Source organism: Ursus maritimus, unplaced genomic scaffold (genome assembly GCF_017311325.1).
Source record: "Ursus maritimus isolate PB19 unplaced genomic scaffold, ASM1731132v1 scaffold_4, whole genome shotgun sequence".
Classification (NCBI taxonomy): Eukaryota; Metazoa; Chordata; class Mammalia; order Carnivora; family Ursidae; genus Ursus; species Ursus maritimus.
The window spans coordinates 20771499-20915677 of record NW_024426552.1 but is presented as its reverse complement, the minus strand read 5'-3'; the positions used below and the strand labels follow the sequence as shown (position 1 = coordinate 20915677).

Below are 144179 nucleotides of genomic sequence, written 5' to 3'. Positions count from 1 at the left end.
TGTCTTTCAGCACATCTGAAACTTTCTCTATCCTGGAGAACAAGAGCAGAAACTTAAACTGGCTGACAGTACTGCAGACTAGAATAATGACTGGTTAAATAAAGCACGCCAATTAACAATAAATCAAAAGGAGGCTTCCATCACGTGGTAGGAGTTTCTATACTTGGTAGTATAAGTTTTTAAAATGCTTTTTATTACCATCATTTTTGTGGTTGTTCATTTTTTTTATTGTGCTTATTAGCTAGTTTTCAGAACAGAAGAGAAAAGAGAGGACTGGTAAATCAACAGTTCTCAAAGTGTGGTCTTGCCTTTCATGCCATTATGATCCTTCAGCGGGGCCAAAAGTTCACAAATATATTCTTCCTAATACTGGGATATTATTTACTTTTTTGCTCTAACTCATTAATGTCAGTGAACTTTTTCAGGGGCTATAATAATGTGTGATTTAATACAAAAAAAAAAAAAACTTTTGAGAATCCAGCTTTCTTATATGAAGCAATACATAAGAGAGTTGGAAAATGTTTAAAAAATGCCATTATCCTCAATTATTTTACTTCAAATAATATAGCCAACTTTAGGGAAAAAATTATTTATGGGAAATAGACATTATTGTTAAGTCAATAAATGCATTAACACCTTAAATTCTTACTTTTACTTCCAAATTTAGTAGCTATTGATATAATCTATATAAACAAAGACTCTTTTGGATCCTCAATAATTTTTAAATATTCTGGTTCATGAGAAACAAACGGTTCCTAATAATAAAGTGTTTGAGAACAAGTGAATTAAATAATTAGATTTATAATTTATAATTAAGTAATATCAAAGTAGGAATAATGACAAAATCTCAGTAATGCATAAAACACAATTCTAAAGTTTCAGACATGTAGAAGGTCGGGAAACAGTGACTATACTCACTCTGTTAACAATCATGAGGCTATATGCTTAAACACATAATTTCTGTCAGAATCCAAAGCTTCCATGTCTGGAATTAAAATAAATAACCATTTCCCTGAACTCTAACTGCATCTGAAATATTGTCTATCATTAGAGTAGCACTTCTGAATTATTTAAGGCCTCACAAATTTTAGGTAAGGTAATGCTTTAGAGAATCTGTATTAGTTGCGTGTGATTGTGTAACAAATTACCACAAAATTAGAAGCTTAAAAAAACCACTTAATATCTAAGTTTCTAAGGGTCAGGAATCTGGGCTGCCTCTTCTGCCTGCAGGTCTACAACCAGTGTGTCATCTAGGACTGGAATCTAAACTGAAGGTTTGGACTGGGGAAAGGTCAATTTCTAAGCTTGCGTGGTGGCTGGAAGAATTCAGTTCCTAGAGCCTGTTGGCCTCAGTTTTTAGCTGACTCCTGGCCGAGGACCGTCTTCAGTTCCTTGTCTCAAGGGCCTCACATAGCAGCTTGTTTCAAACTGTTGTAGCCAAATAAGCAATAGAGTTTGTGAGAAAGCCAGAAGTCACAATTCTATGTAACCTAATCACAGAAGTGACATCTCATTCCCTTTGCCATATTTTATTGCTTAGAAGAAAGACACGAGGGACAGCCAACCCAACTCACCTCCACCGGAGATTACACAAGGGTGTGACTACCAAGAGCAGTGATCACTGAGGCCTAGTTTATATAAACCTAGCATAGCTTATGCACATTCCCAAGCATAGAATAAACATAGTCTATTACAAAAAGTATGTTTTCATTCGTGCATGCATTTTCTAATCAAAGACTTGGTCATATGCTCACTTTATGATGAGTTAGGATGAAAGACAACTATGCAATTACTCCTCTTTTAAATAAATTTGCATTTCCTAGATGAAGGCCAACAACTAAATATTTCCCATTAGCAATTATAACAACTTGCTGTGGGTTCACCAAGAAATATTGTAGCATGTTTACTAAGGTAATTGCTAAGATGACACTGGAATTAAATCTGGGAGGACTGAGGAGCATTAGTGAGGTGCAAAGTGTCTCTGAGAAATGAAGACTGTCATGTAATGGGACTAGTAGAAGCAGATTCACAGAAGTATGAAATAACTTGAAATTGCAAGTCACTTCCGGAAATTGCAGTCAATGGGCTATATCAAGGGGTGGGTTTTAGAAGTTAGGAAGGGGTCAGATTATGAAGAGATATGTGTGCTAGAAGAATTCACTTAATCTTTTTTTTATTTATTGAAAAATATGATTTCTAATTATGATAATTTGTGCTTGCATGATGTAGTCAGTTAATTGTAGTATTTGGGGACATGATGCTGCAATTGATGGATGAAATGATTTGGAGAGTTTAGACTATGATCAGCTCATAATTTAGAGGCTTACTATAATTTTCTAGGTAAGCAATTTTAAAGATTTGAGGAAAGAATACACTATTGAAATATAGATAAGGAATGACATAAGAAAGATACTCCAAAAGTGGGCTCTGTTAATTGATGATAACTTTTTATCTGAGAGGGTTATAGAACAGTAGACATTTCTCCTCCTTCAACCCCAAAGTTACTGTACATCCAATTCATGGGTGGATTTTATTAAAATCTGATTTCATAGGCCCGGAGCAGGGCCTGACCGTCTGAATTTCTAATAAATTCCCAAGGGATGCTTATGCTACTCATCCTTGATCCATATTTTGATTAACACAGGATTAAATTACTAAAGTGTTTGTGATTGAAAAATGGCAGGGGAGATTCAGACAAAGCATGTAGAATTCACACCTACACACCCACGTGGATGTAAAGGAAAGAATAGCAGTAGCAAGGGATCTGTGGACTCTCCCACCAGAACAAAAAGCAAGGCTGTTAGAGAGAAAAATCACAATTATTTGTATCTGGAGAGGAAGATTTGCAGAGTGGTCTTATCAGTTGCAGAATGATTTTAAGGTGGCTCCAATGGCGTGCATTCCATTTTACTACATCCTAGACCTTTGGTTTGAGAAAATTAAGTGTTCGTTAATCTCTACAACCAAAAAGGAACAGGTTAATGTTGGGAAGTGAATTGGAAAGAGAGAAGCGATTCATGTGGCAAATGGCACTCACACTTCTGATTAACACTGTTCTACCTCATTTCCTCATTTTCTATAAAGCAGGATGCAGATAAACTCCAACAAGAATGGTAGAGGTGGGAGGAGTATAAGATTTCAACTTTATCCTTTCAAGAGAATAGGGGCAGAAATGGACTAAAAATACTCAAACCTGTGACCAGGAAGAACTGACAACTGAGCTGTGGATTCAACTTGTGGTAGCACAAGTAGACATGGCTATTTAAAGTGTTTTCTTTTATTTCTTTTTCTTTTATTCAGCCTGTATCCCTTCTTTTTTTTAGTACTCTTTCCGGTGTGGTTACTGTGTGTTCTCTCTGCCCCAAATAGTTTTCCTACATGATTTGTTAATGTAACTCCTTGTTTATGAGACATGGTTGATTATAGAAAGGGGTAGGAGTCTTTTCCTGGAAACTTGTAAACTGAAGCTGAGATCGTCGATTGTTTTCTATCGGAATTTCTAATGTGTCAAATTTGGAGATTATCCAAAGCAGTGAGCCTTAGCTAACCGTGACAAAGAGCCTCTCCACAAAGGTGGTTAGAAATGAGAGAGATTGGAGCCAATATACAAAAAAAAAGTACACATATGAGATAGAGAAATCATTACTGTATTTGGAGTCTGTTCTAAACCATCCTGCCACTCCCTGACTTTCTTAATTTTTAAGAGTTTTGATGATCCAATTAATTCCACACACTGCAGGCAGATAATCACCAACATCTTCTAGAATCTATTCCAGGGCTAGTAAGAAGTTTACAACAAGCAAGGTATGACAAATTCATCTTCAAAATAACACAATTCACAATAAAATACAAAATAAGAACAAATATATTTTCCATTTCTTTCCTGAATTTTGTCATAGGCACTACTCTGTGGGGTTCGATAAAGTTCATTTTTATGTCAACCCAACTTTATTGATTCAGTTCAGCTTCATGGGTTTGCACTGAAGTGTTGCTCACCCTAAAAGAATGCTAATCAAGTAATTCTATGACAGCTATATAACCTTGCAGTAAAAAGCACACCAGTGTAAAGGTGGGTGAATTACAGTCTATTTGATGCTTGATTTACTCCACAGCTGTCTCCCGCAAAGAAATATAGCAGGCAAAAACTAAAGCTTGGGTGGTTTTTAAACAGATTAGGAGTTATTTGGTGAAGAGGGTAAATCCCTGGGGGAACATGGAGAATGAATTGAGTTATTTAAAAACTCTTTTGATTTTTTTAGGATCTGGTTTACATTTGGATTTGCTTCTGACTCAAACAAGTTAGAAGTTGGCACAGACATACCTATTTATCTTTCTTTGCTAATCTACTTAGAATCACTAAGAAGTATTTCATCAAAGCTACTGTAAAAGGTTAATACTTAAAAATCTTTACTGATGTAAAAGAAAAAAAAAAGGATTTGCTTAAAATCAAAGGAGAGCCGTTTTCTACAACGTGCCCCCCACTTAACAATGCTGCTTGGGCACTATTCAAATCTCTCTGAGGGTAGATTCACTCTGAATATTTACTAAAGTGTTGGACTGGATTATTATATCTTTGAAAGTGAATAATGTTGCCAGAGTGTTATAAAAAGAGAGAATCTTTCTTGATCTGCAGATCAAGTTTAGAAAATGTAGCAGTTGTGTTTCTGACATATTTCTATAGTGATATGTAACTATGATAAAGGCGCTGTTACAATATTCAACCAGTACTTTTAAGCATATTTTACTTATGAACCTTAAGTAGCAATTTACACCTTGAGGAAATTGACAACTGCCTAATTAATGTTCATGCTGGTCATAAACAACACTATCTTTTTCACAACAGAAATATTTAAACATCATTTAATACAAAATCTGGTATTTCCAATTCCTACGCAGCAAAGTATTTCTTTGGAATATCTCTTTTAAAATGGGACAGGGAATTAAATAAATCAATCATATAACATGGCCAAATACATAATTATTTTACTATACAAAGAAAAAAGGAACATTTTTAATAAAAATTTAATCTAAAAACAAAAAAAATTTTTTCTTCTCAAAGTTATCAATTTGCAATCATTATTTATATTGTTCCTGTAAAGTTCATCATTATATACATGGAGTAACTTAGAATTTGATAATTTTGATAAAGTATAAAAAATTCATAAAAGGAAAAAACTTAAACCTGTATTACATGATTTAAAAATTGAGGAAACTTCACATTTTACTATCTTTGTGGTTCTATCAGATATCCGACAACATAGCATTATGTACATATACATGGATATTATTATAGCCAATGATTCTTCCTTCAATAAGACAATGATTAGAAATGATAAAGAAAAGAACTATATTTAATAATAGTGTAAGGAAATCTGGTAAACATTTAGAGATGAAGAAATAAAGGATATTTTTAATTTTAGTTGTGCTGTAATTTCCAACAATCTGACATCAGACGTTACTTGGTCTGACATCTCTTCTCCCTTCCTTTGATCACATCACCCAATTTCTTTGCAAGAAATCACCGAAAATTATTTCCATTTTCTTTCTCCTATTAACCAAATAAAAAATGAAACTTTTCAGAGGTGTTCCACAAATGCTTTATCAACTTGATAATACTTACCGCCCCTCCCTTAGACATCACTAACAATGTTATACACAATTAGTCACTCTATTTCATAATTATTCAAATTAGTTTAATGATCCAAAGTTAACTTATTTTTAGAAAGTTATTATTTAAGTAATCTCTACACCCAACAGGGGGCTTAAACTCACAACCCCCAAGATCAAGAGCCTCATGTTCCACTGATTGAGCCAGTAGGCAACCTCTCAAAGTTAATTTTTTGCTAGCAGATTATCCTTGCCTCATTGGAATAGTTCTGAATTGTACAATGTGTTTCCATTCAAATTTCAGATTTCATAATCTCTACTGGCAAATTTGGTTATGTAAATAAATGATTTATTAATAATATTCCTGCTGCAAGGGCACATGTAACTACATTTTAACTGAAATATAAGGCACATAAATTAAAAATCTTCTAATAAACTTATTCTTTTTACTTAGTAGCCAAATAGATTCTCAGCAATATGAATTTGTCTAAATATTTCAGAATCAATCACTTTATGTGAATATTTGATTAATTTAGTCAAAAATCCACAGACAATTTGTGTTGTTTGAATAAATGAAATGGAACTATTTGTGGATATTCATAAAGAACAAATTTATAGCCATGTAACAGGATATTCCTCAGAAATAACATGCTTTATTATAATTTATAATTACTCTGCATGTGGCCTCTGAAGAAGTATAATACCCTTAAAGTATCAGAAATATTCAGTCTTTCTGGTGGTTGCACAGCTAGAGGGTGTTGAGAATGGATTCCAACCTAAGTCCTTCTTGTCTTGAGCATCTTTCAAATGGAGGCCTAGCTACCACTGAAGCCATGGTAATTTAGAAACAGACAACTGTCTCCAAATAATTACTTCAAGAGTCTTAGTTTGGCAGGCCATTTCTATAAACCAAAACATTTCCATGCATATAAAAAGTTCAAGGGTTTTTAAGACATAATGCATATATCTTTAACAGAATTAATGATTGTGTTTTGAATGAATATATCCTAAATAGAAAGAGAATATGGGAAAAGATAACATATCTAAGGTAAGTAAATCTAATTTGGTAGTGATAGTGACTTTGAATTAAGAAATAAAGATATATTCAAGGTCAGGAGAAAACTAGATATTAATAGTTTTTTGTGATTGTATTTTTACACTGAGAATAAATTAATTTTAAAAAGTTACTTAAAAATATATTATCCAATGATCACGTTTTCATTAATAGTTTCACTCGCATCTAAGGTTTTTCTGATTATGTTTAGATTTAAATAGCTAGATTTCTACTTTCATCCTAGATTAAGTCATTTAGTATATATGGCATCTCAAATCAGGCTTAGCAAAATTCAAATTAGTGCTAATAGCACCCACAAACTTTTGCCGGTAGATATCACTTAATGATATTTATTTCATTATAATATTCTTTTTTAAAAATATTTAAGAAATCTCTACCCCCAGTGTGGGACTCAAACTTAAGACCCCAAGATCAAGATTCACATACTCTCCCAACTGAGCCAGCCAGGTACCCCTTAATTATAATACTCTTAAAGGAATAACTCATTTTTAATGTTAGTAACTTTGAACAGATACAGGTATCTAGACAGCTGCATCAAATCATTCACCAAACCCAAATAATTATTGGCAGATGTTCAATTCACAGCTTTAAACATGTGTGTTACCTTTGATGTTTTTTTTTTTTTTTCAGATTTATTTATTTGAGAGAGAGAGAGAATGCATAAATGGGGGGGGAGGGACAGACGGAGAGGGAGAGAGAGAATCTCAATCAGACTCCTTGATGAGCATGCAGGCAGATGCAGGCTCAATCTCACCACCCTGAGACCATGTCCAGAGCCAAAACCAAGAGTCAGACACTCAACTGACTGATCCACTCAAGCACCCCTATCCTTAATGTTTTTTAAAAAAAACGTTTTCCTAGGGCGCCTGGGTGGCACAGCGGTTGGGCGTCTGCCTTCGGCTCAGGGCGTGATCCTGGCGTTATGGGATCGAGCCCCACATCAGGCTCCTCCGCTATGAGCCTGCTTCTTCCTCTCCCACTCCCCCTGCTTGTGTTCCCTCTCTCGCTGGCTGTCTCTATCTCTGTCAAATAAATAAATAAAATCTTAAAAAAATAAAAAAAACGTTTTCCTATCATTGTATCTATCTTAGTTCATAGAGATAATCATAAATCAGTCTTCTGACTCTTGCACTCACCCTTTCTCTCTTTCATCCATTCATCTCATGTTAAAAAAAAAAAAAAGTTTTCTTTTTCATTTTGAGCCCATGTGAAAATTAATATCTCAACTTTAGAAATGGTCATAACAATAGAGAGCTGTGTATCTAAAATAGAGTGATACTAACTAAAACCAGCTTGTTAGTAAATAAAGAGTTCAAAAAGTAAAATACTGATTTCCATACAATTTCACAAAAGACAGAAACAACAACAGCAAAACCCAGATTAAATCTAACTATCACCTCCGCTTTTACTAGCAGCTTTTGTAGTTAGTGCTTTTGGCAAAAGGACTTACAAACTGAAAAAAAAAATCCTTTGGTTTCCCTTTTAGCCTTTGAAACTCAGGTGTTTTCCCTATACAGATTTTCAGAGAACTTCTTTTAAAGATTAGTAGGCATGCAAAATTATTTCTAAGCAAACTTCAACTCCTAAACTAGAAGAAATATTAACATATTCAGGTATTTGCCTCCTATCATTCTCTAAATCTAAAACATTCCTGGCAGATATTCGGGACATATTAATAAGTCTTAAACTAATAGCCTACACACTTTCTGATTGGATCCTCTTGTACTAAATGATCATGACAAAGGTTCCTATCAATGTCCATTTCCTGTTTAAAATGCAATTCCTGTGGTCTTTTTTATATAGCATATGCCCTCTGACTCTAATGGTTTCTTTAAATATGGAAATCACACTTCAGGTTTTTTTTTTTTTCCTTTAAACAAATTCAAAATCTTTACTTTTTTTATACATACATATGTTATAGAAGTATTTATTTTATGTAGAAATATTACATAACATCAAGATACAATTTCTCCCCTTTTGTGTACTATTTCACATAGTTTAGTTAATCCTTAATTTAAAAATAGATGGCAAGTCTGGGGAATCAAGATAGCAACATAGGAAGACTGAACTCACCTCCTCCACAGACACAATGGATCTAAACCTACATATTGAGCAATTCCAACAAAGGATACAAAGACCACAAAGAAAATATCAGGAAACAGAGACATGGTAACAATGGGAACCCCACCCCTCCATGCAGTAACCTGCAAGAGGGAGGGAGAACACTGAGGATCCCACACCCAGATTACTCCTCCTGAGAAACAGAAAACAGAAACAAAAACAAAAAACAAAATAAAACAAATAACAGCTATTTGAAAGGCAGCTACACTGTAAGTGAAAGAAACTCATTTGCTAACCCTACTGCATCCATCAAACAGTGGAAGGATTGCTGGAACTCTCTACACGGTGGAGGTGTTGACGAGAACCACTGTTTACACTCCCCATCTACCTTAATACTTCAGATAGAAGCAGGGTCCAAGAACTCTAGCCAGCCTGCTACACTGCCAAGCACTGACAGCACTAACCCATGCCAACTTCAGCCAGCCCCACAAGATGCAACCCCCTATCCTCTCACCCCCCTGTATCTGCCCCAATTCCAGCTGTTGCAGTAGGGCAGCCCCTGTGCAGAGTTTCCTAGGACACTCTGAGCTCACACATGCTACAGCTCCAACCAGCCAACCTAAGTCACCAGGTACAAAGAGTTTACAAAAGGAACACTCCTAACCAAAGCCACTCTGCAAGACTGGGAGAGGCAGCTTTTTTGCCTTGCTCATAAAAAAACAAAAACAAAAACAAAGCCATACAAAGTAAAAAAAAAAAAAAAGGGGGGGAGAAGAATATGTTGCAAATGAAAGAATGAGACATAAATTCAGAAAAAACTAAATGAAATAAGCTATCTCTCTGATAAAGAGTTCAAAGTAATTGCCATAAAGATGCTCACTGAATTTTAGAGAAAACTGGATGCACTCAATGAGAACTTCAACAAGGAGATAAAAAATATATGTAAAAAAAGAAACAATCAGTATTGAAGAACACAATAACTGAAGCGAAAAATACACTAGACAGAACCAACAGTGTATTAGCAGATGCAGAAGACTAAATCAACAATCTGGAAGAACGTATAATGAAAAGCACCCAGTCTGAAAAGAAAAAAAAAAAAAAAGAATTTAAAAACAGAAGAATAAATCATACTAATCATCAATCATACTAATCAATCATACTTATATTCACATTATCAATCTACTAGGACAGCATCAATCTTACTAATATTTTCAATAGAAGGGTCCCAGAAGGAGAAGAGAGAGATAAAACTTCATAAAACTCATGTGAAGCAATAATAGCTGAAAATTTCCCTAACCTGGGAAAGGAAACAGATATCCAGGTCCAGTAACCCTAGAGATTGCCAAACAAGATGAACACAGAGAAGTCCACACCAAGACACATAATAATTACAATGTCAAAATTGAAGAGTCAATCTTAAAAGCAGCAAGAAAAAAAAACAACTAGTTAGGTACAAGGGAAATCCCATAAGCCTATCAGCTGACTTTTCAGCAGAAACTTTCAGCAGGCCAGAGGGAATGTCATGATATATTCAAAGTGCTGAAAGAAAAATCTATAACCAAAAGTACCTTACATGACAAGATTATCATTCAGAATTGAAGGACAGACTTACTAAGACAAACAAAAGTTTAAAAGTTTGTCACCACTAAATGAGCCTTATAAGAAATGTTGAAGGAACTTAAGAAAAGACCATAACTAGAAGAAAACTATGAAAGGGAAAAACATTACTGATAAAAGCTAATATATAGTAAAAATAGATCAATCACTTATAAAATTAGTATGAAAGTTAAAAAACAAAAGTAGTAAAACCAATTACATCTAAAAAGTTAAGTAATTCACAAATTTTAAAGATGTAATATATGATATGTACAGTATAAAAATGTAAAACAAAACATGAAGGGGGAGTAAAAATCAATACTTTAAAAATATGTTTAAATTTAAGCTACCATCAACTTAATATTGACTGCTATATAGTTAGGATATTTTTATGAACCTCATGGTAAGCACAAACTGAAAGCCTATACTTGATACAGTAAAAAAAAAAAAAAAAAAAAAACAAAGGAATTCAGAATAACACTAAGAATCATCATCCACAAGGAAGGAGAGCAACAGGAGGACAAAGAAACAGAGAAGAACTACAAACAACAAGAAAACCATTCAAATGGCAGTAGGTACATACCTATCAATAATTACTTTAAATGAAAATGGTCTAAATATTCCGATCAAAGAATAGAGGGTGACTGAATGGATAAAAATAGAAGACCTGTTTATATGCTGCCTGCAAGAGACTCACCTCAGACCTCAAGACATACAGACTAAAATGAAGGAATGGAAAAAGATGTTCCACGCAAATAGAAGTGAAATAAAAGCTGAGGTTGCAATACTTCTAGCAGACAAAATAGACTTTAAAACAGAGGCTAACATGAGACAAAGTAGGGAAGTACATAATGATAAAGGGTTCAATCCAATGGGAAAATATGAAAATTGAAAGTCTCTATCCACCCAACAATGGAGCACCTAAATATATAAAGCAAATATTAGCAGACACAAACGGAGAAATTGACAGAAATACAATGATAGTAGGGGCCTTTAAGACCCCACTTACATCAATGGATGGATCATCCAGACAATCAATAAGGAAAGAGTGGCTTTGAATGACACATTAGAACAGATGGATTTAACAGATAAAGCATACTATCCAAAAACAGAAGAATATATATTTTTTCAAGTGAATATGGAACATTCTCCAGGATAGATCACATGTGAGGCTACAGAACAAGTCTCAGTAAATTTAAGAAGACTGAAATCATATCAAGCATCTTTTCTGACCACAACAGCATGAAACTATGAATCAATTACAGTAAAAGAAATGGAGGAAACACAAGCATGTGGAGCCTAAACATGATATTAAACAACCAATGGGTTAATGAAAAAAATCAAGGAGGAAATCGAGAAATATCTGGCGACAAATGAAATTGGAAACACAATGGTACAAAACTTTGGGGGTGTAGGAAAAGCAGAACTAAGATAAACATTTATAGGGGTTCAGTCAGTTAAGTGTCTGCCTTCGGCTTAGGTCATGATCTCAGGGTTCTGGGATCTAGCCCCAAGTCTGGCTCTCTGCTCACCAGGGAGTCTGCTTCTCCTCTCCCTTTGCCCCTCCCCCCAGTCATTCTCTCTCAAATAAATAATTTTTTTTAAAGTTTATAATAATACAGGTCTACACCAAAAAAAAAGACAAGAAAAAAAGGTCAAATAAACAATCTAACTTTACACCTAAAGGAACTAGAAAAAAAAAAAAAAGAACAAACATATATATATATATAAAATATATATTAAAAATATATATACCAATGAAATTAAAATCCTATTCTTTGAAAAGATAAGCAAAATTGATAAATCTTTAACCAGACTCATTAAGAAAAAAAAAAGGACTCAAATAAGAAATGTAAGTGGAGAACCTATAACCAACATCACAGAAATACAAAGGATTATAAGAGACTACTAACAAAAAATTATATATCAATAAGCTGAACAACTTAAAAGAAATGGGTAAATTCCTGGAAACATACAATTTCTTAAGACTGAATCAAGAAGAAATAGGAAATCTAACAGACCAATTAATAGTACTGAAATAGAATCAGTACTCAAAAACAACCAACAAACAAAAGTCCAAGACCAGATGGCTTCAAAGGCAAATTCTACCAAACCCTGAAAGAGTTAATACCAAATCTTCTCAAACTATTCCAAAAAATAAAAGAGTATGAAATTCTCCCAAACATTCTATGAGGTCAACATTACCCTGATACCAAAATCAGATAAAGATACTACAAAATAATAGTAATAATAAAAATTGCAGATCTATAACCCCCATGATCATTCACGCAAAAATTCTCAACAAAATGTTAGCAAAGTAGGTAAAGGAGATTAAGAGTTACAAGCTTCCAGTTATAAAACAAATCAATCACAGGGATGAAAGGTATGGCACAGGAAATACAGTCAATATTTAATAACTTTGTATAGTCACAGATTGTTGCTTTACTTACTGTGGTGAGCATTTCCCTATGTGTATAATTGTTGAATCACTATGTTTTACACCTGTAACTAGTGTAAGATTGCATATCAACTATACTTCAAAATACATATGTATAAATATGCAAGATTGTATTTGGGGGGAAAAAAACCCTAGAATGATTTTTACAATATTTTTGGGAGAAATTATTTTGAAGGACAGTGAAAAAGAAATGGAAATTGAAGAGTTGGAAGATAAAACCAAAAATGATCAGAAAGATTTATCAGATAAAAAATTCCTACTTTTGAAAGTGTTTGGGAGTTTTATATAGAAAAAATAATTAGTCATTTTTTTAAAGATTTTATTTATTTATTTGAGAAAGAGAGGCTGAGAGAGAGAGAGAGAGAGCATGAGCAAGGAAGAGAGAGAGGGACAACCTGACTCTACACTGAGCAGGGAGCCTGATGTGGGGCTCATTCCCAGGACTTTGGGATCATGACCTGAACCAAGGAAGATGCTTACCCTACTGAGCCACCCAGGCACCCTAATAATTAACAATTTTATTCTACCTTTTGCTTACAGTAATTCACTACTAGACAAAAAACAGTGTCATAAATTGTGAAATTGGCTGAGAATTTGTAGAACAATGGAGAATTTAAGCCTTTTTCCATTAGAATTTCTCAAGGAAGAAAAATAAATCTATAATCTAGAATGTTTATTACAAAGAAATCATGTGTATATACACTATACCTGTTATTTCTGTAATTCTGGAATACTTTGCTTCAGACTCTAGATTGCTATACATAAACAACTATAGTTTTGATTTTTAAAGTTTTTTATTATTTTGTAATTTGATTGAAATCAATAGTGTCAGAGAAATGATGAGGGGATAATAAGCAAATCAACACTGTAGAGTTGATAAGGAGGTAATTTAACTCATCATTTCTAACTAGAATCCCAATAAAGAGGGTATTATCACTAATTACATCTTTATCTCCTACAACTCCATGCTCAAGTGATTTTTTTTTCAGTGTGGTGAAGTCTTCATTATCTTGAGTTTATGTTATTTTGGCAATATATTTTATCTTTTAAAGTAAAAAAACAAAAAACAAAAAAAAAGCGACATCCAATCTGCAATTAGTGAATGAACAAATAACTATACATTAACAAAAAGCCTGAGTGTTGTTAAGAATTTAATTTAAATTTCAACCAAATTACACTTCCAATTTCTCAAAAATTATATTTCTAATATCTGCTGATCTATTCCATTGCTTTGCACATTTACAAAATGGGGAGAAAAAAAAGCAAAAAACAAAGACAAATCTGTTTCACATTCAACATCCAAATACTAAGAAATTTATTTACATTGAAGAGTAAAATGTCTCTTAAGGAAACAAAGATGTGGACTAGACATTTCTCGATGAAATTATTTTAAATGTAAAGTTTGTAAAATATATTTGACTACCATTTATTTACCCTTCATTGTTTTTGGAAAAGAAATAAACATAATTCCATTTAACAGCTCATTGGCCTCAAAGAACTTTTAATACATTTACCCAAGTAAATCTAACATTCTTTTATCTCCTTCAAAACACCCAAACTATTGTATTCATCACAAAATAAAACATTCTTTGCTTTTGCTTAATAACTTCTCTAGGATTTCCATGACCAAAACATAACTAATGTCATCAATTTACAACCAATCGAGGAGTCAATTCATTTCAGATAACACTGAGTATTAAGTTCGGTCAGTCCTCTGACTTTTTCAAACTACACTGCATTCTAGCATATAAGCACTCTTCTAAGAGTGGAAAGGGAAATAGGACTAGGCCTCCTACCAGAGAATAATATTTTTTTAATGATTCATAGAGACTGTCTTTTTGATAATTCATATGTTGTAGGCTTTGAGAAATGTTAATTAGTGTTCCAAATGAGAAAAAAAAATGATAGGAAACCTGGTTTTGTCTATCGGTGCTATGTGTCTAGGATAATGAGAATGAGAAATATAGATAAGAGCAGAGGTAGATACTCAAATGGCTGTTAGTAACGTTTTCTTTATATTTTTCACATTTTTTATTTTAATATTAATTTTTCTTTTAAATTTTTCAGATAATCCCAGCAGTATTCAGTTATCTGAAAATTTACTATTACAAACAAACCTCAATGCTTGGAATTATTTTTAAAATAGTTACTTAAAAAGCGTACTGAGGTATCAAGAAAGAATGGGAAATCCTTAGACATCAAAAATGAAGTGTTCATATGAATCTAAAGTACATGCTGAAGCTATCATAAGACAACTACCACTTACAGTGTTATACTGGGAACAGTTTTCATGATTCTGGTGAAAATAAGAGAGAGAACCTAAGTACTACTTATCAAAAACACAGGGTACATGCAAACAAAAACGTCAATGAAAGACTGTCTACCAGGAAAAAAAAAAAAAATCCAAAAAAGAGAGAAAAGTGACACTTGCCACTAGGTTATGGGTGCATGAGAAGAAGGTTTTCTTTAAGAATGCGTAATCAGTGGTTGACACTCATGGAAGTTTGGGGTTAAGTTCACACTGCATGTACATTCGTAGGACCTCAATAGGGCACATTTATTTAAGTGGCCCCTTATGGTCCACAGCCCTATTTAAAGAAACAAAAGTTCTCTCTGGAAGAATAAATCCCCAAACAGATTTGTCAGAATTTCCCCAGATGAAATTCAAAGAAGCATGTTTGCAAACAAATCACACCATTCAACACCATCCATTCAACATCAATTCAACAAATATTATTTAAGAACTTATTAAACATTAAATACTGTTCTAGATTCTAGGCATGGTATAGTAAACAATAAAGGAAAAATCACCACTGCACTCACGGACTGATTCTGGTTAATGAGAAACACAGGAAATTCAATATGTAAATGCATGCTGTGGTATCTTTACAGGTGATAACTTATATGGGAAATCATGAGTGGGCTAAATAGAATGTATAGAGTTGGGTGGACATTATGAGTAATGAGCAATAGAAACCAACCAACCATTCATTCCCCGATGATTTTCACTATTAAGGATCTCAAATAGGGGTGTCTAGGTGGCTCAGTCAGTTAAGTGTTGGACTTCAGTTCAGGTCATGATCTCAGGGTCCTGGGAGTGAGCCCTGTGTCTGGCTCCCTCTCAGTGGGGAGTCTGCTTCTTCTCCCTCTCCCACTGCTCCTCCCCTCACTCATGTGCGTTCTCTCTCTTTCTCAAATAAAAACAAAATCTTTAAAATAAATAAATAAAATTTTAAAAGGATATTAAATAGAACAATTAACCAGCAAATTGGACAAATGAAGCCAAAAAAAAAAAAAAAAAAGAATAAAAACGAGATATGATGGGGCTCCTGGGTGGTGCAGTCGTTAAGCGTCTGCCTTCAGCTCAGGGCGTGATCCCAGAGTCCTGGGATCAAGCCCCACATCAGGCTCCTCCACTGGGAGCCTGCTTCTTCCTCTCCCACTCCCCCTGCCTGTTCCCTCTCTTGCTGGCTGTCTCTCTCTCTGTCAAATAAATAAATAAAATCTTTAAAAAAAATTGAGATATGAAGAAATTAACTAGATTGTGTCACATATTGCAAACATGATAGAGAAAATAAAGGGTATGGAATACTGAAACAAAAAAAATATTTTTTAAAGTATGTTTTTAACAATAACCTAGTAGAAGATGAGGAGATAACTCATGGGATAGATGCAATATTTTATATATGTAATATCTGAAAATCTAGGAGTGAATAAACCCATGAATCAGAAAGCATGGTATCTCCCCCATTAAAATTAATAAAAATGGTTTAGTAACTAAGATAATAAAAATAGTAAAACTAAAAAATAACATATGAAGCATATGGTGGATTACCTACAAAGAATTACTGTGACAGATTTCTCAGTAAAGAGAAGAAAAAGTCTTTAAGAAAGTATCTTCAAGACGCAGAAACAGAATTCTCATCTAATAAAACTCTGTACTTATTGCAAGACAAATGCACTATTGCAAAGATCTCTGTAGAATTCATTTTGATAGAAAATGGTTGTTACTGCAGATAGAATTTTGGCTTGTTTGAGGTTACTATGGAAGTCTTTTCCCTCGTTTCAGTGAAAGTTTCGCAACACATGTTCTGCAGAAGTACCAAAGGCAGGATACCCTCTGAAAGTCACTTCCAGACATATATTAACCAGTGAATGTGTGCATTAGGACATAAATGTCACATTTACAGAATGACAGATTCAGCTCCAGATGATTATATGTGTCATTATACTTGTTATATGGGTCTATTATACATACTGTATAAGCCATTGTATAGGATGTTTTTACTACTGTGCGGTTGCACACTGTATCTGCACTTGATCAGATCAGGCTTCTCTTTTTTTTTTTTTTTGCAGGTCTTATTAAATCATACCATACCTACTACACTGCAGTAACCAATTTAATTAACATTTTGAATTGAGTCAAAACAGAAACATTTTCAGGAAGAAAAAAAATAGCAATTCAGCATGGTAACAACTTCATTTAAAAATTAGTGAATAAGTTTCAGAAAGAAAGGCAATGGTTCCAAAAATGAATGTCTGAAATTCAACATGGAAAGCTTAACAAAGAAATTGGTTAACCTCCGGATAAATCAGAATATCGATTGATGGTATGAAACTCACAATAATATATAAATTATGGGATAAGCAAAAGGAATAGATTAAGTTATTGAGCAATACAGGCACATAAATAGGTCACGAGGAATGGTGGGGGTGGTGAGAAAATCCTTTACATTTCTAGTATTATTTCGAAGGAGAGTAAATTTGCTAAATGGAGGTGTTTATATTTGTTGTTTATAGTCATTTATATTATTATATTAATTGTTATACAATATAATGGCATTTGTTACTTATATTTTATTGATAGTTATATAATCATTTATGTTTATATATTGTTTATATTATATTAGTTGCTTGTATTATTAGGGTTACAAAGAAAGCAGTATAAAAATGGAATGAATAGAACAGAAGGCAGGAAAGAAAACAAAGTGGTAGAACTACACAAATAAACAATCATAATCAATGTGGTTGTAGCAAATTTTTTGTGTAATATATACTGAGATTGGATAGAAAACATTACACTTCATTCTTCAGGAAAGGCACTCCTAAAACAGTAACAGATAAAGGTAAAAAGGAATACAAAAATGTATGAATTAAAAAAGGCAAACACTGAAAACACTTAAGCTGTTTAACGATAATAAACCATAACAAAGCAGGAAAGTAAAAGTAAAAGGTGACAGCAGATGTGCTAAGAGACTAATGAGTGTTAGAGAAAAAAAGATCATGTAAAAATAACCAATGAAAAAAAAAAAAACCAAACCTGAAAGATCAAGAAAAAAGATGAGGGGTGCCTGGGTGGCGCAGCGGTTAAGCATCTGCCTTCGGCTCAGGGCGTGATCCCAGTGTTCTGGGATCGAGCCCCACATCAGGCTCCTCCGCTATGAGCCTGCTTCTTCCTCTCCCACTCCCCCTGCTTGTGTTCCCTCTCTCGCTGGCTGTCTCTCTCTCTGTCAAATAAATAAATAAAATCTTTAAAAAAAGAAAAAAGATGAAATAGTCACACATACATAATATATATACAACAGTGGAGGGGAGAGAGAAAGGGGGGATATTTGTCAATAATAGTTCTAACAGAGATTCAGAACAAGAAAACACTGTGACCAATATTATGGCAATAAATTGTAATATTAAGTTGAAGTAGAAAATATTAATAAATACTAATTTATTACTAGTAATAAAATATTATCTAAAGTAATTTTAGTAGACAGAGAAAGCTAAAATTGTTTATAAGCATTAAAACAGTTGATCTGTGATAGAAGGTCTTCAGGTACCCAGCTCACAAAGAAGTTAATCTCGCTAAACATTCAAGAAAGAAACTATTCTAACTTAAACTTGTCCAAATAATGTTTTTAAAGGAGATCTCCATTTTATTTTATGAGGCTTAGAGTCCTTGATACTGATACCAGTCCCAGAAAATACAACGAGAAAGAGTGGCCAATCTTACTCACTGGCAAAACATCAGTAGCTATAATCCAACATTAAACAATAAGAAGGCATCACGACCAAATACTGATTAGTTGCAAATGGAAAAAATCTTACTGTAGGAGCTCTTTTCATACCACAGCCTAGTCACAGATTAAAAATAGAAGAGATTGGTGATTTAAGTAGATACAGAAAAGATTCCTGAAATTTAATGGCAACTCACTGAAAAAAATGAGCAAATTAGAAAAAGAAGAAATTTTCTGCATCGGATTAAAGATTTAGCAAACTCTGGGGTGCCTGGATGGCTCAGTCGGTTAAGCACCTGACTCTTCATTTTGGCTCAGCTCACTATGTGAGGGTCCTGAGATCTAGCCCTGGGTGGGGCTCGGCGCTCATCTCTCTCTCTCCCTCTCCTCCCCGTGTGTGTGTATTTGCACATGCTCTCTCTCTAAATGAAATAAATAAATCTTTAAAAAAAAAGAATTTAGGGGAGACTGGGTGGCTCAGTCATTAAGCGTCTGCCTTCGGCCCAGGTCATGATCTCAGCGTTCTGGGATCAAGCCCTGCATCGGGCTCCCTGCTGAGCAGGAAGCCTGCTTCTCCCTCTCCTACTCCCCCTGCTTGTGCTCCCTCTCTTGCTGCCTCTTTCTCTGTCAAATAAATTAATAAAATCTTAAAAAAAAAATTTAGCAAAATCTACAGTAAGCAACACGTACAGTTGAAGCATAGAAGCCATTTCTTTTGACATAAATTTAAAAAGATAGCTGCTATTCTATTTAACATTATGCTGGAAGTCTTAGAGAGTTTAGTCAGAGAATAGAATTATTAATTAAATTATAGATCAGAACGAGATTAGAAATGCTTTCAAGACAAAAATCAGTATTTCGTGATACTTAAGAATAGTTTAAAGAGTAGTTCAAGCATCAAAATTTTGTTTATGATGTGATGATTCTTCTCAAATATTAGTTTGAATTTCATTAAGTTCTGATCAATTTCTATTTGTGAATATAACCATGATTTTTTTTAATGCTTCAATTTCTTAGTTGCAACAGGCAAAAATTCAATATTTTATTAATGAGAATTTGATGTTCATTCGAAAAACAGGTTTCCTTACAAAAACTCAACATTATGTAATGCAAGTATCAATGTATGTAATCAATGCAATCATGGAAAATACATTTTTAATTAAGTATTGTTTATAAGAATTTACAAGTATCTCAATTTTTGAGGTGAAACAACTAGAGATTTTCAGAAAAGAGAAAGGGAAAGCTAGAGTCCACACATGTGATTGGGTATGGGTGTTACGTATGTTGAGACATTCTAACATGAATGCCTTTAAATTATTTTGATTATAAATGATGAAACTTATTTAGTATTGATATTGCCAAATTCAGAGGATATTCATGATTATCACATTATGAACATCATATTTTATATCAACCCATTTTCTTTTCAAATATGCTCCAGAGTAGTGCAGCCTGACAATTATTGTGTATTTCCAATGATCTTCCTTATGAAACAATATTAGCAAGTACTGTTCAGTATGTGATGCTGTGTAGTAAAGATTTGGCATATCTGACATCACTTGAGAAAGTTTATAGTTTTACTAAATTGATTGTAATCAGAGCATATTATTTCATATCAGTCATGTTTTCATGTCCTTAATCACATTATCTTTTTCTGGCACTCTCTCTCCAAACTTGATCATTCTCATAATCAAGAAATATTGGGGCATGGCTCAGTTGCTAGAGTGCCTGAGTCCAGCTCTGGTCATGATCTCGGCATTGTGGGACTGAGCCCCTCATCAGGCTCCACACTCATCATGGAGTCTGCTTGTCCCTCTCCCTCTGCACTCCTCACGTGCTCTCTCTTTCTCTATCTCTCAAATAAATAAATAGATAAATAAAATCTTTAAAAAAAACACACAATGGAATTTTGTGGGAACTTTTGCAGATGAAACAGGGAGAAGAAATCCATGTGGCTGGTCAACAGCTAACAAGTGACTGAATATGGGGGGAGGCAACTGTAAATAAAGGAACACTATGATCGCACTGCACATTCTGACACCAGATTGGTGAAGCAAAAAATAAAGAAATAAAATAAGAAACCCACTGACCAGGCCAGATGCAAGGAAGCAGCCACCATCAGATCCTGGCGTTGGCAATGTCACAACTACAGCCTTTTTGGTTCAGATTCTGGCAGTAGCTACTAATATATTTTTTTAAAAAAACAAAAACCAAATATTGTGGTGAATTTCTCCAACCAGGATCAAATATATAGACATTCTGTGTAATATCCCTCTGTACTGGCACTTTTTTCTTTCCCTTGAGGAAAGCTGTATTAGAATCCATTCAAAATGAAACCTTAGGGGCACCTGGGTGGCTCAGTCAGTTAAGAGACCAACTCTTGGTTTTGGCTCAGTTAGTGAGTTCAGGGTCATGATCTCAGGGTCATGAGATTGAGCCCCTTCCCTCTGCCTCTAATCCTCCCCTCACTCCTCCCTGAGCTCCTGCCATCTCTCTCTCTCTCTCAAATAAATAAAATCTTTAAAAAACAAAAAAAAAAAAAAATGAAACCTTAAAAGGTATATGGTACATCTTTTGCCTTAAGTATGTTTCTAAGCTTTATCATCTTTTTAAAATTTTCCTCTACTTCCAAAGTTTGGAGTCATCAATTGTGGACGTTATAATAGATTTGTATTTGAAAAACATGAATATTTTAAACTGATATAGATTTTTATTTCCCCTAGTGTCACATTCAAAAGCTAATTTCACAACTTCAACTTGCTGTAAGTTTTATACTCTGATTTTTTTTTTAATTTTTAAAGGACATTTGACAAAAACTTAAAATTAGGTCCAACATCAATAAGTGTTTTGACAGGATGTCAAAATTACTCACTGTACCAATAGAAATATTTTTAAAAAAACAAAAGAAGGCAAAACTAAGCACAAATTTTAACCTATTTTTCAAATTCTAATATAAAATGTGAAACAATGGAACAATTCACAAGAGACGAATACAGTGTGGGGAGAAAAAGACTGTATTCTTTTGTCTTGGATAGTAAAAGAAATAAGTATCCCTACACAATGCTTCACAGTTCCGAATGAGATCACCAATCAGATGGGTGGTGCATGGGGGATGGAAAGCACTTCCAGTAAAAGAAGAAAGCAAATGACAGCATGAAGAAAACTCCATGTCTATGTGGAATGAACTGGATAATCTGTATTCTTTCCTAGATCTTTCTCCCCTTACAATTCTGAGCCCTTGCAGGCCATTGCTCTAACTGCACCTTTAAATGCTAAGGGGAGTTCTAACAAAGGATTACCTAGGAGAAGCTCAAACTGTGGGACTTAATAAAGGAAATAGCTATAGCTTTTCTGCTTCCGGGTTCTGGAATACTCACTCTCTCCTTTGTCCTTTCAAGGCTCGGGCTAGTGACGCTCTGTTCCCTCCCATATTTGTTAGCTGCAGCAAGATTCAGTATCCCTTGTAGTTTCTCCTTAAGCCTGTTCACACAATTGTCAATAATCCCTGTGGGAACCGCTCCTCAATTACTTTATTTGAATGAACTATTTGCTTCTGCCAGGTCTGTGATAAGGACTATAATTCATTTTACATTTCTGTAATATAAACTGGTAAGAGAATTGGAAAAACACATAAAATGAAAACTTACATAGGACTCAAAGTAGAAAGAATTTTGTTTGCCATGACAAGAAAATTACAGAACCTCTAAAAAACTTTAAAATTTGTTCTGATATGGACATAATAACACTTCAAGGGACACCATGAAGAATAGACTTACCCATTCTCAAAACTGGAGGCAAGGAGATCAAACATAATGCTCAAGGTTCATAAGGACATGAACTAAAATTATGCCCTTAATAGTGGAAAAGGAAATGACTTTAAAATACATTTACTAACAAAATTAATCAAGCCACACCAGTTTATTAAAGGCTGTTTCAAAAAAAGAGCATTGTTATGTTAGTAATAGTAGTAGGAGTACCATCTGTATCACCATGGATCAATAATCTAAAACGCTTTTTTGAAAAGGTTTATCTATTTATTTGAGGGGGGAGGGGTTGGGGAGAGGATCTTTAAGCAGACTTCCCACTGAGCAGGAAGGCAGATGCAATGCAGGGCTTGATCCCAGGACCTATGAGATCATGACCTAAGCTGAAACCAAGAGCTGGACGCTCAACGGACTGAGCCACCCAGGTGCCCCTACCATGGATCAAAAATCTGATTTACAAAATATATTTTTAGAGGATAAATGTATCAATCTATGAAATGATAGTGTAGTATACTCTTAAATAATTTACCACATCGGATTTGTGGTAGTCAAAATAGACAATGCTTTCTGCTAATAAGTATTCTTGTAAAATCCATATGCAGATAAAACCCCAAGAAAGTATAACAAATTCTAATTTCAAGCCCACCATTTAATAATCTTATCCCAAATATAGATGGCATGTTATTATTATTAATCTGGTCAAACATTAGTCTCCATGAAAAAGTAACAAAGGTCTAAATGTTTTCTCTCGAAACTACTTCTAAAAATTGCAAATCCTGAAGTAGAAGAAAATATCTTTTCTTCCATATGTGTCTTATAAATGAAAATATTTCGTGTCCACTTGTTTGCACTCTCTAAGGATTCTAATACCAGATTTTTGTCATACTATAATTTCAAGTTTTACCTTTCCTAGATGACACAAATATTTAACATCAAGATGGTGCGAGGCTGCCATGAGCCAAGGAAGCTGGATGACCTCTAGAAGCTGGATTAGACAAGGAAGTAGATTCTCCCCTAGAGCTCCCATAAAGGCATATAGCTCTGCCAACACCCTGATTCTAATACAAGGAGATCCATTTCAGATTTCCAAAATACAGAAGACGGTATATTTGTGTGTTTCTGTTTCTTGGAAAGATTTTTTTGGAGCAGTTTTAGATTCCCAGCAAAGTTAAGTAGAAAGCACAGATTTGGCATGTACAGACAGACTTCATTTTATTACGTGTCATTTTCCTGCGCTACGCAAATACTGCGTTTTGTTTTTCTTATTACAAGTTGAGGTTTGCGGCAACCCTGAGCAAGTCTATCAACATCATTTTTTCCAACAGCATTTGCTCCCTTGTCTCTGTGCCACATTTTGGTAATTCTCTCAATCTTTCAAAACTTTTCATTATTATATTATGGTGGTCTCTCTTTGGTGTTACTATTGTAATTATTTTGAGGTGTCATGAACCACACCGCCAGCCTCACAATTAAAAGGTGAACTTAATTGATAAATCTGTGAATTCTGATTACTCCATTAAGAGCCATTCCCCTATCTCTCTTCTTCTCCTCAGGCCTTCTTCCCCAGACACGATAGTATTGAACTTAGGCCAATTAATAACCCTACAATGGCCTCAAAGTGTTCAAAGTGAAAGAGTGGCACATCTCTCACTTTAAATCAAAAGTTAGAAGTAATTAAGCTTAGTGAGGATGGCATGTAGAAAGCTGAGATAGACCAAAAGCTAGGTCTCTTCCATCAAACAATTAACCAAGATGCCAATACAAAGGAAAAGTTCTTGAAGGAAATGAAATGTGCTATTCCAGAGAATACATGAATGATAAAGTGAAGCAGCCTTATTGCTGCTTTGGAGAAATTTCTAATGGTCTGGACAGAAGATCAACCTAATCCAGAGCCAAGCCCTACCTCTCTTCAATTCTGTGAAGTCTTGAAAGGGTGAGGAAGCTGCAGAAGAAAAGTTGGAAGCTAGCAGAGGTTGGTTCATGAAACTTAGGTAAAGAAGTCTTTTCTACAACTTAAAACTAAAAGGTGAAGCAGGAAGTGCTGGTATAGAGGCAACAGCAAGTTACCCAGGAGATCTAGCTAAGATATTTAATGAAGTTGGCTGCAGAAAGCAACAGATTTCCAGTGTAGATGAAACACTCTTCTACTAGAAAATGTCATCTATGACTTTCATAGCTAGAGAGAAGAAGTCAATCAATGCCTGGCTTCAAAGCGTCAAAAGAAAGGCTGACTCTTCTGTTAGGGATTAATGCAGCTGGTGACCTTAAGTTGAAGCCAATACTCATTTACCATTCCAAAAGTCCCAGGGCCTTTCAAAATCGTGTTAAATTTATTCTGCCTGTGCTCTATGAATAGAACAGCAAAGTCAGGATGACTGTGCCTCCGCTTACAGCATGGTTTGCTTACTTTAAGTCCCCTGTTGAGACCTACTGCTCAGAAGATTCTTTTCAAATGATTAATGCACCTAGTCAACCAAGATCTCTGATGGAGTTGCACAATGAGATTAATGTTTTCATGCCTTCTAATACAACATCCATTACACAGCCCATGGATCAAAGGGTCATGTTGACTTTGAAGACTTATTACTTAAGAAATACATTTGATAAGGCTATAGTTGCCATAGATAGTGATTCTTCTGATGGATCTGAGCAAAGTAAATGCAAAACCTTCTGGAAAGGATTCATCATTCCAGATGCTATTAAAAATATTTGTGACTCATGGGAAGAGATCTAAACTTCAGCATTAACAGGAGTTTGGAAGAAGTTGATTCCTACTCTCATGGATGATTTTGATTTCAAGACTTCAGTGGAGGAAATAACTGCAGATGTACTGGGAATAGCAGGAGAGCTAGCATGAGAAGTGGAGCCTGAAGATGGGACTGGATTGTTGGCATCTCATGATAAAATTTGAATGGACGTGGAGTTGCTTCCTGTGGATGAGCAAAGAAAGTGGTTTCCTGAGATGGAATCTATTCCTGGTGAAGATGCTCTGAAGATTGTTGAAATGACAGCTAAGGATTCAGAATATTACATAAACTTAGTTGATCAAGCAGTGGCAGGTTTTGAGAGGACCAACTCTAATTTTGAAAGAGGTTCTACTGCGAGTAAATGCTATCAAAATGCATTGTACCTACAGAAAAATCATCAAAGAAAGTCAATTGATATAACAAACTTCACTGTTGTCTTATTTTAAGAAGTTGTCACAGCTGCCCCAGCTTCAGCAGCCACCACACTCATCACTCAGCAGCCATCAACAATGAGGCAAGACCAGCTCCACCATCAAAAAGATTATGACTCACTGAAAGCTCAGATAATGATGAGCTCAGGTAATTTTCTAGCAATAAATTATTTTGTAATTAAGGTTTGGTACATTGTTTTTTTTGTTTGTTTATTTATTTATAAAAGATTTTATATATTTATTTGAGAGAGACAGAGATAGTGACAGCACTAGCAGGGAGGAGAGGGAGAAGCAGGCTCCCCGCTGAGCAGGAAGCCTGCTGTGGGACTTGATCCCAAGACCCTGGGATCATGACCCAAGCCGAAGGCGGACACTCAACCGAATGAGCCACCCAGGTGCCCCTGCTTTTTTGTTTAGATACAATGCTATAGCAAACATAATAGACTAGAGTGTAGTGTAAACGTAACTTCTAAGTGCACTGGGAAACCAAAAAATTCATTTGATTCACTTTATTGCAATATTCACTTTATTGTGATGGTCTGGAACTACACCCACATCTCTATGGTAGGCTTGTACTCCATGCCCCCAAAACATGCATAGCCTCCCCCACTGTCAACGTTCCCCCGTGAAGTGGTACATTTGTTACAACTGATGAACTTACACTGACACATCATTATCACCCCAAATCCATAGTTTACATTTTAGTTCACTCTTGGTGCTGTACATTCTAAGAGTTTGAACAGATGTACAATGATATGTATCCATCTGTATGATACAACAAAATATCTCACTGCCCTAAAAATCTGCTATGTTCTGCCTATCCAGCCCTTCTTACCTTCTATATTTGTGTTGTTTCAATCCACTGTTTGTGGTAATTTGTCACAGCATTAATAGAAAATGAATACAAGATGGTGATGATGGCGATGAGAAGGGATATTAATATATGTAATACAGTCTACTTTGAATCATTGTAAACTATGATTTTCCTTAATGATTTGATTTTTTTCATGTCATGACTCTCCTTTTGTCTGATTCTTTATAAAAAATTTGCAAAAAAGTATTTTCAGTATTATTCCATCTATGTCGTCTTTACCATAATATCCTCAATTATGTTTACATGCAGATGATACCTTGCTACAGTTTTTTTGGTCATAGAGTTTTTGTTATTTTTCATTTTAAAGATTATCTAGAAATGAAGAAGTAAATGACTATCCATCTTCACAGGTATTAAGGTTATTAAAATTTATAACCTTAAGTTTTCTAAATTGCAACCCAAAAATGTATACCCATTTACATTTTTTACTCAGAGTGTATCACTGACAGCTGCTTCATATTTAAGTCAATTAATCTATGCACCAACTAATGTAATTAATTCTTTTTTAAACTTTGCTAATTTGATAAATTAAGCAAAGCAACATTAAATGCATTGATGTTGTCCATTTATAACCTTGCTTATTGATTATTTGAAGACATTGTTTTTTAATTGTTTTGTAAATAGGTAATTCAACCAAAGTGAAAAGACTGTAAACACACCAGGCAGTTTGTTTGAAACCCCCCAAAAATATCATACGAATAAAAGAAGTACATAAATGGCAAACGGGAACACATGTCATGACTCATTACCTAAGTTACTACATTAATAAGAAAATATGAAAGTAGAGAGAAAGTGAAGCAGAATAAAAAAGGTTTCAAATAAGTGGCATGTGAAAATGATACAGTTTTGGAAAAAATGGTCTATATCATTTTAACTAGAGAAGACTGTGGGGGTGACAATATTCAGTCGTTTATATGAAACATTTAATGTCAATATACTGAAAGTCTTGGGGAAATTATTCGACTTACTATTGTCATTATGAATGTAACTCAAGCAATTTGTTAATATTAAGATGTTTATCAGTAATTATATCAATAATTATTTCAATAATTTACAAATGTATATATTTAATACTCCAGAAATATTCTAAATTTGCAATAAAATACATTGAAAATAAAAAATACTGAATTTATAGATGAAATTCATAATTAACTTCTTTTCAAGATTTATTTATTTATTTGAGAGAGACAAAGAGACAGAGAGCAGGGGGAGGAGCTGAGGGAGAGGGAGAGAAGCAGACTCCACGCTGAGTGCGGAGCCTGACGGCGATGGGGTGGAACTCAATCCCAGGACCCTGAGATCATGACCTGAGCTGAAATCAAGAGTTGGCTGCTTATCTGACTGAGCCACCCAAAACTCATAATTAACTTAAAAATAGTTTATATTCATATCTACAGGAAGGGCAAATATCCTTGTATTTCAAATTGGGTCCTCTAAAATGGCAATATTGGTTTATAAAAAATCAGTAGCCAAATCCAAGAAAGAAAAACAGCTGATTTTAGTAGTTTAAAAACATATATGGCATAATATATAATTAAAAGATTGATAAGCTATAGTATCTCTCATATTTTTACAGTACCTTTTTTAGCAGCTCATGGTATTGACCACATATTTTTCTCTAAATGCTTAATACAAAATTTGCTTAATTTACTTACTGTAAAGATGGAAACATCTGTTTTATTTAACATTCTTCTCACGAACACGCTCTGAAAACCACAATTATATAAACCCCATTTTCACATGGTTACACAAGAGCCATAGGAATATATAAACAAAAAATAAAGAATTGAGATATAGTCATTAATAGAGTAAAGAAACTAATTCTCCTAACCTACAGATATGTTTTACATTGTGGCTGACAAATGACATATAAAGTGTATAGTTAGTACTGTCATCCATGGAGAGATTGTTTAATTATGCTGTAGTCTACGTTTTCACATCAATGAATTAAGAAAGATGTTATGGTCAAAGGCACAGCATTTCCCATAAGCTGCATAGATAAGCAAATAAATCAAACAATTATTTCCTAATCACACTAGCAACCATGTATAGCTCAAGAAAAGCCAAGCAGTAGTAATCACCTCCTTAGGCTAGATATTTAATTTATCCTGGTGGCAGTATGAAATGGAAGTCTCTGCAAAGACTCTCTGTGAAATAGCTTATAAAGCTTGGCCGGGAAGAGTCTACGATTAGTAGAATAATGCAATAAGGAAAATTTAAAAGGTACAATTGAAATATTTAAGGAGAGCTACTGGTGATTAAATGTGTATAATATAGTGCGGCAAGTTCTTCCTGATGCTTTAAATGAATGTATTACAATACAGATAGCCAGTGTGTATGCTCAATTTAACAACAAAATTGGATTAAAATTAACTCTACCCTTCAGGTACTTAACTTCCTTGAAAATCATGCTAGTAAGAATAATACTGAACAGAATCTAGTTGGGCAAGTTAACTGATATCTAGCGCACTCTCCCTGTAACATAGTATTCTTGAAATGAAAAACTGAATATAAAAATCTGGAAAAATCTGCAAGCGTACAGAAATTTTTTATAACATTTAGCAGACTTTCATGCATGAAGAATCTTTACTGTTAACAATAAGGGTGGAATCATATTTAAATACTATCCACAGGCTCACTATCCAATCGCAAAAGTAAAAAATGACCTTGGGGGAATTTGAGTTAAATCTTTACCATGGATTTTTGAGGATCCCATGCAAGACAGACTATGAGGATTCAGGGGAACTGAAATATCTCACTTATCTAATAAACATTTAAGTTTACTAATGAGACTGTGAGGTAGAAAGCAGTATCTGGTTGCAGTAGTCAAACTAAGCAGGAAAAATTAAAAAGCATACATTATGGATGAGGAAAGAAAGTGGAAAGTAAATATCTATGATCTAAACAAAAACTTATTTTGTGAAAATATACTATGAAAGTTCCCTCCTCCATTCCCAAACTATTGAATTCCTAAATTTGGAACAAACGCATCGTGCATATAAGACTTTTTCCTTAAGTGGAACATATACAGAAATTTTAAGACTTCCAAATAGTAACAGCTATAGTTCTGTCTGACAGATCCCACATCTAATGTAAATGATTATAGACTAATTGTGAATACACAGACTGCCTCAGAATCAATTACGCAAAATTTAAAAAGTGTCAAAAATTTTTAAAAATGTCATTAAAAGTGAAAACCACAGTCGAGTAACTGTTAAATTAATTGCATGGTAATCAAAACTAGTTCAAAAAATTCCGACTCATGCTTTTGATAGGATTTAGCTTTTTATGTACATATATATGTATTTATATACGTATAATATATACATATGAAATGAGAACAAGGATTTATGAAAAAATAATCAAATGAATGAGTACACAGGTATGAAAAATGAAAACACACAACTTCTACTTTCGAATTATGACGGAGCTAGTGAACAATAAACTCTCACTACAGAACACTGAACTATTAATGATGGTGTCGGGGGTATGCATTCACTCCTAGAAAGAGAAAGTATCAGATAGCAATTTAAAGCCTTGGGAATCCAACTGCTGTCCTGAATAAGCAGCATCAGTTTCCTCTAAGAACGACTTGGAAATGCAAAATCTTAGACCCTACTCAACAGGATCAAAAGCTCCTTAAAAAATCAAATTAAATTTAAAAAAATACGAGTCACTGGTGAGTCATATGGAAATTAAAACAACCAAGTACCATATACTGTACACCTGAAATTAATGTAACATCATGTCAACTATACCCCAAAAATTTTTGAAATAAAAATAAAATAACCAAGCATCAGGGCGCCTGGGAGACTCAGTCATTAAGCGTCTGCTTTGGCTCAGGGCGTGATCCCGGAGTTCTGGGATCGAGCCCTGCATCGGGCTCTTCCGCTGGGCGCCCGCTTCTTCCTTTCCCACTCCCCCTGCATGTGTTCCCTCTCTTGCTGGCTGTCTTTCTCTCTCTGTCAAATAAATAAATAAAATCTTAAAAAAATAATAATAACCAAGCATCCTCCTAAGACCAAAAGAGTCCATAGTCACAATTCTAACGTCAAGTCTTTTACAGTTTGTAAAGCCAATGAATAGTATCTGTGACATAATACTGATGTGAAATAAAGAATTTACTGGAAAAGTTTCTATTGAATCTGTATAATAAATGTTATACCTAGAAATTCTTTTATACATAACCTAATTTATTCTGTAACCTCGTTAATTAACACAATTCTTTCTCATGCCCTTCTTAAATTTTTGCAACATAGAACTAAATGAACCATCTTTTTCTATGTCCTTAATAACTGCCACTTTCCATTGTTTTTGTAATTATGAAGTAATTATCACTCTAAAAAGGGCTTGTAAGTTATTAAACATCCATTTTTTTTTTATGCCTGTGGTTTTGGTTTTGACAGAATGCAACATTCTGAAGGGTCTTTTTTATCTATATATTTTTAGGTGATGAAGTTTTGTCATTTTTTCCACTCCATTTGGAATTTTTCATAGTAATCTGTTTTTTTTGTGGTTTTTTTAAGGTTTTTTATTTATTTATTTGACAGAGACAGCCAGTGAGAGAGGGAACACAAGCAGGGGGAGTGGGAGAGGAAAAAGCAGGCTTCCCAGGGGAACAGGGAGCCCGATGAGGGGCTCCATCCGAGGACCCCGGGACCATGCCCTGGGCCGAAGGCAGACGTTTAACGACTGAGCCACCCACGTGCCCGTTTGTGTTTTTTTTTTTTAATTATGATTTGTATTTTTTATCCCCTTTTAAAAATTATTGTATTTTTAAAATTTTTATATATATATTTTTAATTCCAGTGTAGTTAACATACAGTATTATATTATTTGCAGGTGCACAATATAGTGATTCAACAATTCCATACATCATTACTCAGTGCTCATTATGGTAAGTAGTATACTCTTGATCCCTTTCACCTATTTCACCCATTCCCCACCTACCTCCCCTATGATATACTTTATTTTAAATGAGGACCCTCAGGGGTGCCTGGGTGGCTCAGTGGGTTAAGCTTCTCAGGGTTCTGGGATTAAACCCAATGTAAAGCTCCCTGCTCAGCAGACTCGGCTTGTCCCTCTGCCCCTCCCCGCACCAGTGCTCTTTCTCTTTCTTTAATAAATAAATAAAATCTTTTAAAAAATTAAAAAATAAATGAGTACCCTCAGTTACATTTTTTTAAACAAGAATATTTTTTACTTGAAGCATACTTCAGAATATGTGGTTCTAAATGATATATATAAAACATTCCATCCAAGAAAAATATAATACACATTTTCTGCAAGTACTCACAGAAGGATCCCCTGGTTAAATCACATAAAAAGAGACATAACAAATATTACAAATTTAAGAAGACTGAAATCGTATCAAGTATATTCTCCAACCACAATGGTACAAAACTGAAGATCAACAATAAAACAAGGCTGAGCATCTACAACGCAAATATTAAATATTTAATATGCAAATATCAAACAGCACACTACTGCACAAGCAATGGGCCAAATAAGAAATCAAATGGCAAATCAAAATATGCCTCAAAACAAAAGAAAGAAAACACAATATTCCAAAACCTACAGGAAGTTTGTTTTTAATGCCCCCTAGTTGTTTGTTTTGTTGTTGTTTTTACCCTGAGGTCTTGGTGATTTGAAAACAAGCTCCTGGCGTCAGTAACTTTATTCATTTTGATTATACTTAAACTTGAAACCATTTCCTTCTTAGTAAAATACAGTATCTTCTAAATAATCAGTGTACTAAATAATTAAGTAGAAGATACTTTAAAACCTTATCACAATTTTAGAGGGAGACTAAAGTGAGATGCAGGACCTAATCAGTTTGCCAATTTAATTCATGAATAATAAGAATTTGTGAATAATTGGTGAATTTGTGAATAATAAGAATTATATAAATAAAAACAATCCTTAAATTTAAAAAGGGTTTTGAAAAATACTTTTTAAAACAGGTGAAACAGGTAATTATCAAATGCAACTGGATTTTCTAAATTCTGAATGCAACAGAGATTTCTGAACAATTGTTTAGAATGTTGTTGAAATTAGATAGCAAAAAACCTGGACAGTGGATGGATTGACAGAAGTTTGCATCTATTTTTTTTTTATTTTTTAATTTTTTTAAAAGATTTTGTTTTTTATTTATTTGACAGAGACAGCCAGCGAGAGAGGGAACACAAGCAGGGGGAGTGGGAGAGGAAGAAGCAGGCTCCTAGCACAGGAGCCTGATGTGGGGCTCCATCCCAGAACGCTGGGATCATGCCCTGAGCCAAAGGCAGAGGCTTAACGACTGCGCCACCCAAGCGCCCCTGCATCTATTTAATACATGGTTACGGAAAATTTTAAATCCAAACATTTTCAACCAAATAAAAATAATTCTGTGAAATCATATGAAGTAGAGTTTTAAGAATATAAACTACAGTATTATTTAAAAACTGTTATTTTGGGGGCACCTGGGTGGCTAAGTTGTTAAGCTTCTGCCTTCAGCTCAGGTCACGATCCCAGAGTCCTGGGATCAAGCCCCATGCCAGGCTCCCTGCTCAGCGGGGAGCCTGCTTCTCCCTCTTCCACTCCCCATGCTTGTGTTCCCTCTCTCTCTCTCTCTCTCTCTCTCTGTCTCTCGCTGTGTCTCTCTCTATCAAATAAATAAATAAAATCTTAAAAAAAAACTGTTATTCTGCATCAAAAAGCAACTTAAAATTGTGTGATACCATGTTACACAAACCTCAAGGGTGTTATACTAATTAAAATAAGTCACATACAGAAAGAAATAACCATATGATCTCTTTTATATGTGAAATATTGAATTTTTAAAACAATTCATAGATAACAGCAGATTGGTGGCTGTCAGCAATACTTGGTAGGGGTTAAAGGAAATAGGTGAATTTTTTTTTTTTTTTTAGTTTACATAAATTGAATTAAAAAAAGAAGTATAGATAGTATATTGGCAAGAAATGGTGAAATGGAAAAGTTCAGGCCATGATGCTAAGAGCATGAAATGCTATCGGCATTTTGGAGGGCAGTGTGTCATCATTTAGTGAACCTTAACTTCATAGTTCTACTCCTAGGAATATACTCCATAAAACTCTAGCATGGTCATGAAAAAGGACATGTGTGAGAATATTCATTACAGTATTACGTGTGATCGTGAAGCCTTGCAAGAACATAAAAGTTCATCAGTTCTTGGAAGGATAGATAAAAGGTGGCATACGCACACCATGTAATATTATAGCTTTTAAAATGAAGTAGTTTTTCGCATAGCAATTTTGCATGGTCTAAAGAAATGTTGAGTAAAATAAATGAGAAGCTGAACAAATAGTGAAGCACAAGTCAACGTGTATCAACTCTGCCCATAAAAACAAAATATAACTATATATATTGCTTATAGATTTATCACTACATAAATATAGCAGATTGAGTATAAAAAATAATTATGTGAAAGTGATTTCTATTGGGAAGAAAGAAGAGGTTGAAATAAATGCATATTGACAGTTATTGATTACAATGTAAGAATTCATTTTTATTTGAGGTAATTATTTCCTAAAATGGCATTACAATCTGATATTATCGGAAACTGAATTTTATTTTGTTCTTTTTGGAAAGATTTTTTTTTTTTGAGGGGGTGGGCAGGACACTACTTCTAAGTGACAAAACAAATTTTTTTTATGTCTTGAATATGGCATATTGTTGGTTCTTGGGTGAAGTGAATGTGAATGTCAAATCTTAAAGGAACATGAAGAAAATGAGTATTTGAACCCCTGCAGATGAATGCAAAGAAAGTTAAATATATTTGGAAATTTTACTAGCTATGAATAGCGATTGCTATTGTGAAGCCTGCTGTTTTCTCTTAAAACATGGCAATAATGTGTAAATTAAATTGCAACAGAAAGTGTATATTATAGAATAATATCCTAGTTGCTTTTCATGCAGAGGTAGAAAAATGGAAAATATATGATAATTACACAGCAAAAAGAATAAAAAATTTTTAATCAGCTTAATGCATTTAAAATTAGCCACTTGCAGAATAAAGACAATTTTTACAAAAAAAAAAAAACAAATTAAAAGCAATTGCTTTCAAGATAATAGGGATTCAAGAAAGATATACTGACCTACAGTATAAATTTTAACAAAATTAAGGGATATGTTATTATTCATTAATAAATATATGTTTCCTGCAGGTTCGAAAGGAAAGAGATTATAATAGCCAGTTTGTTGTTTTAAGGTTAATGAACTAAGTGAACATATGGTGAATAACTTCTCTTCATAAAATGTATGTTTCAGGAGTATATTCTTTGTGTGAAACATACTAAAATGAAGATGATTTCTTCTGAGACACATTAAATTTGATAACAAAATTGTTTTAAAACTATCCTCAAAATGATTTGGATCATTTAAGTTAATATTTGACACCACTGTGCTACAGTTTGGTGTTGTGGTCCTAATTTTTAGGTAGCGGATTGAGGATTAAGTGATTCAGTAAAATGACCGTTATCCTTGAGGCAGTCTAACGAATCGATATAAAATTACAGAAGAGATCAATATATGATAAAAGCAAATTTCCCCAGGAACAATCTCGAATGTATGTTATGTCCTTTGCTCTTGTCAGGTCAGAAATACGTCACCCTGATGACTGCCTCCTTAAGCCCTGTGTACTCCCTCGCATCAGCGCGACGCTAGAACACCTCGTGTCACCCTACCTGTTGCTACAGGTGTTCCCTCGGCTTTATCGTCCACTATGTTCAAGATGCTGTTTTTAAACACTGCCTCCAGAGAACGAGGGGACTGTTCTCTGCCCCATAGTTAGGGTATTACTATGCCTAATACTGTACTTGAGGAATTCCAGTTTAGCTTGTCATGTTCTCCCTTTGACCCAGTTCTAGTTGGGAATTAGACCAAGCATTTCAGAGCTGCTTTGGAATACCATTCATAAAGACAGGCTTCAAAATAAAGGGTTCAAGGTTTGATGGTGTCCAGGTTGTGAGACTAAGGTCAAACATCTTATGAGAAAAGAAGGAAATATAAAAATAACTATCCTTAGATAGCTAGATTAACAGAGGTTTAAGAGAACAAAACTGTTTCATAATACTTCTAAAATGTTATTTGTATCATTTGCCTTTATCTCTATATGGACATATGTTTTGAGGATGCAAAGGCAGTGGGAGGCAACACTGCTTTAGCCCAAAGTGAGGCAATTACAACCTAGGAGTCATGGTTTTCAATACTAGATACAGTAAAAAAGAAAATTACAAAGCCAATTTCAGTAACCAATGTCTTTGATGAATTTTCTTAAATCTCAATCCTTTTTAATATTCCACGTAACAAGAAATATATGGGAAGCACTCCTCCATCATACTAATCTATGATAGTTGTAGCAAGGAAAAGCACTTTTGAAAAAATGACTAACAGACGAACTATGATTATTCAGATGTGAGCATTTGGCAGACTTTTTCTTGAAAATGGAGGAAGTGTGCCTGTTATTCCAAGAAGAACAACAAATTTGACGTCCATGATAAAATGTGAGCTTTCAAGTACAAATCAGTATTTTGGAAAACTCCTATCTGCTCTCTTAAGCTTGACATGTTCTCAACATTTAAAGAATGTTCTGATGACATTAGTCATGAGTAATGAATGTGACCTTGATGGTGTTTAATGAAATATGTCAACATTTGGAAGATCTGAAGAATCATTAAAAAAGATACTTTTTCAATTAGGAATGCCTAATATTACAAAATCATACATAAACAAAATTCCAGAGTAATATCAATAGATTTTAAGGAAATGGTACAAAATGTTCTCTGATTTGGTTTTGGAATCTACATTATAACTAACCCTATAACTAATCAAATTTTGGTATATAGTATTTAAAATGGAATATTCACTATTACCTTAAAAGCTGTTTAAATACTCCTTCCATTTTCAATAACACGCGTTGGTACACTTTCTCATACATATCAAACAAATACCACACTGCAATATTTTGAATACAGAAGATTATGAAAGTCCAGCTGGATTTTATTATGCCAGACATCTTAAAGTGTTACAAAAATGTTTAATAATGTTATACTTTAATTTAAATTTTCATCATAGAAAATATTTTCCTAAAAATACAAAATTCATGTTAACACTGAGGTTATTTTTTAAAAATATTTTTCAGTTTCTATTTTAATTTCTAATATGGCATATATTGATATTCCTCATGTAAACAAAGGCACTGTGGAGCCTTCAGTTGTTAAGAGAATAAAGGGTCCTGAATCCAGAATGTTGTGTACTTCTGATAAAATACTACTGGGTGGCTAAAATCGCTTCACAGAACTGCTTCTCGCTGAAGGATTCCAGGCTGCTTGGGTAACTAGATATATTTGCACATTTTAGGAGTAAGGTAGATTGTTTCACGGACCTTGCCTTTCTGTGCACATCTTTACATCCTTTACAGTTAGGCCATTTTGTACGACAATAGAACATTGTTTAGAAACAGTAAAAAAAAAAAAAAAAAAATCAGTTCGGGGAGAAGTACCATTTTATGGTATTAAATCTTTCCAGTCTCGAGCCTGTTGCCATGCTATCCTTCATACATTTATTTTTATAGTATTTTCAACATATTTGTTTTAATAATATGTATTTTTCATCTTATTTATATTCAAGACTGTAAAGTTATTTCTGATTAGAGAAGATGTAATTATATTTCTATTATGATATTTAGGTGCATATTATCAGAATGGAAGAAAAAGTTGCTTTGGAATATTTATCTTTTATCTAATGATATCACTAAAATCCTTTATTAGTTTTATTATTTTTAAAACTGGAATTGCTGAGGTGCCTGGGTGGCTCAGTTAGTTAAGCCCCCAACCCTTGATATCAGCTCAGCTCATGATCTCAGAGTTGTGAGATCGAGCCCCATGCCAGGCTCCATGCTCAGTGCAGAGTCTGCTTGAGATTTTCTCTCTCTCCCTCTATCCCTTCACCTTTCCCCCACTCACAGTTTCTCTCTCCCTCTAAAATAAATAAATAAAATCTTCAAAAAAATTGGAATTGCTTATTCTTCCAACGTTAGAGGTGTTTTGTTAAATTTTCTTGTAGCCACTTCAATTTTATTACATTTACCCTGTTGACTGTATTACCTTGAAAACACTCTTTAATATTTGCAATAGCAGTTGTCCTTTAAATTTTAACTTTCATGGACATGTTTTACTGTTTTATATTTTGGTTAATAATTATTCATTATTATTAAAAGATCTTCTGGGTATTTAGTAGTTCACTTTAGTCCTATCTTAAGAGTTGTATGGGAAATACCAACAGTTTTATAAAGCTATGGGTTGAAAATCTTTAAATAGATTGGACTGTTCAGTTCTTTAAAGCTAAGGTAAAAGGAGATATTTAATAATTTTCAAATCTCTATTATATTAATTCAACTCTAACTGTGTTAGCTCTGACCATTTTTATTTTGATACATCCACCCCTTTTTGAGCCAAAAGCAATTTGAAATAATATTATTTCTCTCTTTTTTTTTTAAAGATTTTATTTATTTATTTGACAGAGAGATAGAGACAGCCAGCGAGAGAGGGAACACAAGCAGGGGGAGTGGGAGAGGAAGAAGCAGGCTCATAGCGGAGGAGCCTGATGTGGGGCTCAATCCCATAACACCGGGATCACGCCCTGAGCCGAAGGCAGACGCTTAACCACTGTGCCACCCAGGCACCCCTGAAATAATATTATTTCTATTCTGTCATTTTGTTCACTATAATTTCAGTGCTGTTTGTTTGGTACCTACAGATGTCTTCCTTATTCTTTTAATTATATATTTTATCACTATGAAATTTCTCTTTAGATTGTTAAATTTTTTTTCTAAAATTCTACCTTATGTGGGCAGAAATTATTCCGTTTTTTTTTTTCTTTCAGTTGACTTCATAATTTTTGCCCATAATTTTATATGAACACTTTCTTTATCAATTTGGTTTAAGTCTGTATTTTACATGAATGGACTTGAGTTTGCTTTTTAATCCACTTGAAAAACTATCTTAATTTAGATTTTAATTAGAGAATTTAGCATAATGATGAATATGTTTTGATGCCTCAATACATTTTAAAACGTGTAGAGGGTAATTGAACAAGCAAAACAGAACAAAAAGTACTTAGGATATAAATGTGAGTTTCTGAATTATTTTACTGAGAAGAATAAAAGTTTGGGGAATGATAAGACCTACGGTATAATTTTAAATGGGTAGCTAATATGGAGAAAATGTCATTGGACATGAAAATTCAAGAAACTGAAGACGTAATTCTTTATATTCAGAAGCATTAATGCCTCCCAGGGATGATGAAACAATGAGTATAGAAACAAATATTGAGTTAAGCACCACTTAAATAAAGGGAAGTTCAGGTGGGGGATCCTGAGCATGTGAATGTGGTAAACCTGACAATTTAAACATAAACATCATTATTGTTTTGTGGATACATTTTACTTTGTATTATGTTGTGTTTACAGTCTTTAACTGTGGTTTTCATTTCAGAGAATTAGAAGGGTTCAATTTACTGTTCCTGAAAATAACTCCACATTTAATGGAAAAGTTATTTTATTTATAGTAGTAATTTTCCATGGTTTATCATAGTTTGGTCTGAAAAGGTCCTTAGCCTAGGCATGTAACATTATAGCCACTTCTGCATAGAACATTATCATGGCAGAACGAGAGAAGCACAGAAGGGTGAGTCTGGGAATTTTACTGCTAACCATATTCTGTATCTTGAACTATCCCTTCCCTCAATTATCCAAATCAGATAAAGAACTCCTGTCGTAGAAAAAGTGAGAGAAAATTGGGGCAAAAAAGAAGTAAGACGATGGCCATTAGTGAGAATCTCTGAGCAGAAGACCTTCCCCCTGACTACAAAGTCTGCTTTGAGGAAAATGGTGTGAGAGCAACAGGCAGATTTGGGGAAATGAATAGAGAAAAGGTCAACATCATGGTTCCCCTGAGGGGCCATAGTGTGGCCCACGGTCTGTAACCACAGGATGACAACGTGATAAAATGGAGTCCATTTTGGAGAATAAAAGAAGTGGAGTGATTCTTAAATTCTTCCATAAGGTTAAGGAAGTAAGTGGAAGGTGAGTGAATCAGCTATCCATTCCAGTAGGAGTTTCTTCAACAGTTACCAACAGATGGTACCTGAGAAAGAGCGAGACACATTAATATCTCATTAACAGTCACTTCAGGACACATCAAGACACAAGGGCATGCACTCCCTCTCCAACGGTGCCACATGACTTGATACACTGTCAGTGTCCAGAATTAATCTTACAAAGAAGGTAGGGAAACTGTTTAAATTGGCTGAGTTTTCTGGAGATTTGATAATTACCTTTTCTTCTTCTTGATATAATTAATGTTCATTAATTTGAAGTACAGAAAAATAATTTTCCTTTCCATGAATATCTGAGGTTTTATTTCTGAAGTATTATACATAAACTAACCCGGCATTTGTCTTTTGCCTATTAAAAACCTGTACTTTAAAAGTAAATGGTTATTCGTGTAAGAACAGGAAAACATTAACATATTAAATTTATTTTCAGGATCATTTATGAAGAAATAATGTATTGTTTTATAAGATTCAATTACCTAAAACACTCTTATTATTATATAATACATTTTAAATTGCTAAATACAAATGGTTTATCATATTATGACAGATTCATAGAATCACTTTACCAAAGTTATAAATCTACTTTTGAACAATTCCACATGACTTATTAGGCAAAAACTTTAACCTCAGGGCAACAAGGTTTCATTTTACTTTTTTCTGTGTTTCACTCTATTTTGATTTTCTTAAGCCATGGGCAAATAGGACATTGGCTGTTCATATTTGTTTTCACTGTTATTATGCCTATTTTGAAATGACTAAAGGTTTAATGCATTGAGCTATCATGTTCTAAAATGAATCTAAACAATTAGAATGTTGTGAAGGAAAATTTATTCCATATAATATATGTTCAAATCATCAAGGCAGATTTATTTTATGCTGACTTGTCACGTAAGTTCAATAGGAACAGTGTGTATCTGTCATGGAAACCCTTCATAATTTTGAACTTGAGTTATTTAACTTAAAACAGTCAATAATCCATATTTAAATTTAAATATTACCCATTAATAAGTTAATTTATTAATTAAAAGTTAGGGGTAATCCCCAATTAGCTGGCTAAGGCTGCCGTAACAGAGTGGCATAAACTGGGTGGCTTCAAAGACAGAAAGTATTGCCTCACAGATCTAGAGACCAGAAGTCTGAGATCAGAGTGACTACAGGGTCAATCTTTCTGAAGGCTATTCCATATCTCTCTTCCAGATTCTGGTGGTTTGCCGGCAATTTTTGGCATTTTTTAAATTTATGGCAGCATCACTTCAATCGTCACAATACTCTCCCTGTGATTTTTTCCTCTGTCCAAAATTCTGCTTTTCATAAAGACAGAGTCATATGGGATTAGGGCCTACCCTAATGACCCCATCTTCACTTGAGCATCTGCAAAGACCATATTTCCCTAAAAGATTGCATTCACAGGCCCTGGGAGTTAGGACTTCAGCATCTTCAGGGAGACATAATTCAATGCATTATAGTTCCTTTTTCAAATAAAGTGTGCTTCAGATATTAATACCAGAGCTCCAAAGGTTAACCCACTGTAACTTTTCCCCATTCCCTCCAGTTACTGGTTGATTTTCAGATTATGATTAGGGTGAAGAAAGGTTTTCTAAGGTCTTCAACCTAAGTTGATATCAAAGCTTGGTTTCCTATCACATATTGCTTTGGGAATTTTAACACAAGTCTGGAAGTTGTATTTCCCCATTTACTGTTCTTTTGGGAGCCCAATAAAAGAGAGGTGCAATTAAAAGTTACTTATCATTGTGGTCCTGGAAAAAAAAAAAGATCCAATAATACGCTTCTCCATAATGACCTTCAGTAAAAGATTTCACTTTGAAATGTCTAAGCATGGCCCATTACCTGGAAATAACTTCAAAAGTTTGCTGGTTAACTATGGAATTATTCCCATTTGACATTAAAAAAAAAAAGAATCATCAATGAAAAACATATTTCCTATGCCAAATTTAGAGGCAAAGGGCATTGCAAGGATATTATCTGCCTGGCTAAGACATACTTCCCGAGGACAGCATGAGGGACTGATTGTAATCGAGTACACAGTATTAGTACTTAGGAATCTGACATTTCATTAGAGGACACACAAGCCTGTTGGAACCACAGCAGTAACTCTCGAGCACACAATCGAGCTGTGCAGTGATGAGAGGGGAACAAGGGGATGAGAAAGTTAAATCATCTTATCCTTTTTCTCTACCTCCTTCTGAATGAAAGACTTACTCTAAAATCCTAGATGTCAATAATGGTTAATTAGCATAAACCATATGTTGAAATAAGGAGGTCTAGAATAAACTACCCATAATGATGGAGCAGTCATNNCGCTCTTCTGCTCTTTTTAACTTTGTTTTAACCCCTTATTTGATGTTGTAAGGATGTCCAAATACTGTAAAATCTGAGCCCAACAAAAAACAGATTACTGCTGAGGAGGCCTAGTGAACTTAAGGATTTCAGCTCTAGTTCCTATTTGCTTCCTGGACTGAGAAAATACTGTGCAACATCCCCCATGCCTGGCAGCTACTTTCCATGAAATATCTTATGTGACTTTAATTTCAATCATACAGGTATGTTCTGAACCAAGATTGCTAGATGATGCTAACTTACAATCTGTGAACAAACGCGCACCTGTCAAGGCTTTCTTAGATAAGGAAAGCTTTTAAAAATCAATCATGTTGGGACGCCTGGGTGGCTCAGTCAGTTAATCATCTGCCTTCAGCTCAAGTCATGATCCCAGGGTCCTGGGATCGAGACCCACATCAGGCTTCTTACTCAGTAAGGAGCCTGCTTCTCCCTCTCTCTCCGCCTGCTGCTCCCCCTGCTTGTGCTCTCTCTCTGTCAAATAAATAAATACAATCTTAAAAAAAAAAAAGAAAGAAAGAAAAAAGAAAATCAATCATGTTAGAGCTGTGGCCAAAGATTGACATGGTGCTGTCCTGGTGGTGGAGAACTGGACTGTTCCAGGCAAGAGAATGTAGTCAAGGAAGCACTTGATGTGTTCTGGACTAGAGTAGTTGAGTAACATTAAGGAAGGAGAGTGTTTCAGAGGTTTGGAGTCACAGAGGAAATTAGTGGTTAAGTAACGATTTGCCTTGATTGCATGTGTTTTAAACAACCAGTAGTTTATTCAAATTCAGGTCTGGGAGGCAGAGAATCAATTAGCGGGTGGCTGAAGTAAGAGAAGAAAAAAAACAACATGATTCTGGTATAAACTAGGGAAGTAAAACAGGGGTAGAAATATGATATTCAATAGATACCTAAGAGACAAGGTAACATACTGATTAGAACAAAAAGCACTGGAATGTGATAGAACGAAGTTCAAACATCATCATTATTGGTTCCTCCACTCCCCTGCCTTCCTTCTCTCTCTCTCCCTCCCTCCCTCTCTCTCTCTTTAAGATTTATTTACCCATTTGCTGAGATACCACCTTACGCCAGTTAGAATGGCAAAAATAGACAAGGCAAGAAACAACAATTGTTGGAGAGGATGTGGAGAAAGGGGATCCCTCCTACATTGTTGGTGGGAATGCAAGTTGGTACAGCCACTCTGGAAAACAGTGTGGAGGTCCCTTAAAAAGTTAAAAATTGAGCTACCCTATGATCCAGCCATTGCACTACTGGGTATTTACCCCAAAGATACAGACGTAGTGAAGAGAAGGGCCATATGCACCCCAATGTTCATAGCAGCAATGTCCACAATAGCTAAATCGTGGAAGGAACCGAGATGCCCTTCAACAGATGACTGGATTAAGAAGTTGTGGTCCATATATACAATGGAATATTACTCAGCTATCAGAAAGAACGAGTTCTCAACATTTGCTACAACATGGACGGCACTGGAGGAGATAATGCTAAGTGAAATAAGTCAAGCAGAGAAAGACAACTATCATATGATTTCTCTCATCTATGGAACATAAGAACTAGGATGATCGGTAGGGGAAGAAAGGGATAAAGAAAGGGGGGGTAATCAGAAGGGGGAATGAAACATGAGAGACTATGGACTATGAGAAACAAACTGAGGACTTCAGAGGGGAGGGGGGTGGGGGAATGGGATAGACCGGTGATGGGTAGTAAGGAGGGCACGTATTGCATGGTGCCCTGGGTGTTATACACAACTAATGAATCATCGAGCCTTACATCGGAAACCGGGGATGTACTGTATGGTGACTAACATAATATAATAAAAAATCATTAAAAAAATAAATAAAAAAAAATAAAAATAAAAATAAATAAATAAAAAATTAAAAAAAATAAAAAGATTTATTTACCCATTTGAGAGAGACAAAGAGGGAGTGAGAGAGAGCACACACACATGGGGGAGGGGCAGAGGGAGAGAATCTTCAAGCTGACTCCCCACTGAGCCCGGAGCCTGACATAGGGCTCAATCCCAAATGATCACATGAGATCACAACGGGAGCAGAAACCCACAGTCTGACGTTCCTTCACCCAGCTGAGCCACCCAGAAGCCCCTCTCCTCCTTCTCTTTTAAACTAGTCCCAAAGAATGTAAAAGAACTTAAACCATACAATATCTATCCTTTAATACAAAGGAATTAAATTGGAAATCTATAACAAAGAAATAAGAAAATGCCACAAGGATGTGGAAATTTAACATCTTCACACATCTTTACCCATGTTAACTTTTCTTCACTAAAATATATGTGAATGCCTAATATTAAAAAAAAAAAACAAGCAAATGAGTATATATATATATATTTTTAAAGCTGAGGTGTGAACCACAGAAGTCTGTTAATAATGGGTGATATTTTGGTCATTAGACCCCTCCAGGAAACAGCGGTTAATTAGGAGGTACTGTGAAAGACCGATGTATCCAATTCGTAATGTAAACCTCAGTTTTGGAGGAATAAGAGCACAAGTTATTTTTAGAGTACCAAGTGTTTTCTCTTTAATTATTTTTATGATTGTCCTGTATTTCCCGTAAGTTAGAGGAAATACATTTAGTCTCACTTGATACCTGAGACAGATATAACTTCATGTATGCCCCCCACCAGCAATTTCGCAGAAGTGAATAATTAATGTTTAATTAAGATTCTAATGTTATCCCTCTTGAACCACATTAACTGAAAACCCACACCAGTTGCTGTTTGGCCTTAAGCACAGAGGTAAAAGATCTCTATGTTTTTTCTTTCTTATTGATAACTTTACATGACTCCCTAGCTCTAAATCCAAAGCTATCTCTTGCATCTTGCTCATTTAGTTCTTAACAAGACTTAGATATCGGTGTATTTTAGGGCTACAGATTCGTGGTTACATTCAGGTTAAACCTCAGCTCACTGATAATTACAGCTACAAAAAACTGTCAGGTAATCTCTGTTTTAAAATTACAAGCATCCGACTTTGCAACCATCTTTGATCTTTGCAGCAGTACACCAATAAAATTAATAAATTTAACCTGGATTTTCCCCCAAAAAAATTCTTGCAAATAATTATAATTGAGTTCATTTTGCTAGCATTAATTCACACTGTTTTCTTTGATGAGTAATTAGCACATGTTAATTGTTTTACAGATGTCAGGCTTAATGTTCAAACTGGATGTAGAGTAACTTTATCTTTTGTTACCGATTTGGAAAATGGTAACTATAGAATGTGAAGACAAAGCAGTCTTGAGAAAAATGTGAGTTAAAAAGAGGCAGCAATAACCACAAGAAATATCTGAGTACTGGTTTGTGATATAAAAACAAATACCATAGGAAGGAAAGTGTGAGGTTTTCTTTTCCTTCCTAAGTAGAATGTTTATTTTCACTTCTGTATTTTTGCTTTATTTTTAAAGCCAGCCAAATGGAATAATGAATAATTTTGTGATTTCTATGTTTCCTTTACTTAGCATTTTAGAAATATATCTCTATTTCCACATTTGAAAAAACAACACATATTTTAATAAAGTAGTTGTGTATTTTATTTTTATAAATAAATAAGTTTTGTAGTTTAAGGATTATATTTTATTAAAAATATATTGACAATTTATGGTCACATTTAATAAATTAACTATTAATTTTCAGCAATAATTTTCTAATTTTTCGCCGCTAAGGTCACTTATCTGGAAACAACATATTTTGCATATCAGTTTTATGACATAACTTACTTTCTTGTGAATACTTTCATGCTTATCACAAAGCTTGTGAAGATTACATCCTCCATTTCAGGGACTGTGATGTGTGAAAAGTTTCTTTTAAATAAAAAAAAAAAAAAACCCTGCTTCTTCAATCTAGAATGTTTATATCATAAAAGAAAAATCAACTTGTATAAAATTGTTTCTACAAGGGATAGGTTAGCTACGACAGAGTTTAATGCATGTGGAAAATGTTAGATGGAAACTAAAACTTTTCTTTAATTAAAAAAGACTCAGTAATTTTGGGTTTGTCAGCACAATAACCTAATATGTCCACCAAATAATGGACTCATTATCACTAAATTATCTGTAGATCCAGAAATAAGTATCATAAAACAGTTTTCTCGGAGCACCTGAGTGTCTCAGTCAGTTGTGTCTGACTCTTGATTTCGGCTCATGTCATGATCTCAGGATCATAAGAATGAACCCTGAGTCGGGCTCTGTGCTCAGTGAGGAGTCTGCTTGTCCCTCTCCCTCTGCTCCTCCCCACCCCCGCCCCTGCTCCCTCTCCCTCTCTCTCAAATAAATAAATAAATAAAATATTTAGAAAACACACTTTTCTTGGTTACCCTTTTCCCTTCCTGACTGCCACATGGACAGAGAACAATGACTATTTAACCAAGGATTAGGAAAAAGTATTAATTTCTTATTTATATAAGTCCAGAAATTATAAAATTTTGTGCAAATTAGGAAGATCCACAGCCATAGAACAGCTAGCACCAGGAAAAACCATCCTAGTTAAAGATACCAGTATGTAAAATACATTAGTTTTAATTCATAATATTGAGCTAGGAATTGTACTCTTTTGCAATTCTCTTCCCTCCCTTCCCTTTGCCCTGGGTATAGATAAGGACTAGAAGAGCACATTTCATTATTAATTTATGCATTTGTGACATTTCTAGGAGGTTTATGGAGAAAGGAAGGGTCAAGAGGGCTAGCTAAGGAAGATGGTGGGGGAAGGGAAAATGATTTCAATAGTCAAATGAGAACCAAGGTATCTTCCACTCATAGTAGCTTAATCTCCATAGTGAAAAATACCCTAATAAAAGACTAAACATCCCACCAAAAAGTATAACCAATGTTTCAGCGTTAAAGGAACAGAAATAAAAACAGATCATACATAATCTCAAGGCACAATTTCAACAAATTCCTAGAATATAGGAACATTGAAGACAATGCTATGTAACTATTTACACTAAAATAAAATGTCAGTAACAATCAGATAAAGGAAATGCAACCTAATAATAGCATTCAAAACCATATTAATCATTCATGGATCAAATACACATATAATTAAAACACTACAGATCAGTTCTAATGGACTATAAAGCTGAATAAAGAATAACAATAACAGTATTAAGAAGGTTAATTAAAATGTTTTTTAAAGCATGGACTTAAATATTTAGCAAAGGAAAACAAAAATACAGTTACAACCACTGGAAGAATTGGGAAGCAATCAAAGATAAAGGTAGAAAACAGTAAACTATAAAATAAGAATATGATGGAAATAATATATAATTGAAATGTAATTATCTCTTAACATAAAATGTTAACTACCTTAACCAATAAAAATATAGAAAATTAAAACAAAGTAAGAAGTAGGTATTAGGAATTCACAACATATCCAAATAAGTAATCAAAAACTCATTTGGTCTGTTCATATCTTCTGCCTAGGAAGATCGGTAGGGGAAGAAAGGGATAAAGAAAGGGGGGGTAATCAGAAGGGGGAATGAAGCATGAGAGACTATGGACCATGAGAAACAAACTGAGGGCTTCAGAAATGAGGGGGGTGGGGGAATGGGATAGACTGGTGATGGGTAGTAAGGAGGGCACGTATTGCGTGGTGCACTGGGTGTTACACGCAACTAATGAATCATTGAACTTTACATCAGAAACCAGGGATGTACTGTATGGTGACTAACATAATATAATAAAAAAAACATTAAAATAAAAAAAATAAAAAAAACTCATTTGGTCAATGGTATTCAACAAATTGAAACAAAAAGAAGGATAAAAACCATATGATCATCTCAATAGATGCAGAAAAAAGTATTTGAAAAAATTCAACATCCACTCATGAATAAAAAGTCTCAAAAAACTAGGTATAAAGGAAACATACTTCAACATAATAAAGGCCATGTATGACAAGACCATAGCTAACATCATAGTCAGTCGTGAAGAGCTGAAACCTTATCTCCTAAGATCATGAACAAAATAAAGATGCCTACTCTTGCCACTCTTATCATAGTACTAGAAGTCTAGCCATACTGATTAGGAAAGAAAGTGAAATAAAAGTCACCCAGGTTGGAATGGAGGAAGTAAAACTGTCTCTATTTGCAATGACATGATATAATATATAGAAAACCCTAGACTCCACGAAAAAATTGTTAGAACTAATAAGACACAAATTCAGTAAAGTTGTAGGATACAAAAATTAATATACAAAAACCCATTGCATTTATAAACACTAATAGCTACCAGAAAGAAATTGAGAAAACAATTTTATTTATAATTACATTAAAATAAAATACCTTGGTATGAATTTTCCAAGGAAGTAAAAGACCTATACATCAAAAACTATTGACGAATTAGTGAAAAAAACTGAGTAAGTGGAAGAATTTCCATGCTCATAAATTGGTAGAATGTTGTTTAAACATTAATACTACCCAAAACAATATACATATCTAATGCAATCTCTATCACAATCCAAATGGCATTTTTCACAGTATGGACCAAATGATAAGATTTATATGAAACCACAAAAGACCCTGAATAGGCAAAGCAATCTTGCGAAGAAAAACAAAGCTGGATATATCCTACTTCCTGACTTCAAACTATATTACAAAGCTGTAGTAATCAGAATAATGTGGCATTGGCAGAAAACAGACACATAGATCAATGGAACAGAATAGAGAGCCTAGAAATAAAATCCATGGATATTTGGTCAATTGACTTATGGCAAAGAATCCAACAATATACAATGGGGAAAGGACAATCTCTTCAATAAATGGTGTTGAAAAACTAAACAGCCACATAAAGAATATTGAAACTGGACCCCCACCTTACATCAAACACAAAAATCAACTTAAAATGAACTAAAGAACTGAAAATAAGATCTGAAATAGTAGAAAGAAGAAACATAGGTGTTATGCTCCTTGACGTCAGTCTTGGCAATGATTTTTTGAGTCTAACACCAAAAGCAAAGGCAACAAAAGCAAAAATAAACAAATGCGACTATATCAAACTAAAAAGCTTCTGCACAGTGAAGGAAACCATTAACAAAATAAAAAGGCAATTTACACAATGGGAAATGTTTTTGCAAACCATCCAATAACTGGTTAATATTTAAAATAATTTTAAAAACTCAGACAACTCAATAGTAAAAAAAATAAAAATAAAAAATAAAAACAACAACAATCTGAATACAAAATGAATGGATAGAGGAACTGCATAGACATTTTTCCAAAGACATACAGATGGCCGACAAACACATGAAAAGATGCTCAACATCACTAATCATCAGGGAAATCCAAATCAAAACCATGAGGCATCACCTCACCTGTAAGAATGGCTATCACCAAAAAGACAAGAAATAACAATTTTTGGTGTGGATGTGGAGAGAAGGGAATCCCTGTGTACTGTTGGTGAGAATATAAATTGGTACAGCCATTATGGGAAACAGTATGGAGTTGATCAAAAAATTAAAACTATCATGTGATCAAGCAATCCCACTGCTAGGTATATATCCAAATGAAATGAAAACAGAATATCAAAGAGATATCTGCATGCCCATGTTTATTGCAGCATTATTCATAATAGCCAAGATATGAAAACAACCTAAGTGTCTATCAACAGATGAATGGATAAAGATGTGATACACACACACACAATGGTACATTATTCAGCCATGAAGAAAGAAGAAAATCCTGCCATTTGTAACAACATGGATGGTCTTTAGGATATTATACTAAGTGAAATAAGCAAGACAGAGAAAAACCAACACAGCATAGTATTCAAACTCATAACAGGGAGTAGAAAAGTGGTTGCAGGGACTGTGGAGTGGAGAAAACAAGGAAGTTGGGAAAAGATGATAAATTTCCAACTATAGGAAGAATAAGGTGTGAGTCTAATGTGAAACATGGTGATCATACTTGATAACATTTTATCATATAATTAAAGTTTGATAAGAAAGAACATAAATGTTCACAACAATAAAACAAATACATGAGGTAAAGAATGCATTAATTAAATAGATGAGAGAATCTTTTCACAACTGAATAAATTTAAGAATAAAATTGTTAAGTTTCTAGGGAAATACAAATTAAATGAACATTTGGTAAAGAAACTCAAATATAGAATGTTCTAGCTAAATCAGATGAACAGGTTACAGTGTCAAGTTTAATTTAACTGAAAGTATAGTATAATTGTACTAATGTTATTGTGTATTCACAAAAAGAAAATTTAGCAGTAAATGTTTTATTTCATTTTTTAACATCATTGATGCAATTTAAATATTTTATACCAATTTCTTATTGGAAAAAAAAGATGTATTTTTCCACACTAAAATGTGTTTACAATGCTATAGATTTCCAGAAAATTGTTTGAGATGAACTGAATTGTGTCCCTCCAAAATTCATATGTTGAAGCCCTAACCCTCCCAATGTGACTATATTTGAAGATAGGACCTTTAAAGAGTTAATTCAGGTTAAATACAGTCATAAATGTGGGACCTTCATCCAGTATGACTGGAGTCCTTTTAAGAAGGAGATATCAGGGAGGCATGTATACAAAGAAAAGGCCATCAGAGAAAATGGCCGTCTGAAAGCCTAGGGGAGAAGCCTAAGGAGAAACCATCCCTGACAGCACCTTGACCTTGGACAGTTAGCTTCCAGAACTATGAGAAAATAAATTTTCTGTTGTGTAAGCCACACAATTTGTGATATGTTGTTATGGTAGTCCTACCCAACAATACCCTGATAATGGAATTTACCACAAAATGGCATGCATTTGAAAAAGTTAGGTTAGTCGGTCATACTCTTCACTATTAGGCTTCATTTTCTTAGGTGGACTTAAACTTAAACTTAAAATGTTTAAGTCCTAAATGTAAATGCATTTTACCAAAATAGTGAAAATACTGTTATTGTCATAAAATGATAATACTGGACACTTTCTATAGTGGCTCAAAACTACCCTTTCCAAATTCAGTCACATGTATTTAAGGCAAAGTATTTGAAACTGCAGTGCTATTACAAATTATTAGGATTTGTTTTCTCAAAAAAAGCATAATAGTTGCTCTCCTCTAACACGTTTGCTGAGTGCCTTCCCTGTTCAGGCTTTGTTGTAGGCACTGAAAGACAAAGTGGTGACTAAAGATGAACACGTTTTGCTGCAACAGATCTTACATACATGAGGGAGACAGATAACAGCAATTACATGGTATGCCAGCTGGTGCACAGATACTATTGATAAAAAGGTAATACACAGGGAACATTTGGGAACGCTTCCTCATAATTTATTAAAGACTCCTCAGAGGAGGAAGCATCTGAGGAAAACTTAGTTTTCTTTATATGGTACCATCACTTGAATTGTAGTATATTTTTGTTAGTGGGATATTGGTTCTTGAGACCATGTCAATATTCAACCTTCCTGGAAGATTTTTCCAAATCATGACAAAGACTAAATCAAGAATTATCAGATTCATCAATTGCTACACACTTTGTCAATAGGACTTCTAAAAATTGTGTTTTTACGTGATTAGATGTTCAGAACAGATTATAAATGCCTTGAGGCCAAAGACTGTATTTTCATCTTCAGTTGTATGTTAAATTTATTCCTCTTGAAGAGATGAGATGGCATGAAAGAAAAACCAGTTAAATGGATAATGAAGAGTATGGCATAAATTTCTGGACCAAGTTTCTTTTTTTTTTTAATCACGTATGAATCTTGTGAGAGTGTATTTCAGAGCAAAGATTTAATGGAGAAGGAAAAAATAATGAAGAGGAACACAGAGTATAGTGAAAGGAAAATTTCTGCACTGGGAATGAGGTTAGAAGAGATGCTTTTTAGGAGATATTCTTCTTTTAAGAGTTATTAAATCCTTTTCTCTAATTTCACTCCTTGTCAAATCTCAAGGGCTGGAAGGTCAGCAGATGGACAGCCCTCCTCCCTCAGCCCCCTGTGGATGGGAGAGCTAGGAGTTACACACCAATGACGTGGGTCTATGTTCCAGTAGACCCTTCCTCACTGTGGCTCTACCTTCTTAAAAACATAAAGGTGTGGATGACCTTGCCATTGGGCTTCAACTATTTTGAGCTTGGTTGCCAAAATTTACGTAGCCACCAGTCATCTGTTTAGATGTTTGGAAATGCGTGGAGATTTTTGAGAGGGCAGAGATCAATTGCAGCCCTAAAGTTGTCACCGTGCATTAATCAGATGTGCCCTTGATCGTTTATCTCTTAAAATTAGATACATGCACATATGTGTCTGTGTTTATGGAGCACATACTTATAAATATTAGAAGCTGAATACAATTTTTAAAAGCCAAACAGGTATCAAAGGAAAAGTCAGAACTACACAGTAAAGCAGAAAAAAACAGATTTTATTCAGGACTATCAGAAATAGAGGAAAAAAGACCCTAGTATACAGCATGGACAAGTGGAAATTTTTAGCTAAGGAGAGGGTGGGGGTCGGTGGATGGGGAATTATCAAGAGAAAACAGCAGGGATAATGGGGATTTTGGCTAAACTGATTTAACAGCATCCTTTGCTAAAGACAGCCCTTGTGATCAGGCATCACTACGGCAATGGTGAAGGGTAAGGAACACAATCAGATATCAAGAGTGGGAAGTTCTGGGTAAAGTGACTGTGGGATTCTTGCTAAAATGGATTTTATAAGAGGGTACACAGATGGGCCTATGGCAAGTTTCAGAATCTGACTCAAGTTTGGTCAAGAAAAGAATTTTTGCCACATGTTAAAATAGAACATTTCAAAATGATTACAAATTGGTTACGGAGGAAAAAATTTGTCTTGTTACAAGTTGTGATTGTTCTATTGTCAAAAATTTGGAGAAAATAATTTTAAGAAAACATAAATTATACAAATTATACATTAATATTGTTAAATTTACAGAATAATGTTAACTCAACAATTATAGCCACACTGAAAATTAGGAGTGTGGCTTTATATTTTAGCAACACTTGCTGGGATTTAATCATGGATGGAATCATAGGAATAAAAGTTTTGTTACAAAGTAATACTACCCTTTGGGTGTCTAGTTCCTTCTCCCATAGAACCCTTCCATTTGCAGTATTGTGACTGAGAAAAATTACCCCAGCCCTTCCCTAATGGACAAGTATTTTAGACAATACCCTTTCAAAAAAAACACAGAAAAATACTTCAAACCAGCTAAGTGACAAAGGAATCGCTAACAAAGGAAATGTTAGAGGTGCAACCAAAGGAGTTAAAGAAAAGATTTAAATACCAAGTCATATAATACGCAGGTAAAGAGCTGGACTTCAAAGAAGCATTGGCTTCAGGGGGCTTGTTTTCTCTCTCTCACCTTTGTTTTGTATCAGTGACTTCATTCTTTTACCTGCGTATTTGTTTCCTCAATACCTTGGGGGAATATTAGAACCAACAAGTGTCAAATTGTGTCATTTAAATCCTACCATCACAGAATGACTTGATATTTTATTCACAATAAAAATATCCCAAAAGAACACATTTATATATTGGTTTGTTTCATTTACTCCCCTTCCCCCAAGACCACAGAATGATGACAGGCTCTGTCAGCAAATGCTAGCAGAGATTAGGACTTTTCGTGTAGTTAGAAAAGCGGTATTTCCCATTTGTACCACTTGTCTGGAGTAAAGTGATGGAGGGGTATTTCTGAGAAGAACAGAATGTTGGTCAAAGGGCAACATGGATTTCCTCCATAATCTCTCACAAATAATGTTTAAACCAACTAATTTCATTTTTGAGCAATTCCAAACTATATAAAAATAAAGTACAATGTTAAGCAGAAGCCTACCAATTAGTCTGAGTTCTGAACCCTGAAGCTTGGCCAGGCAATCCTCCATTACATGACAAGTAAGAGGGCTTCAAGCATTCGAAAATGCATTCTACATTACAGACCATACTTTTTGTCATTGCATTTACACCTCAGTATCCTGCTTGTTTTCCTCCTGAATGCATGCTAGCTTAATATTGTATCTGTTAAAATGGACACGTTGTGAACAAAAGCCTTCATCTATTAAAAGTAAATATGAATTAGAATGGAAAGAGTGTTCTGATCACCTGCAATGACACTCTATTTCTCTTCTTATGGCTTGAGTTTGCACTTATCTTTGTAGCCATATCAGTTTTTATTCTTTTTTTAAAGAAAGATTTTATTTAGTTACTTAGTTAGTTAGAGCACGTGTGAGCAAGGGGAGGGGAAAAGGTAGAGGGAGAGGGAATGTCAAGCAGACTCTCCTCTGAGCACAGAGACCTACATGGGGCTCCATCGCATGGATCCTGAGATCATGACCTGAGCCAAAATCAAGAGTCAAACACTTAACTGACTGAGTCACCCGGGCACTCCATCGGTTTCTATTCTTAAAGTTGTCCAGTTAACACATATCTTCATATCAAAATATATTATTTAAATTTGTTATATGAAATACTATCATTGTTTTCACAATTTTCATTTTCATTGTTAATTGGATATTTTTTTCAAATGAATTTGGAATCAATTCATTTTAATTGTTAATTCATTACTCAGTTTTTGAGGTTTTTCTGTATTCATTTTTAATTTTATTATTTCATCATTTAATCTTTTTTTCAAATTTATGAATAAGAATTCTGTGAATTCACATCTAGGAGTATAGCTAAGAGCTATACTTCAAGTCTATATTCTTCTACATAATATTGAGTATTATCAGCTCTATTAAAATGAAACAAGTACAACTTTAATCCAACTGTATCCATTATAGCACATTAAATATTTTGAAGTGTCTTGTGTAAGACATATATTTATAGGTGTATATGTATACAAATATATATAATTTGACAAATGTAACCATTTTAGAATAGTATGTGATAGAACTACATGTATACTTTAGTTAATTTACTCTGGGTCCTAGTGACCATCTTTTACTCTAATTTTTATAATATATTTCATTATATGTAAACATCTAGTACATTGAGCTGTAATTTAAACAACCTTCTGTGTTCTGCCCTCTCTGGAAAATCTCTGTCTTTATAATCTAGCTAGCTACACAATACTCCTCAATTACTAATATGTTATAGAGGCATTCTGCAATCATATGTGCAAATATATCCTATGTGACATATTGGATGTGGATGGAGTTAATATTAATTTTGGTAACAAGATCACTTAAAACAATGAAGTAATCCCTTAGTGAACTCTTTCTTGAATACTTATGGACTTCTTAATTTTTATATGTATGGCATTCTCTTCAGATTTCAGATACATCTCCTCTGTAAAATAAATGACAATCATCTCAACAATAATAAGAATTTTCATAGTATATCTTCTGTGAATACAGCATATTCTTCTCAAGAATTAAGCATCAATTTATTACGTAAATTTTGTCAAAAGCACTGTGTTATCTATATTTTACAAGTCCATTAATCTCAAGTTATTTTTACTGTGCATAGCCTGTTTTCTGGTCATTCTTGTGTTTGGGTTTTCTAAAATTATGCTACCATTTATGAACTCCTATTATATAATCATATGTTTTCAGTAATTCCGCTTTTAAACTTCTGAGCTCATTAGCTACTTTCTTTTGCATCATGAACTTTAGAATTTCTGAATCTAAAAAACTTAATGCATCCTCAATTTAATCCTAAGCTAAATGGTTAGATTTTTATGAGTGGGATTACACTCATACAGCTGGATAGGTGAAAAGTGAAAAAAAAAAAATAAAAGAAAAATCTACAAAACATAATAGTTATAAACATACAGGTCACATGCAAATACAGACTGTTGCATCAAATAACAAAGTACAAAAGTGGGTTTTTTTAATATTAGCATCTATATGAAAAATTTTACAAATTTTCTCACTGTTCAAAAAATGCTATGAAGTCTTTAGAACACTGAAAAGGAGACACAATATGAATTATTTCCCCCTTTATGCTGTTTCTTCCTTCCTATGTTCCAAAACTATTATTTTCCAACTTTTTAAAGTTCTTTTAATCACTAATGATGCTCAGACAGTGCATTTTTACTTGCCAAATTGATTCAGCCTTTAAGCAATCTTTAGAATTCAAATAAAATTTGCTGTTCTGCTGAGTCTGGCTAAATATATTTCTTAAGTATCAGTCAAATGCATTCATAAATCATGTAAAAGGAAGTACTTGCACTTTATATAGTTGCTAAAAGTCCCATCATTAGCAATCACTTATCTTATTTTAGATTACTTAAGAAGTGTTTCTTGTTATATTTTAAATATCCTAGTTTAGAATTCAAATTTTTGTAGAGCCAAATGTGTATGTACCATTTAAGTAAAATTTACTAATTGTCAAGAAATGACTCTCTTTGAGGTGAGGAAAAGAATACGTCTCTGCCATGATGTGATGGCATCCACACCCTCTGTGCTGTAAGAACTTAAGAGATTTGGTGTAGGATGACAGACAGTCTTTTTAATCCGACAGATGTGTTCAAATCTTTTCTGTCATTTATTAGTTTCTTAGTTCTGATGTGGTTATCAATTTACTTTATTGTAAAATGATGTGGTATCTTGCTCACTAAATTAGGAAAATTAAATGAGGTGTATATCAAACCGTGATATTTAGTGTAAATGTCACTTTAATTCATATTTCCTAGACACGGATGGACAAACCTCGCCTTCTCCCCTTTCTCGCAGAGAAGAGAAAATCCATTTCCCTTTCTGTATTATTAGTTTCCTAGGCCTGCCATACAATGTACTACAAACTGGGTGGCTTAAAAATGACTGAATATTCTCTCAAAGTTCTGGAGGCTAGACGTTTGAAATCAAGGTATAAAATGGCCAAGATCCCTCCAAAGCCTCTAGGGGAGAATCTGTCTCAGGCTTCCCCCCGCCCCCTTGGCTTCTGGTGTCACTGGCAATCCTTGGCATCCTTTAGCTTGCAGCTATAACTCCAATCTCTGTCTAGATGTTCACATGGCCCTTTTGCCTCTGTGCCTGTGTCTGTTTTCACACGGCCTTCTCTCTTATAAGGGAACAGCAGTCATATTGCATTAGGGACCATACCAATGATGTCATCTGAACTTGATTACATATACAAAGACCCTATTGTCAAAGAAGTTCCCATTCACAGGTAAGGAGGGTTAGGACTTCAAGACATTTCTGGCAGGGAAGACAGAGGGCACACTTCAACCTATGACACTTTATTTCAAGCAATATATGCTCATCCCAGTCAATGCAGTCATCTGTCTTCTCAGTATACTCTCTACATTCTAATTTAAAAATCAAAGTGGCACCTGGGTTGCTCAGTCGGTTAAGCGTTTGCCCTAGGCTCAGGTCATGATCTCAGGGTCCTGGGATCCAGCTGGGTGTCAGGCTCCCTGCTCAGCAGAGAGTCTGTTTCTCCTTCTCCCTCTACCCCTCCGCATCCCCCCTGCTCCTGCTCCCTCTCTTACTCAAATAAATAAATAAAATCTAAAAAATCAAGTAAGCCTCCAATTATAGAAATGCTACATTTACCACTGTATTATTATGTAGAAAGGTTTTGTTTTATTCATTTTTGAAGCACACAATGTAATTACTATGGACAAGTCTGAAAAACATGATTCCAACGTAATTAGTTTATTAAGCTGCAAAGTACACATTCTATTAAATATTATAAATACTAAAACTTTGGCCCCTTTCCATCAACTGTTGATAGGAAAAATAACAAAACATTCTTTCTGCTTTGATAGATTGTGTCCTTTGAAGCAACAGTGAAGTGAACCATTAAAAAGTAAAACACTCCATTGAACTGAAAAACAAACGATGAGTGGGAAAACGAATGCCTTAGGAAAAAGCAGGTTTTGTAATCTCTGCTTTCATGTCTCTTTGTGTCTTTGATGGATGACGAAAAAAGCTAAATTCTAAACAAAAATGCCACAGTGACTGAAATACTATTACTTCCTGTTTGCATACCGAGAGAAGTTTTTAAAGAATCCCCCAAAATGCCAACCAAATGGAAAATGACAGGACAGTGAGAAAAACCACCACATCAAAATTACCATTTTACAGTTCACTTCCTAAAGACAAAAGAGATTTATCTATTTCACGGGCCTTCAATTTATTTGATGAAAGAAAGGGAAAAAAATTTGCTCTTGGATTGCTTATAAGTTGATTGTTTTCCAAGTTTTCAAATATAAAATTAATTTCACAATAACTTGTATTTAATACGCTTTCCCATTTGTGCTATGTGGTTTGTGTCATGTTAACAGAAATTGATATCCTGTTCACAAAGGAAAGGGTATCTTTCCGAAGAAGGTAATTCATTAATAAAGCAAATGAGTCCTCTTGGAATGTTTTGGCTGAAAAAGATTAACTCCTGGCCAAAGTTAATTCAAAAGGCAGATATAGTCCTAGAATATATATTCATGACAGAAAACATGTGACTTACTTAACCATGAAATCAATAAAAGAATTAGAGCAAGTTAAGGGAATTAGAAGTTCCAAAGAGGACAGAAGCAAGTGAGAATATTAAAGAGGGAGAATAGGGCAGACTTGACTATGAAGATAAGATGTGAGCAAAGGTATGAAGGTTACTCCATTGGCCAACAGAGATCCAAGGCAGGAGCATTCCCAAGTGGAGTGACCAGCTGATATGGCCTAAAGCAACAGTGCCTGGTATACACGATGGAGAGGGAAGAAGCCACTGGGAGAAGAGTAAGGGGAGGGAAGAAGAAGAGAATACCAGAGAGGTAGCAGGCACAAGGTATTGTAAAGTCTCATAGAGCATTGGCTATAACACTGAAAAGCCACTACGATGTTGGTGACAAAGATGGGGAGGGGAGACATATCAGCATACCCTGTCTCTTGCTTAAAAGGGAGAATTCTGGTTACCATGACGAGAATAGTTTGAAGCCACCCTTGAAACATAATGATGGTCGGTTGGACCATAGAGCAGGTGATGAGGAGCAGTAAATTTCTGATTATATTTTGAAGATAGGATTGTTTTGATTTTGTGATTTAGATTAGAGGTGGAGTGAGAGGGAGAAAACTGTGTCGGGGTGGGAAAGGATAGTTCTGGCTCTAGAGTTTGAACTACCTCAATCGGAAACGAAATTATCAGCTGTGAGGGTGAGGTGTGTAGGTGTGTGAATGGATCAAATGTGAGTACAAGTATGTGATTTGGGGAGAGGGCTATCAAGGACTGAGTTTGGGGTCAATTAAGTCGGACAGATATATTTGCCATTCATGTAGTAGCATCAGGTGACATCAATGCTGGATCATGAGCCCAATCTAACCTGGAGTAGAGACATAAAGCTGAAACTGAATAAGGGATAAAAGTTTTAAATTGAACTGGATTACATTTTTTTTTCATATCCAAAAGTAACTGGAGGTTTTGTTTTAGATGGTATTAACTATGGAGATAGGAAGCACAGAGCATGACTGAAAGGAATGTCAAAGTGTTTTCTAGTTTATACAGCATCAAGATAAAACTATGAAAGCACATAAATATGTCTAAGACATGTTTATTATAGTAAAATATAGAGGAGATGTGAAAACGGGTCTATGAAAAGCATGGAACAATCAAAAATGTATCTTGCCGTCTATAGTCATGGAAAGAATAGGATCTCATAATTGGACGTGTGTGCATCAAGATATGATTGAGTACTCTGAAATATATTTAAGCAGGTGTCATTTACTGTGATAACATAAACTGAAAAAGAGTGTCTTGAACGCAATAATGAGTAAGAATGCTATTTTACAGTGATTGCAGATCTATCCTTTTTAATGCAGAATGATATTTCTTACTCCATTAACAAGAGACATTTTAAAAAGTAGTTTTGTATGTTGGCAAAACTGAGAAATTTTGTCCATTTTTAATAATGTATCAGATAAGATTTGCAAGGAACCATCTATACCTAAAAATACTGGATTGAACGTTCTAAGGGAACATTATTTTTAAGCATGCATAAGGCTTGTGATAGAAGGAAAGAACTGATCAGCTATCAGAAAAGCAAAGTAAAAATAATAACAATAATATAGCTTAATTACTGGAGGTCGGGGGGCACATGGATGCAGTGCAAGTTAAAAGGCTGAATAAAGTAATTTCATAGAGAGAAAAACAACCTTAATGGGTAACTAGTGGAATAAAAGGCAAAAACAAACCAGAAAGCAAAAAAAAAAAAAAAAAAAAAAAAAAATCAACAAAAAAAATGAGTTGTTCTCTGTGAGTGGAAAGAAAACAAACTAAGAAGGCTCTTCGTAGAAGTCCTATTTTCAACTCCTATCCTTGAATTTGGGGTGTAACCCCACCAGACCCCTGGCAGAACCATGTGCAAATCCTCACAGATGAAATTGTAAAAGTATCCTCAAATAAAAGTCATGAAGTTCCAAGAAATAGGAATTCAACTGCATACCCCTGAAAAACCCTGAGAAAGCAAGCCAATGTGAGTGACATAAAAACCTGCAGAATCAGATGCAGAAGTTAAACAAAAATTAAATAAGATAAAGATGAGGGCAAAATAAAAGGTAAATAAAACACACCAGGAAGATTTAGAAAGAAACAAGAAGAATTTCTAGAACTGAACAGATACACAGACACATATACACATATGGAACAGAGCTCAATTTGTGTTCTATTTCTGGTTATGATATACAGGGATGTGAAAATCCTTTATTTTTACTAAAAACAAAACATAAACCAGAAAACAAACAAAAAAACCACAAATCACTATATAAACCAAAACATTATTTGCTATAGATGGAATGTTTTTGTTGCCCCCCAAATTCATGTGCTGAAACCTATTTCCCCAGTGTGATGGCATTAAGAGGTGGGACTTTGGGGAGATAATTAGGTCATGGTAGAACCCCTATTAAAGAGGCTCCAGAGAGCTCCCCTGCTCCTTCCTGCATGTGAGGACCCAGCAAGAAGACCATCCATGAACCAGAGAGAAGACCCCTCACCAGACACTGAATCTGTCAGCACCTTGACCTTGGGATTTTCCCGCCAACGGAACTGATAGATACAAATATCTGTTTTTTATAAGCCACCCAGTTTATGGTATAGTATTGGCCCAGAGGGACCAAGACATTATTCTTTAAAGCCATCAAAGTGCTATGCACACAAAATGATGAAATGACTAAACTCCAAGATGCTTCAGCCTTTCTAAGTAAGCAAGTTAAGGAGGACACTTTACAAATCTGGCACGAGTTGCTAGGGTCTCAGGCAGGGCAGGTAGAATACGCCTGCCAGAGAAGGAACAGTCTGTTCACGTGAGCAGAACCCATAAAATGCTGGAGCACTGAATTTGATTCTGGAGGAGACACAAAATGAAACTTTTTCAATTAGTAATTCTTTACACAGAATATTGTCAAGCACACAGAGAAGCGGGAGGAGCTAGGGACAGAAGGCATACTGTGAACTCATAACCTCTTCTCCCACATAGAAATAGTTTCTTGCCCTTTCCCTTGAATCTTGGCTGACCTTGTGATGAGTTTGTCCAGAATGCCAGAAACATTGTGATGGATCTGGGCCTGGATTTTAAGAGTCCTGGCAGTTGGTTTTCAGCTTCTTGGACCTATGATTTACCTTTGAAGAATGTTGGCTTCCCTTGAGGGGACAGGACAGGAGGAGGTGACCTGGAAGCTCCCAAGATTTCCGGTTGAAGGAGCAGACATCCCAACATGATATCTTGGACTGTGAGAACTACTCACCTTTCCAGGTGACACAACCACATGGTGACTCAAGTTGAGACCAGCAGAATATCTCGTAACCTGAACCCAGCTCATGGTGCAGAATTGTGAGCAAATCAGTGTATTTTAAGCAACTACATTTGGGGGTACCTTTCTACATGTCTTCTGACAATGTAAACACTGTCTCTGCAGAGCTATGAAAGGCTTTAGCCCCTGGACCCCTAAATTTTAATCACAAAAATTTTTGGGTGCCCTTGTCCATTTCTTGTACCTTTGAAGTTTCCACATTGTCCCTCTGGGTTTCAAAACAGGTTCTCGAAAGCCACGGATAGATCTCAGAAGTTCTCTTATTATGTTAACAATAGATGCAATACTTAACTAATAAGGAAGGTAACTTCTGTGTCAGGAAATTGATACAGGTCGTTGTTTACGGCTCTAGCATCTTAGTAAATCAGAACCAAAAGCAGACACTATTGCTTCAGAAGTCCTCATGGCATCATTAATACTCAAGTATTTATCAAATACTTGTTTTATTCTTTTAAGGGGTCAGCTGCTTGGGGCACCTGGGTGGCACAGCGGTTAAGCGTCTGCCTTCGGCTCAGGGCATGATCCCGGCGTTCCGGGATCGAGTCCCACATCAGGCTCCTCTGCTATGAGCCTGCTTCTTCCTCTCCCACTCCCCCTGCTTGTGTTCCCTCTCTCGCTGGCTGTCTCTGTCTCTGTCAAATAAATAAATAAAATCTTTAAAAAAAAAAAAGGGGGGGGGGTCAGCTGCTTTTTCTTTCTTTTCCTTTTCTTTCAGTTTATATATGTTTAGACCCACAAACCTCTTTAGAGCATACATTTAACAGAACATCTTTTAAGATCTCAAGCCAAGGTAAGGGTAAGTAGGCTATTACTGGTATTTTGAGCAGGATTTCGGTCATTCTCTTGCGAAGTTTCCTGACATGGGGGAACATCTATATGCTCAAGTCAAGGGTGCTCTGCTTACAGACTATTTTTCCAGTCTTGCAATTTTTAGTTTCACCTCAGGTTTTAGAGATTTTTTTTTTTTATTATACCTTTGAGGTACTTTGAGTCTCATGGTAAAATATTATAGAGGTATGATATTCCCTCCGCTCAAGGAGTTTCCTCAACAGCAGGCGGGCTCCTCTTGTGAACAGACTATGTAATGAAGGAGACTCATTTGTAACCGCTCTCTGACCAGGCTTAAGGGTTAACATGCTTCAAGCTTACGCACTCCTTGTTTGCTGACCTAAGTCCCTTGATCTGTAGCTGAACTCACCGACTTTCCTTGAGATTTGTAGACCACTGGCCTTGAGGGGTGAAGAACTAAATTATCCCAGAAGGTAAGTCCTGACTACATCCAAAAACAGCGCCACTGATGCCAGCAAGTCTGTTCAGGGTCACTTGGACATATGACTAACTACCTGGCCACCTGCTTCTCTTCCATGTAGACCCCTCTCTTTTCTCACACCTTCCCTTTAAAAACCCTTCAGCCTCCCCCTGAGAAGAAAGATGGTCTTTCAGACATCAGTCCACTATCTTCCCAGGTTGCCAGCTTCCTGAATAAAGCAACCCTTTCCCACTACCACTTGTCTCTTGAGTACCGATTTTTTGAGCAGTGAGCAACTGAACCTGAGTTTGAAACTGATCTGTCCGGTGAAGAATGTGATGACAGAGTATGTGATTTGCTAGAGTATAGTTCGCAGTTTCAACATCAGGACATAGTTATTCCTCCCTTTAGACATTTCTCTTAATTTCAAAATAAGTGGATAGTGGAGAGGAAATGCAGATTATTTCAATGATGTGCAACTCAAGTTTGCATGGGCAGAGGCTGGTCAGGCTAGTTGCAAAGATGCATCCTCGTTTTTGCATGTCAATCTTTACTCAGGGTGCAAGAGGAAAACATACTGTGAATCAGCCATGGAAACATCCTAACTCCTATAGAACTGTAAGTCTATGTATGATTTTATTCTCAAGAGATGGAATTTCTTTTGAGGAGAGCCACAGGGCCGGCCCATGGGATCCTATTAGAAGATGCAGGGCACTCTACTGCAGTCCACAAATAATTTTACAAGTTCCCCAGGGAGGCATAACTCAACTCTCACACATAGCACACTCAAACTGAATTATTCTTGACTTTCAAGAATTCCGAGGTTGTCCATACCTGGTTTTTTTTTTTCCTACTCCTTATTTCATGCAAGGAAAAGTACTCTTTTACTCAATCTGAAATGAGGAAAATTTCTTTCCTTCCAATTTTCTGATTTTCTTCAACGTCTATGGAGGAAATAATGGACTTTTTGGTTCCTTTTTTGGTTCCTACATACTATACCCTTTTATTTTTAATTTTTTTACATTACAGTAGAAAACTTTAAGATAAATTCAGGCTTGTAGACACAGGTAGTGGTAGCTTCTACCCAAAATCGTGCTTGCAGAAAGTGTTTTCTAATGTTAGTGTTAATGAAATGTATAGTTAGCATAATTCCGTTACTGAGAAATAGGTGACAAGATGCCAAGATACCAAGATCTCAAATTGCAGAAAAAACTGATTTGCCTTGCCTTTTCACTGCATTACCATCAGGGGGAGATCAAGGAAATTGAAGTGTGTAAAAATTGAAAGAAAAGTGCATAAGTTATACATACATATAAAAAGCTAAGCTTAAAAATATTCTAGATTATACCTGAAACTACTAATGTCATTATACTTCAATTAAAAATAAAGAAATAGGTACCTTGGTGGTTCAGTTGGTTGAGCATCTGACTCTTGATATGGGCTCAAGTCATGATCTCATGGTCCTAAGACAGAGCCCCGTATCAAGGTCCACATTCACCAGGGAGTCTGCTTGAGGACTCTCTCTCTCCCTCTCTCTCTGCCCCTCCCTCTACACGCACAGTCTCTCTCAAATAAATAAGCAAATATTTTTTAAAATTTAAAAAATTAAAATTAAAAAGTACTCTTGGTTATGATTTTTAAAAGGGGGAGGGATATTGTTAAAAAACTAGATGTAGGGACACCTGGGTGGCTCAGTCAGTTAAGCGTCTGTCTTCAGCTCAGGTCATGATCCCAGGGTCCTGAGAATGAGTCCCTTGCTCAGCAGGGAGCCTGCTTCTCCCTCTGCCTGCTGCTCCCCCTGCTTGTGAGCACACTTCCCCCCTCTTTCTCTGACAAATAAATAATAAAATCTTTTTAAAAATAATAAAAAAATAAATAAAAAAGTAAATGTACATGATAGAGGTTAAAAATGTATAGAGTAATATTTCAATAATAATCATGTATTATTCATGTAATTCTTTACAATATAGTTTATAAATTTTCCAGGTTTATAAGTTGGATGTTTGCATTCCAAACAGGTAAATACATATTTCATCAATTTCTCTTACATAATGAGCAGTCAGATTTAAATTTTTCACAGACCTTTGCTTCAGCATGATTTGGGAGCTAATAAAGCCTGAATGTTTATTTGTTGTTTGTTTACTCTTAGGTTAATGTGTCAAATAATCATCATCTTTCCATTTCTAAACAAGCACATAATTGCTCAGTATCTGAATAAGTGCAGCAGCTTTACTCTCCAGGGAATATTAGAAAAGCTAACTGAAATTAATCATCCCAGATAAGGCCAGCAACAGAATTTTAGAAGGAACGGTAAACAGTGTGAGGTGAAATATGATACAATCTTTCATGGGATTTGAGGGAAGTAGAAATTGTTCAAATTATTTTGAGTTAAATATAGATGTATGCAACCCCAAAAGTGACTATTAATGTAATCAGAACCTCTAGAATTAGAAATATCACAAGTATCTTTCAAGCCAATGAAAAACCTATTAATTTTGCAAGTTACAGATAGTTTTATTTAGTTACCCATTAACGAAATTAGTAGGAAAAAAGAAAGCACAAATGAGCAAAGAGAGAGGAGAGGAATTACTTAAAATAATTAAAAGTATAAAAATAAAATATATTCGACTATCTTCCCTGCTGAATGATTTATGTGTTCAGTGTTTGACAGGAAATGCAAAATCCCACTGCAGGCTGTGCCTATCTTTTGCAGAACCGCATTAACGAGAACTTGGGCATATTGGAACTGTATCCTCTAGATATGCTCAAATTCCAGTTAACAAGGTTCTATGCAGAGTAAAGACTAACTGTATTTTTTTTTAGTATATAAGCCACTGAATTAAAAAAAATGAATTTTAAAACTAGATATTTATAAATTTACTCCTTGCAAATACTAAGGTAATAATATTAATTAAAATAGACATACAGGTAACAATACTAATACTTTCCAAAACAGTATCTTGTCCAAAGGTTAAAAACAGACTCTTCGGAGCCAGACTATTTCTAGTCATAAACCATTTTTTGGTAAACTCTATAGTAGCTAAATAAGCAAACTCTAAGATAAGTAAGCAAGAATTGACAGGTACATCACCATTTGGTCTTTGTCACATAATTTAAGTAATCAATAATTATATACAAGAACTGAATGATATTATCAATAAAGCTGCTTTAAGTTCCATCAGTAGAAATCTCCTACAGAGACAATATGCACTCTCATGTAGTCAATAAAAACCTAGTCATGTGAAAGATTTTATGATCTTAAAAATCAAGATAAATCATACAGCAGTTAAATTATCAGATTACAATATTATGAAAGAGAAAACAAAATTTTAAGCAACAACAAAAAAGTGGTTAATAAATGTGAAATAAGATCAACCAGTACGTTAAAGAGAATAAATTTTTAGAAACTCCTAAAAATGTTTGTGTTAAATGCATTGAGTATTTTAAAATCCAAGAATAAAAAGCAAGAAAGCAGATAATGTAAGTAGTTTAAAATGTTATAGAATTAACTACAATAAGGAGGAGGTTGGTATCAAATTGAAAAATCGATAAGATCAATGCCATACGAAACAACTATACTTTGTATAATTAATAGTAAATCTAATAATTAATTCTTAAATTAAAAAAAACATCACTGGAAATGTACTTTTCTTCTAAGAAATACATCTTGAGTTTTATCCTTAGGTGTTTGGGGATTAAAGGGAGGTTTTAAATTCCATACAGTTCAAGCTTTTTTTAATCCTGTCTTTTGAGTTTGGGCAGCATGATTCCCATAAAACACGACTCCCAATCAATTTCATTGTAGTTAGTTCCATGAACCTATAACTACAGTTATTTCTTAGTCTTAGGTCTCAATTCATTTTTGTTCTTTTGATTCCCCCTGCTATCAACTGCATTCCATCATCCCCCCAAATACGTATGTCGAAACCTAATCCCAAGTGTAATGGTGTTTGGGGGTATGACCTTTGGGAAGTAGGTCATGAGAGTAAAACACTCATGAATGGGATCAGTGCCCTTATAAGAAAGGACCCCAGAAAGAAAGTGATTAGTCATCATAAGAAGGCACTGAGAAAAGGCAACTAAGAGCTAAGAAGTGGACAGTAGACACTGAACCTGTATGTGCCTTTATGTTAGACTTCCTAACCTACAGAACAATGAGAAAGAAATTGGTTTACAAGCCACCCAGTCTGTGGCCACAGCAGCCTGATGGACTAAAACACAGCACCCTGGCCCGCTTGACTAATGACACCAATCTTCAAGCCATAAGCCTGGAATCATAATACAACAATCTTAAACTTATCTTTTGGGGCAGCACTGAATATAAATGTCACTCTACCATTCAAAAGCTTTTAAAATAGCAGTTCAAAATGCCATTGGTGGTCCAAAGGTACAAACTTCCAGTTCTAAGTGTGTACTAGGGATGTAACGTACAACAGAATGACACAGTTAACACTGCTATATGAGACAGAGGAAAGTTGCTAAGAGTAAATCTTGAATTCTCATCAAAAGTTTATTCCCTCCTTTTATTCTTTTCTTTTCATTATGTCTATATAGGAAAATGGATGTAGGCTGAACCCGTTGTGGCAATCATTTCAAAATATATGTAAATCGCACCATCACACTGTACACCTTAAACTTATACAATGATGTTTGTCAATTATTCATCAATAAAACTGGAAGAATATAATAAAAAATAACATGGCATCTCTACTACTTGAAGTCTGAAAGAATTAGGCCTTACCCAACCTTTTCATCAGATTTCTTAAGATTCTTTGTCATTTTTTTAATTATTATTACACAAAGCCACTTCTTTCCTATTTAGGTTCTGAAAATTATTTTTGAGGCCTCAAATATCTTGACATGCTCTATTTTCTGTCCTATTAGTTTGTAAGTAAACCAATTCTTGTCTGAGCTCATGTCTTTCTACTTAGTTAAAAGCAGCCAGTAATGATCCGTATTTCTAATAATCTGTTTTCCAATCCCATTCTCAAATCTAAAATTCCGTGAAGTCTTTTTTTAAAATTTATTTTATTTTTTTATTATGTTCAATTAGCTAGCATATAGTAAAATGAGTGAAATAAGTCAAGTAGAGAAAGACAATTATCATATGGTTTCAACTCCCATCCTGGGCCTGGTTTTCATCAATGGCTTCTCTATTCTATTAGGAGGATTGATAGTTGGCTAAGTTCAATTTTTTCCTGGGCTTCTAAAAACATTAATGAAGGTCAGCTAATTGCACAGCCTCTAATATTATCATTGCTCTTATATTAATGAAGCGTATTGTATAAACCAATGTTTCATCTTTTAGCTGCACCAATTCCAATAAACCTCTTACAAAAATCTTAGTTATAATGCTATTTCATGCCAAGATTTATCACCACTCCACTCAATCCTGACAATGTGAGCATAATTAGAATATTTTGAAATAGCATCACTCATGGAAGCAAAACATTACTGTTATTACTAATTGTTTTAGTCAGAGTTGCCCTGAAAGAAGAGCCTAATAAATGGTTTCTATGTAGGTGGAGTAGAAGGAAAGGCCAAGAGAAGTGTAATAGTCACAAGAAGGAGAGAAAGCCAGTACAAGGATGAGTCATTTTGTTATCCGATAGACAACTGAGGCATAATCCCTCTAGGAACCTCTAAAGAGCAATATAAAGAATTACCCAGCAAGGTTTAGAAGAACATTATAAACGTTAATCCCCACTGGTTACAGGTTATAGCATGAGGTGTTAAAAATTGGCACATACATGCAAACACACACACACAATGACTGAGTAGCTCCTGCACGCATGTAGGTGGAATGGAAGAGAATTCCTAGAACATAAAGTGAGATGTGTAGTAAAGCTGAAGCAAATAACTGACGGATTACCTCTGCATGCAGCTGATTGTTTATGCAAGAAGGGTCCAGTTGAGTGAATGTTACTGGAGCAAGCTAAACAAGCAAAAAAGTACCATGAAATGCCTAGGAAAGTCAGCATGGGTGAGATCCACCCGACACCCACATGACACTGGACTTTTGGAATTTTTTCTAAGACTTTAAGAGAAATTTTAGGTTGAAGGCAAAATTGAGAGGAAAGTACAGAGAGTTCCCATAAACACTCTGCCTCTATACATTCATAAACTTCTCTATTATCAGTATCCTCCACCAGAATGTGCATTTATTATAATTGATGAACTTATGCTGAAATGTCATAATCACCTGATAGTCACAGTTTACATTAGAGTTCACTCTTGGTGTTGTACATTCTATAAGTTTAGGCAAATATAAAGTTCTACACCCATCATTAGATTATTATTCATTGCTTGTAAATGTTGAACTGGCCTTACATCCTTGGGATAAATCCCACTTGGTAAGACATAGGCTGTTTTTCATATATTATTGGATTTGATTTGCTGAATCTGGGCCTGGTGCTTTCTCTTCTGGAAAGTTATTGATTCAGTTTCTTTGATATAGGCCTATTCAGGTAATTTGTTTCTACTTATGTGTTGGCAGATTAAGTCTTTCAAGGAATTTGTCCACTGTATCTGAGTTACCAAATTTGTGGACTTAGAATTATTCATAGTACTCTATTATCCTATCAATGTCCTAGGGATCTATAGTGATGCCCCTTTTCATTTCTTTTATTAAAATATTAAAAGTTTGTATCCTTTGTTTTTATCTTAGTTAACATTCCTGAAGGTTTATCAATCTTATTTATCTTTTCAAAGAATCACCTTTTGGTTTCTTTCATTTTGTTTATTGATTTGTAAATTTTGGAAGTCAGCCCAACCTGTGGAGTGGAGAGAAACTAAGACTATGAGGGTGACTAAGGGTTTTTCCCCCCTACCTCTTTCAACTGGGTGATTTCTGAAGTCATACTAGTATACAGAAGACTGGCAGTCATAGGGGAATGTTGAATTTGAGTATTTTTAGACCTGTGAAAGATGATATTTAATTGACACTGAAGTACAAACGTTATATTTGGAAAGTTATATCCAATAGTAAACTTCAGGAGAAATGGTGGTTTGCTATATAATTTCAGGAGGAACCAGTAAATAGAACTAACATAAACCCATCAGAATTTGAAATCATTTGGAAGGTAGTGGGTATAGGGAATTAAGAGAAATACTGAAGATTGTTGAAAACATTAACAATTCTGAATCAAAGACAAAATCTGGCATTTAGATATGAAAAGAATAGGAGTAGTCAGCAAATTTGATGGAAAATCAAAAGGCTTCCATGACTCATCTCAAGTGAAGAAAGTACTTAATAAGGGACACATCTATCAGCTTATTGAAATATTGTTGAGAGGTATCAGATTTACTGCAGATATTTTAAAAATGGCAAGATTAACAGCAGTTTCAGTTTGACCTTGATGAATGTGTAATTGCAGAGATGAAGGGAGAACAGTCGATGGAAGTAGTGACTACATATATGCATGTATGTTATAGAGACAGAGATATTCCTTAAAATGTTTTCTTTAAATAAAGATAAAATAATGTAAATGGTGAATTCAGTTAAGTTGGGTTAGTAGATCAAGTTAAATCATGATAGAAACGATCCAATAAAAATTCAAATATGTCATGGCAGAAGGATAGATTACTAATGCAAAGACCTGGATCAGGCCTGATTGTATGGGATCTGGAGTATAAACAGAGAAACTGACTTTAGATGTAAGCAAGGGCAATGCACCCATTGTAACAGAAGGACAAGAATGGATATGCCTGCAGATTCCCATGGATTGGTACATTTGACTGTAATAATATCAGAATTGTTTCTATATTCTCAGTAAGATAATAATGCTAATGTAGAGTATGTGGGGAAGTGAAGAGAGGTGAGGAGTTCTCTTACTTAGTGGCTAAGTGAATTGGCCAGGAAATGGAACAGTCTTGTCAGGCAATCCTAAGGGTACACATGAAATTTGTGTCCACAAATTTAAAGTGAGACAAGTGCATATAATTGGGTGTACATGTGTGTTTTAGTCCCATTCAAATGCACCAACGTAGTTACTCGTTTATAGAGAAATGGATTTATCCAGGTTTGGGGTTTGCTCAGGTGAAAGACGGATGATTGAGGTTACCTGAGAGATAGTAATTATATTAATATATCACAGAATTTAAGCTGGGTAATCAGGAAAGGATGAATAGAAAACGTGATGGAGTTAATGGACTCGAGTTCAAGATGAGGTCAAATTGATTTAAGTGGGTGAATTAAAGGGCTTAAGTTGGGAGTACATAAATCATAATTCATAGCAGAGGATCATGAATCTGATTTTCTGGAGAATTGTGATAATCAGCAATGATAAACACTAAAGAATGAGAACGCAGAGCATGGAGTGTGGAAGGTATTTTTTATGGATGAAAAGATCAAAGAATTAGAAGGCCAGAGAGTTAAATATATGGCGCATATGTGAAAGAAAACTTCCTTCCTTCTTTACAGTTATTTGGTCTTTTTACAGGGGGAAAATATTCATGTTAATACAAACAAGAGATACTGCACTATTTATTTAACCTTTTGTGATAGATTGCAAAAGTGACCACAAACCCCTGCACTCTTATCAATAAGTGGAGTCTTTCTTCAATGTTTAAGTCTGTGATGGTTATGTGAATTTCTTTGGTCAAAGGGATATTAGCAAACAGGATAAAAGCAGAGACTTGGCAAGAGCTTGTTCTTTGAGTTTTATCCTCTTTTACAGTGTTTTTAACCTTTCAACTACCATGTGAAAGAAGCTCACACTCTCTCCTGGATAACAGGAGACACAAGACTTAGCTCCCTCCAATTACCCAAGAGCCTTCCAAGTACCAGTGATGTGAGCTAGTCAACCACAGATCATTCATTTCTTAGCTGACTTGCCACCTGCCAGAGGACGCATAAGCTAGACCAGCAGAAAACAGCTAGTCTGACCCCATCAGGAAAGACTTCTCTGCCAACCCACAGAATTAGGAGCCAAATGCATGATTACTGGTTTAGGCCACTGACATTTTTGGAATAGTTTGTTATACAGCAGTAGATAATTTATAGAGATCTTGTACTTAAAAGTGTCATTGATCTTGGGAATGGGCAATGGTGATGACTGGAAAAAGCAGTGAAGAAACAAGCTAGCCTGGGAAAATAGTGAATAACTTGTTCATGGGAGCTAGGGGAAAAAAATCAATGAGGAAAATGTACAGCAAGCTGACAAAAGGGTGACCCATATGATTTTGTAGTAGAACAGCTTGCAAAACTACCACATGATCTAGTTTGGAAGGTGGAGTTGGTGTCTAATGTATGTGTCTAGCACATCTTCTATACATTATGTCTGTGGGAATAAAGGTGCCAGTAACTGGTCTCTTTAGTTCAAAAGAAATACATCCAAAACTGCCTTTTAGACATGATTTTAAAGCAAAAAATTCTGAACTTCAACTCTAAGGGCAGAACTGCAGGAGACATTTTGGGTCCCAGGGATAAGAGTGAACCTATTTTCCATTTGAGAGAAACGTGAATAAATTTCAGCCAGGGGACGGGTATGCTTGATTACCAAATGCCCATAAATGCCTTCCTTTCTATAAATAGCACAAATAAATATGCTAATAAATAGCATATTGCTCCAGCTGTTGAACCTGGAATGGCCATGTGACTTTCTTTGGCCAACCCACTTTACTGACCAATGTGACACAAGCAAAGGCTTAACAAGGGCTGTACATTGGGGATGTTTCTCTTGCAGGTTTGTAACCACATGGTCCTTATCTGAAGAAATCCAGGCTAGCTTGCTGGATTATAAGAGAACGCAGGTGCCTGGATTATAAGAAACTCAGGTGCCTCTCTGATCCTGTACAACAGCCTGAAAAAGCCATACATCTGAATTAAAGCATCCCTGATCACCCAGACACAAGCTGACCCACCAGTTGATAGCTGTATGGGCCAGTTCAGTAGTTATCAGCTGAGTCCTCTTAGACCAGAATAAGCCAGTAGACTCAACTGTGAGTAGACTAAGAGGTTAATTGTTAAACCACTAAATTTTGAGATGCTTCCATAAACAGCAAGAGATGAAATACCTTTTATCTCAAGAAAGCACTATGCTGCCAGTGGGATTTGAAACTAGCACTGTATTTAATCCATCCATTATGATATAACATTCTCATAATGTGATAATGCCATCAATGTTGTTTAAATTTACCATGATCATATACATTAAAAAACAGGACTACTATAAATGTGTAGTTAAGCTTATGAGAAATGTAAGAGAACCAAACCCATCCAGCCCCTTTTTTATAATAAAAGTTGCATTTTTAAGGAAATTGTTTTATGTAAAGCTTCTAAGATCTGATTATACACATAATTAGTTTTATCCATAGGTTTCCTTCTTATTACATTTTCATTCTAGTAAAGATCTTAGTAAAGATAGTCTTAGTAAAGATCAATCTTATCCAAGAAAATAATCAATACATTAAGGATTTGTAGCATTATTTTGTGTCATAATTAAGGACTTAAAACCATTAAAATTACTGAAATGATTTATGCTTATAATTGTATTAGTATACAAAAAAAGAAAACATGTTTCTTCACGTTGTTTTGTTAGGTAGATATTTTACAACAAATGGTATGGGCAACAGCACAAATGTGTAGCTTCATCATCCAAAGGATTTTCAAAAAAATTCTAACATTCATTAGAACTTACTGATTTAAACTCCTAACAATTAGATTTTGAATAGTCAAAGAGAATATATTTCTTCTTCTTTTCAGCACTGTTCACAGGGTATGTTATCAATTTCCTGCCACTCTCTCCCTGGAGGAACTAACATTATTTTGATTTTATATTAAAAATAAAAGGCATACTGGAAAATAAAAATGGATTTTGACATTTTTTCCCTCTCCAGAAGAATTCAAACATTAGCAGCACTGACTCTTATCAGGGCAATTCCCTGTAGAAGACTAAAGCCTGCAATTGGTCCAGAATCTGTTATATAGAGGTAGGTAAAGAATAAAAGGAGACAACCAAATATTCCTTTGCTAAACCATGCATGTATTCATCTGCATGTCTCCCCTGGTTTTAACTAACTGCAAAAAAATTAGAGATGTATAAGACAAGTTATAAAAAGTAAGAGACTCTTCAACTAGCCATTTCAATTCTACTAAAACTTATTCAACCAATTTTATTTGCTTATACTGTTAATAAGCTAGACCCCATGCTTTAGAAACGTAGCTCAAATTGAAAACGGAGAAAAAAGGAAACTGGTCATATCTTTCATGTCATATCTCTCCAAATTCTATATATGCATTCATCTTGCACACTCCATTCTGAACTATGGAGACAAATTTGATTTTTGTAATTGGCCAAGTAAAAAGAATCCAGATCTCCCTTTACTTACAATGGGGTTTCATTCCAATAAAAATAAAAATAAGTTGAAATTGCATTTAAGATACCTAACCTACAAACATCATGGCTTAGCCTACCCAGCTTACTATGCTCAGTACACTTACATTAGGCTTCGGTTGGGCAAAATCATCTCACATAAAGCCTATTTTATAATAAAATGTTGAATAGCTTATGTAATTTGTTGAACTCCACACTGAAAGTGGAAAATATTATGGTTGCATGGGTAGAGAATGGTTGTCAGTGTATCGGTTGTTTACTTTGCTGATTGCATGGCTGTTGGGAGCTGAGGCTCGCTGCCATTGCCCATCATCACAAGAGAGAATTGTATAACATATCACTAGCCTGGGAAAAGATCCAAATTCAAAAATTGAAATATGATTTCTACTGAATACATGTTACTGTCACGATATTTTCAAGTTGAAAAACAAGCTGAATCATTATAAGTTGGGGATCATCTGTATAAGGATACTAGTAGTGGAAGTTTGGGAGGCATTCAATACTGCTCAATGAGCGTACCTACTGAATAGGAGAATGGCAAAGCATTCATGTTAGCTAACTGAAATAGCCATTGAATTAGTAAATTAAGCAGAAAGAGCCAAAGACAGATCTTGCCAAGGAAAGGAGACCAAACAAGAGATGTAATTATAAGTTTGGAATAATTTACATTCTTTTAATCACAGGAGTCGATGCAATTAAAAAAACCAATAATTCTGACTAGTTGAAGATAACTACCCAAGTCAAAGTTGTAACTGTAAATGTTCTCATTCCAATTTTCTTGGTGGTAGGTCTTCAAATTATAGTGTCAGTATCGAATGCATGTGAGATTAAACACTAATTAAGATGAGAAACTCAAATGAAGCCACTATCACCACCTTGGAGGAAGTTGTGTGGAAGGTCTTTACAGAACTTTGCCACTTCTTATTCACAGAATATGAATGCACCTGGGAGAAATGGATGGGACTTAGATACCAGGCAGGTGACTTAAGTCTGATGATATGCAAGACATATTTGAGCATGGCTGACCTTTCTTATCTCTAGCAAACTTTGACTCAATACTAAGTAATGATCATGTAATCTATATCTGGTTTATATCATTTGAAATCTACTTCCAAATTTATTGGGGATGGCCCCTAGAAACTAGGACTGAGAACAGGAACAACCACACTTCAGATGCTTTTAAGAATTCACTGAACCCAGGAGTCAATATCTGGGTTTGTTCTCTATCCTTGCTATCATCCCAGAGGAGTAGGCCCAGCTACCAATGAAATTTGAGAAGAACTCTGAGAAAATTGCAATTGACGTGAGCCTTCATTCACATATATTTAAGACCAAAGACTTAAACTTAACAAAAGTTACATTACCTGTTCTCATATCCATGAACTAGCTAAGGCAATAGACTAATATGTACTGAGCTTCCATTTAATTTACATGGGAACCCTATTCTCAGCTCCTGCTAAAGTGTTCTATCAGTGGTTTCCAAATCCCTGGGGCTTCTCTAAATGTACCACTTGAGCTGGAGTAGATTTCTGCTACAAGGCAATAAAAACAGCTGAAACAGGTGTAGAATACTCCAAGAGAACACCAAGGGCAAGGCTTTTATTAATTTTATATCCCTGTTCTAAACAAGTAAATATGTGTATGATCCTTCCACTTCAGTAGATGTTATAATTTATTCTTCCCTATAATCACTTCAATTCCTACATTTCAGAACTTTTCCCTACCATCTTCTTGCAGACATGACTCAACTACACTCAGAGTGCAAACACAGAGATTAGAAGCCACTTTTAAAAGTACTGCAGGAGGGGCACATGCGTGGCTCAATTGGTTAAGCATCTGCCTTCAGCTCAGGTCATGATCCCAGTGTCCTGGGATCGAGCCTCACATCGGGCTCCCTGCTCAGCGAGGGGTCTGCTCCTCCCTCTCCCTCCGCCCTTCCCCCAGATTGTGCTCTCTCACTCACTCTCGCAAACAAATGAATAAAATCTTTTAAAAAAATAAATGAAATAAAATAAAATACTGTAGGAGGTACAAGGGACAACATACAACAAGTCTGAACATACACAGAAGAATCTTAACCAAAAAAAAATTACAAAACTTACTTTTAAAAAAAGATAAAATTTCTCTAGAAAAGTTTTCAGTTTAGATTTGAAACACTATAACATGTAAGAGAACATCTAAGCCATAGTGAAAAAAACTATCTCATACTACAAAAAGACACAACTGTGGGTGGTTTAGGAAATCCATTTTGCAAAACCTTCAGTAATAATGTCAATCTCATTACCAACAGGATATTTTAACACAAAGGTCACTATAACCTAGATTTAGCCATTAATATTAAAAAAATTAAATACTACTGATACAAGTATAATGTTTGTTTTGACAAAATATAACACTTAATAATGAAAACCTCTAAAAGGATAAGAGGTTATTTATTACATAACTTAATAAATATCTTACATAAGATAAAAGCTTTAGGGACCATCCATTAAACTCAGAAATTCACCCTACCAAACTTTTCTTGGAGCCAATAAAATAAATAAGGCACAATAAAAGTTCAGAATAAATAGACAAAACCTTCATAATTTAAAAATATGACAGTAAATAAAAAATATTTAAGAAAAGAATGAAACAATAAGAATCTAACTTGTCAGGATATAAAATCAACTTAGATCAATGGCATTCCTTCAATTGTGTTGTATGCAATACAATAGAAAGGGTTACCATGTATGATATTAGTAAATTCTATAAAGTATAAAACTTCAAAAATATCAAAAAGCATATGGAAAATGTAATAAAAGTGCACTGCAGTACATAAACCAAACATACAACGTTTCTAAGTAGGAAGGCCAATGAAGATAAGTGGTCTAATAACTACAAATTTATCCGTAATTCCAATTCAATTCCAATAAATAGGACTTCCTATTCCAATCAAAGTTTATTTTGAAGACTGAATTTCCTCTAATACCCCAGATCATTTGTTAAAAGAACAAGAATGTATTATTCCTTCATGGGTTATCTGGATATTTTCAATTATAGAGCAATTGTGAACACTGTGCCACTGACACTAATGCCAAAAGAAATACGGTGATGAATGTGTTATCAGAGAGCATCCAAAAATGAGATGATGCTGATCGAACAATCTGGCATAGCATAAAAATAACAGTAGACATTGAGTTGAAGATATAATACACAGAAACTGGCAGTGAGAACAATGTCATGTGTAGAAAACAAAATATAGTTAGTATTTGCTTTATACAAAAACACATACAGGGGCGCTTCAGTTAGTTAAGCATCTGACTCTTGATTTGGGCTCAGGTCATGATCTCAGGGTCCTGGGATCAAGCCCCTCATTAGGGTCTGTGCTCAGTGGGAGTCTGCTTGAGAGTCTCTCTCTCTCTCTCCCTCTCCCTCTGTTCCTCCCCTCCCACAATCTCTCACTCTAAAATAAATGAATAAATCTTTAAAAAAACAGATACATAATTAATAATTAAAGGCTAGAAAAAAATCTCTCTTGTGTGTGCAGTTTCCACTAGAAGATTTGCTTTCCATGAGAGTTTGGTAAGATGAAAATAATTCTCACCTATCTTAATAATAATAAATCTCTAGACATACCCTAAAAGACATAATCATAGTTTTGATTTAAAGTCACTAAAGACATGTGGTCACAAACAAAGCTTCAAGAAATAAAATTAGATCTCTTGAATAAATGGCCCTTCCCAGGTGAGAAAAGTATGCAAAGGATGTTGATGCTGATATGCCCAGTACCAGTTGCTAAGGTTCAGGGTGGAAAAGATAGACAAGCAGTCTGGCACAAATCAATTCTTTTGGATCAGAGAAATCAGTTGAACATTTGGCAAACAATGACCCTGCACATTGCACTTGATATCAGAGGAATCCAAATTAGGGACAGAGGTGACAGAAAATTCCACCCCTACAAAATTCCCTCACATGGGAATTCTACTAAGGAATGGAGTTAGAAGTGGAGCTGGACACCACAAAGACATCTGTTTCATAGTTTTATGATCTTCCAAGTTTGTAGTTTTGAATGTTTACGGAAGGCAAAGTTCACGGTCTTGAATTATATTTGACCTTTCCTTCCAGGGGACCTCTTTACCAAACTCCAAGGGACTGCTTCTCCTTGAACTTGAAGACCATATGTTGTTAGGCCTAGAGACTGCCAAATCCTCGAGCCTGTGAGATCAGACTTCACGACTACAAGGCAGGAAGTCGGGAGTTTGTGAGCTCATTACACTTTGAGCCCTTGAGATCATAAGACTGTAGACCAGGAATGTGCATCATTTATTAACAATTATAAGAAATTACAACATTCTGCCAAGCTCTAAACTCTAGTGATTTATACACAAATATAATTGTATGTGTAAGTTTATACAGAGATGAAACATCTCACAGTAATAGCCTAGGAAAATACAGTAACAAATCTCCAACCATCTTTGTAAATATTGTGACTTAAATATAGGCTGAATACATACTTTTCCCTGCTGAGACTATACTGATCTTGTTACTGCACATTTAAACTATTTCCTCTCACTTCCCTGAAAGTTCTTCATATGAATGATCTAAAGAGAGGTATCTGAGAACAAATTACAGATGGAAAAGTAGGTAAGTACCCTCTCCTAGGGCACTCTAATTTTTGTGTATCAACACATTTATTAAGTAAAAAATAAAATATATGACGTAAGTTTTCTTGAGGGGGAAATGGGGGGCACATTGTTTTACTTACCTAGCTTAAAAAATTAATACACTTGAAGAATAATAATCAGAAAACTCAGGGTGTATGTGTTTACTGGGAGTCAAATAGGCACTAATTTTTTTTCTCTGATAACAGGTGCATATGACAGGCTAAGCAGCTAATGAAGATCCTTCAGCATATACATAAAGAAGCTTAAAAAAGCTAGAAGTGTATCTTTCCATTATTCAGTATGACAGAGGTGGGCAGTCTAAGGTTAATTAAGCCCTATCATCCTCACCACAGTCCAGGTAAGCTTCTTTCTAGAATCAACACAGAAGGTGTTTCTATCACTTCCAATCATACACCAATGGCCAGAATTACTGGCATGGTCACCTGAAAGTATTTAAAAGAGACTGAACTGTATTTTTTAGTACTGTGACCTCACGGTCATCAAGAATTCTGGGCTGGAGATGTTTTCACTAAAATAAAAAAGAGAATGGATACTGAAGGATAGTTAGCATTCCCTGATGCAATTAACTTATTTCACCTTAGAGTTTGTAATATTGGATACTACAATTTCCCCCTCCTTTTATGCTTTTATCCTCAGGAAACTTTTGATAAAGTACCAATTATCATCAAGAGAATTGCCAGCCTTTGTCAGCAATTAGCTAAATAAATTTGATTAAGTCACCAACTACTTCTTCTTCAATAATCTTATACAAAAATCTGTTACAAAATCTCCCATGAACTCATGAAATGTCAGACTGATTATATACTGTCTGAACCACGCTGCAAACTCTTTGATCATTAAGCATCTGTAATAGCAGCACAACTGAGTAAAACAAATGATGTAAGAAAACAGTTCAAAATTAGACTCTGTATTAGACTAGTAATATTTTGGAAATTATCAAGAATCAGACTAATACTTATCTAAATCTGAGCTTTCTGACTTAATGTGGGTTAAATATTGGATGCTCTAATAGCAAACTAAATTATTTTCATTATGTTTGAATAAATTTTTTGAAAGATTTTACTTTTAAGTAATCTCTACACCCAATATGGGGCTCGAATTCACAACACCGAGATCAAGAGTCCTATGCTCTACCAACCGAGCCGTGAGGTGCCCCATGTCTGAATGAATTTAAAAGTGAGGTGAATTAAAGATAGCCATTTGAAAATTATAGCCACCTAAATGTGGCATATATACGTATGTATAAGTGTGTCTATGACTTCTTTCAAAGAGATAAAATGATTTAGTGAATTGCGTTCTTTCCTAGGAGACCTACGAGTAAATATTTATATACACTTGGCTGAAACAATATTTTATTATGCAAATTAGATAAACTAATATTAAAACAAAAAATAGAATTATCAATAGATATTTCCTTGCAAACCCAGGAATTTAAACTAATACATTTCTCTATAAACAGAAAAGGACTTGTGAAGCCGTGTCATCTTGTGATGAGGGTAGGACTATATTCTAACTAGATGAAAAACGTGTACCTCAACTAACCTTTGTGCAATTTAATGACCCCAAATAAAATATCCTTTCATATCCTTTGTCTCAATTTAAATGTCAATTTTTACACAATATGTAAAATCGTTACTGATTATACTTTTAAATAGAATTCAGCCTTATTATTCAGCCTTAAAAAAACATCCTGCCAATTGCAACAACATGGATGAACTCAGAAGACATTATGCTAAGTGAGATAAGCCAGATGTAGAAAGAAAAAATCCTACATGATCTCACTCATGTGTGGATTCTAAAAAAAAAAGTCAAATACATAGAAACAGAATAGTGGTTCCGAGGAGTGGAAGATGGGAGAAATGGAGAGATGTTGGTCAAAAGGTAAAGTTGCAGGCTGAATAAGCTTAGAGACCTAACATACAACATTATGACTAATCAATAATGCTATGTTGTATGCTGGGAAGTCTGTTAGGAGTAGATTTCAGGTGCTCTCACCATGCACACGCACAGAGTGATAACTAAGTGTGGAAATGGATGTTACTTCGATAGATTGCAGCAATCATTCCATTCTGTATATTTATATAAAAACATCATGCTATATACCTTAAACATGTACAACTTTATAAGTTTGGGACTGTATTTAAAAATAATTGTTTAAAAATCTGAAAGTCTTTGATGCCTTCATATTTTATAAATAGTAAGGTACATATAATAAAATTACTGCTTTGGATGTATTAAGTTTATTTCTTATTAATTCACTACAGATTCTTTCCCTTTCAACTGTTTCTCCATGGATGTCTTCTGATAAAAATTATATCAACCACCAAAAAACAATCCCATCATCATGAAAATTATAAATCATTTTTTCTCTCTTTCACTTTTATTCACTAATAACAATCGCTGTATTATTTATTTCTAACTCACAATGTAAGATCAATTAAGTCAGAGTTTTGACCAGTTTTAATCAAAGTGATAGATACAGAGTATATACTAAAATATTTGTGGACAGAATAAATAAGTGAACTCGAATACCCGAAGTAATTTCAGAACTCTCATTGCTAAAGATTCCTAGACGAACACAGTTTCTTGTGCATTATAAGGTATTGTCGATTGAGATACTTAAACAACAACGAAACCCACATAGTAACTAGTTTGATTAAAACAAGTGGTCAGACACTGGCAAAAAGTTTGTTCTTTGTATTAATAGGTCTGTAAAGTCTTGATTGTTTTTAAAGACAAAGAAAACTAATATCTTAACTTTTTGATGACGTCAATTAGAAAAATGCCCATCTCAATTCTAATAGGTCTGTGATGTCTAAGATAATTTGACATCTTCTAAAACTCTGGACAGGAGGGCAACACACATCTCAACAATAATATCTAGAGCAGCATGAAGAATGACAAAACTTCCTCCTCAAAGATGAGGAGAGCATAGGCCAAGAAGAAGTTGAAAATATTGAAGATAAATAAAAACTGATTTTATTCCACATAATGTAAGCTTTAAATACTGTATCATATATTTAAAAATATATCCTTTGTCATTGTTCAATGTCATCAAGCAATTGAATTGGTTCAGTATTGGTTCAGGAATATGACAAACTACTGATTTGAAGAAGTCTATTTTTCCCCTCATTTTGCTAAGGTGAACCAAGAGAAATGAAGGTCAATTAGGAAATCTTTTTAGTTAAGGTTTGGAAAAGAATGCACAATATTAAATATAAGCATAGCAAGGATATCACTAACAAGACTATCCTTAAATCCCCCCCCCCCAAAAAAAAGAGAGACCCAAAGGCAGTTGTATTCTTTCTACTGGAAGGTTTAACAAAACTCCTATCTGAAAAATCATCCAAATTCTGATATATTACTTCGTGGGCTAAAGAGTTAAGAGGGAAGTTCTTATCTTTACTTTCTGACAATAGCCTTGTAAGTTTTTCCTTTAACCTAGTGACTTCTATTCCTAGACCCGTGCCATGTGTGACAGAGTGAAATTCATCCTGACCCTCTTGAAAAATGGTGCAATCCCAAAGGGAAATTCCAACAAAAATAAGTAAGATTTAGTGTAGCAACCCAAGAATACTAGACTATAAACAAAGTAAAAGTTCATATTAAATATGATTCCAATTCAGGTAAAGATAAATGTAGACTACTTGAAAAAAAGGCCATATAAAGAAAAAAAACTAAATAAATTTGGAAATAACATACAGATCAGTCATGAAAAAAATGAATGGATATTATAAGTATAACATTGGATATAGCTGAAAAGTTTACTTATGGACCAGGAGTCATATACCTCGGAGACCTATCAAAAATTAAATACAGGTAAATAACATTATTCTGCTTTTGTATAAGATGTAGTATGAAGCAGAACATCATCCCTGCTGAGGTTAAATTGAAAAGTATATAATCTTTAAAAGCCTTTAAATAGGTAAGGGACTTCCAGAAGCAACTGGAGCTAGAGAGGCTAAAATTACAAAGAAGGAGGTGTGCCTGGATGGCTCACCTGGTTAAGGGTCTGCCTTCAGCTTAGTCATGATCCCAGGGGCCTAGAATCAAGCCCTGCATTAGTCTCCCTGCCCAGCAGGGAGTCTGCTTTTCCCTCTCCCTCTATCCATCCACCCCACTCATGCTCCCTATCTTACTCACTCTCTCTTTCTCAAATAAATAAACAAAATCTTAAACACACACACACACACACACACACACACACACACACACACAAAGAAGGAAAACTACCACAGAAGACGCAAAGATCGAACTCTCTAGAAAGAACATAACATTAACCTGAAATTATCTTTTTAATGAGCAATATACCAAATAAGGACCCAAATAAACCGAATTCGAGGCAAGACAAGAACTTGACCAAAAACTGAGAAAAATAAGACAAAAAATCCTCAGTGATTCAAATATTGGAATAAATGCACATTAATACACACAACTTAAATAGCACAAAGAATTCCCAACAGGGGGTGATTTTTTCCCCCTCTGGGGATATTTGGCAATTTCTGGAGATATTTTTGATTGTCATAATTGGGGAAGGAGTTTCTATGCCATCTAGTGAGTACAGGTTAGAAATCCTGCTGAATAGCCTACAGTGCAGGGGCGGGCACCTGGTGGCTTAGTCGGTTGAGCTTCCAACTCCTGAGTTTGGCTCAGGTCATCATCACGGGGTTCTGGGATCCTCAGGGGTCAGGCTCCAAGCTCAGCAGTTTCTCGCTCCCTCTCCCTCTTCCCCTTCCTCTTGTGGGCCTATGTACATATTCTCTCTCACTAAAGTAAATAAAACTTTAAAAACTAAAAAATCCTACAGTGCACAGAAAAACCCTCCCACAACAAAATGTCATCAGTCCCAAAATATCCTGTCCCAAAATGTCAGTCCTGAAGTCAAGAAACCTTAAAATAAAATAGAAAAAAAAAGAAAGATTAAAATTTTCATGAAATCCTAAAATGAGGTACATGGAAATTCTAAAGATGAAAACAAGTGATATTAAAAATCTGATAGCTGGGGTGCCAGGGTGGCATAGTCATTAAGCGTCTGCCTTCGGCTCAGGGCGTAATCCCAGTTTACTGGGATTGAGCCCCACATCAGGCTCCTCCGCTGGGAGCCTGCTTCTTCCTCTCCCACTCCCCCTGCTTGTGTTCCCTCTCTCGCTGGCTGTCTCTCTCTGTCAAATAAAAAAAAATAAAAAATTAAAAAAATAGATAAAAATAAAAAATAAAAATCTGATAGCTGAATTGTCTCAGACTAGACAGAAAAGGAGAAAGAATTATCAAGCTGGAAAAGAGCCCACTAAAATATTCAAACGAGGCAAAGGGATGCTTAAGTTTTGATGTAAGTATAGAATTGTCAAATTATATTTAAAAATCTCTTGTAATTTGGGGGTAACTACTTTGAATCCAAACAATAATTTGGGAGCATTTTAACAACATCAAATCATCCAATTCATAAGCACTGTATGACACTCTATTTCATAAAGTCTTCTCTAATTTTTCCTCAGCAATATTTAATATTTTAATATGTATTTCTTAAAAGTATGCTCATAAATCATGTAATCTACACATGGAGTTTTATTTCTCCCACTCCAATCTTTATAGCATTTTTATTCTATCTTGCCTTCGTGTGCTAAGTACTTCTTTGGAATCGATCCTGTGGGATTATGATATTCCTTTGTAAAGGCAGGTAAAATGCATCCATGAAGCCACATTGGACTGGAGATACCTATACAAGAGGATCTAAAGTAGGATATTATCTCTTCAAATAGGTTTAAGATTATATAATCAGTTTGGTTATGCTATGTTTTAAGATATTTTTCTCTTTTCTCTAAATTGTCAAATGTATTAGACTAAAATTTTTGTAATATTTTATATTAATGTTTTAGTGTCTATAGAGTTTTCATTTTCACTCCTGAAATTGACAATTTGTTTCATGTTACTTGATTAGTTTTGCTAGGTGCATGCAATTTAAATTTTCCCCCACTAGATTCTCAATCTGGTTCTATATGATGATTCCATTTGGAGTTCTTGACTATATTAAAAATACCTACCTTAAAATTGTCTCCTAAATACAACCTCTTGGTCATTTTGTGGTTGGTTTCTATTGAATGTTTTCATTCTTGCCAATGGGTTACATTTCCATGGTTTTGGTAGGCCTAGTAATTTTTGATTGCATACTAGACATTATAAATATACTGTAGACTGTCTGCCTCTGTTATCCTCCTTTAATTAATGTTGTCTTTTATTCTAGCAGGCAGTTAAATTTGCTAGGTTTGAATGCCAAACACTCTGACTCCTGAAGTTGGCAGTAGCAGAAACTTATTTGATCTTTTATCTTCCCAGCTGTTGTAATTAGCTGGGACCTTGGAATCTCTTTTAAAGATACGTATTACAGGAGTCAAACAGCAACTTGGAGAGAGTTTGAGCAGTTTTGGAGCTCTCACTATATGGATTCCCCCTACAGCATCTCACTTTTAATTTTCTCATTTCTCCTTTGTCTCAAATTTACCATTTGATTCCTTAAGCAAGTAAAACTGACTTTGAGTCTGCATACCTCACTGTGTGTGGTACCCTGAAACTAAAAGCTATATATGTGAATTTTATCCAATATGGTTCCTTTTCAATATGATTTTTTTTCTAGTTTATGATTACATTACTGTCCTGTGCCTTAATCTATTTTAGTGTTTTAGCCAGATATTATTAATATTTATTGCAAAAAAAAGCCAAATAAATGTTATTTTTCATTGCAAGACACAAAATAGCATTAACTTTGACTTTTATGCTTTTGCTTTGTGAACATCTGAAAAACATAAGCTTTAGACACGGACATCACCTAAGTTACATACATATGTTTAAGTAGCATTGCACTAAGAAAGATATATAGAGATACTAAGAAAACACAAGATTACTTTTCTTTTAAAAGGAATGGTTATATGACTCACTTTTGAGGAAAAAAACAGGGAATAGTAGCATTCTTGTATTAGAGAATATTTTCTGAAATCACAAAACCTATGTTCAAATAGGATTTTTTCATTTTCTGTTTATATCACCTGAAGCAAGTCATTGAACTTCTGAGCCCAATTTTCATCTGTAAATGAGGATAATAAATAACTGTCATTTTTGACTCATAAGCAATCACGAAGGTCAAGTGACATAAGTAAAATTAAAAAAAAAAACTATGTGCATGTAAAAATATATTAAAATAAACCCATTGCAGCTTTAGTTTTGGCAGAAGTCCCAAATCAATACATGTCAACTCTTCCAAGTTTCCTAATTCAGCCGCCATACTTGATCGGCAAAAGCTGAATGAAGGTGTACTCGACTATTACCCTCAATACACAGAACATATAAAAAGGATCCTTAAAGGGGCACCTGGGTAGCTCAGTTGGTTGAGCATCCAACTCTTGGTTTTGGCTCAGGTCAGGATCTCAGGGTCCTGAGAATGAGCGCCTCAGGGGGAGTCTGCTTGATATTCTCTCTCTTTCTTTCTTTCCCCCTGCTCACTCACTTTCACTGTCTCTCTCTCAAATTAAAAAAAAAAAAAAAAAACCTTAAAAAAATAAAGGATCCTGATGGACAGTAGATGCAAAAATTTTTCTACAGTCTACCTGCAGCCCACACACTCTAGTAAGGGTACGTACTGATAGAAGTTTCTATCTTCATCTCACAGAATTGAATCAGAATTCAAGGAGACAAAGGAGAATTTTATTTGCGTCTCCTAAAGACTAGGGCAAGGGGTTGGGGGCATTCCAGCTCACTGTTAAAACTAAATCCACACATGATGGAGAGAAAACCCTGCTTGTGGCAGAATGTCAATTGATAGGTCTGCTCAGAAAGTAAACTGACACAAGAAATAATCTACTGTTCTTTCTATCAAGTGTCATACCTAAGTTTTATGAGAGTTGTGTGAGATAGATTCCATGGGGTTGATTAAGACACAGCTACTTTGGCCTTCGTCATTCATCAGCAGAAGTCCAGAAAGCACTGCTCTTCAACTGCTCGACCTCAGACTTCCTGGCTTCTTCAGCAAAATTCAAGAAGGCGCCACAGATCTCAGTGTTTCCAGTGAAATGCCTGCCTTCGCCTCCACCTCCACACATTGCAGAAATTAGGGACAGCTCCCATGACTCTGTTCCTTCTAAGAATACTGCCCGTGACTTGAATACCTGCCCATCCTTGTCTGACTTGAACAGGTTCACAGTCTGCATGCCTGTCCCTTCACAGCTTCTATCCATCTTAATGAACAACTTCACTCTTCCAGTTACTCAGACCAAAAAATTCAACATCATCTGGACTTTTTTTTTACTCATACCTCATATATAATTTTCCAGAATATCCCATCAGGTCTACTATTAGGCGTTTTCAACACCTTCTCCCCACTTCTCCACAATCATCTTGATCCAGCACACTGCCATCTATGTGGAAGTTTGCCATAACCACTTAACTGGTCTCACTATTCTGTCCTTGATCCTTTACAGTCGTTCATCAAAGTAAAAGTCTTTCATCAAAGTAACAGGAGGGGTACTTTAAAAACACAATTAAAATTAGATCACTTCAATGAACTCCAGTTTGCTCAGAGTAAAGATAGTTGGAAGCATCCTTCAACAGTGGTACTCTCATTTGGCTGTACAGTAAAATAACTGGGTGTTTTAAACATTTTTATTAGGGATGAAGGCATGCATTTGAACTCAGAATTTCTGAGGCATGCGGCCAGTCACCAGTTTTTTCCTATTCATCCTGGACTCAGCCTGGTCCCCGTTAACTATCCCAGATCACTCAAGCTCCCTCTGCTCCCATCACACTGGCTTCCTCATTGTCCCTGGAACACCTAAGCGCATTTCATCCTGTGGCATTTTGTACTTTCTTCCCTTTCTTTAAACTTCAGTATCTCAAAGCCTAGAATAGTGTTGGCACATATAAAGTGCTCAGAAACTTTTTTTTCATGAGAAGAACTACAAGGTCTTTGAAGATGGGTTTCTTTAAAAAGCCATTAGTGCTTCCATGAGAGTCAGCTTTGAGTATCTGCCATTTCCACAGAAATCTAGTGTCCAACCAATTTCAACATTCAGATTTTTATAATTTGTTTTCTGTCTTAACTCCCCATTCTCTCCATGCTCGAAAACCAAGGAAGTCAGAAGTTACAGCTAAGGAAGTTGTGTTGGTTTTGAGAGGACCTAAAAGTTAAAGACAAAAGACCACACTGCTTTGCAGCAGTCTGCTCAAACTGGGGGAAAGAGAGAAATTTCAAAACCTGATGAAGTTTGGAATTTGGACTATTACCCTAAAGTGGCCATAATTATTAAGTCGATACTTTCTTGGAATTCAGTAGAGAAAGTTTTATTATCTTTAAGTGATACTGTCTTACAAGGACCACTATAAACATCACCCAGTGGTTCAGAATTAGTTTGCAGGCACAGTTTTAGGAAAAGGAATGCTTATTTTCTGATTCAAACTCCAAATCCCACTTGAGAAGTTGAATACTTAATAACAGTTAATATTAAATGAGGATATTATATTTGAAACTTAGGCTAAAGAGAATAGAAAAATAAAACATTTCTTTAACCTATTATAAAACATTTTCACAAAGCTAATTGCTTTCTTTTTATTTCTTTGCTTCTAGCGTGCAAAATATATTTATATTCTCCTAACCTATCTACGCAGGTATAACCCAAGGCAGAAATCATGTAATCGTGTTACAATTACAATCAGTCACTTAGGAGGAGAGTTCTGAGAAGAGTTATTCTTATAGTTTCCCAAGTAACTTTTTCCTATTACTGTTTTTTTTTCTTCTCACCCCCAATTTTTATTCTCCCTCACAAAATGGTTTCTCAATTTTACTTTAATCCTGCAAAAGCAATCCCTGGCATAAAGGGTGATTTCATGGCCAAAGTTTTCACCTGCTAGCAGTTTCTCCTTTCCTTCTAAATGATGAGTTCTGTTTCTCCATTTAATACTTTTCTAGGAAGCAATGGACCAGCTTCTTTTGTATAATAACTGCTATACGCCTAAAGTAACCAAAGCTTTTTCTGATTGTGAATAAGAACATTTTACCTTCAGACTTTTCCCTTGCCTACTTCAGTGGAATTTTTTTATGTCAATTATGCACCATGACTACTTTTATACTGGTAAAAATAGTAACAGTAATAATCATGTTTCTTACATTAGTCATGTGACAAAAATCCCAGAAAATAATGGTTTAGGGAACTAAGTCATGTGGAACTGCAGAGAAACAAGTCAGGACTGTTTTTCCTCTCATAGAGAAGAATTGGATTTGGCCTATGTGTGTGCATATGTGTGTGAGAAAGAAAAAGACACATCCAATGAGTATGATACTTTTTAATTGTCAAATACAAAATAATTGTTTTAATGTGCCTCTCAAAGAGGTTGATAAATCTTAGCTGCCCATGAATGTTCAGCTAAAATATGATTTTTGGTAAATGTCCATTTGCTACAGAATCTCACATCACAGATCTAGGTAAACACATTGCCAACTGCCTGCATGATATTGGGAGCATGCTTCCCCCGCTCTACTATAAACAGATAGCGCCACATGTATACACAGGAATATATACAGTGCTACATATATTTGTGTTTATGTGTGTGTGTTACATACCCACATAATATATACATAAGATGTATATTCTAGGACTGGCACTCAAGATTCCTAGTAGTTGGGGCAGGAGTCATGCACTTGCATTGCTTCCAGCTTCCTACAGCAGGGACGTTCTTCGTTGGTTATGCTGCTTGGCAGGCAATGGTGAATTTATAAATTTCAGCAGATGGCTCCAGCCAAAATCATATACATTGTATGGTCAAAGAGGAGCCTGGGGAAGCTGATCAGGACATGGAGAATATCCAATTTTTTTGGTGAAAAAAAAGGACACACTTCAGTTTCATAAAACTTTTGCTTTTTACACCCAGATGAACAATTTAGGTGAAAAACAAATAGATTATCCCATAAATGCATTTAACTAAAAAATCTCAACAACTCAAGGTCTCACATACATCCCTTTTAGTTTCTATTTTTTGGGGGGGTGGAATTAAAGAATATTTACCTAAATGTCATTTTATTCTTCCTAGCATGAATACAGACTCTTAATGTAATCTGAGGTAATCATACTAAAAACATCTCATTACATCTTTATTCTTACTGTACCTCAGAAAGTTCATGAAGCTAGAATACCACGGAGACAAAACGAAAACTAGGTGGTGTTGGGCATGAGCATCGCTCAAGCATTTTCAGTAGTACTGTCTCCACGTCATTAGTCCCCAGGCAACCTAACATCTATCCTTTGACTTAGAGGATCTTAGAATGTCCAAGCGCTGCCTGTGTCTTAGTCTGCAGCTGGAACACACTGACCTCTCTGTGATGAGGACTCCATACTCCCCACCTTTTGTCATCGTGTTGATACTCGTTCTATACCTTATTACATTGTTATTCGATCTCATGACCATTCATCTCAGTGCACAGATACATAACTCACATACAGGTACACTTCTGTACTATGCACAATAATAAACATACACAAATATTCATTCTCATGCACACAAATGGAATAATATCATACATACAAATTTTAACATAATTTGCTAATGTTTTATAATAGCTTAATTCACTTCTATCCCTACCTTACTCAATCTTAACTTTCAGACAACTCCCCCAATACATGAACACATACATACACACGCTCCACAATTTTTTTTTTAAAGCAACACTACATTAACAACCTGCTTATATTGTATCAGGATGATTTCTTGCTAATAATAAGCATTTGGCTGTATTTAATATTGTTTGTAATAGATGTAATTTTACCACACATACATGCTAGTATAGTCATGTAATAGATGTAATTTTACCACACATACGTGCTAGTATAGTCATGTAAATAGATGTTAACATTATTCATTTTCCAATAAACAATGCTGTATAATGTTCATTTTTTTCCCCGTATTTTCATAATGGTCATTCTTACTATTAAAAAAAAATAATGACTGAGCACTTGGAATGCTGTGAATATCATTCCAGCCATTGTGGACATGATATGTAACAAAACAAGACCTGAATAGATTTTTAAAAGCTCTCTAGGGGCACCTGGGTGGCACAGCGGTTAAGCGTCTGCCTTCGGCTCAGGGCGTGATCCCAGTGTTAAGGGATCGAGCCCCACATCAGGCTCCTCCGCTATGAGCCTGCTTCTTCCTCTCACACTCCCCTGCTTGTGTTCCCTCTCTCGCTGGCTGTCTCTATCTCTGTCAAATAAATAAATAAAATCTTTAAAAAAATAAATAAATAAAAATAAAATAAAATAAAATAAAAAGCTCTCTAAATTGAAAAATTTTGTTGCAAATTTCTTTCTAAACTGTTCCTTTTATACTGGGGGGTGCATTCTTTCTTTAGGTAGATTTGCTTCTAAAATATAAGATTTCTAATTTTGCTTCACTGACAGTATAATTTTCAGCTGTTTATACATCTGGCTGGACACAAAATGAGCAGGTAGAGCTCGCTAAATCCTAAAGTATATAGTTATTGCTGCCAGTATTATACTATCATTAGCATATTAATTGCAGGATAGCTGCAAAGAAAATTCAAATGGTTTGGTCTGGCAAAAGTCCCTGAAGATCAGACGGTTTGTATTATTTTCTAAAAATCTGTTTTATTATTTTTTGTCATCTTGTCTCATTCCCTAACCAAGCCACCAAGAAATGTTAAGGGTTTTCTTTTGTCACTCTAGGAAAAAAAAAAATCACTTTAGTATTTAGAGTTTAACTTTAGACCCAATTTCTTCCATATATTTAGACCCAAATTCTTTCATATATTTAAGTTCTCATACTTAATATTGCACATTCTGGTATGCTATGACACATGCTTTCTCTAAAATTGTCAAATATATATTAAGTCGAAATTTAAAAATGAGATTAAGTTTTCTTGAAAATCATGGAGCTCCATTTCCAAATTCAAACATCAGAGATTTTAATTACAGATTTTCCTTATTACCTTACACAGCAACTTGAATATGGATCCCTAAATCCACCCTTTCTGCGTGCACTTCAGTTACTTTCCAGTTGCCCCCCCAAAAAAGAAAAGAAAAAAGAAAAAAGGCACAACCACCAGTCTAAAACCTAGAATCTAATATACATAGGTGAAACAAAAGAAAACCACTAGAAGAATAAATGGGGTTTTGCAGGGGAATGAAGAGTTATATGTTTCTTGAAATTATTTATTTAAAAGGTTTTATTTATTTATATGATAGAGAGCACGCACGCACACAAGCAGGGGGAGAGGCAGAGGGAGAGGGAGAAGCAGACTCCCTGCTGAGCAGGGAGCCCAGCATGGTAGGGCTTGATCCCATGACCCTGGGATCATGACCTGAGCTGAAGGCAGACACTTAAAAGACTGAGCCATCCAGGTGCCCCATGTTTCTTGAATTTAGAAGTGAAATTTAAGGAATGCTGCCTGAGCCAAAAGGAAATAGCTATCATTTCTTGAATACCTACTATAACATATGGCAGCCTAACCAGTTACTCTTTATGCTGAAAAATGTGCCTGACTGGCATTAACATTACCAAAAATTATGGGCTTCAGATACAAAGTGTCTATGGGAAGAACTCTAGGATCCTGGACAGTTAGAATATGTTAAGTCGGAAAGCTCAACAACTCTGACAAAACATAATATTCGAGGATAGGAATTATGTCATAAAGAATTTATAGAATTGTGTTTAACTAAAAATTGGTTATTAGGAGAAAGTAATACATTATTCTTTTATCGCCAAAACATCAATTAAACAAATTTGCATAAATATTTGTCAGAGGAGAAATAAATCCCTTAATGAAATGGGGTACAAGACATGAAAGTCTGATTGGCATTGAGGTGATTTAAGGAGAGCAGATCCAAGTAGGAATATGATGTTACAGAATTGGCTATTTTTCTATGCAAATACTGTCATCTGCCAGCCCTACAGTGATCGTTATCAAGATGCCATTTATAGTAATATGTAAATTCTTTTTTGGACTTGATTATCTGATAGTCCAGAAAAAAAACTGAACAAGTTTATAATTGAATAAGTTTGAGGCAATTAGGGACTCAGGGAAGGAAATATGAACATTTCAAATAAAGGCAATTAGGGGCGCCTGGGTGGCTCAGTCCTTAAGCGTCTGTCTTCCGCTCAGGGCGTGATCCTGGGATCCTGGGATCGAGCCCCATGTCGGACTCCTCCACTGGGAGTCTGCTTCTTCCTCTCCCACTCCCCCTGCTTGTGTTCCCTCCCTCACTGGCTGTCTCTCTCTCTGTCAAATAAATAAATAAAATCTTTTAAAAAAATAAAGGCAATTAGAAAAGATAAATAACATATATGAATTCACATGGCATATTTCCATTCATTTTCTCATGTACAGCTGTAAAGAACCACAGTTTGACTTCCAAAGCTCTCAAGTACAAGAAGTTTGTGATTATCTCCATTATTTAAAGTGGAGATTTGTTAAATTTTGAAGTAGACAAACCCAAGAACCAATAAAGTGACTCAATTTGGAAGAACTAAGTCTAAGATGAGTTCAAAATTAACAGATTTCCAATCCCAAGGAGATTTAGCTAACATTCCCTAAAGATCGGTGTTCCCACTAAAATACTCTTAGAGAGACATAAGCTAAAATAAATAAATTAATTAATTAAAACAATGCAGGTCAAAATTTTATTCAACATTTGAAGAAATTCCTCTGATAGATGATCTTTTGTAGTGTTAATAGATATGAGCAATGAATACCTATTTACCATTGAGAGAGAGAAAAGTTTGTAAGACTGAAAGAACAAAAATTGGTAATACTTCATATCTATCTGAATGTCTATAACCATTTTTTATGTTGGACATTTTTTAGGAGTGCTATTTTTCTCTAATTCCATATATAAATCATACATACAATACAATTCATATATCAAATAAGAGCTATATGCAGCAAATCTAGAGATCAGTGGGTAGAAGTCTAGACCATACAAGGCAAATCCCAATAATTCTTGTTACATGAGTATAATGAACAGAAGAGTGATGTTTAGTAGGGCAAATGCTATTTTTATTGTGTATTTTCTAATATTATCATAGCAGAAAAGTTAGAAAATATCCCATCTCAATTTATCAGAGAATCCCAATTAATTCACGTTAGATCTTATTTTTTAGACAAATAATTTTATAGATCTGGTTTTCACCTATAGCTCTGAATATAATCCAATGATAGATATCAAAGCCATCCACTCTAAATATGTCTATAATCATTTGATATAGATTATAGTTAATTCTAAAAAAATAGTATGGGAAATATATTCTTTATTATAGATGAAGCTCTTGAGCCTAAGAGATTTCATGCAATGTGACAAAGGTCAAATAGTGTTTGTCGGAGCCTGGGAACATACCACATACAAAGTTAAGTTTATTAAAAAGGAGAACAAAAAAAGAACAGTAGTTGAAATTTTTTTTCCAAAAATGCAAGAAATCACAGATCAAGGAAGCCCCAGATTCCTTACATTGGAAAGAGTAAGTATGGAAAGGATAAGAAGAAAAAAAAAGAGAAAGAGAGAGATACAAAGACACATAAAAATTAAAAAGGTAAGATACATATTGAAAACGGTATCTTTTATAAAATTATAAATGGGCATGTCTCTAGCAATGGAGCATCAAAATGCCCAAACTAATAATTCAGCTATAATTATTCAAAAAGAAGAGGTATTTTTTGGTATTTTAATCTCTTCTCTGAATAATTTAAAGAGCCAGTAGAGACAAAAATCAGTAAGATTAGAAAAGACCTGGAAAAAACTATTAATAAGTTGGTTTTACCGCCATCCATAGAATATACCCTCCTCCTTCAACACCAAATTATTTTTTTAATCCAAAGAATCATTAAGACAGACAATATTCTGGTCCCTGAAACAAACCTCAATGCATTTAAGAGAACTGATATCATACAAAGTATATTTCAGACCACAGTAAAATTGCACTTGAAATCTAATAAAAGATATTTAGTTCCATGTGGAAAAAAGAAACACCAGAAAAGGCAGAGAAATTAACACTTAGAGTAAAATGTATATCTGTAAAGGGCTTACTGATAGAAAGGAGGGAATTACATGACAGTACAGCTCAAAATTAAAGTTAAGACCCTCTATATAGAGTCTTACCTCCCCAACAATTTAATAAAATAACAGAATTGATTTTTTTTTAGTAGGGGACTGAATAAAATCTCTACATTCACACACATATACATATGCACATGATATCATAAAAGACAATTTTCTTATGTTGGCAACAGTTTTTAGAAAATGTAGTATTAAAATCAAAGTCAAGAGTTAAAAATATATAAAACACATAGAAAGGCTACAAAATTATCAAATCTTTCATGTCAGAAAGTGAAGATATACAATGTTCTTGCATAAAATATTTTGAAGATACAAAATACTTTCAAAATTGGATCCATAGATGCCTATCAAAATCTTTACAAGATTTTGTATTAACTTAAGCCAATTCTTCATAAAAGAGCACAACAATAAACATTTAATTATGGAAAAAAATGAAGTCGCCTGTAGGCTTTTTCACCAGTTAACAAAAGTGAAGTTAGTGAAAGCTTAGAGAAATAGAAACAAATCAATTGACCATAAGAAAAAAAACAGAAATGGATCCCTATATGTGGAAATGTGTGTGCATCTGAGCAAACACTGTAGATGAGAAGAAAATGGTGCTTTTATAGTTACATACTTCCCAAACTACATGGATCCCTACCTCACTCCACACTCAAATAGAATTATTAATTATAGACTAGTATATAGTTGAAGTTAATTCTTATTTAATAATCTCATGTTTCATAATCAAATTGTATGTGATATAATTGATTAGACTACAGTACCTGGCTTTGTATGTCTTTTGCTGATTTCTTCCCAAGTAGAGAAGAATTTTTCTTTCAGTTTATATGTGTGCCTATATTCTCCCCCTTGAATTTTCAAAAAACTGAGCTTAATAACACATTGCCTTTCCCACAACTTAATGAGCTCTTCTGTATTTAAGTTAGAGAGTAAATATCAAGGGTGAATTTCAATCAGTGTAACTCTTTTGGAGCCAGAAATATATTGGTACTATACCCTCTTTGGTGCAAAAGTGGATAAAAACATTTATTCCTACCAGCTGAGATTTTCCCTGGGGTCAGACTGATGCCTCTAGAGCCAAGACTTCATAAGCATCAAGAATTACACCTGGCTGCAGCAGAAAACAATCAGGCAGCTGTTGGCAGCCTCACACTCCAGTGTGGATAGATCTCAATGCCCATTGGAGAACCTAACAGCCACTGAGCATATGGCTAGATCAACATTGTCTCCTCCCAGGTTAGTCTTTTCTCAATCATTCATAATGAGTTCCTGGGGTCCCCACCTTATCCAAAAAGATAAAGCATGAATATAAAAACTTTCACTTGGTCAATAGCGTATCTGAGAAAGTGAAAAATTTTATTTTGCTGAAATACAATCTTTATTTGGTCTAAATCCTTAGCATTAAAACAAAATACAAACAAATCATGTTCATAAAAACTTAACATAATAGCTTGATTTCAATCTTTTGTGAATAAGGATTAGTGTTACATTAAAAGTAGCATCGAAGACTTGTATTGCAAAATATTTCCTTTCTTTTTTAGAAGATAAATTCTATGATAATGTATTTGTCTCTGATGATTAGAACAAAATAGTGATTTACTAGATCAGTAAGTAAACTATTAAACACATTTTAGGGTAGGGTTAGAAAAGAACAAGGTCATAATTTATAGACTTTTTTCCTGGATTTATGGATAACCAAAGAGGTCTCTAGAGCAGAACTGAATTTTTCACTCATTAAACTAATACATAGATATTAAAGCTTAACTACAATTCTTACATAATTGAACTTATTGTTAATAATACTTGCAACATTAGGTTATTTGATGCTACTGAAAAGTTGTATCTTAGGGGTGCCTGGGCAGCTCGGTCAGTTAAGCATCCAGCTCTTGATTTCAGCTCAGGTTGTGATCTCAGTGTCCTGAGATTGAGCCTAGTGTTGGGCTCTGCACTCAGCATGGAGTCTGCTTATCCCTCTCCCTCTGCTCCTCCCCTCACTCTCACTCTCACTCTCTCTCTCTCAAATAAATATATAAATAAATATCTTAAGAAAAAAAAGAAAAGTTACATCTCTGCCTGAAACACAATGCTTAAAGTGGAGACATTGGTCTAGCACCATTTTGATAAAATAAGATTCTAACTGGACCTTTCTAATGTTTATTATGCTAATTTCAAAGATGACTTAATATTGGTTATTTTCTTTCAATTCATATTGCAAATGAACCATAATACTTTTCATCTAACAAGGTTTAAATTTGAAATCCTCAAGTAAAGATGTCCTTGTACCACTATTCTAGTATTAACAAAACAGACGGTGTTTTCATTCTTTTTTCTACTCTTCGTGAATATGCTGAGTTTAGAGGCGGGTGATGTATATATTAACTCTGGCGGAGAAAAAAATCTCCATTGGTTTTTAGTTTATTCTAAAAATAAACAAATACATTGTGCCTGAGGAATTCATATTAGGATAACAGAATTAAACTACAGAGAACTGTTTTCCTCGGATATCTAGGATGAGTGAAAAATCAAGCTGTGATAAAATATCACTGCCTGCTAAACAAATAAAGGGACATCATCTTATATCATGTTCTTTGTAAATTCAAACAAACACATGAGCAAACATGGGTGACTCAGAGCAGAAGAGCACAGAATAGGGACACCTCCTTCCCAACCATTGCCATACCCACAAAAGGTGGACTACCTGCACAGGAAAATCCAAAAAATTCCTTGTGTTGTTCCTAGCTTTTCCAACAATGAAATAGAATGAATATCTATAATTTTCTCTTCCCGATTGAGAAATAATGGGGATAACATCTAGGGAGAAACCAGTGAGTTAAGGAAATAATCAATACATCGGACTCCGAACTATATACATCAAAGATCCATGATCATTCATTCAATGAATTCAAGCAAAATATCTGAATCCCTGTCACTATTAGTTTATTTCAAGGATACTTGATCAAATTTCAGAAGAGAAACAGACTGAGTTTTCTAATAAATACAGCCTATGGTCTTATGACTTCTCCATCTTTCAATGTTTCTATTCATGCAACCAAAAAAATTAATAACAAAAATTCTCAGGTCTTAAACCAATCTCAAAACATCAAATAACCATCACATATTAGCAAAGTTAAAAAAAAAAAAAACACTCAAAGGTTTTTTTTTAAATGAGATACAGAAGAAAATATAACTCAAAAGTTATTCGGGGCACCTGTGTGGCTCAGTTGGTTAAGTGTTCAACTCTTGGCTTTGGCTCAGGTCCTGAGATGGACCACCGAGTCCATGTCCAGAAAGGAGCCACTTAAAATTCTCTCTCTCTCCCTCTCTCTCTGCCCCTCCCCACCTCCCTCTCTGAAAAAAAAAAAAAAAGGAAAAAAAAAGTTTTTTCAAGCAGTCTTAATTTTTGACGAACAAAACATGATTATAGTAAAACAAAACCACACTGGTGAAAATATTCAAAATAATGAGATGAAAATGAAACTACAGACCTAAAGAAGTTTTAAAACCAAACAACATACTTTGTGAAGTGGCTAATAATTTTGAGACCACAGGAATAACCACTATAGAATATCAAAACACAAATCTGTTTTAAAAAATGGTAGTAATCACACAGTGAAAGTGAAGAGAAATTCAAGGAGACCAAACCAATTACACTTAAGCTAAAACGGAAAAAAGTCAAATTAAACCAACATAAAACAGCATCAAACTAGTAGAAACACATTTTTAATTATCTGAGAATTCTTAAAATTAAGAAAAATGTTCAAATTAAAGGATATACTTTAAGATAAAAAATATATCCAAGCATTCAATACCATTCAGGTCTGCATTCTTTGAATGTTTTAAATATCACTTAAAAGGGTTTTCTTTAAGTATTTTTAAATAAGGTAATTAAATCCATCTTAAATTTAAAATAGATTCTGTAAAAGCGGTCCATTCATAAGTAATTCACGACTGTAAATGTTTACCACATAAGTAACAATTTCATAATATAAGAAATAAAACCTTATAGAAACCCCAGAGAAATAAATGAACCCACAAAAACAGATTTCAACACATACCTTCAACAATTGATAGCACAAGATTAGAAATCAGCAAGGATATAGGAAACCTGACCACAATTATCAACCAGCTAGACCTAATTAAGACTGTTCTAGAACACGCAACTAACAGCAGCTAACTACAAATTTGTTTCAAATATATACAGGACATTTATGAACATAGACTATATTCTGAGCCATAAAACAAGTCTCATAAATTTGACTTTACTCGAGTCAGAGTATATTTGTTATCCACACAGAATTAAATCAGAAATCAGTACAAGAAATATCCCTGCTCAAAGACATTAAATGGAAAATAAGAGTATCTTGTACTGAAAAAAATGTAAACACAAGATAATGAATTTATGGGTGCCACTAAAGCAATAATGAGGGGACAGAACTCATACCAATAAACAGCCTTATTAGAGAAGAAAGTTTACAAATATTAAGTTCAGCATTTCCCTTAAAAAACATACCGGGTGGGGGAACCTAAGCAGTATGGCTTTTTGTTAAAAACTAAAGTATGATTTTTTACAGGCACACCCACAATTACAAAGGTTTCCTGGCAGGTCCTCAGGGGAAAAAGCTACTCACCGCACAGCAGTCGTGGTGCACAGCCAGCCAGGGCATCGAAGTTGGATCACAAATGGAGGAAGAAAGAACAGGTGTGGAGCGGAGCTTTCTGGGGTTTAGTCTCTCACTTGTGAAATGGGACTTAGCGGAAAAAGTGCCCCACTGTGACTTGCATTTTAGCTCGTTTTAATTGGCTGCCCAACACCCTGCAGCTAAGCTCCCCTCAATTCAGTGGAGCTCCTGGGAAAAACAAAAGCATATTAAACACAAAATAAGTAAAAGAAAGGAAGTTGTAAAGATAAAGTGGAAATCAAGATAAGGGAAAACAGAAAAACAATAGACAACTGTGAATGAAGCCAAAGGCTGGTTCTTTGAAAAGATCACTAAGTTAATAAACCTCTAGCTAGAATGAAAAGAAAAAGGAGAAACAATGAAAATGACCAGTATCAGAAATGAGACCGGTGTTTTCATTATAGATTGTACAAATATCAAAAGTGTTGTCAAAAAGCGACCTCTGTGCTCCATAGCCAAAACATGTCACGCGGAGACCGAGTTTGGATATAAAGAAGGAAGGCAGGAGGGCAATGTTGTAATGAACACTAGTTGTTATATGTTAGTGATGAATCTCGAAATTCTACTCCTGAAACCAATATTGCACTATATGTTAACTAACTAGAATTTAAATAAAAATTTGGGGAAAAAAAAAAAGGAGGAAGATAATTCATAACCTCGACAGGCAAAGGAGGCTTGCATCAGGGAAATGCCTCAAAGACTACAAGCCTGCCATCCATCCTAATGTCCTTCCATCTTTACATTTCTGTAGTGGTTTCAATTTCCCCACTGTTAATTCAGACCTTCCATTTCTATGGAAAAAAGGGGCATTGTATTCATCTGGCTGCTCCCTGCTGAGTGGAGACCCTGTTAGGGGATTCTTATTACAGTAAGCATGCGCTTGTTTTTCCCAATCATCCTTCCTGGCTTTAAGGTATACAGCAGTGGATGATTTTTTTTTAAATAGTAGGTACATTCCTTGAGGCAGCGGGAAAAGAGTAAATTTTAGCCTGTTTGGGACCCATGAGAACAAGACAGTAAACCAACCAGTAAGACCAGCTTTCATTCCTTCTGAAATAGACATACGATGGCCTGGAGATCCTTGCAACTAGGTGGCTTGCTGTCGAATTTTTTCCGTACTAGTCTCAACCGGAGAAGTTTTTCTAGAGGTATAGCAGGATATTATTTGCAAGAGCACAAAATACCCACTTATTCAGCCAACAAATCATCTAAAACCATACGATTGTCCAGAACTACTTTAGCGAGGGCGTCTAGAGAAGTTGGCAAGTTAAGCGAGGACTCAGCAGTCAGGCAAGGGACTCCCAAATCATTTTCATCAGGATACTGGATTATTCTAACTCTGTACATCACCGGGAGAGTTTGGGTTGTCTCGGCCAGATTCAATGTTCCTCAGGAACCCGAGTAAAGTTTTTTTTTTATTGGATACACAAATGGATCACTGTGATCTAGCATCCCCTGTGGCCTGGGGAGATAAACCCAGCACTCCACAGCCAGTGTAGACAAGGCCAAGGTCTGAGCAATGCAGTCTAGGGAATTATCTTTCCATCCTGCAGGGAAGGCAAATAGGCCAAAGTGTAAATAACATTGCACAGTTACTTATTTTTCCTTTTCTTAAATAAGTATTTCAAATCTCCCAAGGGTTGGCTTTCCCACTGGGATTGGTTGCCTGACTTAGTATTTGGTGTAGGGCACTGTTTAACACAAGTATTTGGTGTAGGGCACTGTTTAACACAAGTATGGTGCACCAAACATTTTATTCCTGCCAATTTGAGGGATATGTATGTCATCCAGGGAGCATTGTAGCATCTTTTCCACTTCTCTTCCAACTGAAGATCTGGGCCCTGTTCTTTCCAAGTCAGTGACCAAGACACTGGTCACCAGCCTTAAAGGGGTGTAGCGGTGCTTCCAGGAGGGGTGGTTTCCTGAAAGGAACAAACTCATACATAGCTACTAATAACTGATGCAACCGCTGAACATTCCATTACTAGTTTTACTTCCTGAACCAAACGCATATCTTCCCCTCTGCCTTGGGGAACTGGGAATGGTCTCCCAGATATAATTTCATAAGGGCTTAATTAGAGCCCACTTCTGGGGACCAGCCAGATTCAAAGAAGGCAATTGCTAAGACCCGATCCCATTTCAGATGTGTTTCCTGGCACCTTTTTGCAATTGTCTTTTTTAAAGTAGGATTCATTTTTGTTCCCCCATTTTTCCGTAAGCTGGGGCCTCCATGATGCATGTAATTTCCATTTAATGCCCAAGACCTTACTCACTTGTTGAGTCGCTGCTGCAATCAACGAGGATCCATCAACACTTTGGGTACAAGTTAGGGAGTCCATATCTTGGTATTACTTCCTTGAGGAGAGCTATTAATTCAGGCTTTTGTGCCGATGTGCCCAGGAGAAGCGCTCTTGCTTCCACAACTCACTGGCCGCTCACCACTGCATATCCTACCCAGCACTGCCCATAATTAAGAGAACTACTGCCATGCGTGAATAAGTCTCAATCAGTCGGTGTCAGTAGCTGGTCAGATAAATCAAGCCTACTGCAGTTGACAATTTCAAGAACTTCCAAACAGTTATGGGAGGGAGTCTCGTTCAAAGGAGAAGGCAGCAGAATGCCTGGATTTTTAAAAAGCTCATAGTCTTTCAAATGACATTTGGGTGATTCAAAAGAATTACTTGATATTTTCCCATTTGGCCTGCAGTCAACCCTTTTGTTCTAATAATACCAACAAGTGCAAGGACACATATATAACCATGGGCTGTCCTTACATGATTTTTTCTGTTTCCTGTAGTAAATCACAGGTGATAGCCACTGCACATAAACATGGGGGCCATCCCTTTGCAACAGTGTCCAGTTGTCTGGATAGATAAGCGACAGGACGTGGTACTTCTCTCAGCATTAGTATTAGCACTCCAAAAGCCAGCCCCTGCCTTTCATGAATGTACAATTTAAAATCCTTTCTCGGATCAGGGAATCCGAATGCGGGGGCAAAATCTAGTGCCCGTTTTATCATCTCAAAGGCCTTTGGCAATCCCCTGAGTATACCAGGGGCTCTGAATGGGCCTCCTTTAAGGCTTCATAAAGGAGATTAGTCATAAGGCCAAAATTAAGTCTCCAGATTCTGCAAACACCAGCCATACCTAAAACCCCTCATAACTCTCTCCAATTTCTTAGAATATCCAAATCCAAAACGGCTTGCTTTCTACTAGCCATTAAACATTGGGTCCCCTGATTTAACTGGAAACCCAAATAGTAGACTTGCCGTTTACAAATTTGGGCCTTTTTAGAGGAAAACTTGGACCGACAACATGCCAGGTGATTAAGTACAGTGATGGTATTTTCTGGACAATGTTCGTAATCGGGGCTGGCTATTAGCAGATCATGAACATATTGCAATAATTGACCTTGGTCTAGATGTAACCCATTTAAGTCCTTAGCCAGCTCCTCACTGAATAGAGTAGATAAATTTTTGAAGCCCCTGAGGGAACATAGTTCAACAATACTGGGTAATGACCCATGTCTCTGGGTTTTGCCATTCAAAAGCAAACAGCAATTAAGACTTTTCTTCCAAAGGAATACAAAAGAAGACACTCTTTAAGACCAACACTGTGAACCATCCATAGTCTCGAGCACAGTAGTCAATAGAGTGTATGGATTGGGTACCGTAGGGTAGATATCCTGCACTATCTCACTTACAGCCCTTAAATCTCAAACCAAGCATTATTCTTCTGAATGGGGCTTCCTCGCTGGTAGAATAGAGGAGTGTTACAAGGAGACTGACAAAGGGTGAATCAGTCCATGTTGTAAAAAAACAATCAAAAATAGATAGTATGGCTCCTAATGATTCCTCCTTAAAAGGATACTCTTTAACGTGAGGAAATTTTGCTCATTCTTTGAATAACACTACTACCAGAGTGGCTGACTTAGCTCGCCTGGGTATCCCTCACTTGTTCATAGATCTCAGGTGGCGTCTAGACTTATTCCTGTCTCCTGGGTTCATCAGCAGCAGCTGAAGCCTTATGGCATTTTCAGATGGAACTTGTAACCGCAAGTGATATTTCTCAGGTGAGAAAGTTCTTTGAGCATTTAATTTGCATAAATGTTCTCCTTCAAAAGAGGAATTGGACAGTCAGGCATGTATAAAAAGCTATGTCTCGACTTCTGTTTACTTAATTTACTTTACAAGGGCCGTAACAGAGGCCACTGTTGGTCCTGTTCAGTGCTGCCCACCATGGACGAAGTAGAAGGGTTTAAAGAAGCCAGTGTACTATTTAAGACCAAAAAGGTTGCTCTGACATCCCCCAAGAAGTCCATCAACTGGGACCCCACTGATAACTGCACCCAGGGCTCCTGTGTGGTTTTTCTAATAAGGCCATCGATGTGGCCAGAAGCCATGGGTCCCTTTTTTGTTGTTGTTGTTGTTGTTAAGATTTTACTTATTTATTTGTAGAGAGAGTGAACGAGGGCGAGAACACAAGCAGGGGAAGCAGCAGGTAGGGAGAAGCAGGAAGGGAGAAGAAGGAGGCTGATGTGGAACTCGATGCCAGGACCCCGGGATCATGACCGAAGGCAGGTGCTTAACCGAATGAGCCACTCGCTAGCCAGGCATCCCTGGGTCCCTGGGTCCCTTTATTCACTCTCCCTGCCCCATCCTTCGCTGCAAGAGACCATCTGTCTAGAAAGCTTTGGGCAATCTCCTTCCAATACCTTTTTTCTTTACAATAGGCACATTGGTCTTTGCTCAACCTGGGACATCCTGACTTGCCCTTTGTGTTGGTGTACTCTTTACCAGGTGTCAAAAGCAAAACTCAAATCAGCTTGCCTTCGTTCTTCCTGAGCATTAAATGTCTTGTAAGAAATCTGCACCAAGTGGGCCGGACTCAGAGTCATGGCACCCTCAACTTTATTCAACTTTGCCCTCAGGTGAAGGGTACTCTGCCCAGTGAAGGACGTATTGACCAGCCTTGTATTCTCAGGGGCCTCTTGATCTAAATCGGTAGATTGAGCCACTTTTTTTTAATTTTAGGATTATATTGATATGAAGGGTTTTGAGATTTCCAATTTAACAAATCCAAGGCAGAGAATGGACTATAGGTCCAAAAATGAGCAGCCAACTGGCCTTGTCCACTCACTCCAACAGGCAGCTGGTGCAATGGGAATTGCCCTACACTCACATCAGGTGGACTCCATGTGAACTGTGTGCCCTGTCAGGTCTTTGGTGGGGGGAGCATACCCATTCCCAGGTCATAACTTGGGAGTTCCTCTTGTTCATTATGCCCTCCCTCCACCCATCCTCCCAGCAACGAAGGACGGAGAGGTACCAGAGAAATAGTCTCAATTCTAGTGTTTTCTCCTTGCAACCGAAAGAGTGCTGCCAGGGCTGGTGGCACAGTGGGTGACCATAATTTGGATTAAAAGGATTCATTGCTCTCAAAGTTAACATGCCCTCATTTGTTTTGTCTTCCGGGGTTCGAAAATCATCGATCAACAGAGGCTGAGATTTCCTTTGCACCACCAACATACTGCCTGGCCGTACACCATCCCTGTCATGCAATTGCACAGACGTCTGTACATACAGAATCTCATCCTCCTTCCCACTCCTCTGACAAAACAACTCCAAGTGTAATATGGTATAGTAATTCAAGGATCCATCCAGCCACCACCTTTCCTTGCTTTCCAAAACATACATAAACCAGGCAGTATTACGATAAAGAACGGTTCTGTTTTTTGGCATAGAATTACAGCTCTAGGTCGGCCAATTAGCCAAAATTCTCCCCAGGGGACTCTTAGGTGGAATGGCAACTCCCATGTTATTTCACATCTTTGGTTGTCTATCAGAAGCAGCTATTCTGGTTCCTTCCCAAAAGTCAGAGTTCCATTGACTCAACCAAATGGCTCGCTAGACAAGCTGAGAGAGCCAAACCAAAGCACCCTATTTGGAGGCAACAAATGGGAGGAGGAAATCTCTGGCTGTCTCCATCCCACTAAGCCTGTGACCAATACCTGTGTGGTGCCTGCAAATTGAGATCCTTCTATTTCTGAGTTTCTCACAAAAGGTAGGTAAGACCCAAGGGACTTTGGTGTGCACACCGGGGGACTTACCCTAATTGTGGCAGAAGAGTCGGGATGTCTTCCTTACCACTATGCTCCTACTATCCTCAAAGAAATTTCCTGTGCCTGAGAGTTTGGGAAGCAGTGTGCAGGACTGGAACAAGGTCCCCGAAGGCCCTCGGCAGCCGCTGGAACAGTCCGGGAATCTGCCTCCTGTAGTCTGCTCAAGTCGTCCTGGAGGTTTTCTACCAGAGTTCACACCGTGGCACAATCCGCCTAAATGAAAACCCAATCCTTAGCGATCTGGCCTCCGCAGGGCCTTTCCGACGACCCTCTGTTCCTCCTGAGGCCGAGCTGGAATGGAAACTGCTCGAAGCCTGGATCAAACCACCGAGTCTCAGCGGGGGATCGTCCACGAGGACCCTTTGTAGTTGCCAAATCTGTTGTGGAAAACCGACCTCTGTGCTCCACAGTCAAAATATGTAACCTAAGGACAGAGTCTGCGTGTAAAGAAGGAAGATAGTTCACTCCTTTGCCAGGCAATGGAGGCTGCAGCAGACGAGTGCCTCGCACACTGCAAGCTCCCCTGGGGTACAAGGCTGAGGGTTTTACAGGAAAACACGGGATCTGGACAGGTTTCTTTCCTTTTCTTTTCTTTTCTTTTCTTTTCTTTTCTTTTCTTTTCTTTTCTTTTCTTTTCTTTTCTTTTCTTTTCTTTTCTTTTCTTTTCTTTTCTTTTCTTTTCTTTTCTTTTCTTTTCTTTTCTTTTCTTTTCTTTTCTTTTCTTTTCTTTTCTTTTCTTTTCTTTTCTTTTCTTTTCTTTTCTTTTCTTTTCTTTTCTTTTCTTTTCTTTTCTTTTCTTTTCTTTTCTTTTCTTTTCTTTTCTTTTCTTTTCTTTTCTTTTCTTTTCTTTTCTTTTCTTTTCTTTTCTTTTCTTTTCTTTTCTTTTCTTTTCTTTTCTTTTCTTTTCTTTTCTTTTCTTTTCTTTTCTTTTCTTTTCTTTTCTTTTCTTTTCTTTTCTTTTCTTTTCTTTTCTTTTCTTTTCTTTTCTTTTCTTTTCTTTTCTTTTCTTTTCTTTTCTTTTCTTTTCTTTTCTTTTCTTTTCTTTTCTTTTCTTTTCTTTTCTTTTCTTTTCTTTTCTTTCCTTTTCTTTTCTTTTCTTTTCTTTTCTTTTCTTTTCTTTTCTTTTCTTTTCTTCTCCTTTTCTTTTCTTTTCTTTTCTTTTTTCTCTTCTCTTCTCTTTTCTTTTTTTTTTTTCAAGATTTTATGTATTTATTTGCTAGAGAGAGAGCATAAGCAGGAGGAATGGCAGAGGGAGAAGCAACCCTATGCGGGGCTCTCTCCCAGGACACTGGGATCATGACCTGAGCCAAAGGCAGATGCTTAACTGAGTCACCTAGGCGCCCCTGGACAGTTTCCATAGCATGTGCTTCCAGCCACGATAGTCAGCTCTTCAAGGTCTCCAGACTCGCACCAGTGCTGGCCATCTGAGTCTTGTTACTAAGTATACATTGAGGTCTGCGAGATGTCAATATCATACTGAGTTTCTGGAACAAAGGATTCTACAGAAAAACAAGTTGAGGGGAGGGGGAGGCCTCCACAGTGAGGAAGAGAAAAATCTGTTCAGTTTAAAGTCAAGCCTTGCCGAAGCACTAGTGTGTCCTCTTAATTTCCATTCGTCTTTACATTTCTACAGTGATTTCAAAAGAATAACAAAGGGAATATTATAATCAACTTTACGCCAATGAAGTTGACTGTTTATATGAAAGAAACAGATTTCTTGAAAAACAAAAACTACAGAAAATACCTCAAGAAGAAATACATATTATGAATAGCCCTAGATGTATGACATATATTAAATTTGTAATTAAAATCCTTCTCACAAGGAAACCTCCAGGCTGAAATGTCTGCACTACCATACTAGTCAATTTGATAAAATAGCTAAGGGACAAGTCGTACCAATTCTACACAAACTCCTCCAGAATATGAAAAAGAGAAAATATTTCCCAACTCATTCAATGAAGCCAGTATCAACCTGATACTAAAACCAGATAACAAGACTACAAAAAGCAAAAACAAACCTACAAAATAACATCCTTTATGGAAATAGATGCAGAAATTCTAAACATTTTAACAAATTGAATTCAACAGTATAAAAATGATAATGCGTCATGATCAAGTGGAATTTCTCCAAGGAATTCACGGTAGATTATAAAATCAATTCATGTAATTCATTAAATTAACAAAAGAGGGGAAAAAAGTGACTTTTGAATAAATTCAGACAAAACATTTGGCAAAATTCATTTATACCTCAAAAAGATTTTAGCAATTAGGAATAGATGGAATCTTCTCAGTACCTACAACATCTCTCACAGCTCAAAGGCTCATAAAATCGCTAGTGGTCGATGTGGGAAACAAAGGAAGAAGAAAAATTATTAAATGTCCTCACTATCTACAGCCCATTGACAGGTCCTTGAAATAGGCACAGTGACATTCCCCTAGAGACTCACCTGCCTCAATGTTAATACTTTGCTGAGGGCAGAAGGCAATCTTAGCCCAACCCCCAGGACCCTGTATGTCTACTTTAACATATAAAAGTTCCTTTGGAAACTTCCTTTTTCTCTACCCCTCAAGATACATATTGGAGATCATCCCCCAAGTATATGAGCCACCCATATACATCTGCAGGGTCTCATGACTGAGTTTTTACTGAGCAGTAATAAATGACCTTTCCCAACAATAGCTAGCCCCCTCAGGATCCTGTAAACCCTGCTTCCAGAATACCTGGGAGGCTTACCCTATCCCTAACCCCCTCCCAACTTGGAAGTATATAATGGGCCACTCCTCGTGACCCCAGTGCAGCTCTTTCTGTCCACGGGTCCTGTCCCCGTGCTTTAATAAAGCCACCTTTTTGCACTAAAGACGTCTCAAGAATTCTTTCTTGGCCATTGGCTTAGGAATCTTAACGTCTTTCCTACATCAGTGGTGAAAGAATTAAGGTTTTGTTGGATGAGCTTATCTAATGGTTGGGACTGCTGGTTGATTCGCCAGCCGACCTGGGCTATCCCAGGTGCCTCCCCCTCCCTACTTGGAATATACATTCCCACCCTTCCCACAGTAGAAGACACTGCAAGGACACAACGTTGAGAGAACAAAGTGTTGTTACACATTCTAGACTGAAAAATCACTGAACCCACTTATAGCCTGTATATAAACTTTTAAAATTCTGGAGGCAGGTGTGGAAATGTACTTGTCTTGCAGCTGCCCAAGACAAGCCTAATCTGTTAGTTCTCTTGCTTATTAAAACTGCCACCTACCAATCTGGAGTGATCTGCCTCTTTCTTTGGTCTTCCCTTGCCCTCCAGGTACCGGAGCCACTTTCAGAGCAGACCCAGGAAACTCCTGAAATTGCAGAGCTCCAGAGTTACTAATAAACCCAGAAGTAAGACGGGGTGGTCACTTTCAGCCCTTCTCCCCAACATTGTATTGCAGAGTCTGTCTAGCCAGTAAGAACAGGCAGAAGGAAAAAAAATGTCAACCAAATTAGAAAGGAAGAGGAAAAGTTTCTTTAAACAGACACATGCACCTTTTTTAAATGCTAGGAATGGTAAATTACTTTCAAACACTTTCTTTGAAATGTAGTTATTTAATAATGAAATGTCATTATTTTATATATAAAGGCAAATCTCGTGGTATCATTTAACCCCTCAGGGGCTGTAAATTAAATTTACAGAAAAATTATTTACAAAACAAAATACTTTCTTTAATTTTTTTTTACTTTTTTATTTAATTTTTTTGAAGATATTTTTTTATTTATTTGAGAGAGAGAGAGCAAAAGAGAGAGAGAGCACAAAAGCAGGGGAGGAGCAGAGGGAGAGGGAGAAGCAAACTCCATGCTGATTGAGGAGCCTGATGTAGGGCTCAACCCCAGGACCCTGAGTTCATGACCTGAGCAAAAACCAAGAGTCAGGTGCTCAACAGACGGAGCCACCCAGGCACCCCCCAAAACACTTCTTTTTAATCTGAAGTTAAAATGCTACAGAGATATCTATAACATATTTCATTTCAAAAATAATTTTTGAATATGTAACCAAGCATGAACTCAGTATTATGAAAAAATAAAACTTGCTCTATGTAACCATGTTTTCAATATTTATCTTGTTAATCTTCTATGTTGTTACAAATACTGATTTTTGTTATAATAGATAGTTTCAAATATTCAATGACCTTATTTTTTATAGTAATATTCTTTCTGTATACATTTTATTGTAAAGCAGTCAGGTTTGAAGCCTATCAGAGTGGACAATATTTAATGTAAAGTACAATGTTTTATAGTAATACATAATCTTTACATATATTTTAAGTTTTATGACGACAGTGTGTGATTTACATATCATTCTTTATAGAAAGAAAGAGAAAATCTTAAGCAAGTAAGCATCCATTAGATGGACAAACAGCTTTCTTTAAATTAGATCAAGGTATTAGCCCAGGCGTTTACAGCATTCAATGAACCCTGGAGTAAGCAATTCTACAGGACTAACCTGGGAATATCATTATTGTATGACTCAATACCATAAAAAAGGCATTTAAAACAATTTGGCTTAAGAACAAGATTAAGTTTTCCACATTGACTGCCTTCTTACATGATGAATGATATACGATGGCCAGGAATGTATGTAAAATAATTCATAAAAACACACGGGGAAAAAAACAGCAATGATATTTTGACATTAATAATCATATTGAAAGCTAATTTCTTTATGTTTTCCCTATTTCAACTCAATTAGAGATGCAGCCTCTATTTAAATAGATTCTGAAGGTTAATGGGTCCATTTTCACACTGACATTATCTAGTCCTTGCTGCCTGGTAACGTTCAATCACAACAGTGCTAGCTTTTCATTCCAGTAATCATCACCTAATTGCATTTACCGATTTCAATTATTCAGTTTCCTCTTCAGATGCATTATTATCTCCGAATTTCTAAGATTATGATTTAAAGAGAATTTACCAAAATATTGCAATCTTCATTTTTTGACTTCAAAAGACTTCTTATTTTGTATGTATGCCACTTTGTCTGAAGTTCATAGGGGAAAAAAAAATACAAGATCAGTTAGCAGATCATTCTTCACCTATCTTAAAATCAGCCCTTAAATCTGATAATTTCATGACCATTTTATCTCATTTTCTCATTACGAACTTTGCGTAGTACAAATGGTGCCTCACATATGAATAAAACACAGACTTTTCACAATAGACTTTATTTTATGGATGTGGAGAAGATACTGTCAGTACTCAGTTCATATATACTTAGCCAATCCTAGAGGTCTCCTGAAAATGTTTTCTATCCACTCAATGGACTTCTGAATCTAACTCAGCCTAAGGGCATCTTTGACAACAGGGGAGTTCTTTGGTACCTTTGCTGAGTGGGTTAGACATGCTGGAGAGGCAATGAACCCAAGGTGATCTACACTAACGAGGGAAAAAAATGTCGGTGAATTCTCTCTAACATCTTCAGCCCATAGAGCCATAAATTTAAGTTATATTCTCTCAATATTCAGAGCTCCAATGTATCTTTGAGAGATGCACTTATGTGTGAGTTCTCTGTGGACTTCCTTCTCCTCCTTATCACTCTTGCCGGCTTACCTATCAGACACACGCTTACTGGGATCACCTTAAACATATACTACTGGTCTCAGCATCTACCTTCAGGGAACTCTAAACTAAGACTGTGCTGCATAAAACAATGCATGTTCCAGAATGCTATGACCTATTATAAAATTGTGATACAATTATATTTGAATCTAAATCATTATTTTTTTTAAAGATTTTATGTAATTATTTATTTGAGAGAGAGGGGGAGAGTACAGAGAGAGAGAGAGTGAGAGGGAGAAGTAGACTCCCTGCTGAGCAGGGAGCCCCATTTGGGACTTGATCCCAGGACTCTGCAATCATGACCTGAGTCATAGACCACCCAGGCGCCCTGAATCTAAATTATTATTATTGAATACAAAGTACCAGTTTTGAAGCATTTTGTGACTATTCACTTATTTATTGATGCACAAAAATTTGTGGATACTACAATACACAAAGGAAGATACTGAAAACCCCATTTATGTAAACAAACTAAACAATCATGAAGAATAAATCGTAAACCTCACCTAATAACAATGATAATTCACAAAAAAATAAAAGAAAAATTATCTCTTTACCATATGTCTCATCTTATTTGTTATTAGCTTATTAGAGGTACTCTAATAGCAGTTTCTGGAGTAATGTGTTAAAGGGGAGGAAAAATTCCTCTTTTTTTCCCTTTAAGGTCTTCTAGTTGGACTAAAAATTCAATTTACATGAGACAAATTAACAGAAGGAAAAAAACCAAAGTTTTATTATTATTTTTTAAAAAGATTTTACAGCGCTTTAAAAAGTGCTGAAAATACTTCTAGGTTTATGTAAGGAAAATGAGGGACGAAGGTTGGTGGGTGGATGCAGGTGGGCAGTAAAGGTCAGGTTGATCATTGTCTTTGAGTCGATCTTGAGGGGTCTTGTGGGCTCAGGGCAGTCCTTACTGCTTGAATGAGAGGACTCTTTGTTGGGTCTTTGGCCTAAATTAAGAGATGAATGGAAAGTTGAATTTAATCAATTAGAAAATAGAGACTGAGGTCGAAATGAAGGTAGCTGAAATTCTGTCAGGCAGTTTTTATACTTTTTAGATAAGGAGGCAATAAATATATGATGAATTGACAGGACAGAGAAAACCTAACTTTGGAAGCTTCAGTTAGTAAGGAATTCTAAACAGAATTTGGGCTGGGCAGTAAATTAGTAAAAGTAGTAAGGTTACCCATACAGCCTTCTCAGCTCTGTATCTTCTATTTCTGGTGATTAGGATGCCTCTTTAACCTCTAGTACACAGAGGGTACCTTTCACGTGGGAGATTTATTTCTTGCTTTTAAGGGGACAGAGGAGGCTCTGAGTGTCCTTTTTACACAGGCTGTCTCTTAAGTAACTTTTGTTTAAAATAATCAATATACCAAAGTGGCACATTTGGGGACAGCCTGCCCTTCACCCCTACAGTGTCTGGATAGGATCTGAGAAAATTAAGATTTAAGTTGCTGTATTTTAAGAGTAAGACCAGTGGTAGCATTGGGTTCAGTGCATGTAGACAAAGGCTGTCTTCCTGACCAAACCCTAGCTAATCTCCTCTGAGCCCTATTCTCTAATTGGCCTCAACCTTGGCCTATAAAGACTACAGACATTACGCATAAGGGTTCAATTCGTGGCTTAATTACCTCCTAAAGGCACCACATCCAAATACCATCACAATAGGGCTTCAAACCCATGAATTTTAGGTCACAAATATTCAGTCCACACCATGTCTAATACAGCACATCGCTGATCTGAGTTGCAGTGTGAGAACAGATGGAAATGAACAGGAGATCTCTTTGATTATATTTGCTTAGATTTGTAGGGAGAAATCTTATACCACCTAAAACTGTTCAGTGTGTGCTGGAGCCTGATATTCACTGTAACATACAATAAAGGTGAACCAGTTGTAAAAACCAAAACCAAAACAAACAAAAAACCACTTCAGTCCAGCTGGGAAATAAATGCTTCATCAGAGTTCCTGAAAACCCCTGCTGACCCAGTGCTAATCCTCTCTCCCAAGACTTCCTGAATTTTAGATACTAAAGGGTTAAAAATCTTGCACAACAGAGAGTCCAGAAGGCTGCTTTAGTTGTATGTCTCAGACCACACGTCTTTCAGAGAGAAGTGACTGGACTATACTTTCTATTAGGTAGTTTTCCATTGCCTCCTGAGATGGAGATTTCTTTGTCGTTTTATTCTCAACTGTTGGAAGAATTGTCCACTGAAATTGTGATGTAAATATTTATTTTTCTTCTGGGAAACTAAGCTTTTCTGTTAAGTCTTTCTACAAAATCTAACTTTCTTCCAGATTTTACTAACCTGTTTCCTGAATCCTGTGTTGAGTTGTTAATGGACTCCAGACCAACATGAGAAGTGAATGTATCATGCAGGTTGTTTTCTCAGTTAGAAAACTGTAAGTAAGAGGAGAGCCCATGTTAATACTCTGGGGTCTGATTTTAATTTGATGAATAGTTAGGATCAAAGATAGTAAAGCAGTTAAAGCACATTTTGGAGATCTTGTATTTCTACTTTCCCTATTTTTTCTACTTCCAAAGTTTTCTAAAACTCCTGTCTTTATATTATATCCTATTTGAAAAGACATCGATTTCCAGATAATTTTTTTATTTCCTTTCGACCCACTAAATATCATTAATGAGATTTCAAAGTAGCTTAATATTTACATTCCCAAGGAACACTTACAATTTTAATGATAGATTTTAGAGATAGGAAAGCCCTTTCAGCATACATAAAGTATGAAATATGGAATTCCATGATCTGAGGGAAACAGTGAGAAAGATGGTTAAAAAATAATTCTTAAATCTTTATACTTAGACACAGAAAAGTAATGCCACATAATTCCAGGGATCAGAACAGCACTAAACATGTCTTAGAGCCCTGTGTTAACATCTGATGAAGAACAGACCTATAACACAGGGAACCGAAGGCATTAAAAACTCAGGAAGCTTAGATACAAATATGATTAGCTAATGGCACTTAAAATGTTATGTTTATTTCGTAAATATCTCCTGCTATATTATAGGTGGTTTTTAGTTTTGTTCTTACAATGTTTAATTACCACTGAAGTTTTATTTTGTGGGTTTGGTTTTCCCAAATGACTGGTAGCAACTTCTGTTGGTTATTATTAGATACTTAATAAATCAATACTCTGCAGAAATAACTTAATAAAAGGATAGTTAAGAGCCACCATAAAATACTTCGACTTTTTTGATATTTTCAGTTAATTTAATTTTGACCTTCAAATAATTAAGAAAAATCCCCTAAAGTTTGTAAAATTTGAAATTAAATTAGTAAAACCCAGCATATTTAGACAGTTGTTGAGTTCTTAAAACTAAGTGTCCTTTCAAAGTATAAAGTTAGTACAGTGTTTGAAGTTTCAAATATTTTTGTAGTCGTTTCAAACATATTGTCGACCATATAAAAGGTTGTGCTTTGCCCTCAGTCCATGCGCCTAGAATTCTGATTGATGTCAATGGGAGCCATGTGCGAAGTTTGCAGGCACTGCGGTTTGAGACTTTATGGTGTTTTCAGAATATCTTTGAAGTCTAGTTCCTGTGGAAAAATATAAAGTTTAAAGAGTAGCTCTTCGGGGCTTATTCTTATCCACCGAGAACATGTTTAGATTGCCTGTTTTAAATGCAGAGAGCTAGGCTGGAATTCCATAAATGCAAATGTGTATGGAGTGGTTGCTTATAGAGATTATTTCCATTGAGTTCACATGCTAGACTTGGAGACCAGAATGGCAAACTCCACCCTGATAAGCTGTCTTTTTATATATATTGACGAGCTTTTTGCTGCAATAGTGAAAAGTAGACATTGCTGTTCATGTTCATGCTAAAATTAACTTTACTGCTTTCATTAATTTTATCTACAAACATCTTAAACAAAACAAGTAGAATCACCTTGGCAAGCCCATGAGAGACTGATTTTTATCCTATGATTAAGGGCAGACATCACTTTGTAAAAACTCTCTATTACTGATTGGAATTTATTTTTTATAAAGATAGTCAAAAGAAAGTTATTTAAGACTAAGTTAAAGAAAGATAACTTGAGCCCATTTTCCAGAAAAATCAAAGATTTTGTTGGGCTATAGATTCTGGAGTAACATGCATGTGATTTAGAAACAATCCCAGTTTTGTCAGAAAGAAATTGTCAATGTTATACAAATTTACCAAAATATTTTCCCATCTTAAGATACAAATGTCATTTCCCAAAATTAAATGCCCTAAATTATGTGTTTCATAGGTAATTATGATTTTCCTTTTATGTTATAACTAATCTGTGCTGAAAATTCCTGAATCTTTCCTGAGGTTTTTTTGGGAGCAATCTTTGTCATTTTGGTCCTTAAGATTTATTTGCACAATAAGGGCTCAATATTCTTGACAGCTCATCTAACAAGAGCCTGATAATCTATCTCGCTGTAACTGGAGGAGAGTGCTGAAGCAGCACAAGAATTGGGATTCTTTCTGAAGAAAAAGAAAGCAGAGACAATTCTTCAACTAGGAAAGAGACCTTCATTGTAATGGGGATTTTAAGCTGACTGGAATTAGGTGTTAAAACAATTGAAGACCAAGGGATAGGAAGAGGGTTAAACAAGGAAATAAAGAGCCATTTTATATACCATAAGACATCAGATTTTCTCCCGCCTTAAATATGCTTTCAATTGGTTACTGGTAACTGAGTAACTTAACTAGTGCATTGAGACTGTGTATCTCAGTTATCTTCGATTCTGTATGTCTGTATAAGGCAAACCCTCTATAGAGCCATATTGTCAGCCGCAGGTTTGCAGATGACCAGACTACCTTCTGCCCCGTGCCCCACTTGTCTCTACAGCATGGTTCTGGAGTGGATGATCGATTTCCTGAAGTCATGGGAACCTTGAATCATATCAGACGCTAGAATGTTAGGAAATTACTTTATCACTGGTACTACTCATAAAGGCATCCCTTTTCATTTCCTTGTCCAAGAAACCAATTAAAATATCTTCAAATTTATATATACCTTCAAATTTATATATATCTTCATATATATATCTTCATATATATATATATATATATGTAAAATTCAAATTATTTAGAGACATTGACTTCAAGTTATCTTTTGCTTTAGGTTCCAAAAACATTTCTAAAGTCAAAGAAATACAACATCCTAGCTGTATTCTTACAATTTAAGGATTGTTGGAAAAACCAGAGTGGATAACAAAAATTTTCACCTCAAATAGTGTATCCACATATGAGAAAAGTAATTGATCAAACTTGGATGTAGAGGGAAGACTAATCTCCCAAATTACTCAGTATTGTTGTATAGAAATTTCCAGTCTCATGTTGTGTTGGTAACAGGAGTTATGTTTGGAAAGGGAAAATGAATTTGAGGATGAAATTTTCAAAGATTATACAAGGAAACTAGTTAACCACAGACAACCGTAGTCAGCAACTGCTCTGATTTACTACTATTGCGTCAAGTTTTTAATTGCCTCAACATAAGTTCACTGATACCCCCCCACACACCCCAATCCTGTTTGTTCCATCCACACACATGCACGTACTAGAAACTATTGGAACAAATGCAGTCTGGTGTGTGTTAATCACATAGAGTAAGAATAGCATGAATTATAACATAACCTGGACCAACGTTACTCAAAGCAAGTAAGGTCAAGTCAGGTTCAAAATATTATAGGATTGTAAGAAGTGATGACTAAACAAGTAAGAACAAGAAAAGGCTATTTATTCAGAGCTGGCCATAAAATGGGAGTCAACCCTGTCATTTGTGTTTTGGCAGAGACTCAAAGGCAGACAGAGGAGTAGTAAAGCTTTATAAAGGGGGGAAGGGAAGGAAGGCTTCAGGTATGCCCTGATTGGATGATGTTGGCATGGAGTAGCTGTAGGCAGGCTAATTAGGAGGGGGGCGTCCTCTAGGATTGGTTAAGGGTACACATTTGGTTTCCTCTGCTTGCTCCTAAATTGGGAATACAAAAATTAGGGAAGCTGTCAGTTATTAATCAAGGCTTGATCATTTTGAGTTGATTGTTGCAGAGGGTATGTGGACTGGTAACTAAAGACAACAGTCTGACTTCCTAGAAGTCTGACTTACAGGCTAGTTACTGTGAATAATTTGGTGGTTCTTGGGTGGGTTGCTACAGCTTAGCATCAGAGTTCTATTTTTATATTTATCCTGGCCGTTGTTCATTTGCGTATTCGCGCTCTCAGAATATTGACATTAATGCTGCTGTCTTATGGTTTCCTGATCCTATAATGTCTACAAGAAAATGCTGCCCTTTGAGAAAGAGAGAAGGATTGTATTAGCCAGTCATTCTGCCATTAAACTTGAAATCAGATTATTTCCTATATAAAAATCTAGCCTTCCATTTTAAACATTACCAGCAAAAAAGCAGCAATCTAGTCAATGATTAAACATCTGGCTCTAGGTCTCCATTGTCACTTCCTCCGTGATCTAGAGAAAATCCTGTAAAATCTCGTTTCACTGGTTCTTCATTGGCTAAATGGGGTGATCTTACTGCTTTGTAAAAGGTAAAATGAATTAAGGGACACTTGGATGGCTTATTTGGTACAGCATCTATCCGATTGTTGGTTTCAGCTCAGGTCCTGATCTCATGGGTTGTAGGATCCAGCCCCATGTCAGGCTCTACACTCAGTGGGGAGTCTGCTTGGGTTTCTCTCCCTCTGCCGCTCCCCCCACCTCTGTTTCGGTGCTTGCTTTCTCTCTCTCTAGGATAAATAAATACATCTTTTTTTAAAAAAAATAAATGAATTAAAACCAGTAAGCATTCAGAATAATGTAGAACACATTAAAAGTACTCTTATTATTGGTAAAGAAAAAGTTTATAGCCTAAAGGAATGGACCATAGAAAGGGAGTTAAGAGATATTTTTCTGTACTGCAAACACTAACAATAGTTTTATCCCCTGGGGGAGGGAAATTATATAACTCTTTCGGTATTGGATTCATCACACACAAAATAAAAATATGAAATTTCTCATAACCCTAGCATTTCAAAGTTCTGACTCTTTCTTTGTGTGTCTTACTTTGTTATCAAATTTCTAGGCCAAAAAAAGAACTGAATCTTTGTCTTGAATGAAGACATAGATGTAGCTATAGATATAGAAATATAAATCTGAGATTGAGCATGAACTATTCCTAGGCAGAGCAAAACGAGTCTTAGATTTACAACTGAAACACTTAGGTTGTATTGTTGTTTTTATTTGCTGTAATAGCAATGCCTATCCTGTCTGAGATCCAAACTTAAAAATAAATTTGGTAGGGGTGCCTGGGTGGCTCAGTAGGTTAAACGTCCAACTCTTGATCTATGCCGGGCATGAAGCCTGCTTAATATTCTCTCTTCCTCTCTCTCTGCTGCTCCCTGCCACCCTGCCTTCTTGCTCTCTCCCTCTCTTTCATAAATAAATAAATTAATTAATTAATTAATTTGGTAGCTGACATGCTCTCTAAGTTTTTGGTACCTCTTACCTTTGTTAATTGTTAATTTAGTCATAGACTAAAGAAGGAAATAAGGAAGTAGTAAATCTAGGGAAATTTGTTTATTAATTGAGGTACTGACTGGACACAAGGAGATTACAGAGGAAACATCAAGTTTCCAATATGGACTATAAATCCTTGAAATAAAAGGGATGAGTATAATCTTATCTACTGTATTTCCACATTAAAAAGAGGATTCCTACCCCACGTGATTAATCCAAATAAGTACACAAAAGTAGACCAATCTGATGACTTGCCCTCATGGGAAGGGGAACATGAGTGTATCTCTCTCAAATGCTACCACTTCTATCTACAGGATCATTTTCCACTATTTGATTGTGATGAAGCCTAAAACAAACAGTCTTTAATAGAATATTGGAAGGATTTTTGAGTATAGAAAATGTTTTTAATTTGCTAATATGAATAATCACTTTGATAATTTTAATGCTTGTTTCTAACAGAAAACAAAGATTAGATACTATAGCAGAGAAGATTGCAGTTGAGCCTATAAAACAATGTAAATCTTGCTGCTTTTCACTGTTCAGGAATTTGGAAAGATGGCAGACTTTGGCTGTCATGTTCTCAAATATGTCATAATAACAGCCATTCTCAGAAACATTTAAAGATCGCTTAGTTGTATTTTAATTGGTTCAGCTATAAAAACATTGAATCTCCAAATATTTTATGCCCACCAAATTGCATAGTACTTGCCACATATTTTTACTAATATAATTTTCTGCATGCTATTTGCATTTTTTCTCATATTATTATTGTTCTTTTCTGACTTTGTCGTTTTCAGACAATTAGACTTCTTTAAAAAATGCATCATGTGAAAATTCCATTTTTTTTGACAGTATTTTTGTTTATATGGAAATATCTGCTTTCTGGTAAAATATGAATAGTGAAACTCTTTTTGATTTTCTTTTGGTTTCTTTTTAATTTGCACATACCACTGGTTTTCTGTTGGGTGGAGAGTCTCAAATGACACATTACTCTACAAGCCTTAACTAAATGTGAAGTTAATGTGAACTTAATAACCATGAATATTACTTCACTCATTCAAAGGAGATCTATCTTAAATAGAGCAGTGTATTCTTTTTTTTTTTTATTCCCTCTGGACACTGGATACTGTACCTCATCTATTTATTTATTCAGTGATCTTCCAGAGGCAAATAGGTTTTAAACAGTCTCTGCTTTGAGGGAAGAAGAATGCAAGTTGGAACTATAGCAGCCTATTGTATTTTTTGTTGAGTGATATTTTTTTCTGTTTTGTTTTGAATTTTTAAAAAAAGATTTATTTATTTCTCTGAGAGAGAAAATGTGCAAGCCCATGTGAGTGGGGAGAGGGGCAGAAGGAGACAATCTTCAAGCCGACTCTCAACTGATCATGGAGACCGTACTTGGGGCTCCATCTCGGGACCCACGATCATGACCTGAGCCAAAACCAAGAAGTGGATACTAAACTGACTGAGCTACCCGGGTACCCCTTTTCTGTTTTATTTTTAAAAATAATCCATTTTTTCTTCTGGTACTTTCAACCCCAACTCTGTTAAATTTCTCATGAATTTCTAAATTTAATAATTAGTTAATAAAATGTAATAATATACAATAAAATTAAAAATTAAGTTCTTGGGGCGCCTGGGTGGCACAGCGGTTAAGCGTCTGCCTTCGGCTCAGGGCGTGATCCCGGCGTTATGGGATAGAGCCCCACATCAGGCTCTTCCGCTATGAGCCTGCTTCTTCCTCTCCCACTCCCCCTGCTTGTGTTCCCTCTCTCGCTGGCTGTCTCTATCTCTGTCGAATAAATAAATAAAATCTTTAAAAAAAAAAAAAATTAAGTTCTTATAAATATGTCATAGTCGAATATAACTTAGAAAACTAAAACTTGTGAAATAACTTCCAAGTTTTAAACTAAATTTTGTTGAAAGCTTCTCTTTCTTTTATGCAGAGACTTGGTTGTTCTGTGGATATCACTTAGTATTTTATCTACCTCTGAGGCTGACTTTTGCATTGCCAGTGATCTTGATCTGCATTCTTACTTAAGGAGGTAAAAGCTTGGCTTTTAAGTTTTCCCTGTGTAAATGAATGCACCAGCCACATGTGTGTGTATATGTATATACAAATATATATAATCTCCAGTTGTAATTTTATCAGCCTATATGTCTGTTATCCTATAGCTCCTTAAAACTGTTATAAATATTTGTATTATTCTTATGCATCTTATAAACCATTCACATGCTCTTATTTACTGCCTTTAATTGACATCTCAGAGGGCGGGGACACAGTCTCTTCATCAATATTCAATGAATCAACATTTTGGACCAACCACTTGTAATTTGTTTAAGCCTATCAGTTCATCCATATGCACCTTTACTCTACAGTATACATTGTTAACTAAAAAAAAAAAAGTAAGCCGGGCCTTAACACTTGAAAATAATTTAGCAGAAGCCAAAAATATTTCACGTTAAGACATTGGGATGATTATATCTGGGCTAAATTTTTCTCTGTTGCATTTTAACATATGTTTTAAGTTTCAGTCACAGTGACCTTTTAAGCTTTTCAAGATCATCTAAGAACCAGTGATTTCAAATAAGTTTCATCTATGATCCTGTCCAGCACAACAATATGGGTAATTTAAAAATTACATCCCATGATAAATCTCCCAGGAATTTCCTCTATTACATTCAGTGACATTTCCACAGTGCACAGATGCATTTATAAGAGAACTTTGTACAATAAAATGAATTAGATTAATGGAAGAGAAGAGGAGTCCTAATTCCATATGGGCATATTTTATTGAATCTATTTCTGTGCAAGTTCTTTTTGACAGAAGGAATTCTTCTTTAAATGTCATGCTAAAAACTATAAAAAAACAGACTTGTCCTAATTCTAGGTTTGCTCATAGGAATGCTTTACTCACCTGATCTTTAAAAACATTTAATGATAAATTATAGTACATTAGATTCTATTTGTGTGATACCAAATTTAAGATGGATATTAGAAAAACACTAAATCAAAATCCATTTTATGTGTTTTATACACAATGCTGAACACCTTTGTCTTTTTACTAACACTTTTGTCCAAAGTCATGTATTTTTAAAGACAAAGGTATGTAATTATATTACAAAAATAATTTTTACAGATTCAGGAACTTTTAGATTGGGACAAATGAAAATCTCTTACGTAACTTGCTTCTGGTTCACAGCCAGTTATGGTAAGATTAATAAGTTTCATTTAAAAGCTTATATTATTTTAATTTTATGTGTTTTCCTATGCTTATTTATAAAAAAATAAATTTTGCCTCTAGTTCAAGTACATTTTAAACCTTGTACTTCTTACAACACACTTGGCCCAAAATAGTTTACTCATTTGCCTTTACAAAACAAACAAAACAAGATATTTTTTAAACCTTTACATTAGAAACAAAAACAGATATATGCACATGTAAAATAAGGCACAGGGGTTCACCTTTTTCATTAAAATTAGGATACAAACAATACTTGCATAATAATGTATACAGGGTGTATGAGCTAATGCAAATATTAAATAATCTGATTTCCTTTTGGAAACATTCAATAAACACTAGCTTAGAGCTTAGTTTGTTGTGTTCTTGTGTTCTTGTTGTTTCATTACCATTTAATTGTTGTAGTTATTGTTATAGAAAGAACACTAACAGAAATGAGATGATCTTCATTTTAGATTGAGGTTAACACTTAATCCTCTGACCTAATTATTAAACTTCTGTAGAAAGCTCATCTATAACATGAAGAAACTGACTTTGAACAATGTCTGCTATGATAAATACCTTTATTTCCCATGTCATTATTTAAAAGAGTTTTCTTAGTATTCTTTTGAAAATTGAGAACACCTCATTAGAAACAGTTGAATGTAACCTCAAACACAAATATGAAAAAATATTTTAAAAATACAAACACTAAATAAATTCACTATTAAATATATGTAATTAAATCTGAGAAAAATTTTCATCAGTGAATATTTTCAGTTGTTTGAAAATTTAATCTTCTAAATCAAATAATTTGATAGCCATATTATTTGAAAAGCAGTAAACCCATCTTAAATTTTTCTTTTGAAATTTGTCTTGGTAAGACCTCTTGTCTTATATTGGGCAACAAAAAAGGAAGCATCTCTGGAAAACTATGTTGCCCTTTAATTTTCTAGAGCATAAACACAGCACATGGTACAATGCAAGTTAATGCTATCATTTTCAAATATATTTTCTCATCCATAGGAATTATTTAAATATTACTATGTATTTGGAAAGAGAAAAAAAGTCACAAGCTTCATATAGTAAGTCACAACACAATATTTTTGGTAAGTAGAGATACATAGAAGATTTAAAAAATAAAATCTAGCAATTTATGCATAGTATATGGTGGAAAGCTTTACAGATTACTGTTGTATAAAATGCTTCAAAATAATAAAAGAGAAAATAAGGTCCCTTTACTGCATCTATACAAACTGGTGTATTGCTAGATATTCTTATATTTACTTTTTACCAGATACTAAAACATGTATATGCTTAAAAAATAAACATGCTGTGTTTATGTCCTACAGGAAAATTCATTCCACCACATCCATTACAATAAGTCTTAGCCTCATTATTGTGTTTATTGGTTTCTCCGTACTAATAATATTTATAAATTCTTATTTTGTTTACATATTTACCTACTAATAATGAACTATGATAATGATATTTCTGTTTCCTCTGTTCAGCAATAAAAGATAAACTCTTTAGGATCATTTTTTTCTTTACTATACTCTATGTACTCTTCTTTACATCAGATAATTTCCTTCCTATTTCTAACATACTTAATGTATCAAAGTATTTTTGTCTTCAGGTGCCTGGGTGACTAAGTGGGTTAAGTATCTTTATTTCAGCTCAGGCCATGATCTCAGGGTTGTGAGATTGAGCCCTGTGTGGGGCTCTGTGCTGAGTGTGGAGCCTGCTTAAGATTCTTTCTCTCCCTCTCCCTCAGCCCCTACCCCTACACATACTCATTCTCTCTCTCTAAAAAAAAAAAATATATAAATATATGTAAAAAATATATATACTTATATATAATATATGTATATTTGTCCAATATTTCTACCAAAAGTGATTCATAAAAAAATATGATCACATACATACAAAAAAAATCAAAGGTTTTTTTTTAAACTTATTGGGTTTTACTCAAGTGCATATACTTGGACAGTGACCTGAACAATTCTACACAACAGGAAAGATGAAATTTAAAAAGGGAAGAATTTGGGGATGAGGTTTTTTTTTTTTTTAATTCTTTAATACAAATTAACACACCAGCTTCAATGCATACCAAGGAATTCCTAGAAAATCTTGTCTTTTGAGTCAAGATTTCTGGTTCTTTGTCACATGACAATACTTCTTTCTTCTGGAAACTGGAAAAATTCATTAGGGATCATGCCACAGCAAGGCATGAACCAATTAACATAATTTACATAAATATCAATTTAGTAGGATATAAATACATAAGATGTCTCTTTCTTTATTCTTCATATCTTGATCTATATCAAGATCATTTTCCCCATTGTTTTGTTATTAGAGAAACAAAAGGTAGTTATTGTCATCACTGTCAATCTTTTTAATAGGAAGGATCTACAATCGAATTGTATCAATAAAACTTGAATCTAGGGGCGCCTGGGTGGCTCAGTTGTTAAGCGTCTGCCTTCGGCTCAGGGCGTGATCCCGGCATTCTGGGATCGAGCCCTGCATCAGGCTCCTCGCTGGGAGCCTGCTTCTTCCTCTCCCACCCCCCCTGCTTGGGTTCCCTCTCTCGCTGGCTGTCTCTCTGTCTGTCAAAGAAATAAATAAAATCTTAAAAAAAAAAAAAACTTGAATCTGAATGGTTGAAACTTTTTTCCTGGTTCTCTGAGAGAAAAATTGCATGAAGCAGGAAATCAGTAGTCCTCCTCAGCCTAAAAAAAAGAAGAAACAAAACAAAACTTAAAAGAGAGATCTTTCGCATTGCTTTTAAGGGATTTCTAAACTGATATAGGTAATTTATTATTAATATTCATTGTTAGATTGAGAAGAAAATAAAAGGAAGCACTGAATAAACAAGTCAGCCTCTATAGTTTTGAATATTTTAATCTCTGCCTTAGAAATGAAATCAAGAAACAAATTAAGGTCTTAGCAGACAGCAAGGATTTTCCCCTGACATTTGGCCGAGACTTCCCTTAAAAAAACAATGTAATAATAAAAACAATCTACTGAGTAATTACTACAATATTTTGATTACTTTGATTACATTTCAAGATTAATTATAATTATGGAAATAACCTATTTCCTGATGGAAATTATTCAAGGAAATAGAGATATTAGCTGAAGAACATGGTCATATTGCCAAAATTTGTCAATTATTAAAGTCATGCCCTAGATTTTTCTATAGCCTAAGAATTCAAATTTAAAAAATACATTTTATATTCATAATTAATGTTTACTATAGCCAGTTTACCAAATCAGATCCAATACATGATACTTTCCAGTTGCATATTTATATAGCCAAAGGTACATTTCAAAGTGTATGTAACTGTATATATATATATATAGTTCCTGGGACAACAAGTATAATAATTATAGGTTGTGAATATTAATTGTTTTAACCTGACAGTCCCCCTTTTCCTTTATTGATGAATCAAGAATGCTTCCCAAAACATGTAGAAAAAGTCTAATATATGATCAATATAGACCCCTAAGTGGACATTTTTGGAGTTGTAGACTTCAAAGTAGTGTGCACACCAATGGGTATATGAGATGATCCATTAGGATACAGGAGAAATACAATTAATATTTCTGGTCATTTCATATTAGAAATAAATTAACTAAGCTTTTCAACATTTAAGACACAGATTGATACTGATGACTCCCCATAATGCGTATTTCATACAGTTATATTTCAGATACAATACTCAAAATAACTCAAGAATGGGAGCTCTCCAAGTGGAAATATTGAGTGCTATCCCTAATATTAATATGTATTACACCATCTATTTTAAATTAAAGTAAAGCAAACTCCATAAAATGCAAAAGTGATTTTAAACAAATAAATGTATAAATGAACTGTGCATTTATATGCTTACAAATGAACTTATAAATGTGTGAGTCTAAGAAAACAAGACAATGGCAGAACTAACATTTCTATACTTAACTATGAGTTCTTAATCACTCTTTGTATAAGGTAGAAGCAGTTGTGATCTGCTAGGATCTAAATTTTAAAGAATCAATCAATCGCAAAGAATTAAGAAGATCAATTGATTTATAGATTTATTTCCACTATTGTTAATGAATCTCATTTCACATATATTGAGCATTGAGAAATTAGCTTATGATAACATCAAACTTCGCAGAACACAAAACATTTAGATATTTTTAAAAATCTCAACGTTACCTCAATCTTTGAAAATAATTGTTTGCAAATAAATTTGATACACTTAATTTTTATTCATTCATTGTGAAAGTACAGTTATGATGTATCATCAATCATATTTATTCAGAAATAATGGTTTTTCTATATAATTTCTCCCGAGATGCACATGTACTGGTAAAGGAGAGGACTGATTATTCCTCAAAGTGGTAGAGGTCACACTGATATCAGGCAGAATGATGTGTAATCAAGAGACAGATTCTTCTAGTTATTATTCCCATTTAACAGTGGAGAGGAATATTGGGGGGAGAAAAGCATAACTAAATCATGACTGAAGTCTGCATTCTGACCAGTGTGATCCTAACTTTTATGTTCTGTATACCAAGAACATTATTTTCCAGCTTGTAAAATTACCAATTACCAAGCAAACTAAAAAAAAAAAAAAAAAAAACTGTTAACTTAAACTATAGTTCAACTCCTATATCCATATCAGTAAAAAGATTTTTTTCACTTGAGCTTCCAATGAGTTATTTAGTATTTAGTAAACGTGTGTTCAGACAGGAACCTCCATATATTTGAGTAAACTTCAACTAAAAGAAAACAACAAAATATAAAACTGAAAGAAGTTCAGGGGGAATCAAAACAGTGTAAGTAATATTAAGAAAACTATTGTAGAAACCATTGTGTTAATCTGTGAATCAAGAATAGAAAGTTATGGGGGTGCCTGGCTGGCTCAATTGGTACAGTATAGGACTCATGATCTCAGAGTCATGAGTTCAAGCCCCACATTGGGCATAGAGCTGACTTAAAAAAAAGAAGAATAGAAAGTTATGAAACAACACACTATAAGAAAATTTTTAAAAAATGGGGTATTTGGTAAATCAAAAAATAACAAAATGAATTTAAAAATTATAAAAGACTGAAATAGTTTGGCAAAAATCTCCAGAAAGCAGCACAAAGTGGCAGAATAATGTTTTAAATATAAAAAATAAAGGATCATGTGATAGCAGCCAACATGCAACTAACAGTATTCTGAAAATAGAGTACTCATGTGAGAAAATAATTCAATAAATCAAAAGGTGATGTTGCAGAAATAATAAAAATGAGTTTTCATAGTGAATGGGGATTATTAAGATCTCGAACAATTGATGAATGAAGAAGAAAAAAATAATAAAAGAAGATGTACTCCCTGGAAATTTACCATGACATTTTGGAAAAGTGAAATCACAGATATGCTGGTAAACACCACCACCAGAAGGTAAGGTGAAATGCTTTCCTACTAAGGATGCATTACCCAGAAAAAAAATCCAACAAATGAACCTTGTAATAAGGGCATTTTTAGTTGTTCAAGTGTTTTGATGGTTTTCCTTCCGTGAATTTTATCTCAAAGAGTTACTGAAGAATGAGCTATATTAATATTATAATATGGAAATTAGAGTAAAGATTCTAGATTCAGGCCTTCTGGTTAGGAAGTATGCTATCCCACTTACCAGCTGAATAATATTCGCAGACATTTCCTGTCTGCAAAATGGAGATTATATTAAATTAAATTATATTTATATATAGAAGGTTTATATATGGAGATTATATTAAATATGTATATATATTCTCATATACATAATGTTTCATATATAGTACATATAATTTATATATGCATAAAATTATATAGAACTTTCTTCCTAGCCTTCCCCAAATTTACCTGTGGCCATTAAGGTAAAGAAATATTTTCAGGAGGGTTGCCTTGTAGGCTCAGTCTGTGGAACATGTGACTCTCGATCTTGGGATTGTTGAGTTCAAGCCCCACGTTGGGCATAGAGCTTACCTTAAAAAAATTATTTTTTCTCAAGAAATGTAATAATACTCTAACTCCCAGGGAACTCGAGTACCACTATGATTCTCAAACCCAAAACAGGTTCATAGAAGACAGGTGATAAAAGGATGATTGACGAATTACAACACAGTACTGTCGATGGGTACCAGCCCCACACTTTGGTTATTTTCCCAGCGGAAGTGTGCATAGCTGGAATAGAGGACAGTCGCTGGCAAAACCTCCACCTTGATTCACTGGCTTGTGATGTGAGAGCTACTATCAATGCAAATGACCCTCAAATCCCATCAAACCAGAGAAACGGAATACATTTGTGCCACCATCAGAGGCTTGACAATAGCAGAGGTACTGATTTCCAGCACCTCACCTTTCATCTTCCCTATTTGACCTGCTTTAAGCGCTGATCTTGTAGTTGACGGAAGCCTATCCTATAGTAATTCTTGTGGTTACTCAAATTACAGCTGCTTTTCCAGATAGGGTCTCTTCACTTGACAAAACAACATATTTTCTGACAGCTAATATGCAGCATCTAATCCTAGAAATTCTCTCCTCTCTATGCCTGCTTGTAAAACCACCAGAAGCTGTTTATGTTTTTCTTGAACTAAGAGACTCCAAACAGCAGCTGAATCAACAAATAGTTCTACAATTGCTCTTCCTACCATCGGACTGCATTCAGGGAGTAAGCTCCAGCACATGAGCCCGGGGCTCCAACTTGACCTTGATCTTCCCTTCCTGACCCTCCAGACTTTGGACTGGCTTAATCATCCCCCACACACAATTTTGTAAGCCAATCAACTGTAATATCTCTTATGTAAATATAAATATGAATGTACCCATAAGTGTAAACACATACCCACAGCCAATGCACAATTGTTTTACTTTTTGGATATAATCCTAACTGACATATATTGTATGCAGAAGAGATCATTCCATTAGGTTAGGCCAAGGCGTGATGTTACTACCTTTATTTGGAAACTAATAAAGATAAAGAGGATGCTATTGAATCTGAGTTGATGAACAAGTAACCTATCCTGAGTCGATAGTTGTCAAACTTGAACTACAACTACCTGCGACTACGACATGGCCTGCACTGCAAAGGAGAAGGCAGGAATTCTATTTCCTGAACGCCTTTTGTATATAGTTCCAGGTTAGAGTTTTCTCATGAAAGGAATTGCTCAGGACTGTGAAGGGGAAAAGGCTGTTACTTGGGAGGCTGTGGCAGGAGCCATGACAGTGTTGCAGTCCCTCGAGGGACACTTGTCTCACAGACATTGTGGTAGATGTGCCGGATCCTCTGACTTCTTTTCAGCTCTTGTTTTCACAGTCTCAGTGGCTGGAAAAGATAATTTTTTAGGCTTATTTTCTAACTTCTGTTTCGTAGCCAAGGAAATAAAAAAGCCATGGCTTATTGGATGACCACCCCAAAGATCAACTTTCTGGACTCTTCTGTACATCTGTAGAGTATTTCAGGCTGAAGTAATAAATGACTCTTGCTGTCCCATCTTTCCTATTTTCATGGAAACTCGGATTCCTATATTAAACCCATTTGTTTTTCCTATAGATGGCCTATTTTCCTGACTCAACCAGAACTATCAAATTTATTTATCTTTGCTTATTGTTAAATAGTCTACAGTCTACATTGCTTCAGAATGATGATTAAGCAGTCAAAATTCTGTATCTGATTTAAGAAACTAAAAATGTTATTTTGTACTGAACTTAGTTTACATTTTATTTTCTTTAAATTAGAAATATTCAATATACTCTCATAATCTGTGTAAGTTATACAGTATTTGTGGGGTGCCTGGGTGGTCAGTTGGTTAAGCATCCAACTCCTGATTTCAGCTCAGGTTATGATCTTAGGGTCATGAGATCGAGCCCCATGTCAGACTCCCTGCTGAGCAGGGAGTCTGCTTGAGATTCTCTCTCCTTCTCCCTCTGCCCCTCCCCCACCCTGTGTACATGCTTTCTCTCTCTCTGTCACTCACTCCTCTCTCAAATAAATAAATAAATCTTTAAAAAAAGATATTCAGTATTTGAATGAAATATCTAATTAGTTTGTTATACACAACCAAGAAATCTGTGGGTGTCTAATGACATATCTGTAGACACAACCGTGTTTGTATTAGCTACAATCTGACAATCTCAATTTTGAATGTCAGTTTAACAAACTAGAAAAGTAATTGAAAATTATAAATAAAGACCTTGCTAATAATGCATTCTTTATATTTCATTTTGAATTTGTGTAAATATAAAAACTAAAACTAACCTGTTGTATCAGTGATTACAAATTATATTTTATTATAAGCACATTATTAATCATTTTTAACCCGGGTGGGGGGGCGGATAACTTTTAAGACAAAAGTTGATTGTAGTTTATTTTATTCCTCCATCAGTTTCTTCCTCTTATATATATTGGTATAGTCTCTCAAAGACTTAAACATGCTTTTCACAATGATATGGAAAAAAGGGAAAAGAAAATCCTAAAGCACGCTCATCCCAAGTAGTTATTACCCACTTTTAAATACTTCCTTTTTTTCAGAGAGATCTTTAAACGAGATATTTTTAAATACTAGTGTTCAATAATTTTATTTGTTAAAATCAGAGATTAATAGCTAAATTAGAGTAAAAGAACTATAAAAATCATTGTACTAAACAAATTGTTTAATTAAGGTAATTTACTTTGGAAATACATTTGATGTGATGATTGCATTTCTAATCATTGCCTAGCTCAATGTGATTTGAGAGTTACAGTTAGAATTTTTTCTTGAACTACAAATACAAATTTATACGTAGTGAGATTAGCTAACAACTAAGAACTGTAAGACTCATGGTATTCAAACATACTTAACAAGTTTTTTCGAGTATATTAAAAAAATACCAAGATTATAAAATCTTGGGCCTTATTTTGGTGTACAGCTATGTAACCCAAAATACATAAGGTAAGACATGATGAGTTTTTCTGTAGTGTAAGTGCTGGCAGAATTTTTATCTGATATTGCTGGTTTTATCATCAGAAAAGGATTTTTATATGTGTCATTTCATTAAATTTATGTAAAAAGAATAGGATTTAGAAAAAGTAAATACCATTGTATGCAGATGATTTCTGCAACTTAGACTTTTTATCAGGAAAATATGAGCATATCATGTTAATAAAAGTAAAAGGGGGACACCTGGGTGGCTCAGTCAGTTAAGTGTCTGCCTTCAGTTCATCATGATCCCAGGGTCCTGCAATGGAGCCCCATGTCCGGCTCCCTGCTCACTGGGGAGTCCGCTTATCCTTTTCCTTCTGCCCCTCTCTCCACTCATGCTCTCTCTCTCTCTTGCTCACTCTCTCTCAAATAAGTAAATAAAATCTTATAAAAAATGTAAAAGGGAAAACTAGATGTATTTATGCATGTTCAAGTTATGTAAATTTTGATATTGACTTTTACACTATAGATATAAACCAATGTTTATATCAGGAGATTATGGGTGAAGGCAGATACTCAGTAATTCAGATTTTCTGGATGTGAATCTATAACTTTTGACTTACTAAAGGTAAAAGATACAAATAAAACAAGATAAGCTAGTAAAAAAACCCAGTAACGTTGACACACAACGGACAGTTCTATTATTAAAAGTAGTAATGAGAATGGAAATAATCTAAAGGACTAAGAAAATAGACAACATTTTTGACATTCTTTCTTGTTTTTCCATTTATTTTTTAAATTTATTTTATCCTAATTTTTTTTTTTGAAAATAGAGTAAGCAAGAAGTAATCAAAGGTGTCTAAATAACAATAATATGAAAGGCAATACCAGCCAGAATTCCTGGGATATGCTCTTCCAAGACCTGTCAATTAAAAGATGGGGACCAATCTACCAAGAGAGGAGAAAGGCAGCGGGACAACAATTATTGAGCCAAAAGAAAAGTGACAGAAGTATGTACCTGGTAGAGGGCAGTGGAGTGTAGAACCCAAATCTTATTTTAATCACATTTAATAATTCAGCATTTACTTGCTCTTACAACTTCAAAATAGGATCACATCAGAGGCAGCAAATTCTAATCTTTCCTGGACAGGAATATGAAGCTGTTGGTATTTTATAACCTTTTCACTTCTTGTGCCTTCATACACATTCCAATTTAGAAACTAGAAGAAAACGTAGCAAGAGCACACACTGAACAAATAATATTAAGTAACATGTGATAAGATTAGGGGTGATCGGGGAGGTATGGTGAAAAGCCCATCAGGGACAAGTGGTTGAACATATTACCTGACATGCAAATGGATTTGCAGTTTTTGCAGAAGAGTAGCACCTGTGGAGACATTAGGTCTCAGTCCAAGGGTGAAAGAGATGACGAAGTAGATTCTTAGATAAATGATACATAGAAAACCCTATTAGTCAACCTGTTAATTAGTGTGGGACTAAAATGGTCTAATGGTAAGAGGTTGAAATTGTGGGTGGGGTTGGTCAGTGGAGTAAAGTAAGAGACAAAGAGGAGTAAAATGAAGGTGAAAACAATGTTAGCTGCTGATTAATTAGGTATGGTGGATGAAGAAGAAGAATGAGTCAAATTATAACTACATTTTTTATACCTACAAAACCCATAGAAACATATTTTCCCGATGAAAACTAAGGAGATCATGATGAAAATTAATAAGATGGTGATGAAGCTCTAGTTTAAAGCGTGATGCGATTATGTCAGTGCCATCCATATTGAACTCAGGTGAATGTTGGCTAATAAGCATAAAAAACAGTCAAAGGAAAGTTAAAAAATTGGAGAAAGAACACAGGAAGGAGGTCTGGGTTAAGTAAATTCTTAATGAATACATTCAGAAGATAAGTGCTGACAAAATCTTGGGAAATATCCACAAGTGAGAACAAGAGTTGAAAAATACTGAAAAGTGATGAAAGTACAGGAAAGTAATAAATAAGGAAAGAAGGGGTTACTTTAATATACCTGCACATAGAAGAAGAGAGAATTTCAGGAAGTTAATATTTTCTTGTTCCAAATGCTCCTGACACATATGGAGGGGAATAAAAACCCATAGATTCAAAACATGCATGAAGCATAATACCTTATATGCTAGAAATAGAACAGGGGATATATTTACAGTTATACTAAGACATTCATTTTTAAATTAGCACCAAATGCTTTTTAAAAAGGCCAGGGGCACTTGGGTGGTTCAGTTGCTTAAGCATCCGACTCTTGGTTCCATCTCGGGTCGTGATCTCAGGGTCCTGCAGCCTGCTTGGGATTCTCTCTCTCTCTCCCTCTCCCCGTCCCCCCATTCACCCTTTCTCTCTCTCTCTCTCTCAAAAAAATAAATAAAAAATAAATAAATAAATAAAAAATTAAAAAAGCCATCTCCTTGTGAAATGTGCCATAAAGTAAACTATTAATAATTCTCTTCAAAAAATCTGAGACATGACTATGCATTACTTAGCATATCTAGGAAATTGATGTTCATTCTATACTTAGTGTCCAATTTCTTTGATTTTTATTCATTTAAAACACACCAAACACACACACACATGCACGCATGCGCTCACATAAAATTAAGTTGTGAATAGCTTCCTATGTACATGCTATCCTACCCAGTACCTATCAACATTTTACTTTGTTTCATCTAGTCTCACCCTCTTTATTTTGTTAAGTATGTTAAATTATGTTATTTCAAGCAAAATACATTGCAATGGATCTTAAAAATACATTTTCTTACAAAACTATTTTAACTATATCAAATCTAACAAGATTAGCAATAATCCATCAGTCTACTCAGTACCCATTCAAATTATTGGAATTATTTTTAATGACCCATTTTTCTTCTTAATTATTTAAATGTATTTTCACATATGAATATTTAGACATGTAATTATGGCAGAATATAATAAACCCTCATGTTATCGCTCAATTAATACAATTATCATCTCATGGCAAAAACTGTTTCATTTATACTCTCATCTTCTCTAACTACAAATTATTGTGAATAAAACACAGATATCTAATTTAATTAAATTTCTAAATACTTCTGCATGCAAATCTATAGAATAAGGTCTAGTTATATACCCACATTATTATTATTATGCTAAAAATCTAGTGCCATAATTATTAATTGCTTCATAAATATCACACACACACACAGAGCTATTAGTGATTATTTGCTTGTATAATGCTTCAAATAAACCCATAAACTGAAATAGGCTGCTTTGTCTTTTAACTTGTTTTTAATATACCAATTTCTTCTCTAGTTCATTATTGTATCTTGAAAACAATTTACTGAAAAACGTTTGTGCGTAGGAAAGATTTAATCCACAGACCCTGGTTACTCCAGCCCTGAACATTCCCAAGAAAGGCCCGTCTTTCCAACTGGCCTATATCTGGCTTCTGGGAGATGAGCTCCAAGGCCTTGAAATATTTTGCATGATGATAAAAATGTTTGTTTTTTATGCCTGTGGCCTTTGGGCACAGGGTACTAATTTGTTCAGAGAGTTTATACTAAAAACATTATCCATGGTGAATGGCTGATAGTTGCTTGGAAGCTAGAGCCCAACAAGCTGAGGTTAAGCATGCAGACACTGTGGGCATAAGTGACTGACCCCCAGTAAATACCTTGGACATCCAGGCTCAGATGAGCTACCCTGGTTGGGAACACTTGGCATATGTTGTCACACATCATTGTTGAGAGAATTACACAGGCCTGAGCAAGCCTACTGGGAGAGGACATCTGGAAATTTGCGCCTTGTGTCTTCAGACTTTGCCCCATGTGCCTTTCCCCTTTGTTTATTTTAGTCTGTATACTTTCACCATGACAATAGTATAATTATACCAGAAGCATAGCAGCTTCTCTAAGTCCTATAAGTTATAGTAAATCATTGAGCCTGAGGGTATTCTTAAGGGGTCCCAACAAACTGTGTCTTCATGCTTTAAGCTCCCTTACTATCTAGGCTACATGACTAGTGAGGCATAAAAACCCCCACAAGAAATATCTGCCTCCTTGATTTTTCTTCAAGCCAAATTCAACACAAATGTTGGTTCCATTTCAAGAGTAGAGTACTTGTGAGAAGAAGGCCCCTGAGGAGTTGTGCCTATAAGTCTCTTGGACCTCCCCAAATTTCCTGAACTCTCCTCTTGCTGTATTGTATTATTTACCTTTGTTAGATGCTTATGTGAGCTCTCATGTATGTTGTGGATTCTTTCAAATGTATGAACCTGAGTAACGTTTGCATCTACAGTACAAAATGAAAAATTAAACTTAATTTTACACATTCGAAATATGACTTAATATTGATCATATCAATAACTTCATCAAGCAAGCTTTGCAGAGATCTGATCAGATGAATTTAATCAATATTCAATCAAATCTGTTGTGATCATAATGTTTTTATTTTTAAAGAGGAAAAATTCTGATTAACCTGTGTCTGTAACCATTAATGTCAAAAATGGACCAGCATGCCTAGGAAATGTCATGGCCATCAAATTCATTGAAAGAAATTCAAAATTTCATTATCATAGTCTTAAATTACATACCTAAAAATAAAAAAAAACTTAAAAATCATAAAACTGGAAGAAATTTGAAACAAAGTTTTGAATAATTTTATTATCACTTGTGTTTTGCTGACCCATATTTTCAGCAATGGCTAAAGAGCATAGGTAGAATTGAGCTTTTTTTTTTTTTTTAAGTTTCTTAATTAGAATTTGTTTTCTAAGATTACCCAAAGCAGCTCTATGTGAAATAGAAAGTAATTAAGGGATTTCTTACTACTCCTGACCATAGGAGATGAAAGCATCAAAAAATTAGTTGAATAATAAATATCACAACAGGGAAACAACATTATTTGAATATCACCATCCTCCTGGCTGGAGTCCCAGAAGCAAGTGAACTCATGGTTTGTCAAAGACTGGAAAATAAGTCATATGTTCTCTTTTAATTCTGCATGTAAAGAATATATATTTTTTCTAAAACACCAGTGCTAAAATTTAACATAATCTGAAGTCCTATAAATAAGATGAAAAAAAAAAAAACAGGATTTGTATTTATACAGCATTGCTTGGACTAAATTGTTGTGTAAGATTTTTGAAATAATGGCTATTTAGGTCAATAATAATACATATTGCATATGTTTTCATAAAACCATATTATAGCATTTGTTCTTCTTTCTTCGTCAGTCCATCATCATTATTGTTTCTTTAACTGGTCTAAAAAGGATGAGAATGTTCTATAGATCTTATAAAAGGCATACTGTTGTTCAGTATCTTCATCAGTAAAATGGATGAATCATTAGCATACTAATTTAGTTTGCAGATACCATTTCTTTTTGAAAACAGGGACTTGAAATATCTGCTTCAAGGTGAGGATTAGAAATAAATTAGAAGTGAATAAGCAAGTACTGAGATGTAAGTCATCAGATAGAAGTTAGTAGTAATCAGTGTTTGGGGCATGATCACAGGACATGGAGAAGAGAGAGTGAGCTTCTCCCTTTAGGAAAGAAGTGCCTTCTTGTTGTGATGAGCACTGGATGCTCTATGTAAGTGGTGAATCACTAAATTCTACTCCTGAAACCAATATTACACTATATGTGAACTAACTAGAATTTAAATAAAAACTTGAAATAAAAAAAAAAGAAAGAAAGAAGTGCCTTTAGTTAAACTTCAAAAGAAGGGAAGCCATTACAGATCCAGCTGATTGGAATCTGTGGAATCTGGGTCCCGCTCATCTCTTTAAATCTGACCTTAGCCACTCTTCGTGGTCTCACAATAACCTCAACAGAACTCATCATTCAGCCACAGGAAGTTATCCCATTCTTCCAAAGAACTGTTACGGCCACTTTCTCTCTTGTTGCCCTATCATATTCACTCAGCCTTGATCATTCCATAAAATAGTGCCATATTCATAGCTTCATGTTCAACCTGACAAGACCTTTGTGTTACAGTTTAGTTTTAGTACTTCCAAAATGTGTTCAGTGACTACCCTTTTACTTTCTCCAGTCTGGTCTCATGTCTTTATCCAGGGCTCTTAAAATGCACTTTAATGATTACAATCGTAGCATGAAACAAATAGTTTTGATTTACTTTTCTATTTGTTGTTTTATCTTCGGATTGAAACCTTCCAAAAGTGGGCATATTAATTTTATGCACTTTTGTTTAGTGAATGTCCCGCACAATTGCTGGTATTAAGTCCAATAATTATTCAGTTTTGAAATTTTAAAATATTTTCACCACTTCTATTTGAATACTTACTGGATTCATTTTATTTTTTTCAGAATTTGGTCCCCAAATTGTATTATACAAAATATACATTTTACATTTACATTTATGTTACTATATATATAGTATACATATACTATACATTATATATGTTAGAGTATATATGTGTATATATATGTATATATACACACATGCATATAGTTCTATATATAATGCATAATCTTTTTTCTACGTGTAGGACATAGATTTAATAATTTCTGAAATATTTATTCTAATTTCCACTTGCTTAATATAGCATGAAAATACTATTCTTATACACTTTCAGACACTGAAATACTTGCAAACTCCCCCAATGAAAAAAATTAGAAATTGTAGATTAGTTATATTTTTCTTATTACATATTATCTCCCTTTCTACTTGCTACATATTTTTACTACAAGATTATTTTGCACGATAAATTATTATAGAACAACCTATAAAATATATGGAAGCGTGAAAACTCTAACAAAATCTTATAAATGACAAAATAATGAGTCTCATTAATAATTTTTCCATTCTTGATTTCTTCAGTGACTAGGGATACGAAGCTGTCATTTTGAACATCAGAATCTTGACAACAATCAGAGACTACAGAGATCACTTCAGAAGTAAATTTGAGTCATGTATATTTTCAGATCATTTTGCCAAAATGTAGAACCTAAAGAAATTTGTTCCATTCCCTTTAGGGCCCTACCAAATTGAAAAGAACACTACTGGAAGTAAATACAAACACTCTAAGCAGAATAATCTCCCCTTGACATGCTTTGTTCTCTATAATGATAATGGATTTCCCTTGGGATTGGTATATTACTATAAGTTAAAATTCTGACAGCCAAATATTTACAGAGGATCGTCAAAGTAATGCTCCTCAAGTGCAGGGATCTTTACATTTTTGATTTCAGAAACACACCACCCTAGCAGAAAAGGAAATAATTGAGCCAACTCCTATGGCCCAACCAGGCCCAGCACACTTAGTGAATAGAAAGCCACATTATCCTCCTTGAAGCACATTTCTCGGGGGAATTTTAATTGATTAGTAAATGAAATTACCATCTCCAGTGATCCTTTTGTGAAGTTGAAATATTACAATTTGATATCAATGAAGCACCAAACAGCTTACCAAGATAGAAACCTCTAAATAAATTTGTTCTATTTTATAATTGTGACCATAGTTATCTACTAGTGAATGATACAATATCATGAAAATAATAGTTGTGCAAATCATAATTTTGTCAGGCAAAATCGTTGTCAAGATTTTGATTAACACTGTGTGTAGTTATGCTTGTGAGGAATGATACAAATTCAAAACACAGCAACAAATGTAAGTGTGCAAGCTACATGTCATGGCAGTATATGCAGAGACATCTTGTTGCTAACTTGATACATAAGGCTGCAAAAGGCACTCTAAAAATCATGCTAAAACACATTTAAATGTGAGAAACAGTTACATAAGGAACATCTAGAGCCTAAAAGATTACTATGAGATGTAACACATATTTTTTAGCTTAGGATAATTGTCAAAGGTTTTTCTTTAATTACTCATCTTTCTAATATATATTAATAGTACTTTATTAAAAATACTACTACTATCTATGGCTGTTTAAAAAAATAAAAACAAGATGCAAGATTTTGCATTTTCCTGACAAAGAATGAGCACAAATCAATTGTTCCCAATATGCTTACATTAACCGAACAAGCCAATGTTTAGGCAAAATTAATCATAGACTTGTGGACTTGAAAGAAATGTTAGAGGACATTTAATACAACACATATATCTAGTGCAATAAGAATTGCCTGTGCTACATAACTGAAAGTGTTTTCTCACAAGGTGACATATCTCAATTGGTGATTTTTCTCATTATTGCAAAATTGTTCCTGGTCAGCCGAAAACTGCATCAACCACTTCATCCATCTGATCCTAGTAATGCTCCCAAAACAGTAGGCATCCATCTTTCTCATGGGGCAATCCTTTAAATATAGGAAGTTTGCTGTTGGGAGATAGCATGAGAGGGCCTGACTTCCGGTTTACCCCAGAGCGGGAGGAGGCAATCAGAGAGGATCCTCGCCCTCTCCAGAGCCCTTGGAATCTACATTCAGTATACTATTCCCGCACTAGCAGCCATTCCAAGGACACAGCCTTGAGAGAGTAAGGTGTTTTAAGATCCTCTGGCCTGAATATGTGACTGATCTCAGTTAAGCCTTCTATGTAAACTTGTAAGATTCTGGACGGAGGCTGAGGAGATGTTCTCTTGCAGCCAACAAAAACAAATCTCTTAGATAAGTCCCATTGCTTATCTAAACTGCCATCTTTTTTTTTAATGATTTTTTATTATATTATGTTATTCACCATACAGTACATTCCTGGTTTCCAATGTAAAGTTTGATGATTCATTAGTTGCGTATAGCACCGAGTGTATCATGCAATACATGCCCTCCTTACTACCCATCACCAGCCTATCCCATTCCCCCACCCCCCTCCCCTCTGAGGCCCTCAGTTTGTTTCTCATAGTCTATAGTCTCTCATGTTTCATTCCCCCCTCTGATTACCCCCCCTTTCTTTATCCCTTTTTTCCCCTACTGATCATCCTAGTTCTTATGTTCCATAGATGAGAGAAATCATATGATAGTTGTCTTTCTCTGCTTGACTTATTTCACTTAGCATTATCTCCTCCAGTGCCGTCCATGTTGCAGCAAATGTTGAGAACTCATTCTTTCTGATAGCTGAGTAATATTCCATTGTATATATGGACCACAACTTCTTAATCCAGTCATCTGTTGAAGGGCATCTCGGCTCCTTCCACGATTTAGCTATTGTGGACATTGCTGCTATGAACATTGGGGTGCATATGGCCCTCCTCTTCACTACGTCTGTATCTTTGGGGTAAACACCCAGTAGTGCAATGGCTGGGTCATAAGGTAGCTCAATTTTTAACTTTCTAAGGGACCTCCACACTGTTTTCCTGAGTGGCTGTACCAACTTGCATTCCCACCAACAATGTAGGAGGGATCCCCTTTCTCCACATCCTCTCCAACAATTGTTGCTTCTTGCCTTGTCTATTTTTGCCATTCTAACTGGCGTAAGGTGGTATCTCAGTGTGGTTTAGATTTGAATTTCCCTGATGGCTAATGATTTTGAACATTTTTTCATGTGTCTGTTAGCCATTTGTATGTCTTCATTGGAAAAGTTTCTGTTCATATCTTCTGCCCATTTTTTAATTTGTTTATTTGTTTCTCGTGTATTGAGTTTGAGAAGTTCTTTGTAGATCTTGGATACCAGTCTTTTATCTGTAGTGTTATTTGCAAATATCTTCTCCCATTCAATGGGGTGCCTCTTAGTTTTTTTGACTGTTTCCTTGGCTGTGCAGAAGCTTTTTATCTTGATGAAGTCCCATAAGTTCATTTTATCTTTTGTTTCTCTTGCCTTTGGAGTTGTGTCATGAAAAAGGTTGCTTTGGCCGATCTAAACTGCCATCTTAACATTCTGTAGTGGTCTACTCCTTTCTTCTGTTTCTCTTCGCCTTTCATGGGGGGGGGGGTGGCAGTTTCACATTTCATGTGCAACTCCCAAGGTTGTGAACCAACAATTTCATTTCATGATAGTAGTTTTCCGTATTTTTTTTCTTCTAACGCTGCAGGTAGTTTCATTTCACTAAATCGAATACGAAGGGCTTTAGTTTTCTAATCTCCTGAATATGTTTATCTGACAACATCCAATTTTGCAAATTAGCTTCATAAATAAACACATAGTCAAGATGTGATTTCAGAAGCAGAGCTTCAATTGTTATGAATCCTAGACTTCTGTTATCCAACCTAGTCTGCATTGACTTTATGCAGACCGTATTTGTAGAATGATGTAGATTGCAGTGAACGAAAACCCTTGGTAGCCAGTGCTGTACAGGTCATTTATTTTTGACTGAAATATGGGAATTAATCTTGATCCATACTGAATTTTAATTCCATTTCTTAGCACCATCATCTTTGTCATTAAAATTCTGTTTAAATCATGATTCTGATTTTTATTTTATAGACTATCTCTTAGCATACACAATTCTTAACATTTTATTCCATCATCCATCATTAAAAAACAAAACAAAACAGCTTGAATTAAGCATTGCCTGTTAAAAACTCTTCACTCTATTTATACTCAGAGAAAAATCTTTAAAAAGGAACTATAGATAACATAAGCAGCTATCTTTAGTTCTGAAATTTTCATTTTTATTTACTTTCTTTTTTATTAGAACTAATCTTAATCTCTGAATTAGTAAATTTGTTATCCAATCTTTATGCTGAATTTTTGAAATTTTCTTATAAGATTGTTTCTACCCTAGTGATCAACTATATGCATTCTGATAATATTTTAACTTAATAGATTTCTTGGAACAACTGCAGGACTCGGTTAAACACTGAACTCTTGATTTCGGCCGGAGTCCTGATCTCAGCTTCATGAGATCGAGCCTCTCATAGGGCTCCATTCTCACATGGCGTCTGCTTGACATTCTCTCCCTCTGTCCCTCTCCTCACTCTCTTTCTCTCTCAAAATAAGACAGACAAAACAAAACAAAACAAAAACTGAATAGATCTCTTGACTGAAAACTGGTCCAACAATTTATTATACACTGGGAAGATGAAAACAAGCGAATCAACAAACAGAAACCATTCTCACTCTCCATCCCATTACTCCCTTGGATGCTTTTCCTATAATAGATGCTTAAGAAATGTTTTCTGATTATGTATTGCTGTATTTAATATATTATTCACTTAGGTCTCTTCTACTTGGTATTTGAAAATGGGTGGTGATAGGAATGACACATGTACAATTAAGACTTAGTGAACCTCCAACTGTATACAGTGAATAATTAAATACACTGCCTACGATTAAGGCTGAAACTAATACTTCTGTTGAGTAATTAAAATCCCCCCAACATCATATACAAATGCCATCTTAAGGAAGCAGCAAGGCAATCGTGCTATTTTTAGAGGGGTTTTTATGTTTATTATTACTAGTACAAAGAAAATATGATACTTTGTTATTAAATGTTGTCACATATAAAAACTAACATAGAGACATTTTCTGTTTACCTCCTAGAGAGTTGGCATTATTGATAAAAAGGGAATAAATATTTGGGGAAATTCATTATTTCAACAAAAATAAAGTCACAAAATGGGATTTGGGAGGTTTATTTTTTAGGATAAGAAGCATTTCTGTATGTTGTGAGCAAATGAAAGGGCAGCCTTCAGGACTGGTTCTTAGATCAGTTTTTCTTTAATCATACTCTCTCTTAAAATAGGTCATCCTTACAAATGAGACCCACGTTGGCTATCTGTCATGTAAACAGAAGGGTCAAGATGTGCAGACATTAATTGGGACAAAATATCCATGTCTTCTTCCCTGAGATATATTTATATGTTGTCACTTTCCCAGAATAGCAACCTTAATCATCAGCTACAGAAAATACTCACCTGCTAATTTCATAAGATATATTCAACCTAAACAGTGACTTATAGTGCTATTTTTAAAACACACTGTCATTTTTAGACATATTAATCATGTTAATTGATTGTAAGAAGTCAAGGTGCACTAGGGCAATTTAATGCACATCATTAAAATAGAACAAATTAGGCTGTAGCCTACACATACCAGACTCAGCATTATACCACAGCAACAGATCAGGGCATGGTCATGACAAAATGTAAGCATACTCAAAGGCAAAAAATAGCATATTTGGAGTCAGAATCCAGCAAATGATTTATTAAGTATGCTCATGGGATAGCATGAGCTTAATAAATACGAAGTGTATGTGGTTGTCTGCCTACAAGTGTGTATCACTGAGTTTATAAATTCAACATAAAATATTCTACTACCAACCCATATAAATTTAGAAGCACAATCTGTTATATGGTACCTAGATTATGCAGTTATATATATATTTCATATTGTCTATTTATCTTTATTGTCAATCTCATGCTCTGATTCCCAAAACCAAAGTTATTAAATCCTTAGAAGAACTGAATAAAAGGGATTATTCTTTCCCCAATACACACGCACACTCCATGACAAAAATTTCTTTTCTACATTCTATTTGTTTAATGATATGCCAGCAGGAGTTTAGAAACTTCTTGGAATTGTAAACAGAAGTCATGATTCAGGGAATTCTAACATTACAGTCTCCTGCTCTAGGGCAGTGGCAAACTTTTCCTAATGGCCTTAATAGTTAATATTTTAGGCTTCATGACAAATACAGTCTGTCATAACTACTCAATTCTGCTGTTAGTAAAAGCAACCACAGACAATACAAAACATATGGTTGTAGCTGTGTTCCAATAAAATGCCATTTACGGAAACAGTGGAGGGTCGGAATTGAGATCCTCAGTACGCAGACCCTAGCTCTAGACTAAATCAAAACACAGAAAGAGTTTAAGCCATTGTGGTTATGATGGGATCATGGCCAAAGAAAAGGCTAGACAAAAGTTTCTCTTAGGAAAAAAGTTTGCAGTGATAAGATTTATGATAAAAGATAATAATATGCACACTTATACCCTGATGGTGGTTTTGGTAGAAAGTTAATAAACTGTAATAATTCTGGTCTGTATTAATAAATGCCATTTCATTTGCTTCAAAAATGTCTGTATCTGGTTTCCCTTTCTCTCCATTTATGGAAAGGAAATCA

General features: G+C 35.1%; 1 pseudogene; it reads left to right on the top strand.

Annotated features, from left to right (window-relative positions):
- The first annotated feature begins 24176 nt into the window (after nt 1-24176).
- Nucleotides 24177-105044, top strand: LOC103673190 (annotated as a pseudogene).
- Nucleotides 105045-144179: the final 39135 nt, after the last annotated feature.